This window comes from Athene noctua, chromosome 26 (assembly GCF_965140245.1).
Source record: "Athene noctua chromosome 26, bAthNoc1.hap1.1, whole genome shotgun sequence".
Taxonomy (NCBI): domain Eukaryota; kingdom Metazoa; phylum Chordata; class Aves; order Strigiformes; family Strigidae; genus Athene; species Athene noctua.
The window spans coordinates 4,137,611-4,245,581 of NC_134062.1; the positions used below are offsets into that span (position 1 = coordinate 4,137,611).

Sequence of the window (107,971 nt, forward strand, 5' to 3'; positions counted from 1 at the left end):
TCAGTCGCCCCATTATTTTGGACAATGGAAAACAGACTGCACTATGGTACCTTTCTTGACATTTTAACACCCTCCCCTTTTCCTTTCTCTTGAAAGAAAGGGCAGAACAAAGTTCAAAAAATAAAATTAAATAAAGAACATATCTTGGGTTCTGACCCTGAAGCTCTGATCTGCTTGGGCAGTCCGACAGCCCGACTAGCTAAACGATCTGTCAGAGAAAAGAACTAAATGCATGTGTATATATATATAAAAAGCTTTTATTTAACAGTTAATTAATTAATATTTCTATAAACACATACACCTCTCTTCCCAAAATTCTGTAAGTCAGCACATTTTTTTCACCGCAGACTGTTGTAGCCCCTTTTTTTGCCCTCAAACTTTATTATAAAGCCCCAAAAGTTCACATAATGTCTCGCTATTGTTTCTTTAAAGAGGAATTCTCCTCCCCGCCTCCTTCTTTCTCTGTATCTCTGAGGCACCACATGGCACAATAAGAGCCCTTTCATGTTCAAGACTCAGAGTCGTTGCTGTGGTAACTCACCCAGCCTCACCGAGTATCCAAATAAATAGTTAAAATTAAAAAATAAAATCAGAAACCCAGTGGGTCTGACCGCAATCTTATCTTTACCGGGATGGCTTCGAGGGACATTAAAAAGCAAAATAATAACCTTTTTCCCCACATTAGTCACCTAAAAGTGTCGATTATGTAAGACAGAAGGACATTTGTGCTGTTCCAACAAGTATTTGGCTGAGACGGGAGCACAAAGACAGAGAAGACGCAATGCAGAGCACTAGTAGCCAGTGGCATAAAAATGATGGTGTGGAGTTTTTAACCACTTGCAGACAGATTTCTCTTCCCCTCCCGTGCAGCCCCTCCCTCGCTCGTATAACAGCTTTGGGATAGACACTATAAGGAAAGCTTTTGAAGGATTTTATCTAACGGGCAATAAGCAGCACAAAGTGTCATTAATTGCTACCTTGCAGGAAATACTGCTACAAAGAGAAACCCGTGCTTTCCCTATGGAAAAAAAAAAAAAAAAAGGAATTTTTTTTTAATTTTTTTTTTTCCCCTCCCTCTACGTGCTCAGACAAGCCACCGCTTGAGGCCCCCAAGTATCTGCTATTATCAGTTAAGTCACGTCTAGTGCCAGGCAAAAGGTCATTTCAGGTCATTCCGGAGATGAAAGGAAGGGGTAATGTATGTGAGAATGCCTGAACTGGCAAGCAAAGAGAAAAAAGGGGTTGAGGGGGTGAGAGAGAAAAAAAGGAGGAAGGAAAAAGGATGCAAGAAGAGGAAGAGAAGGATGGAAAGCGGGAGGGAGAAGATGAGAGGATGATATCAGACTAAAAAGGAATGTCCTTATTGCCAGGAAACAAATAAAAGACCAAATCACAGCACCTCTGGTGACACACTCTGTGAACTTGATTCCTCATCAAATAAAAAGGCTGCCACATTTTCCGGGGTCATCTTTTTAATTCATTCCTTCAATGAGGTTTTTCTGGTTCTTTTTTTTTTTTTTTTTTTTTTTTTTTTTTTTTAACCTTAACTGCTGAGAAAGGCAAATGCTTAAGGGAGAAAGGCCTATCCATTGTCTGGGGTGTCTGCTTCCTTTGTCTGGGAATTATAAGAGAGAGGTAGAGGCTCCTTTTTTTTTTTTCTTTTTATGCATCTAAAAAAAAATAAAATCAATTTTGTATTTAGCAGCGAAAAATAAAATACAATGATGCCAGAGCAGACAGCCCAGCCTTTCTCCATTTGCCTTTTCTCACTTCTCCCCCTTCCACTTCTCTGCCCCCCTCCATAAGGTAGTAGTCGGATAAAATTTTCAGTCAAGCCCATCAGTCATTCCTGAATCCATTCCAAGGTTCCCCCTCCACCCCGACTCCTTCCACCTCCCCCTGCTCTCAACTGTGGCTATACTTGTCTAACAAATCATTTTTGTAGGACAAGCGACTGGCTCATGCGGAGATTGCACACATAACCCAGGCACTGCCGACAAACTACCAGGGGAGGAAGAGCTTTAGTGGATTTTTTTTTTTTTTTTTTTGTTCCTTTATTTGTAAAAACATTCCTGTTCATGGATGCCCTCCTCCTCTGTGCTCTCTCCCAGCCACTCCAACCTCAAGCTGACCACACTGATTTTTTGCCTGAAGCTTCAGTGGAGTACAGACCATGTTGGGAATTACATCACATAAAATTATCCTTTTATCAGTGTGTGGCTGCATGGTGGGATCCCTTCAGCGCTCAGCAGCCTCATAAAAACATCTTCTTTATGCCTGAGAATGGGTTTTCTGGCCATGCACGCAGAAGGTGCTGCTGTTTGCCTCCTCCCCATCCTGCCATACCCACACAGATTTAGTGCTTCCGAAGGCTGGGGAGAAGGGAGAATTACCTGGGGAATGCCTATAGTTTTGTTTGTTAGCAGCAGGACGCTCTGTTTATTGGGCTGGAGAGGGAAGGACGGCTGTTAAACTACCTTGGCCATCTTTGCCAGTGCCAGTGCCAATGAGAGCCCCATGGCAAATGCCCACTGCCTGCTACAGTGGGGATGGCAGACTGGCCACCTGTCTCCCCCAAGGAAAAGCATAGCTATTTTAAAGAGCACAAGCCATTTAAACTCTAGTGCTAAAATAGCTCTGAACATGCAGAAAAATGCCCAGGTGAGCCCTCTGGAAACTGCTGATAACGGTGGCGTTCCCGCACAAGGTGTGTTCAGAGAGCTTCTCTTGGTTATTGTTCTGGCAGACGTTTGAAGCAATCAATTAAAATTCTTTTTAAGATTTTGTAGTCAGAGTCCAAAGTCCTCCGAGACACCAAGTGACTCTGTGGCTAGAGCTGTGGCAGACCAAGGTTTAAGTCCCATACCTAATTAATTGGGATGAATTAGGTTCACTCTCTCCCGCTGATGGTTCTTCACTGACAATAAATTACACTGTGCGTTTTTTTTCATTCAGTCATGCTAAGTTTCTAGCAGACACACTATTCTTCCTCATTTGTCACTTTTATTATAGCACTATCTTAGACGCGTAGTTGCAGACACTTAATCAATCCCGCTGAGCTGTTACGACTCTTTGCGACTTGCTGCAACTGTGAAGAAGATTCCTCTATGATTCAGTCTTCACTAGAAAAACCTTGGGACTCTGGCTTGTTTATGTATTTTCTGATGCTGAAATTGAAGACATTTCATAGTGCCATTTGCCCCCTAAGAAGAGCTCACTGCCAAACAAAAATCACTCCCTACTTTGCTTAGTTGTCAACTCCCAAAGTATAGGGATAAACCAAATTCAAATGTCCCTTCTTCACACAAAAGCGGGTCCAAAATCCAGATATTTATTTCTCACATGTTGACATTTCGCCAGCTGTGGCCCTCCAAAGGGTTAAAGCAACAGCACATTTGTAGATGAAGACAACGCTGCAGGTGTAAGTGCACTAATTGGATAACCGAACAATAATGAAAGAACATGGGGATGGTGGAAAGGGGTTTTTGCAGTAGGCTGAACAATCACAAGTGCAAGATTCTGTGAATGAAGATAAAACCACAATGAATTTCAGTGGCTTGACACTGCCCCACACCAAAGGCATGAAATTCCCACTGAGCTCAAGGAGAGTTATGCCACCAGCAAGGCCAATTTGTTTGTTTGCCACGTCTCTCTAGAAGTTCACAAATCTCCAGATCTGTATCAGGTTCTGCTGGCCAACACTACTTTAGGCTGTGAGCTCAGCCCAAGCGTCAGCTGAGAAGGCACCTGAATATTGGGGCTGTGATGGAACAGCGCATCTAAAGTTTTCGGCCAAATCCCAGGGTAAAAAAAAATAGAAAAAACTCATTGCTTGGCTCAGGTTTCAGTGCTAAGGAAAGAAAGGTAAATATTAATTATTACAAGCAGGTAAGCAACAATGCCATCAGTGGAGGATAAATATAAAATCCCCAACTAGGGTTCAGTCCAAGTTCCTTCCCTGAAGCCTGGCTCTATTAATGCAAGAACCACAACAAAAGCAGCGTAACTCAGCACGCGCGTGGTTACCACCAATGGCCCCCTGAGCTTTCAGCAAGCTATGGGAGAGGCAGGCAAACGCAAAGTTAGAGCTAGCACTGCAGCAACCTCACAACTTTAGGCACAAAATGGAAGAGAATAATGGCGATTTGGAACAAGCGGTTTCTTATTCCCAGTACAGGGCACACCAAATTTGCCCACCAAGCGATTCGGTAGAGCCTCCCACAAAACTTTAATTGGGAACATCTGCCAAGGGACAAGCTGGGCCTTGTGATCCTGAACTGGAGAGAGGATGGACTACAAAGCGTCCCCTCTAACCTTATGATTATAAAGCAATTTTTAACTCCTCCATTCTGCAGAGGTGGCCAACTTAGGTACAGACAGGTGAAATCATGCAAGACACCGAGTCCTGAGAGGGGCTCTCGTTATGAAACGACTGGGTTTTTTTCCTCAGATGAGTATTAAATGGAGCAACGCAGACCTCACACAGTATTTGTTTATTATAGCTAACGGGGAATGAGTATCAGAGACTTTTAAAGTAGAAATAGCCAACAACTTGCAGTGAAATTAAAAATGTAAATGTATTTCTGATATCGGTTTCAGATTCCTTCCCCCCACCCCACTTCCTGAAAATTAGTGTATAAGCCTCTGCCACCAGATTTCCAAGATAGCTTCCTGTAATACGACTGGAGGCATATGCCATCAGCACCTGAATATTACTTTGTTGTTAGGGACCAGCCATATGTTTCCTATTTAAAAAAATTACTTTATATCACAGGAAGCCACTTTTTCTAGCAACAATAGTGGAGGTTCTTGTAACCGTTTCACCCATAGAGGGAAAAATAATGACTAACCACCAACTATAGCAGCTTTATCAAAGTCACAAGTGTAACGTGTTTTTTGAGTCTTCATATTCAACAAATCTTATGTTCTGATTAATTTATTCAGCGAAATGGTGCTATTGCAACAGCAGCCAGGGGAAATTAAAAGACTTCAGGATATGAACAACATGTTGGGAAAGCGTCAGCTTCCTCAGTCACTGTGCCTCCTGCCTGAAACTAAAACTCAGCTTTACACAGGGACAGAAAACTTTAAATCTGACAGAATGTTTGGCTCATGGGCAAGGGGACGCCTCCCCATCGTGAAAAATGAGAGCCAGTCACTCAACACAGAATTTCCAAAATCGTATTAAAAATAGTTTCTGATACTACACACAACCGTAGCGTGGAGTATCTGGAATGGAAGGCAGATGGGAGGTTGCTAGAATTATATTACATTTTTCATTTGAAAGGGAAACTTTCTTTCAAACAACATTATTTGCAGTGACAGTGATTTTCCTCCTGAAAAACATCCTGAGTACATTTCAATTTGATAGAGCACTGCATCACTCCGCGCCTCAGATGGGAGGCGGCGGAGCATCGTGGGAGAGGGAGCAAAGTGTCTCCCATCTAAAGAGGGACCAAGAAGCACTGCGATTACAATTCATAACACACCATGATGTCTTATTTTTGGAACCTAAATCATTTGGGTTTTCAACTACAATATTTAGTGTTTGATTTCTAGCAGGAACCCAAAAATTTTTTTTTCTTCCTCAGAAGCTCTTCTGGAAAAGCTCCACATCCCGTTCCTGCTTTGCCAGCTGGCCAAGCATTCAGAAACATGGCACTAGGCAGCAGTTGCTTGTGGGTATTTATTTCCCTTAGATATCGAGGTAGGCATTTGATGCGTCTCTTGACAGAGATTGAAAGTGTAAAAAGTTTTAAGAAAAAGTGACAACAATAAAGAAAGCTTTCCAAAGATGGAAGGTTCAATATTTCGGTATTTTCAAGGTATTCCAGCGGTGGCAGGTACACCTTCCATCTACTTTATGAGAAGGTATCCAAGTCTCAAACTCTGCTTTGTGAGAGACAACTTTATTTCACTTTTCACTCAGTTACAGCTGGGATTTTTCAGTCGCCAAAGTCAGAAAATTTCTAGTCAGACGCACCAGAGTGCTAAAGCTGGTTCGTCATCGAATTTAGGTTGTCACAACATGTATTTGAATTCGAGCTGAAATTCTCACGATAATTTTGGGAACATGAAAATATATGATAAACTCTGCCTTGTTCTGAATGTAAGCATTTTAGGTTTAGTACCCTAATCTAAATTTCCTCCTGAGAATTGATGCACTGCTCCTCGTGTAAAACTGGCACACACAGTCTATCCTGGTCTTGCAGCACTGTAATTCATATTGTCCCTCTGAAATTCCCACAATTTCAGAGTCAGATTCAAGATACCCTTTCCCTCAGAGCTTTGGCTGAGCTTCTCTCGAGATATTTTGATGTTTCCAGTCCTAGATGAAACCACACAACTCCCAAATGTGTGAAAATTAGCAAACAAATACTTAGGGTTAAAAAAAAAAAAATTATTATTATTTTTCTGCCAAGTAGATATTTTGGTTGGCTGCGGATGCGCGCAGAGTGGTTCAGACTACCATCTGCATTAGGAACGGTAATGGGATGTGATGGGAGCGCAGACACAACACAGCGAAGGCAGCTCTCCCTCGCTCACACTATTGTCTTTCAGCCTCTGGGAGCTCTGCCTGCATCTGGCAGAAAAGTTGATCAACTTGGGGTAGCTAATCAGGCTGCTGCAATTTCCGGCCCTTTCTTTCCCAGATTCCTCAGATCAAAGTTCAAGTCCCAGAATTATTATTCCCCGAATGCTTAATGAGCTCCAACCGAGGGACACCAAAGGCAAAGCTAAAACATTGACCGTGCACTTCATTGAGTTTGGCCAATGTGGCTAAAAACAAGAGGGCGGGATCCATAGCATACAAAATCACAATATACAGATTTGTATTTTAATCCAATTAAGATTCCTACGCGCAAGCAGGGATGGCAAAGGGCTTCAGTCACTTTGTAAGGAGACGGCTGCTTTGCCTATATTAAAATTTTGCAAAGGTAGAATTGGCCTTGTCGTCAATCATTTCTAAAGAACTCTCTTTTGGGAGAATAGCAGAGCCCCACAAGCACAAAAGCTTCCTTGAAGACTAAAGTTCAGGATGTTGAAATGCAAAAGTCAGATTTTGCCAGGAGGCACGATTTCTGAAGCCAGATGATTCCACCTCAGATTAAGTTATTGAAGATCTTTGCATGCAGAAACATTTCTTTGTTCTGGCAAACACTCCCTGAGTTTTCTATTCACAAACGTGACCCCTAGGAAAGCCAGCCAAGATTCTTTTGCGTTATCAGGTCAGAATGTTCAGGGCCCAATTATTTTAATAGTTATAAAAAAAAAAAAAAAAAAAGACAATGGTTCAGTACGCCAGTGAGAATAGTATTCAGGGACTTAACAAGTCGTTCGCTCTAACATCTGGCATGTTCTTTCGAGAAGACTAAACACATGGAGAGTCTTGCTGCAAAAGTCAATGGAAAGGAATGATAATTGCTCATTAGAATGCCTCCTCCACAGGTTATTTTTAACTTCCCCTACTCTTTCTAATCATGGTGCATGCATCAGATGATACTGAAAAGGGTCAGTGCATAGGTTTCTCCTCTCCAAAACCACACTTATAACAAAGCCTTTTCATGAGGCTGAAGATTCATGTGCTACACCAGTGGCACCTGTTTTGTTTTGAGACTAAAAGCGGGGGCCCCAACAAAAATAACCCCAAAGCACCCTGCCTTCAGCCAGCAATCCAGACTGCAAAGACACTGGCTAGAAAAATCAAGAGCTTTATTTTAATCTATGATGAAGACAGTTGTTTTCCCTCTCCCTCCGCTTTAAGAACGGAAGAACCAGAGGTGCCCAAATGCAGAGGCATGAGAACAGGTGAGACATGGAGAACAAGGACAGAGTCCTAATACCAGGAGCCTGGTGTCAGCAGAGCAATAAAGCAGAAACCACTGACTGTCAAATGAAGCAAAACAGCTATTCATCTACTGCTGAAGGAAGAAAAATTCTGGCTATATTTCCACAGTGTACTTCACCTGATGTTTTCAGGACTGGGGACTGCAGGTTCTTTGCATTCTTAAAATCAGTATTACCAGAGCCTACCCATGAGTATGCAGAAACGAGGCAGCAAACTGGTCCGATCTGCACACTGTTCCTGAAAGGATGGACTGTGCTACCCTGGCTTGGCAGGGACGCCTTTATATCCCTAGCTGTGTCTCCTCTGCCTTTCAGCCAGCGCAGTGCAGAGTCGTCTCAGCTCAGCCCTGTCCAAATGAGTGCAGATCTTTTTGCTGAACCCATCACCATAGCATCTGAGCCTTTGTAAGTGACACAAAAACTATTTGCGTGGGTCACCCCACTTCTTCTTAACCTAGTTACATAAAACTTTTTTTTTTTTTTTTTTTTAATGGGGGTTCAGCAGAGCATTAGGAAAAAGGGGAGCTTCTTTGTGGTGTAACATCAAAGACTGCACACAAGGAATCTTGTTCTGAAGCCTCTCACCAGGAAAAGCCAAACGAATGAAAAGCTCACATCAGACAGTTAGAAGACAGCAAAGGCAACGGACCTAGAGGCACAAGGAAGACTTAAAACCAACAGTTTATGGCCAAGACTCAGGAGGCTGTGTCCTTATTTAAAGCTTTTTAAAACAGCAAAAAAGCTGTTTGAAGAGGAACTGAAGGACATGCTCATAATGGGCTGTAATTTGTTTGTTTATCTGTCTGCTTTTAATGAAGGAACCACAGAGCCTACTGGAGAATATTTGAGTTTCACTTCTGTCATTGTCCCAGCCATTCTCTAAAAGCACTGCGACCACATCAAATAGCTGCCAGAGCTCCCTAGGAATGGGCCTTAAAACATGTTTCAGAGCACTGAGCCCTGGGGGAAGGCAGTGGCTGGACGCTCCTGGAATGCAAATCTTCTTTCAGCAACCAGACCTGACCCTGACAGTAGCCGAGCCAGCATCCCCTTGCGCCTCCTGCACCAACCTGCCCCCGGACCACCCTGGAAGGATAAGTTGCAGGCAGAGGAATTGAGATCAGGCATAGAGGGGCTTTTCAGCCTTGATAACTGGAGCGAAGCTGCCAACAAGCAGGCCACCTGCGCAGCAGCCGCGGACGCTGGGATGTTGGACGCCCTCCGCTCCAGCTGGCCCGCGTCTGCCAAACCGCTTCACCTCCACCAAACAGCTGTCTGAGGCTGCAAGAAAAACGCTTGGGCCAAAACCAAGGCAATGACTTGAAGGTGAAATCTGCAGATACTGGGACCAATTCAGGCCTGAGCCATCTAGCGTCAGCTCCCAGCCCCCGGCCTCCGCAAAGGCGAGAGCCGGATCGCGCTCCTTTTGCAGTTTTCCTTTCAGACTCGTGTCAAACCCCCTTTCCTTCCAGGAACATATCCTCACTCGCACCGGATTTTGCTGAACACAGAAGTAAACCAGGGTGGCAAACTACCCAGAAGTGGCCCAAGCCGAATTAACCCTCCCTTCTGGGTCAAGTTTTCCTCCAAGGCCATGCTGCCTTTTAGCAGCCACATCCACAGTGCAACACTGACCTCCAGTGGCTGCTGCTCCTCAGCCATGACCCAGAGCAGCAGGCTCTGCCCCTCTCCCCACTGCCAAATGATTATTTAGACTATCCGGGGGGGAAAAAAAAAAAAAAAGGAAAAAAAAAAAAGAAGCTGAAAATTTCATCCCTCTACTTGGTTTGTCTTCCGTGTGTCTATGACCAAAGAGAGGATGAAGGAAAACTTGACTTTACTCAACTCCCGGCATCACTCCCAACAGAAAACCTACCTTTGGGACATAAAACTAGTCCCTGACAGGGGGACAGAGACATGTACTTCTACAAAATAAGGCTTGGCTCTGCAGGGCCCTTGTGAAGTCATCTACAAACAGATGAATTCCACCCATAGTTCAGTGGCAACGTTGCAGTGATTTGTTTTTTTTTTCTCATCACTGCTTAAATTGAAACAGAAATGGCATCTTGCCTGTGTCAGAAGGGGGTCTCGGGGAAGCCAGGATGTACACTCATTCCCATAGATACCGCTTCTCTGAGCAATAGAGTGGGAAAGGCAGCTTGTTCGGGTTTTTATGGTTGTCACAGCTACCAGGTGTTGAAACAACTTCCAGGGTGTGTTTTCCCTTCCTGCAAGCTTATGCTCTTTTACCACAGGCAATATGAAAATGCCTTCTGGGAGACAAATGCAGTCTGTCCATGAGTTTCCACCTGGGAAATCATGCTGACCTGCCATACAGCTCAAAGCAGCAAGGAATCCCACAGCAAATTCAAGTGCTTCTAAAAGGTCACTGTGGTAAAGACTTTCAAAATCTAAGTCCTGCTCAAAAACTGTCCGGCTTGCATTCACGGTATTACCTGTCTTAGTTTTGCAAGCAAGCTTGTTCCTGAAGGGCTCTGCTTTCTGTCTGGCACCACCACAGAGTGTGTTGGGAGTCGGGAGAGCCCCTTGGCAGCTGAGGAATATCCCCGTATTACAGTCCCAAGACACAAGCCTCAGCTCTCTGAGAGCCCAAGACAAAGAATGCTCTGGGATCACCTTGCAGGGTGAAGATGACAGCAGATTCCCACAGGGAATTTCTCCATTCGGGACTGTGGTAAGCCTAGCTACACAACTGAGCCACACGCAAGCAGGCGATGCTGGCCCCAGCCACGCTGTTGGGTACACTCTGGGATGCTCAGCAGCACCCAGCCCTGTACTGCCCAACTCCCACGCTCACAGGAGTCACACACACGTTCCCAAGAACCACAGTTTGACTGTCCATGGAGTATACTATCTCCAGATATGTTGCTGTTCCTGCCTTGTCTCAAATATTTTAGGATCCTCTTTAAAACCCTGTGGCATGAGAAGACTTTTCGACTCACCAGCCGCAACATACCACTCAAAGGCACACAGCTGCCTCCTAGATACAACAGAAAATGAGCAGGGACCACCGTGTCCCACAGAGTAAAATTATACCTGTTGGGTCACTCTGGGTGACCTCAAAACCTGACAGGGTCCTGCAGGTGTGGACTGGAAGCTGTACAGAGGGCACGCTCAGCTGACAGCGGTAGCTTGCCATAGCGAAAGGACACTTGCCCTGCCGTGCCAGCAGGAAGAGAGAGGGAAACAAGAACTGCTGCCCTTGCCAGAAGCTGTTAATCAGTTGGGTTTTGCCCCTGTGCGGAGCAGTGGCTCCTGCTGAGCTGAGAATTATAAACCCGCATTTTCCCTCCCACCTGCCCCCAGCCTGCCCCTCGTTTTGAACATTGGGTTGTAAATGATGCATAACCCTTCTGGGCCTTCTGCCTGGGTGCAGAAACTTTCCCGTATCAAGGGAATTAAAAACTAGGTTAAACATACTTGTCACTCCACTAAGTTCCTTAAAGCAGATGCAAGAGACTTTTTTTGGTCACTTCTCATTAGAGTTTTGTGGCAAGATGGCCTGCAAAGGCTGGAGGTGTTAGATCACAGCCGAAACACAGCAGAGAGGGGCTTGTGGTGGCCCATCTGGACAGCCACCTCCATGTGTTTAACAGGCTTGTTCTCCAACAGCTATCAAGCCCTTCCAGAATTTACCAGGGTAAAGCCATAAAAGTCACATAAGAGGTTAAGCTGACAGCATACCTGAGTGCACACATTCATTACTCTGAAAGCTTGATCCTTAACTAAGCATACTGTAGCTCTATCACCCCTAAGGAAAGCCGGATGGCAATACCGATGTTCAGATCCGAAGCATCCCCAAAGTACAAAAGATCAGGTTACCACATGGGGCATCTTCTCAGCCAAGTCCACATTATTTAAAGACAAGGTAGAAGCATTCAGAAGATTCTTTTATAAAGCCCTTTTCTCATCACATGGAGTACATGTCAATGATACACAATTAACTGCATGTGTGCAATGACGGAGACATTGGCAGAAGAAATGTACATCTAAAGGAAAAGAAAAGCAAAGAGACATGCCGTGACATGTTATCATTAGGGAGTCATAATTTCCTTCCTGTAGTCATACAACAGCTGTCACTAACATCTTGAACACAGACCATGTATTAGAATACCATAGCAAATGCCTTTTCAGGCAAAAGAAAGAGAGGGCATGTTAACTGGGTGAATAGCAGGAAGAATATTTTGACAGCTTGAATGCATTAACCTCCCTGTAGAACGCCCACAACCTTTGCTAGAACTTGACTTGGTAGATACCTTCCACACGCCAGGCGAGGAGCAAGGGACTGCGGCAGCTCTGTCGCAGGCACACCCAGAGGCTCCAGCTGTCCACGGGCCCCTTTTGGTAGTCACGGGAGATCCGCTCGCCCATAGTCACCTCTGGGGTCCATCTCTCCATCTCCACCCTCCCAGCTTTGCACTTCTAGCTTGGAGGCAGAAGGGCCAAAGGGGATGTCTGAAGCAGCATCAGTGCCCTATCTTGTAGGCAGAGGGGATGAACGCACAGGTTGACCTTACGCGTGAGAAGATACCCTCCAGCCTTGTCATCTGCAGGAGGAGGGAAGGCGGTTTTTTTACCTTCTAGCTATGACTGTTAACCAACAGAGATGTTATAGCTGACATTTCAAAACAGAATTCAACCTAAGTAACTAGATTCCTCATGGTTTCTGCCTTAATCTTGTAACTTCTGAGAAAGCCACACATCACTGCCTTCACCAGGAATCCACCTTCTCTTAGGGTTAACATCTCAGCCAACACATCTGAAGAATACATTTTTCTCACGTGGATGAGGTCCTCAAGGGTTACTGTGATAGGACCATGTTCAGGGACCTTGAACGTTTGCCATAAGTAGTTTATCTAAGGCAGACTGATTATTAAACTTTTCAGTGCAGCTTTTTCAGGAGCGGGAGTTCTCATTACAAGGCAGGCTGCAACAACTCCTCGATCTTGAGCAAAAGATAATTAATCAGCACCCAGAGCCATTTTTGCAAATACAAAGCCTGGCTGAAACAAACCAAAATAAGGGGGGGGGGGGGGGGGGGGAAGAAAAACATGACAGAGCTGTTGGCACTTGCCAACTCCCCTTGATTAAACTTATTTTCACCTCCAGGTGCATACACAGGATGAGTTTTGTTAATTAAACCTGCCAGTCAACTCATTATGCATTCAATTAAAAAAGCCTGATGCCTTGATATTATGCAGCTGGCAGGCTGTGCGGTGACAGGCCGTGTTGTTATAGAGCACAAGTTCTAATGGGGAAAGGAGAAGAGATGCTCCAAAATATGGCTAAGTGCGATATTTGCTAATTGGACATCCTCTCAGGGTTTTGTCTTTTTTTTTTTTTTGTCTTTTTTTTTTTTTTTCCCCCCCTCGTTTGAGGTTACAATGGATGGGGTTGTTTATCAGACACACAGCCTGGCTGCGTAAAGTGAAAGTCGAGGCAGAGAGTGGAAGAGTGTGTTCATCTCATTTGGAAACCCATATAGATGCTCAGAATATTCATGATAGACTCTGGCAAGGTTAAGAGATGAGGAGAGTGGCACCTAGATGCCATGGTGATGAATGCTGTGTGAATAGATTAGACAGAGGCCCTGAAGCTTCTATAAAATTGTGGGGGGTTTAATTTACATGAAAGATAGCCTTTATTCTTAAGGCATTGCACTGAGAGTCGGCAGATCTGGATGCCGGCCCTGGCTCTGCTACAAACTCCTTGCATGACCTTGAATAAATCCCACAGGACCATGCGTTAAAGGTATCTACAGTTACATCTTTCAAGTGGCAACCCTTAGCCACCTCTGTGTTCCTCATCTATCTACCAGTAACTGAAGGCTATTGCTTCTGCTGTGCCTACCACTCCGAGCTATTTATATTCAGCTTCCCAAGAACAGACAATATCTCTTGTTATACACGGCGAGAAAACCTGTTACAATGGATCTCCAATCTCAGATGACAGACAGAATGAAAACCTGGAACGTTTGTGACAAAAGAATTTGTGGTTGCATGCAACAGTTTTACAGTTACCTCGCACTGACATTTCGAAGTCTGCTTCATGCTGGTCACAAATATGAGAAATGACCTACAACAGAGGTGACCCATCTGTTGTGCTCTGAGGCAGAGAATTAATTTCTTTTCCGCTGTTTGCAGGGTTTTTGAGAAGTTTGCAGGCTTCCAGTAGAGCTGCCTGTACAGACAAGGGGCATACTGCTCCAGTGCCATGCTAATGTGTTAATGACATCTCCCCATCTCAGACCATGCTCCAGTGATAACCCAGGAAACTTATTTAATGCGTATACCGTCAATGGAAAAACCTCAGGACAGCAGCAATAGCATTGATTTCCTCCTTTTTTTTTTTTTTTTGTCCAAAGTCTTCTGATTGTGACTTATCACATCGTTACAGCAGCTCTTCATTTTGTCACTGGATATTTTATGACTGATGAGGAATGATAACAGATATTCCGTGGAGCTCTCTGAACTACACCTCTGTCGTAGAGTTGACTGTAAGTGTGAGGGACTGAACTTTGACCAAGGAGATCCCGTGAGTCTTGTATGTTTTATCAGACCACAAAACAGAAGAGGGCTTTGTTATTATTATTGTAACCTTCTTTGCTATCTGGTTTCATGCCCCCTGCAACTGCTGGAAGCAATGGCCCTGATTCACAAGGAGGTCTAAGGATAAAAAACATACACCAAATACTTGGTAAATCCCAACAGATATCTCTAGTGACATGAATCCCATTGTCCACCAACATATGAAAATTGGTCCAGATCCAGAATGACTGTTCCAGACTCCAGCTAAATGCAAATCAACGGTCAAGCTTCTCTTCCCTTGTGGATTTTTTTTTTTTTTTTTTTCCTGTTAGCAGCTGTGTCCCTATCATCAAAACTAGCAAGGCAATTTGCGGTTGGCAGTAGCTATCACAGCTGGTCTGAATTGTTTATTTCAACTTTCATTGAGAAATACAAGTTTGTCAGAACAAAATAAAGGTTGTGAAGGATGTTGGGTCAGATATTCTCTGTTGGGACCAAACCACAGGGTGGATCATAGTCTCAGAGAGACACTGACCCCTGTCCAGCCACATACCCTTGTGATTGAGTCTGTTATTTGGGGCAAATGCTATGCTTAGGCTCCGTTTTCTGACCCAGACTTGGGCTGGAGCCTTTCACATCCCAGGTGAGATGCTGGTCCACTGCGCCAGCAGCTGCTCTGTTCGAGGAGTCTCATTTCCCTATGAAATTTTTCTAAAAATCACGGCTTAGTCTCACATCTGGATGGAAGAATGTGATAAAATCTCAGGATTTTTTAAGCAACCTGTCATTCTTGAATTCCAGCCAATCATAGATGTTTATCACCTTTTCCAACAGATGATGGTTTGCAATTCCACCCACGTGTGAACAATTTATTAATACATCCTCACACACAGAGACCAGCAGCTACTACTAAACAACCTTAAGAACAGGACGAAATTTTCTGCCCCTCCTCAGAAATTAGATTTGCATGTAAAACAGATCCCACCAAAGAGTTATGGCTGTTCCATCTGAAGGCAGCCCGGATCAGATGCTGCGTCTGGTTCTCCCAAGAAACGCAACGCAGGCAAGCACGTGTGTGCTGGTGTGTGCATGGAGGGGAAACTCTACGTGTAAGATCAATAGCCCATCTACTCCAAGTATCCCGTATGACCATGGTGCTAGGGAAGATTATAGGAACAGGATACGTACGGAGATTCTTCCATGCTTTGTCTTTCCAGCCTCAGATGCAGGCACTCCAGGGATTTTCTCAGGCAGAGGTTACACCGGGTTAAAACTAAACTTGCCACCTCAAAGTAAAGTCAAAGTGAATCTAAAATAAAAATAACAGATAGTCCAAGAGAAGCTGGAAAGCCTTTTTGCATCCCATCAGTGTAATTGCTGCTGTCCTCCATTCGAATTCATTTGCAAGGATAAAATAGAAAATTACTGGTCTACAAGTAATTGCTTTCTGCCCCTAACCTAGAAAATAATAATAGTTTGCGTTTCTATAGCTCCTTCCACCCAGAGATCTCAAAGCACTTTGCAATCACTTATTAATCATGTCTCTCAGACCCCTGCGAGGTAGGTAACCAAAGTACAAAGTACTTTGTACGTGCCAGGAGATGCACAGAAAACACGTGGCACGGTCACAAATAAGCATATAAGGAATCTGAGTCCCTCTCACCAAGCAATAAACTCTATACCCGGTCAGATGGAAACAGGCTCACTCCTCTTTACTCCAACTAGCAGCCCAGGGGGAGGTGCGCGTCCCCCCTCTCCAGGCTGGAGCAGCTCAGGTCACATTCCAATCTCCAACATCCACAAGAGCAGTTTTGCAAGGCTGCTCCTCAGGTCCCTGTAAAGCACAGCAGCTGTCTCTGCGCTGCTCGTCTCTTGCCTGCTCTTGCTCTGCACTCTATGGACTAGAAGGCTGGATGCTGTGCAGGGCTTGTGTCACTTTGGCAGTGAATGGGAATACTCTGGCCATACGTTCGGCATTCCTTCCCAACCATCACCCTTGGGGCAACTGAAAATGTAACACAGGATCTGGGAAGGGAAAGGCAGGACGTGTCCAGGCTCTATGTATAAATTAATCTCATCCTCTAAAGACCTAACATTGTTATTTTGGTTCCCTATTTCTGTAGGCAACAACCAAAAATACTTCACTTAGCACAGGTCAGAGTCAGCAAATTACTGCTTTCTAAAGACGACTTAAGCAGCGAGGAAAGATTATCATAACCAGAACGAATTCGGAGTTACTGCACTTTATAATGGTGAGTCCTCATTCCTCTAGGTCTTTCCCACTTGAAACACTGTCATTACCCTTACGGTGTATTGTGTCCAGTACTTAACCAGACTGACAGTGTGCCAGAAAGAAGACTATCTGTTTTAGCATATTAGAGTAAATGAAATAATAATTGTTCCATTACCACTCTGACTTTTTATCCAAGAACTGTAATAATATTTTACATGTATTAAATTAAGACTCCATCTCAAAGGTAGGAAATATTCCCACTTGGTGGAATCAAGAGACAAAGAATCGGCCATTGTACATCATACTACAGCCTCTCTGCACTCCGCTGGGTAGGAAATATGCCTGATTTGCAAATGTGACTGAGTCATTAGGCGAGCAGAGAAGCTTTGGAAAGCGCACAACTGAACTAGGAGCTTCAGTTCTGTTTTCAGAAGTGTCTCAAGACCCTGCAGTTCATGTGACCTTCCAGTGAGAGTGGGGTCCTTAACACTCTTCTCGAAGTGAAGCTGTACTCCTAACCCACAGCCACCCACAAGACAGTCACGACCTTGCACCACACTGATTGTGCAGTTTCTTCCATCTAAAACCCTCTTCCAATCCTCCGGCCAGATGGCCCTTTAGTACAAACTGACCTCTTTGGCCCAGGAGCTAAACGTGTTAACAAAATTTCTTGCAAGACATATCCTTCTCTCTACTGAGGTCTGAAAATGATTTCTGCCTCCTGGCAGATGGCAGAGCTGCCGTACAATTCACATCTTGGCAACACTACATGCTGGCCCTGCCAGGGGTTTTCTGGCGCCACAGGACCATTATGAGCGTCACAGAGAAGTTTGGAGGGAGTTGGTGACACAGAGGAAGGCGGGGAGCAGCCTTCAGGTCCCAGATGTCGGTTCCATCGTGGTATCGCAAAATACCAATGTTGAAATCAGATGGGGTATTTCAGACATTAAGTACACTTATGGTGTCCCCAAGAAAGCAAGGTTAATTTTGTGCCAGCATTTTAATACTTTACCCTGGATCCAAGTGAATTTGCTTAACAATTAAGAAAACTAATTTATTCTTATTTTCATGAATAGCCTCACTGCACACTGAAGAGTCCCCTTGCACCATTTAAAACTGCAACATGAATAAGCCCTTAGTATTAGCTTTTTCGAAGAGGGACCTTCTCCACATGAGAAATAGTTGTTCTGGAAAAGGGACGAGGAAGGGGAAAGACCTCTCCAACCCATCATGTGAGGGAGAACTCACACAAAAACCAAACTACATAAGCTACAGCCCAGCTACCCCGTCTGAGCTGCCTCTGCGTGGACATGACCAACTTGTCCTCTCCCCTTTCTGTCCCTCACTAGGGTTTCCTGGGACTTACTAGCTCCTCCTCACCAGGCCATGTGCTCCCAGGAAGCAAACAGGACAGTCATGTCGCACGTGACCTCTGGGGCCAAGGGAGCATCAGCTGCACTTAGGTCAGCAACATGGAAAGGCTCGCACACACCCTGCTCGGTCAACAGTCACTCTCTTGGCCAAAAACCAGAGATCTCGGCTCCATAGTCCCAATTCTGATCTTCCCTGCAAGCAGGAGGGCAGGGAAAGACCCATAGTAGACTCTCCATGACTACAGTAAGTCCCTGTCGTCACCACCTTGCTTTGCCTGCCGCTCTGAGGCACAGCAAAAGCTTATTTCTTCAAAAAGCAGAACACGTCCAAATGTGGCACGTGCCAGAGCATCGCCACCCTGGCGAGGTTAGAGCCAGAGCCACCAAGCATTTGTCATTTGATCACTCTGGATTAAAAAAAAAAAAAAAAATCCACCCAAAAACTCTTCCTCTGAAATGCGTTGGGTTTCAGATTAACACATTTTATATTCCCTAAATTTTGTTTTGTTCTTTCCCGGTTCTGAACACCCACCCTTTTTAACCCCATGCCCTCACCTAGAAAATCTTGACGTTTTCCAAACTGTTCTTTTTGTAATCTCATTCTATGAAAAATGTGCCCAATTCACTCGCCGATTCCTTTCAACAACTAATGCTCGAGCTATGTCTCTGTGTAACAACTAACTGTGTATTTAACGTGCACAAGCATTGCTCAAACAGCCAGAAGGCAAAACTAAAACTGGGGACTGAGAGCTGCATTAGGTAAATTGAATGCTGGAATTAAAGCACAACTCCAGGCTCAATACATACCGTACCCACTAGATGGGGCAAAAAGCTATATTCTGTTAAAAAAAAAAAATAAAGCTCTCCAGGTGCTCCTTTCACTACAGTTTCACCTGGCCCATATGGTTAGGGAGAAGTCCAGGGCAGAAGGAGCTCTGGGTGCTCAGGTGCTTAATTTCACTTGTAAACTTTTCCATGCTGGAGCAGCCCCAGCGCCTTGGCTGTGCTCCCCTGTTCCCCACGTATACGCTGACCTGCCAGGCCTGAATTACTACAGCCAGGAATTGAACAACCCAGCCAAACCTAGACTCTATGTCAAAGCTGTCACTTAGGAAAGGGATCCTCCAATGAGTGCAGGGGCTCCCGAGCATCACCGTGCCACCGCAGCGGCAGGAGGGACGTGATGCTTTGGAGAAGGGGATGTCCATGACACAGAGCTGTCCTGGCTGACAGCTCAGCCTGTTGTAAGTGCCATCAGCCCACACAGACCCTCAGCTCCACAGAGGCTGGATGGAGCTAAAAGGAAATGAAAGGACCTTAACTCTTCCCCTGCCGAAACTTTCCCTCCCGCACAAACATTTTACATAGCTTAATGTGCCAAACCATTTGCTGAGCTTGGACTGTTGCCTTCATTTTAAGGCCCTGTTGTTTTGGTCATACGAGAGCCTTTTGTCTAGACAGTGTTGGTGTTAGGAAGTGTTTTAGGCTGGGCTCCGAGCTCAGCTGCACTGCGTATGGAGTAACTCTCTTCACCCCCCGGGGAATTATACCATCTTCAAACTGATGACACTGCGGGGAGGGGGGGCACCAGGACATCTGCTTCATAAGCAATTGCTCTGGGAGCTGCATTTCTCCCCCTTCAGCACCCCAACTACGTCCAGTATTTGCCTTTCACAGGATGAGCGTGATACTCTAGTCAGAGAGATTTCAGGTACAAAATAGGAGCGAATTACATATATTCACTGGTACTGCACTAACAAGCTGCCAAAGCAAGCAACCTCCTCCAGTTTTGGTGCTTCTAGGATGCAAGAATTCACACAGAGCAATGTTAGCAAACCAGGCACCGACCTGGCGAGGCCACGAACACAGAGCGAGGAATCCTGATCCAAAGCCCCTTCAGAAATGAGGAAGAATTACGGAAAAACTTCCACTGATCTCCCATAGGCCATCCAGAAAGAAACTCAAGGTTCTGAACGCACTGGGAAGGTCTCTCCTAAAACCTTCCTGGGGAACACTTGGAGGATGAAGTTCAGGTATCAGGTGGGTGTTGCAGGCTGAAATCCCATTACTAATTACACCGTAATTTTGAACCCCACCAGCCCAGCGCTTGTTTAGCACCCACAAACCAAGACTTTACAGGTACATGCATCCCGTATCTCTCCTCCTGGCAGCTCCTACAACAACTGGAGTGGACATTAGACCCCAGACTGTGCTTAACAAAATAATGTTAGCACTTGCTATAACCACACACTACAAACAAGCTTTCTAATCACCACAGCCTCCTCTCCAATGGACAGGCCATCAACCCACACCCAGAATTGCCAGCAGATTAATGAAATTATCCCACCTTAAAAGACTTCTTCTCTTCTTTATGCTTTAATGAGACCATGCTACAAGAAATGGAGTAAAACTTGGTGAAGCTCCACGAGCAAAATGGAACAAAATCTCACTTTGATATACTGTGAACTTCCACTCTCTGAAGCCAGGAAGATTTGATTCACCAAAACAGTTGCTGTGTCCCTGTAGCTCTTTTTATAGCACAGCTCTGGTCTCTGCTGGGTGCCTGGCTGCCTGATTCTTGTTAGACTGAACACCTGTGCAAAACCTGGCACAAAAGTTAAATTTTTGCATCCTTCACTTGCTTCGTGCCTTTGCCCCCCTCCTGCAGTGACTTATCACTTCCAGCAGACTTCTTGAAAACAACCCGTTCACTCAGAAAAGCCTCATTCAGCCCCCAAAATGGAACAGGTCGACTCACTGTAATCCTGTACGTCTCACTATCGAAAGGCAGCTGCTCCTGGTCAGAAGTATGCTAAGATTTTAACAGGGATAAATTTAAGGCAAGGAATAAGAAATCTTCAGTCCAGACTCAGTGGGACTAACGAACAGGCTGAACGCTAACTCCCAGGCTGAATCAGAGCACGTAGGAATGAATGAATGAAGCCAGTTGATTTAGTTTGCCTTGCCTGTGGCTCAGACTGGCTTGGGTTTCTTATTTCTAAGCGGAAAACTCTCGTGTAGCTCCGAGGATGGCAATTCACCGCTAACAAGCCGCAACCCTTCCTCCATCGCTACCAAAGCACCTCACAGCACTCTGAGAGGCAGCGTGTGGCTCACGATCCCATCCGAGCTGAATATACTAATGCAGTCCCATTAAAGGTCTCACGTCATGTCTGAAAACCTCATCTTCCCTCACACACTTGGCCTGCAGACACTGTACCTCGATTCATTTTTTTTTCCCTTCCTTGTTTTGTAATAAATAATTGCCAGGCTTTCAAGGAGGAGGATAAATGGAAACAAGTCATTTGAGGCCTGCATTAAAATCAAGTGCTCTCATCTCTCTTTACCTGACCTGCTGGAAACTTCCTCTTCAGCCCTGCTGCAAATCAATAGCTGAGAGCAGCATGACACACGCTAAATAGCATCAAGAAAACCTACTTTGTATGGGAAGAACAGGAAGAAAGTCCACACTTAAACGCCCTAGGGGAACTTTTGCTGAACAGGTAACTGCATCTCACCGCAGAGACAGACAGATTTCAGCAGAGCAACTCCCAGTCTTTTGACGACATGACTGGAAAATATTTCTATACAATATTCAGTGTTAAAAGTCCCTTTCAGCACAGTTAAGTAAGGGAAGCTGATCCCAACTCATATGTCTGCCTTCCTTATGGTGTTAAATCCAGAGCTGAGGGAGAAAGACAGGCATCTGTCTGTATATACTATAAGGATGCCTGATCTTGTGTGCCCCATCTGCTATAAAACTATATGTTTGGATTTGTTGGGGTTTTTTGATTTGTCAGAAAAGTACCCAAATATTGTGCAGAACTCACTAAAACCTTGCAGAAATAAAGCAGAACTTCCATATATGCCACGGTAGCTCCCCCCTTCGAAATACCCCCGTGGGAATATTGGTGGTCTGAGACTTTAACCTCCGGCAAATAGCTTAGGAACAACAAAGCCAGGGAAAAAAAAAAACAAAACAAAACCAAAAAGCCACCATTAGTCGCAGTGTAATTAAGCAGCTCCAACCTTCTTATTCATCCTGGTGAGAAATAATTTACTGGAGTCACTCTAGTTCTGCGTTTTCACTACTACATGATTTTTCTTTACAGCCAAAATTAGAAAAACCTCATTGCTTCCTCTCTTGCCTAAACAAAGTCAGGGTATACAACCATATTTCAGACTTAATAGCCCTGAGACCAGACCCTGGGTTTGCCATTGTTTTACAGGCTGGTTTAAACTCCATGGACTGGAGTATGAAAGGAGAGGCAGGACTCTGCCCTCTTGGGAGGAAATAGTGCTCCCTTACATGGACTTTTGTTTCATAAAAAAGTCAAAATGTCACTGTCCCAGGGCAACTCCTCTTCTTGTGACCTCAGCCATATGGTATACAAGCGGGCCAGAATTATCTCATGCTATATTTGGCAGCCTAAAAACAGGCCTCCCGCCTCAGGGAAGGAAAAAAAAAAAAAAGGTATGGGGAATTATTCAATTATTTCAACAACTCCTGGGAAAGAAAAGTTGCTTACGGTTCACCAGAATTTGGGGGGACTTGCAAGTGTCTTGCAAGCGGGCAGAGAAGAAATACAGTATTATCAGCAAACACAAGAGGGAAGTGCAGCACCAAAATCCAGCCCGCTGCGGGGAAAAAGCAACAGGCTTTCAGTCTCTGCTTAAAAGGTTTGTGCTCACACACCGGGGCACTGGTGGCATAAAAAAGATGGGTCAGTTCATGGTAGAGCCTCTTCCCCCTTCCCCTTGTGCTGATGCCTGGAGCCGTGACAAATTTCATTTACTTTACAGGGCTCCAAGGTGGCCATTCCAGTGAACTACACTGCAGGCTCGGGCCGAGTACGAGGTGCGTTGCAGCCTCAGCCTCCAACCACTTCAACAAATGTTGTCGTTTAAACCCGAGATTAAATCCACTTGGACTGCATATTCTATTGAAGGTACATTTGTAATGCTCCATATTTTTGCTTGTCTGAATTCAACCATTTCACCTTCTACTCTTTGACAGAACGCCTCTAAAAGAACAACGTTATTAAATCCTAGAGCAGGGATCTGAATCCAGCCACTTAGGACTTTGTGTTCAGTATTTCAGAGGTTGGTACGGGAAATCTTACCGGATTTAATAGAGATAATGAGCTTTCAGACTGTACTTTGAACACAACCACAACTATTATCCATCTTAATGATGCTACAGAATGATTCAAAAACCCCTTTGTCCAACAAAATCTTTTCTTTTTCCTAAATTGTAAAAAGAATTCATGCAAGATCCTTTTGCATTTCCAGAAAACCCAAAGGTCTATTCTAGGAACTCTAGCAGTTCTCCGAAGACCCTTCCTCAGAGATGAACGTCCCTCATGCTTCACCACCACGTTTTCTCTGAAGTATCATCTCTGCTCCGGCAGAGAAATGAAGGGGTGACCCCTGAGTAGTTTGCTGGGGCTGAAAGCTCCGGAGCAACAGCATCAGTAGCTCTGGTGCGTGTTCCTCTGCAGCCTCCAAGCTCTCCCCTGCCCCGAGCCCCTGATCTGCAATCACACCCCCATTTCCTACTCTTTCCCGTGTCTGAGCAGGTCTATCTCCTCTATCAGGCAGCAGCTGGGAGCTTCGTTGTAATTACTCCAGGGTTGCTTTCAGCTCAGCGCAACACCAAGGATTCCTGCAGGGCCACGGGCCATCTACACAGATCCGAGTGAAATAGGAATCCAGTTCAGAAGTAGGAAGCTCAAAGCGTTCATCCAGACGTTGTGTTCTTTAACATGAGATGTATACAGTGTGGAAATGTTCCCCGGAGTCAAACTGAATGAGAAACAGATGGGAAATTATTTGCAAACAGGAACTCTTTTCTTTCCTTGTTTGCTTGCCTTGTTTGGTTTACCCCTCAAAATCCTAGCAAGAAACACAACAGGATAATACAACTGCAAGCTACTTCATCCTAGCAGAGCTGGATAAACAAAACTACAAAGCACTGACAAAGCAGCACGTTTATTTTGATGCGATGTGTTGAGTAAGGCATCAAGTCTTACCTCAGGCCCCAGTCCAGCAGACGCTGATGCACGGACTTAATTTCATTGCCGGGAGTACAATGAGGCTGTGCTGAGCAGTAAAGCTAAACATATGTGTACATTTTAGGACTGTGGCCTTAACCACTAAATCTTAATTATTCTTCTTGCAGATGACAAGACCAAGGTTTATGCTAAGTATTATTAGTAGAGATTAGAGTTTTGACGGGGCGTATTTAATTTGGTGCATCATTCAGTCAGATAAAGACAGTAGCAGCTGAAAGCAAAGCTCCGTGTAAATTTATGCTCTAAGTATGAATGTAACATTTTAGTAAATGATTGGGAAGAGTTACACACGGAGCCGCATGCAGTGGAATTTAATTTACGGAGAACAGCCTCTATCTTTTAGCCATTCATATAATGAAGATTTAAATACGAAATAAATTGCAAACACTTGCAGCTGAAGCAGGATGTTGGACGATGTTCATTCATATTGAAATTGCATCTTTAAGTTCCTCTCAAGCTACAGAAATGTGCCTATAATGGACATGCACGTACATGTAAAACAATCCCCTTCTGTAATAAAAAGATGTGTGTTATTAAAGTGCTGTTTTCCAGATAAAATCCTTATCATAAGCATTAAAAGTTGGTCTCTTGTGCTTCTAAACATGTTCAATCAGTCCATTAAAACCATTTTTTTTTCAAATTTTGTTTTTCTCTACCATTCCAACTTTATTGCTGATTTATTATTTCTATTTCTATGAACTTTGTGAAACTTGTTTAATCCTTTTCACTGTTTCTTGTAAGCACTTTTACTCTCTTCTCCATTCAAAGGCTGTTGCTGTATCCGAAGAAAGTTAAAAACGAAAAAAACACTGCGAAAAATGAGAAAAGTAACCAAAGCAATCCTTAGTGTCACTCCACTGCTTTTAGTTTGTTATTGCCTGTCTTTGAGGCTAAACTAAATCACCAATCTTCATACCTTTACAAACAATTCTACAAAAGAATTAGGAAGATTTCAAGTGACTATAAACACCCCCTTCCCTTCCTTCTCAATATTATATCAAGCAAATGCATGAAATAATCTGACAAGGGCCCTGTTAACGGAATACAGCTAAACAACAACAACAACAACAAATAATTACACCAAATTCAGAAGTCAGAAAGAAAGGCCTTTGAAGAAATGTTGCAGACTTTGTACAGCCTCCTGCAGATCAGCATATTTTACTGTGTGGGGGAGTTGGGGAAATCCCAGCAGCTTTCTATTGTATCTTGTTAATTCTTGGCTCATTCCCACACAAATAAATAATCATCATCATAAAATAGATTCATACAAGTGTAGCAGAAACAGACATGAAATCCAGTAGATAAGATAGCCAATGCTCAAGATGTTTATTGCACATGGGCTGGAAGTTGGGACTCCATTAATCTTTTGTTCGCTCAACCCTTCATCCACTCCGAGACCGGGATTAGAGAGCAGACCGTGGCAGGAACCAGCTAACCCCGCTTCTCAAGCCCAGCCTAAGTGGATTTCATACCAATATGCTAATTTACCAGTGGATTTAGTTCCCTTTGAAAAATCCCACCTGCATGAACTGCACAGAGCCTGCCAGTGTTTTTCACAGCGCGCTGTGCGTTCGCTTCCCCTGGCCAGCTGCACTGCTGCAGCAAGCCAGCCTGCAAGGGGAAATTAAAAAAAAAAAGGAAGATTTGCTGCATGCGATGATGTGCCAAATCTCTGACAGAACGCAGCGCTGCCCAGGTTAGGAGAGGGTACGCTCCATCTTTGCAAAGTCTCATCTACTCACTGCTCCTACGTCCGTGGTTTGCTCAGTTTTTAACGACCCGTGGAAGGACATTCTGCTAAAGCTGCCAAAGGAGGCTGCCATCCCCACCAGCAGGCAAACTTTGCTGTGATGTACCCTGAGCACCCTCACTCCACGGGGCCACTGAACCAAGAGAACCAGGCTCCAGAGAAGAGCTGGGCACTAAATCATCTCCTAGGCACATCCAGCGAGAAAGCCAGGAGTCGTTCCTCACATGGAATCCCCTGTTGCCTTCTAACCAAAAATAGCTCAAAGCATTTGAAAATACATATGGTATTTTATTCTTCTTTCACACTGAGAACTGGGCTTGAAAGTCAGGCAAGCTGCCCTAGATGTCACCTCCTGCCCTCTGCTCCCAAAGTAAAACATCTGAAGGACACTTTGCCTCCTGGCTCATACCTGACAGTCTTGCTCAACTCCACAGCTCTATGCACAAATGAAGGTATTACGATGAAATTAAAGTGGATTTTGTTTGTAATGAGGAAAAGACACTCCAAATTTGAAGGAAATCCAAGCTAGAAAAGCAAATTCTCCTGTGCCTGTGGCCAGCTTGGATCCTCCAGGCCCAAGCTCCAGCTGCTCTCTCATGAAGCCAATAGTGCTGTGACCAGCCCTGGGCCCAAACCCACCCCACACCTCCACGTCTGCAGCAGAATTTGCAGTTACAGCCTCAAGGCAATAAAAGCTGGAGATGGATAAAAAATCCCTGGTCCTTAGGGAGTGCTCTGCAGCCCTAGTGAATCCTCCCAGAGCCCAAATCTCATGGCAGAGGTTTGAGGTGAGGTAGATACGGTGAAGGGTGAGAAACTCCTTTCACAGCCTTCTGGACAAAATACAGAATTCAGTTCTCCTATAAACCAGCTGCTCTTTCTATTTTTAAATACTCTGGAGAGGCTCAAATATTGCGGTGATGAGAGAAGAGGAGGCTCATATAAGTACCTAGGCAGATGGATGCTTAGCAAAGGAAGGAAACTATCCCTGCGGGACAGATCCACAAATAAATGCTCATTCCAGCTCAATTATCGAAGCCCAAACAGGTAAAATATCTGGACAAAGGTGTTTTAGGCTTTAAGACTAAGCTGCTCTCAGGAATGTTGTTCTTCCACTTTCACCAGGGCTCAGCAGTTGTTCCAAACATGCTCAGATGGGTGTTACAACACAAAGCCCAAGCAGTCACAAAACACTGCCCACGGAGCAGTTACCAACTGCATAGGAAACGGGCTGAAGTTTGCTAAGTTTCTCTGGTCTTAGCTTTGTAAGAACTCTGACTAATAATTTTCATGCTGTTTTGAATCAAGTGTGAGGCAGCTGTTCATTTTTCTCAGTGATAAATCACCATTCCTTGGCATTTGGAAACTAGGGAAGACAAAAAAAAAAAAAAAAAAAAAGAGAGGAAAAAGTGCTGAGAGTGAGCTCAGTTTAATTTTTAATTATTTAGCGCTTTCAGATGCTCAGCCCCAAAGGTGCACCGACACCACTTCAACAGGCAAATAATCAAAGGATGGACTTGCCAAAGCAAGTAGCCCTCCTTCCCCCCACCCAGCTGCCGTTGGGCCTGAAGTTGCCATGTGGAATATCTGTGTATGCAAAATAGCTAAAGCATGCAAATCATTGCAGGAATGGGCTCAAAGTGGAGGAAACGGTGATCTTGCTGTGCCCTTCGTTGTTCAGCTTTTATTCAATGTTTGCTTTATGGCAGATTTCTCTTTCTCTCCTCTGGGGACAGGAGGGAGTAGGGACAGTCTTTCCCTTGCTGCTCCTACAAAGGAGGTGCTGGGCAACAACACAATTCAGTCGGTAATAATTCAAAAGCGGAGTCTTGAACAAGGACTTTCTGAAAGCATCTGACCCCCCCCTTTTTTTTTTTTTTTTTTTAAGGGAGGAAAGTTAGGAAGGAGGAAAGCAAAACCCCTGCTCTGTTTCCTGCCGTTAGGCTGTTTATTTCAGAATATTCCCATTGTTAGAGAGTAAACCCTTCGCATGTGAACACGAGGAGGTAGCATCAGGCTGGCTAAATTTGGCTCCAATTCCTTAGGAGCCTGACCTCTTTCTACTGAAGTATACAGCAACACTCCCACTCGCTGTCCAGTACGGCATTTTTAAACACTTTCCCCCCACCACCAGTTAATCCTGTGTTGCATTGAAGGAAGTGATATAAATAATCTCCTAGGAACGCGTTTTCCTCTAGGTAAAGGGATAATATTTGAGTTTCACTGAGGAAAAGAGTAGAAGAGCGCAGAGACCACGGAGGAGCCCGTTGCTGCAGGAACTCACACACTTGCCTGGTTTCGGGCAGCCAGACGCTGTCACACTGGGCAGGAAAGTGATTAGCGGTAATAAGGACATATATAAATTTCTAAGATCAGGCCAGTAGAGAGAAGGCCATGTGAAACAAGTGAGAAAGGTGTTACGTGAAAATCCAACAGCATTTTAGAATAAACTGCTTCTCACAGATTTCATACAGGCACAACCCTTTAATGTATTTCAGGTTTTTTTCACTAGAATTATGGTTAATTTGGGGGACTGAAGCATAATTTTCTGGGTGTTCGCTTTTTAAAAAATTTGCTACCTACCTTTATTTCCTTTCCTTTTCCTATTCGATCACTCAGACAGCTTTCAAGCACAACAAAAGGTGGGAGGAAGCATTATTTCAAGGCACATATTTAATTGTTGGGGAGAAAAAATAAAAAAATAAACTAAAAAAAAGGACCGCTTCCCAGTGAAAGGGTTTTGATATAAAAAAGAACAGTCAGATCAAATGCAGAGGCACTCACTAAAGTTACAGGAGGAACAGGAGGCAGTTCTCTTAGCAGGCTTGAAAAATCACTGATGGACTACGAAATATATACTCAGCTAGCCTAGATGTGTAAACATCCTATTTCTGTTCCTTCTTGTTTGTTGTAACATCTTCGGTGCTCCCAGTGGAGTTAGTTGCAGCAATTCATCCAACCAACAAAACTTCAATATCGTAACTCCTATAACGTGGATTTTTTTTAATTTTTTTTTTTTTTTGGTAAATTGGTCACGTGAATCTGTCACAGCTAGAGGAAAGAGATTCTCATCTGGGCAAAGTCCCTGGAAGCTACTTCCATAGCAAATTACATTTTTATTGTTATTTCCTGATTGAGTAATACAGCTGGAGCAAAAGCATGGATGAGTAAAGCATATCGAGTTAAGTCAAAACACCACAATCCTCACAGATTTCTGTTGGCTGCAAAGCCCCTGGACGTTGATGATGTTCTCCTGGGAATTGCCTGGCAGGTGGGAGCACGGGGTCAGTGTTAATTTGGGATTTTCCTCTTCCCCTTTCCTAGGCCCAGAACGAGCTGTATTTTTGTGGTGGCTGGGTATGAGTTCATCGGTGACAAACCCTTCTGGGGCTCTGGTAACACATGTTTCAGCACAAATATTGTTATTAATAATCCTTAACTCTCCTCCTCCGTTAAAACGGACTAGATTGGGTGCCTGACTCTGATTTCACAGTTGCAAAATGTCTAAGACGGCTGAAATCCATGACTAAACCCTTCTTGGTTTCACCCACTTGACTTTAATGAACTTCTTGCCAATTAATAGTGGGAGCAAATGAAAGAATCAGTGCCTCAGCGACATCAAAGGAGTTAAAAGTGGCTTCAAGAAACGAACAAGAAGGGCTTTGTGCCGTGTCCTTCTGGAGGTTTAATTTCCATGGCGCTTGTTAGCCCAGGCAGCGTGGGGATGACTTGCTGGCCTGATGTCCCTGGGGGGACACAGCCCCCAGCGTGGCACAGGGGGGGCTGCCCGCAGCACGGGGCCGCTTCTCACCTGCCACACCTTGGGCAAAGCGGCAGAAAATGAACAGACAGTTGGGAGGGGATTTTTTTTTTTTTTTCCCCTTTCTCCGTGTTCATTGATACAGCAAAATGGAAATGGGCTGTTTGTTTTCCCTAATGCTAATAATAACAACTGTAGTGATGGATTTGTCACTGCCAACACCGCTTTCCTTCCCTGACATAAACTATTGTACGTTTAAAAAAACGCCTCTTACTGGTTTTTATTTATTTGCGGGGTTGTAATTTCAGGCTGTTTTACACAGCCCTGGGAGCTGGGCCTGCTCTGGGAAGATGCTTAGTGGTATCTGCTGGTCTTTAAAAGCGAAGGGAGGCTGTGGGGTGGAGAAGGGATGAAGGGGACGTCAGGAAAAAGACAAAGGAGAAGGAGGATACCTCTTGCTGCATATAAACCCTTTGCTTTGCACCCCAAACCGGGATCTGAACTGAAGTACAGCTAGGAAGAAAGCAGCACTACTTGTCCCACCCAAGGAACACGCAGCTTTTGCGTGGGAGAGGAGCAGAGCTGTGTCACAGCGACCTGCCCTGGAACAGGCACCCTCCAAGGGCCTGGATTCCAAGGGCCGGCCTGGTGAGGGCTCAGAAGGATGCAGGAACCCGAGATCGAGGTGGAGGTTTTGGGAGCACAAGATTTTTTTTGCCTCCTAACTACGTGTAACCACTAGTGCTGCCACATCAAAGCAGGGCGAGCGGCGGGCCCAGCGCGCCCCTTCCTCCTCCTCTGCTCCTTCGATATCGCGCATTTTCCTCATTTCAAAAAAAAAGAAAAAAAAGAAAAAAATTTAAAAAAAAAAAAAAAAGAGAAAAACCACCAAAATAATTCTTTGTGCACGTGCTTTTGTTTTTTAAACCAAGCCTGCGGTTCTCCCAGTGGTCCTGCTCAGCGCATCACCGCCCCCACCCCGCACGTCCCCCCCGCGGATGCGCATCCCGACCCCCCTCCCCACGCGGGACACACCGTGGGGTTGGCTACCGGCCGGGTTTTGCCCTCGCCCGCCCGGGGGCGGCTTTAAGAGCTGGGGCGGGCGGTTGCTCCTCGCCCGAGGAGCCTTTGCGAAGTCGCCGGTGGCGGCGTGGGCTGCGTGGGGCGCACACGTGTGGCGGCGGCGGGCGGAGGAGGAGGAGGAGGAGGAGGAGGAGGAGGAGGAGGAGGAGGAGGAGGAGGAGGAGAAGGAGGAGAAGAAGGAGGAGGAGGAGGAGGAGGAGGAGGAGGGGGCGGCCCTGCCCCGGCCCCCGGCGGGGCGCTGCGGGTGTGCATGGCCCTGCGTGGCCGGCGATGGCTGCGTGATGGCCCAGCGCGGGCTGCCCGCACCGCTCGCCATGGCTGCCAAAGAGGAGCTCTACAGCAAAGTCATCCCCCGGCGGAACCGGCAGCACCGCGCGGGGACCATCAAACATGGCTCGTCGCTGGAGATCCTGCTGTCAATGGGCTTCCCCAAAGCCCGGGCGTAAGTCGCCGCACGGCTCCTTCTTTCCTCCGCGCACACACACACACACACACACACACCCCCGCCGCCCCCCCACAGCCACCCCACACCCCCTCACACCCCCCCACCCTCCTCCTTTTCCTTTTTCCACGGCGGCGAGAAGCGATCGGCGCCTTTTTTGCTTCGCTGCTCCACACCGCCACGGGCGGGCGGAGCGGAGCCGGCGGGAGGGAGCCCCGGTGGCCGGGGATGCGCTCCCGGAGGCGGGGGGGCTGAGATCCCGGAGCTGGAGGATGCGCTGCCGGCAGCGGCCCGGGGATGCGCTCCCGGGGCGGGGGGATGCGCTCCCGGAGCCGGGGGGGGGATGCGCTCCCGGCAGCGGCCCGGCGATGCTGCGCGGCCCGAGCCCCCCGCGGCCGCCGCAGGCAGCGCTGCCCCGGCTCCGGGGTGGGGGGGGACGGACGGGAGGTGTTGGGGGGACGGGAGGTGTTGGGGGGGCGGCAGGTGCCGACCCCGGGCGCGCCTCGTGTCCCCCCCCACGCCACCCATGGGAACCGGGGTGCTGGAGGGGCCCCCGGGGTGCCCGCAGCAGCCCGTCTAGCATCGCTCGAAAGTTTGGCATCGCCAGAGACGCAATTTTTTACACCCCCCCAACCCCCCCCAGCTGAAATCAGAGCCTGTCATCCCTACACTTGGAAAATAAGGAGTCCGCGGTGCGATGCTTTGCTAACGCGGTCAGCCGGGAGGGAGATTTTCTTTAATCCGTGTACAAGTCAACCAAAAAGGAGCAGAGCGATACAAGAAAAATTTCCATAGTCCAAAGTGGTAGGGTTTTCTTGCCCAATTTAGCAATGCCCTGGTGTAATCTCCCTGCATGTGCCTATGCTTTAAATTAATTAGGCAGCAACCTAATGATAACTTAATAATGACTCTCCCAGTTTCAAACAGAGTGACTCCTGAAGTGGGACTGGGCGCTTTAGGATGCAAATGAAACCAGTGGGGATTTGGGCGATTCCTTGATCTGCTTAAGTTTTCCTTTTGTTTTTGATACCAATCAGAACGTGGCGCTTTTGCAGCCTGTCTTTGTGCAGTTTTCTTATAAATATAGAGATACGCACATGCAGTTTTAAGGACGTATGTCATCGGTGGGTCTGGGAGATTGCCGTGGACCCACTAGCACATACAGAAGATCTAATGAGTGTTTTCCATTGTCCTTTGCATTCTCCTTATATCTGTCAGGGATACACAGTTTTCTGTTGAAATCAACGTGCAGCGTTTATATACAATGAATGCAAATTGAGATAGCAGGAGACTGGTGACTTCATGCTCTGCTCGTTTGGAAAAAAACAGATGTGCCTCTTTCAGTGTAGCTAGAGAGAAAACAGCTTGATACTATGAATGAAACTAGTTACTACCTGTACAACAGTGCCATGGAGGCTGACAGTCAGCCCGCGTCTTACCTAACCATTAGCTGAGGAACTATGTCTGTGGTTCGTATTCTTGCCCAAGGAAATGCTAACATTTGACAAAAATGGACCTAAAGCTTCATTATACAAGATAGGGAAGGTTAAACTATGTCTATGGTTCATGTTATTGCCCAAGAAAATGCTGATGTTAGACAAAAATGGACCCAAAGATTCATCATAGGAGATAGGGAAGGTTAAACACAGAGAGACAGAGAGCAAGCCAGAGAAAGGGGTAAAATATCCCCGGCTGCAAAGAGTACTTATTGCAGATAGAACCAGCCAGAGAGGTAAAGCTGTCGATCCTAAATTCAAGACGCTGCTCTATAACCCTGTTTGACAAATCAGCTGTGTGCTGGGAGGGGAACCACTTCCCCGACCTGAAGTAGCAGTTAGTGCCCCTATTCCAGCCTGCTGGAAATACTACGAATAATTCATCATTAAAATTCAGATGAGAAGCAAACCAGGAATTCACCCAAACAACCAAGTACTGCCACCGAGGGTACCCTCTGGAACGGCACACCGGGTTGGATGTGTGAGATAGGACCTCACGGGAAAAAGGACATTCCCTAAAGGTCACTGCTTCCCAGAAGCTGCTTTCTAACTCACAGCATATTGCTCTGCAAGTGGGGATGAAAGAGATTACCGAGTTGCCAAGGAGGTGAAAAGACCCTGTCTCCCAAGGACGGTATTGAGAAGTAGCCTTGGAGCAAAGCCCTTTTGAATCTTCTCCCAAGACTGTCCCACCCGTTTTCTACCCCAAAGCCACAGTTAGAACAGGGGACAGAGAACGGAGCGAACCGGGGGGGTTCGGATCTCTGCCTGTAGATCCTCTGTACAAATACAAGCCAGGCTGATACTTAAAAGTGGTGACCATCTGTTTGGATGGCTTACGCACAACAAAGCTCCGAGTTGTCAGACTAGTCTGTCAGGCGTGTCACAAAACACCGTGGCTCTTGGCATCAGTGGCCTCCTGGCTTCTTGTTAAAGCTGCGGCAGGCGGCGGGGGGGTTGATTGGGGCAGGGGACAGAGAGGGTCCTTGAAGCCAGGGTAAGAGACACAGGCGCTACGTGGAGATCACGAGAGTGCTGGTTTCAGCTGTGGTGTTGAGAAGGTGCTGAGATCCTGGGAGTACTCACACTGCCGAACGTTCAGCTTCTAATTCAGCACGAGTAACTTCACGCCTCTACCAATGGACTGGTCAGCTTTTGCCTTTTAAAACCTGAAATCATCAATTATTTGATCAAACTTCTCCATGCTTACAGTTTATAACAGCAATAAGAGCTCAGATGGGCAGGATGATCCTGGGCTTGTGCTGCTGACAGGAGCTGAGGAGTCTCACGTTTATTTTATTCTCCTGGTTCTGTGTTGCTTTGGGCAAGCCACTCATCCTGTGCATGCTAAAATAATCAAAGGTGAAAGACTAAACATGATTCCCAAGTATTACGGGATGTTAGTATGGACTAGCTCAGTTAAGGGTAGAAAATGCTGTGAGCCAGGCTGAAACCAAGAGACATCATCAGCATTTACGTTTCAGGTATCAAATGCAAAACTGCCGTGGATCTTTTGTTCAAATCAAGGCATTTATTTAATAAGCCTTTATTTATCCAGCCTGCCTGTGGTTTATGGGGGATTGGGGATAAAGGGTCCCTCAAAGAAGGACATATCCTTCCTTTCTGAACTAAGATAAATTGAAATGAATGGGGCTCCACTGAGGTCAGCGTCCCACAGCACAGACTGCGACCCCAGAGGTTTTCGCCACTAAAGTCTTTGTCGGCACAGGTAGAAGAGCAGCTCTGCTGTGTGCTCCTGGACAGACATCTCTCTGTCTCTTTTCCTCCTTCCCAGCAACGGCTTCAGTTCAGCTGGGCTACTCGGAATTACTTGGTGACACAGCGACATACACAGCACCTTTGGATGCATTTACCTGGGGATGGCAATTGCTCAAACCCCGGTAGTATGTCATCGTTTTGGACTATTATTGTGATGAGCTGGTCTATTTGGGGGTTTTTCGTCAGCGCACAAACATTCTTTTTTTTATTTTGCAATTAGCCCATTATATTACATACTGTCTAGTCACACAGGAGGAGGCTGTCCCTATCCCACGTAGCTTCTGATTTCAACGAGGCAGGCAAGCAAAGGTGATGTTATGATGGCCATTTTGCAAGCATTTTAGCCAGGGTCACACAAAAGTCTAACCAGATCCCCAGTGTCTCAAGACCCTAAACGCAAGAGCGGCTTCCTCTAGAAAGAGATTTCACACAACTATTATTTCCCTCTTGCCCCAAAATATTGTGCCTCATCTCGCTGTGGATCTGCTGTCAACAGTTGCACCCACAGATCTCATGTGACTGCCGGCATGTCTCATTATTGTGTGATTATCCCTATGTAGGTGTTGGTAGTCTTCCTAAGAGTTAAGGAGAAGCACAAAGTAGTTTACAGGCCACTGAAACCACAGGGGATCCCTTAAAACTATTATGCATGTACAACCAATTAAAAAAATCTATGCGTAGCATGTATCTCTGTAAAACAAGAAAATGTAGTGATGGGCTGCAATTTCTTTTGGGATGGAAGAAAGCCTTTGATCAAAATTAAATAACTAATATAGGGATAAGCAGTTGAAATCCTCTAGCCTGCATGATGCAGAAATCAGTGTGGCTCCAGAACCTGCAAGTCCAGTGATTCCCAGTTTTAAAAGTTTCGTGTCAGAATTTAAACTCCTACAAAACATCCTCAAAAGCGGAAAGTTAAAATTCCAGTCTGAGAAAAAAAAATAAAATAATCCTGCTTTCTTTGTTTTCATTCTGGGTGTGCATATGTGCATGAATATATAAATACATCAAATTTAAAATGTTACTTGAGTTTCTGCATACAACTCCGAATTCAAGCTCCAGAAGCTCTGAATTCACTTTCAAAAGAAATCCAGACCTAGAAAAATGAAGATAATTCTCTGGCCCCTGTCATTACTCAAACTGGGTAAATTGCTATCCGTAAACAGAACACTTAAATTACAGGCATCATGCTTTGTTGCTTGCCGTGCTTTGAGTGATAAGTGTTAAGAGATGAGCACTGTTCTTGACACAGGTGTTTCCAACACCTAAACTGATGTTCCTCCCAGTATCTCAGCCTGGAAAAGGGGGAGACCATCTTCTACAGACCATCACATTGGTTCGGTGTGTAATGCTGTGCTCTTGGGTGGATCTGCTGACGCTAGACATAACTGCAAACACTTCCCCCTCATAAAAATGGGATGGATGGGAATATCGTACAGTTTACCATGAATCAACCTCGCTGCTTCCCCTATGCTACGCATTTCCTCCTTCCTCCCTCCCACAAAAGACCACCTGGGTTTAACTCTCTGTTCGTGGGCATGAAGAGGAGATAATTCAAAAAGCTGAACCACATTTCCCCCGGTCCTGAATAGAACCAAGCCAGTCTGATTTTGATTTTGTTTCTCAGTAACTATGAGAATTTAGGAGTATTAAGAGTTTCATTATTCTCAAAGAAAAGAAGCTCAGATCCAGTTTACAAACAGTAAAATCTTCTCTTGTGTTTTGAAAATGTTTTTGAGGCTGCTAAAACATGTTTTGCCTAGTAACAGACTTAGCAACATAGCAGTATTTCAGCACAGAAAGGCTGCAAAGTCTCTCATTCCTCTAGGGTTTGAGCTGGATTGGGGAAAATAGTGCCATGGAAAAAAAAAAAGTGCTGCAGATAATCTTCCGATTTTGAAGTGGTTTCTGTTCCTTCACGGCCTTGCCTTCGGGGTATTAGTTTTCTGCAAATAGTCTTAGCTGAAATTCATCCTGCTACAAAGGACTAGCCCAAAGTGTAGGCATCCGGTAAGTCCCACTTGAGCCCAAGCGTTCGAAGGGTTTTCATGATTCACAGTGGCTTGTGTTAGCCTGGGGTGCAGAGGGAAACCCCATCTTTAGTGAAGAAGTTGATGAATAGAAATGTTGCTGAAAGCAAAAGTTTCAAAGGCTACACTGAAAGTGGATTTCCAGGTTTGTTAACAGGGCTGGAGGAAATCTTGAGCTGTTGAATAGAAAATCCAGGTGTTGCAGCCACAAGGGCTTAGGCAAAAGCTGTCTCTAATGCTCTGTCTGTGCTCATCACTCCAACAGCGAGGTTTGGGCTGGGATAGAGCCACTGGAACACGCACTAGAGAAACCATCTAACCAAAATACTCCCATTTCCAGTATGGCATCAGAGCGATGGACATTGTTAACAGGAGCTTCATAGGAAGCGTTGGGCATCTGTTTACAAATAGTGAAGGAGAAAGACCTTGGGGGAGGTTCCCCCTTTGGCAGGTCCCTTGGGCAGAACCTGCTTTCCCTCCTGTGACCCTCCTTTTCCATGTGCCTGTTTAAAGTTTCTGTCAGAAGTCGTGTGGCGTGCACATCACTAACCGATGAGATTCTGCATTGTAACTTGAGCAACAGTTTGAGCAATTAACTGGTCTAGTTCGTGTATTGCAATTCCGAGGTTCAGCACCGAGGCCTCTGAACAATTTTGTACATCTGTGCTGGAAGGGATCCAACAGGTCTGCCGTGGAACATGGATACAGCAGTGGGGTCAGCAGCTGCCAGGAGGGTGCACTGGAGAAAGGCTTGAGCAAACATACATTTGGGAACGAGTCCCTTGGCTGCTCTGCATATAGATTTTTTTTTTTTTTTTTTTTTCCCTAGGCTTTATTGCAGACTTCTGCTGTGGGACTGAGAGATGATTACTGCAGTATTCAAACTGATAACGTGCCAGTGGCTCCACTGTGTTTGGTGTGGGGGAGATCTCTATCAGACAGCTCCTTACTTTAAAGATCTGAAGTGATAAAGTATAGAGGACTCTTCGTTTCCACTGTATAGTCTGGAAACTGAGGCACAGAGAAACTTACACATACATTAAATCTGTAGTTAGGCTGGCACTTGCACCTGAGTCTGTAGAGTTTCAGTCTGTTAGCTTAATCACAAGGCTTGGATACCTGGTCTAAGTAGAACATCTATTCCCGTGACATTGTATAAAATTTTCAAACAGTGAGAGACCTTCTCTTATCAGAGGCTGAAGAAGTCATTCCTATGATAAGATCACACTCTAAAATGGTAATGGCAGCAGTAGCACTCCATATTACCTCGGTGATTCAGGATACTGTATTCCTAACTGTCGTTAATCTTCTCTGATAGTTGGGAGAAGTGGAACAATCAGTTACTCGGGTCTGATATCGACCAAGAAGATGCTTCTGCCACAAACATTGAGGAAATGGTTTAAGGACGGAGCATCCTTATACAAAGATTGCTCACAGTAGAGCCAAGGTCAGAGAGTCACTGCAATACTTGCTGCATAAGTGCTAGCTGCCCAGAAAGCAAGCTAGCACATGTTCAGGGGAGAAAAAAAAAAAAAACACCAAACCAAAACCCACCTTTATCGTGCCTTCACACACCCTGCTTCGTTGGGATCTTATATTTAAATATCTAAGCATCACCACCATATGCAGTGAGTTCCCAGTTCGGTGGCCAAGTCAGCCAGAAGGCAGCAGTCCCTGCCTTTCTGAGATGGGTTTTTCAGGGCTATCTAACTCTGGCCAACACTTTGTAAGAGTTGTCAGAAATTTTCTTGGCCCTTGAGTACTAGGTATTAAAATGTCAGGGTGACAAGAAAACATTTGCTTGTGCTTCTGTCTCTCTGATGACTTTTTATGTCTTGGAGGAAAGATCCTGAGCTTGATCCTACCCCTCTACACGAGGGAGGAGAGGAGCTTCAGAAAGTGCCACCCAGAGCCCACGTGTCACTGACAGAGCTTTAAGAATTATTTTGGGCCTTCTGTGCCGAAAACCCAAGCAGTTAATAATTTGATCCTTAGTATGCAATTCCCTTTCAATCTACGTATCGGTTTCAAGTGATACAGATACCAGTGTTATCTTTTCTTTTTCTGTCCCTTTTTCTCTCTTACTCACAGACCTGATACTACCGTCAGGAGCCAGTTTAAATTTACCAGTGAGATTCTCAAAGACAAAGACTCGCTAGAGAAACACATGATTTCAGATATCCAGCATGGGCTATTTGAATGGAGCCTTATTTGCATAAGATGCTGATTATTCTTCCCCCTTGGAGGCTTGGGGACAGTGGCAGCGTGGTGGCCTGTTTCTGCAGAATTCTGCAGCATTTCCTTATAAAGCCCTCTGGAAGTTTACCCCCAGATTGCTGCTGCTACTTTGAGCACAGTGTCTCACACAGCAAAGGGTGCTGCCAGCCCTCAGGACCTCCTGAATAAATACCCTGACAGAAGTCAGGGGGGGGAATTCTGCTTTTTGAAAGATCATGAGCAAAAGTTTGAAGGAAAAAAAAAAATAATAAATGGTTCTTTTAAATGTCAAGTGCCAACTCTGACGGCTCCTGATGAGACTCGCATTTTAAAGTCAACTTTGAAGTGAATCTTAGACTCTCAAGTCTTGCTCACACTTGAAAACATTGCCCTAAGTTTTAACTGGTGCTTATAGTGGATTCGCAGCATGTGCTCTGCAATTGCAAAAAGAATAGAGACATCCGTGCGTGTGTGTCTGTACTGCACCAGTCTAATTATCCTCAACAAGCAGAGTCATCAAAGAGCTGTAGTTTAGCAGCTGACAGCGTTTTGGATTCCATCACCAAGACTCGCTGGAGGCTTTGTGCATTACAATGGGGTGCACCGCGGCGCCTGTGTCTTACTCACCCCCTATATAAACAGACCTGAAAAGAATAGGTCTTGGCTTTGCTTGGCATTATTCTGTCCCCACCGTATCCTCTGCTGCCCAGTCGTGCACGAAGACCAAACCTAGAGAGCAGCGTGAAGTGGATGGGGAAAAAAAAAAACCAAAAAAACAACAGCAAGAAATAATAGGGTGGGTTGAGTGAATTGCTAAAGTTACTGCAACAAAGCAGCTGACAACCTGCATGAACAGTGGTTTCGACATCTTGTACCTCTTGTCTATATTCATAAGGCACAGGTGCTGCCCTTTCAAATCCACTCTCTCAATATTTTTGCTAAAGCTTTGACAAGTCCCAGCAGCAAAAGGTGCTGGTTAAGGCACTCCCGGATATCCCCAGCTCGCCGTGTGCAGGTAAGAGATGTCGACCTCGCACACCTAGGGAGCAGGAGCCGTCGTTCCTCATTTCCCTGCGAAGCCTCAACCTTCCTGTTTTTTATGTGGATTCCCAAAAGAATAAAAGCTGGGCACGGAGAGCAGAGTTGCACGTGCAGATGTGACACTATTCTGACAGGTATTATCAGGGCCAGAGTGGTTTCTGTCACCCACTAAGCAGCAGCGTAAAATTTAAACAGAAAGCAAGCAATTATAAACTGGAACCTGAGAGGAGTGGCAGATGTGTTTGATGTCCCTGCTTTCCCCAGACACCAAATTCAAGTCCTTGAGACTGAAGTCTCCTGTCACTGCCAGCGTGAATACCTTGCAGGCCAGTTCCTGTCAGCAGGAGATCAGCATGTAAGTGCTAGCAAACGGTGGCTGAGCAAACAGCAGCCCTGAGTAAACGTTGGGATGTCTGTCTTCTGTGCTAGAAATGCAGAGACATACCCAAGGATAGGTGACTCTGATAAACACCCTGGCCTTCCATAGCCTGACATCAGAAGAGGTTTTAACTGTATTTCGCTCACACCCATCGCCCCCCTGCTCTTATCAAACACAAAGCAAGTGCCTCTCTTTTCCCATCTGTGGAGTAAGAGCTAGGCTCTGCAGTTCATGATAGTGCAGAATTAATCACTCGTGGCTGGTGACTGTGAAATAATTGCCAGTGTAGGGGCGGGTGTGTTTCAGAGAGAATTTTCATCTCCTGATTTGTAAAAGTGACTGTTCTTTCCCGTCTACCCAATGAAATACAGCAAGTTCTTACATGGCACAGCTCTCATTAATGGCCTGATTCAGCAAAGCCCTTGAGCACGTGCTTCTTGTGAGTGGCTGAGCTTAAAATGTTTGATACATTCCTCCCGAGCACGAAGGGAGATGCGTTAAATGGCATCGGAAATACCTGAAGTAGATAAAGCGGTGCTGTTTTTCTCCTAAGCTCTTCCTCATTTCGTTGAGAGCAACTGAATCGGTTTCATGACGCAAATTTCAAGCCCTGAGTTCGTGCGGGCATGAAAGACTAATATTGTTTTTTCCCTTGCATGGCACCAGTGAGTAGAAGCCTGATTTTTATGCGCCACAATCCTGTTGTACTGGGGACTGTGCAAACAGAACAGGCAAACACCATCCCTGCTCCAGGAGCCAGCAGTCTAAAGAGGAGCCAGAAAGAGCAAATGCCTCGAGAGAGGAGGACAGGGAGAGGCCGCGTGAGGAAGCAGACAGTACCACCTCCTGCTGACAGGCAGCGATCCCAGCACTGCCTCCAAAATCTTCTACTCCCAGTCGTTACCCGTAGTTACGGCGAGTGAGATTGTTGGGTGAAATTCACAGCTGCACGAGAACGGCACTGTTATGAACAGCTACTTTGAAATAAGTATCATTCCCATTTTACAGACAGAAAAATTTAAAATGAGACAATACATCAAGTCGCTTGATGCCAGAGAGGGCATCTTAATTAACATTTGCCATCCACTCGAGACAAAGGGCGCTCCAGAATTGCAGGCTGTAAATGGTGTCAATGATGTCCTGCTCCCTTGTTCTACTGTTATATTGAATTTATTCTTCACAATCAATATTTCTTCCTGAGAGTAGCTGCCAAGTCCTAGTAAGTGTCAAATCTCAATATATTCCCCATGGATAAGTTGTAGTCAGTTCTCCCAGGCACTGCTCAAAAAAAAAAAAAAAAATCACGGACTAAACAAGAATTGGATCTGGTTCGTGTTTGCGCTAGTCCATGGGCAATGTAAAAAAAGTCTTGGAATAAACGTAACGTACAGCTGTAGCTTTCAAGACACATTTATATTCCCTTTACAGTCTTTTCGACCCCCTCCCATAGCGTGGTTGTGTCATAAATGTGTTCGTGTGCTAAAGGGCAAAGCCTCTGGTAGTGTGAATCAGCCCAGCACCATTTACTTTGTTGGAGCGACACCAATACACACCGGGTGAGGATCTTACTCAGAAATAACCTGACTTTTATTGCTACGAAAGCTTCCATTAGAGAAATAGGGTTTTTTCACACCATTCAGGTAACGCAAAGAGCCTGTGTGTGAGTAAGAATCAGTACCAAAGCTTCGAGAGGAAAAATAGAAACCTCAGGTGTTTCTCACCTGTTCATAGCACATTTATACTCTGGGGCTGCAGAGTGTTTTACAAATAGTGGCTACTCACTGTGCATCTGCTGTGTGCTGGGGGGACACAGGGGCCTCCCAGTGCTTTCCAGAGCTGGTGAACCTGCTGATGTTTTCCCGGGCAGCACGGGTGCAGCTGGCTCCCCAGGTACCCTGATGCTTTGGGTTTGAAACACGTCAGCTGGCCAGGGAGAGGATGAGCCAGGATGGGTCCACAGAGACCTGACTCGTGCACGTTCCCTTCAGCGGGCGGAGAGCTTGGGCTGTGATGGCAGAGGACAGCTGATGCTGTTTCCTTCCAGTTTTACACTGATGACAGGTTCACTGCTCCACGAGCATCCATCATCTGTGCTGTTTAACCCCCTCTCTTCTCAGAGTTGGCCCTGATGTCCACCAGAGGCCTCCTGTGTGGGGCGAGTTGCACAACTGGGACCTCTCACACCAACCTGAAACCAGCTGTATGGGGATATTTTAAGTCTCACTGACCCACTCCCCTGTGACATTTCATCTTTTCTCCCTACGGTAGAATCTACTTGCAAATGGGAAGGTCAGCCTTTACAATTCTCCATTTCATCATCCAGCTTCCCAAAGCAGCTCATCAGATGCCATCTCTGAGGGAGGATTTAACTCCCTGTGAAGACCCTGACTTTGGGGATCGATGTATCTTTCCGACTCCCGCAGCTTCCTGCCCCAAAGGTGCTGATCCTCATCGGGATCAAAGGACTTTAAGCCCTTGGGAATTCTAAGGGGCAGAACGGCACGTTAGAAGTGCACGGTGTGATTGGGGGGTTGCTGGATTCCCATATACCTACCAACATTTGAAAGCTGCCGTTCTCACAGCCTTTAACTCCTCTGAAAGTGCATCGCACCGAGAGGAAATTCTGCTAGTGCATCACCCCTGTGATTTTCATCTGGGCTGTGTCTTCGCGACTCAAGCGCCCAAGAATCGTGTCTCACCAGGCTTCTTGTGTGAGTCAGCCTAACCAGGGGCGCTGGGCAGCCTGCTGCGATCCTTTTCATGTTCTCCTAGGAAACTCCTGTGACCAACTGCCAATTTCTTTGCTTGTGCTTGGTGTTCAGATAGGTCCATCTGCTGCAAAGGGGATGCCGAAAGGGTAGAACCAAGGCCACCCAGCTAAAACATGACAAGAGGCAGGAAAAAATTAACAGGTCTTTTAGGATGATGCAGAAACGGGCTGCAGGAGCCTGAGGTCAGATTGGCAGAACTGCATTTGGAAGTAGGTACTGGGATCCTTTGGGCTTAGTGATAGATCCCTTGGCATGGGGAGTGCCATGTCTTAATGATCTTTGCTCCCTCCCTTCACCCCCCACCTCTGCTCCGCCACTCCGCATGGCAAATGGAGATAAAACCTCTCCTGCCATGGTTACTGCCACTGCCTCTTTTCAACCGTAGGACTAGGAGCTTGCTGAGGTGTCAGCTCAAGGATTTGAGGATGACAGCTTAATAATTTTACATACTTGCTGTCACCAGCTTGTTCTAGGGGAGAAGGATGGCAGAGACGTCGCTTCAGTCCTTCCTGACAGCCAGTGCGGTTTGGCAGATACGGGGAGGGATGAGGGCAGTGGATGCCAGAGCATGTAACACAAGCAGAGCACCTAACACCCTCTCTTACTTCTACGGGAGTGGGGGGCAGCGGCGAGGACACAGTCATTGGGGTCTGTTTATCATCCTTGCTGACATATAAAGGTCAGCGGAAAACCTCGTCAGAACTAACAGGAAGCTCAAGTGAGCATGCAGCGAGAGCCGGCTGCTGGCTTCGGAGGAGAAACACCTGCCTCGGTTCCTTGCACCACAGCCAGCTTCCAGGGCGAGGGGCTGCTTCATTTTGGCTTCAGGGGCCCATTGGTGGGGGAGTGGAGTAATTCCCTGTCTCACAGGTGTTTTGGAGGATAAATACAGTAAAGATTGGGAAAATAAAGGCACGAGCTGTGATAGTGATGGGGCACAGGGGTTGTATATGGACCACAAAAAAGTCCTGATTCCCCTCTGGATCACCAAAAGCCAAAACAAAAAAAAAAAAGCCCCAAAACATTAATTAGCAGCAGATGGGAGAAAGTTGTATTGCTGGGTTTTGTTTGCTTTTTTTTTTCCTTTGCAAATGAGAGTCGATTCACCAAAAGAAACTTAACTATGAAACCCGAGTGCTTTGCTGTGTCTGGAAACCAAGTCCTTTTCAGAGGTCCAAAATGGATTGCCTGAAGTCGGCAACCACTTTGGAAAACCTTGGCTAACTGATTCTTATTGTCTCTGCAAATTCAACACCTCCTGACAAGCATGAAAGCATTATAAAGTATTTGCGTGAGGGCACAAAGAGAGTCTCCTGCAGTGCTGGGTTTAAATCTTGGTAATTCGAATTTGCCATCGGGCCATAAATGACACAAAAATGTACTCTTATTTGGCAATTAGACACTGTTCTAGGCATCTAGCTCAACTTTCCACCTACTAAATATTATTTCAATTCTGCTGCAGCATATCCCCAAGTCTTACAGAACCTTTGATGTGACTTTCATTTCAGTAATAGACATGAAATTTTGTGGTTTCGTAGGTTGGGTGTAAGTAATGGCAAGGAAGGAATCCTTTTACCATGCTGCTTTATCTTTCCCTTACTTACAACACATTAGTCTTGAGTGTCAGGAGCGTGCAGTCAGTTTATTTGTGGAGTATCTTTCTAATCACAAAAGTAGTTGGAGCAGTTGAACAATTCAGATGAGATTATGCAAATGGAATTGAATGTTGTGACTAGATAATTGTCCCTTTGCTTCAAGGTACGCGTCAAAGGAGAGACAGGAATGAAAATTCCTGAAAACTACGGCTTTTTTGTTACTGTTATCGGTGGTCTGTGTGAAAACAATCAGCGAATCCTAGCAGCATCCCATCTACACCCTCCAAGGTCTCGGGCAGAGTAGTTTAAGGTCTGCCTAGTGTACAAACAGCCTTGAGGCTTTTGAAGTTTAAGGCAAAGCTGAGCTTTGCAGCAGCACGCCAGGCAGCGGGGACGCCATCCTTTGAACGGCGCGCTCCAAGGAGCCACGCAGGTTTCCACAGGCTCCCCCGCCAGGCCCCGCGTTCAAGGAGGAGAACGGGATGAATTTAGGTGCCAATCTGGCAAAGGATTCAAACGCGGTGCTCAAGTTCAAACACATGAATAGTTCCATTGGTTTCAACCGAGGTTACTCAGGTGCGTAAATGCACGGCTAGCTGGTGGCCTCTGAAACAATTTTGGGTTTCAGTATTGCGGCGCAGGGTGGAGTTTGGCTGGTAGCACTTTGCTGTTGCTGTTACCATTAGCTAACTGCCATCCCACATTAGAACTGCTCGATGTGGTTATCTGGATTAGTGTCTCTAATTTCATTTCCTCTTGGGTGTTAATCAAGAAGGCTTTTTCTCTTATGTGTACGCGTGCATCCTGTTTGTTCTGAAATGTGCAGTTCCATTATTTGCCTCTAATTACTGACGTGCCTGCTGCCCATGCTGTTGCCCGTGTTCCTGATCTGCTCCTTCCAAAGCAACAGGGTTTCAAGTGCAGACATTGCCCCGTACTCACTGTGAATGTTCTGCCACCCACTGCAATGTAAGGAAGGCAGAGAAATTTCCAGCAGCTTGCTTTGCCATCAGCAGGGTGATAAGCATTATCGCCATCCCCGTTTCACAGATACGGAAACTGCAAGTACAGAAGGATTAAGCTTCTGGTTTCAAAACTGGCTTTCGATTTTTTGGTTTGAAACATGTAGCAACAGGCATGTGTGAGCGCTCACACATCCAACACCAGATGCATCACGCTCACCATCTTTGAAAATTCTTGCGCAACTGAAATGGAAGCATTCAAAATCAGCACCTGCTTTTGAAAAACCAAGTCTGTGCAATTTGTCCGAAGCCAAACTACCAGTCCAATTTGCATATACAACCTGGTATGACACGTCTAACGTAATCTACAGGTTCAATAGCTGTTTTCAAAGGTGATTTGGGGCTAGATTTTTAAAAGCATTTAGGCACGCACCAATTCCATCTTGGTTCCAACTTTCTTTTTTGAAAAGAAACCGCAGGTACAAACCTGCCCTGGTCCTCATGTGAAATCCAGGACCAACCCAAGATGCGTTTGGTTCATTCTCAGCAAATCCCTCAGCACCATCTTCTTGGCTGCTACCATGTACCATTCTGTACTTTCCTGCCTGCCAGGTTTTGCTGTACATCTGAAATGGCTCCACTCATACCTGTGGCGTTACATTGCATTAATTCAGCGTATAAATCGGAAGAAAAAGAGACTTATATTCTACCTTATTCAGGTTAACCTTTCTTTTTCAATACTAGTGCTTAAGATCTTCTAACCACACGGAGGAGGCAAGGGGATCTAACATCTAACAGAAGAGCTTTCTTTAAAGATGTAGATTGCATTATAGGAAATGAGAAGCAATAATCAAAGGAAGTTCTTCATTCTCATTATCAGTTCTCACCGTCTCATTTCTCACAGTAGAGTACTTCTGTATATCCAGCACAGCCCCTCTCAATTCTCTTCATTACAGGCTGCAGCCTGCCTGCGTCTCATCATTGCGACCTCTGCACAGCCACAATCACCTTTCCCAAGCCAGCATGGATTTTTGCCTTTACTTTTAAACAACTCATTTTCAAACCTAGCAAAAGACGCAGCTCCTTTGCCTCAAAAAATCAATCGCTATCAAAGCTTTCTTTTGTCTCGCCTCATTCAGAGCATGCTGGCTTGAAGAGGAATCATTCCCTCGGATTCAGCAGCCTTTGAATCGGGTTGTAAAGATTGATTTTCCTCCCTCACTTGTGTGCTAGTGATATCCAAGTCATCTATAAACCAGCTTCAGCCAGGAAATGTGATTAGCCTGGCCTGCGAGATTGGCATGGCTTCAGCTGGTCAGAAGACCAGGCTGAGAAGAGAACGTGTAAATGTTTGCAATAATTGGTGACAATGAATCTTCTATGCTGATGGCTGAATGGGATCTATTAAGACATGCAGAGAAGGACATTTAGGTTCCCATTCAAGAAAGGCCTAAACACATGTTTACATCCCATTGATTTCAGTGAATGGGATGGACTGATGTAGAGAAATATTTTGCTCTCTCCCTCCCGGTGCAAGCTAAGCACAGCGGGCAGCCTGTCAGAATAGGAGTCATCTTCCCACGTTGCACGTGTTCACAAATGGCTGCATCAAGCAAATAGCAGTGGGAAACCCAATCCTCTGGGCTTCAGAGGGCAGTGTGCTTCACCCGTACTGGTTAAAGTTTTCAGAAAGCCCTGAAGTAGCTCACAGCTCTGACTTTTAGGAGGTTTCTGAATCACTGTGAGCATCCAGCTCTGGGCCATTTTGGCCCCTCCGGGCTTTCGGTGCCAGCTGACGTGTTTGCAGAGCTTTGTCTCTGCGAGCGACGATTGGGGAAACAAGAGCAGCAGACGTGGAGAGGGCCGTAGCCATTGTCACCCCCTGTCCAGCTGCAGACCCCATCCCTCCCCACAGAACTCTTTCAGCATTGGTGTCAACATGTGGCAAACCTTTCCTCCCCATCGCGCTAACACTTTCCAGGCACGCTCCACCGGCAGCTTTTGCCAGGGCTGTCGTGCATAGTTTTTTCCCCCCCTCAGGGTCTCTGCTTTTGCAGAATCTCATATTCCCGTGATGCCATAGCTCACAGCACTGAACATGTTCCCAGAAACAGAGAACCTGGCTTCCTTTCCATCTCTTCCCTCTCCCAGGAGTGTGTCGGACAGAGCGCAGCACACAACTGTCCTTGCTCTGGGCAGGAAGCAAAGGTCAGAAATCTGGAGCAGTAAATCTGCCACCAGTAGCTATTTCTGGTTTTAGCGCTGGTTACAGAAATATGCTCTGGTGACAGGTGATTTTGCTGGCCCACCTTAGGTGAAAAGAAATGTTGAAATACGGGATTTTCACGTCTTCCTCTCTCCTCTTTATGACACATTCAGAGGAGAGAAACAATCATTCTCCCCTCCTAAACCATGCAAGTTTGAGAACTGCTGTGACATTTTAGAAGTTGTATTTCTTCTGGTTTCTTGCCAAGTCCAGTGCAGCCCCTGGAGCACTTCGGACTTTTATCCATTTCCATAATCTTCACAAGCTATAACAAAACCACAGAGTATCTAGAAGATAGCGGAGCCTCTTCCTCCACCCAAACAGTGGGTTTGCTCCCTGCTCTGCCTCTCCTGCCATCCTGGGGAACTTGTCATCACACAGCACACAGGCACTTTGTCCTCTGTGTATTTCTGAATCTGGGAAGGAAAGGGCTTCTTCCATCTCTGCAACTAGCTAGCTCGCCCAAAACTTCTCAAGGCAATTGCATATCCATGCAAATACAACACATCTATAATGTGGAAAATCCCCAAGATTACTTAGAGCTAGTAGCTGTAAAACCACACAGCAATATACCTACTTACTCTATATGTCCAGGCATATGCACATATTTATATATGCACACACAAGCGCATGTTCCTACAATATATACAATAAAGTATGCAGGGTATGTACAGTTGAAGTTAGGCAGCAATTTGTGGCCAATGTGTGGTTTTCCCCTTTTTATTTTTTCCCTCCTCTCTCTCTCTCTCTCTCCCCAATACAAACCAAACTCTCAGAATTAGCAGTTAGAAGCCAGGAAAAGAACCTGGAGACTGATGACAGGCACCAGTTACAAAACCTGCGTGGCACATTCCAACCAGCCAGCCAACTATTGCGGAGGGTCTGCAGCGTTCAGCCGCTCAGACCACGAGCAGATGACGTGCAAGGGCTGGCACCAGAAACACAAACCTGCCCTACAACATATTTGTTCTGATGAAGTATGTCTTCCTGACCACGCTCGTAGGAACTTGATGCCCGATTAATAAAATCTAACGTTTGCACAACATATTACATGACGATTTCGCCCGTGCTTTGCGAGTTGTGGCCTGGGTTAACAGCAGGCTGTTGTCGAACAGTATATAGGACAGGGCTTAAAAAGAACGGGACGCTCAGCAAATCACCCTGAGACCCTTATTGAGATGAACAGTGCTTTGGGGAAAGTGGTATGTATATATTGCCTTGCAAGGCCTCGTTTTCTGTGGTTGCATCTACGAGATGCACGGCATCGCATGGCTGAGCACATACAGGATGTGAGCCAGTGGTTTCAGGAAATGAATGGGCTTAATTCTGATCACGTTTGCACAGTGATAAATGAGCAGTCCAAATCCCCTGCTGCCAGTGGGGCTCTACCACGGTTATCACACTGAACTCGGAGATCAGCCCTGGCCTGCTACGATACAGGAGATGTCGGAAATCATTTGTCCAGGCTATAAAGGACAGCAGCTTGCTCTTCCTCTCATGCGCACATGTAAAAATGTAAGACTTGCACAGATGAAAGGTTCATTTAACTTAATGTGCCACTAAGCAGTTCTTCTGTTCTTACTCTGTGCCAATCAGCAACTTGGAAATTTCCTGTGCCAAACTTTGCATTTGGCCCAAAATGCTTGAAAGCCACCATTAAGCCAATCCTAACTAAGATTTCCTTTCCTTAATGCATTTATACTTTAACCTCCACAACACTATGTGCCACTAATTTCCACCACTCAGTAATGCATTATCTTAAAAGTACTTGAGTGGGTTTGCTTATCTTTTTAAGTACAAAAGATCAACTCTTTTAAGCTCAGATCTTAGGTTGCCCGAATAACCATCTAAATGTACTGCAGAGGATGCCCAAGCCTCCTGAGCTTTTATTTTAGGTGGCTCAAAGGCACCTGGAAGCATCCAAACCTGAGTTTAGCAAACAAGATTCAGCAGAGAGGACTGAATTTTACTGGTAGTAAAAAGGCAAATATCTGCTTTCCCACTCTCCCCAAAGATACCTAAGCCCTTTATTCCTCAGCCACTCATTTGGTACTGCTTGTATATTTTTTAAAATTGACAGACCTGGGGAAAAAGCATGGCCTTAGTTCTTTTAAATGCATTTGACAGAAGTTAGTTATTAATCTTAGTGTAAGTTTTGACAGCACAGAAAGGATTGGGTCAGATAGAGTTTAATCCTGGCCTTCAATGGGTGTTAATAAATCCATAGTTCATCTGGGCTGGGCATCTTGCTGTAACTCTGTGAAGTACTAGGCTGAGGCCACAAGCATATTATGGAGAGATTTCAAAGACAATACTGCAAAGCCACGTGAAAATCAATGGGAGCACAGCTGTGACTGGTAATCAGATCATAGCAAATACAGTTCAGAAGAGTCTGGTCTTGTTGGTTTTTGAAAGGAAATGGAGAGAACCGAGGAGGCAAGTTACTGCAAGAGTCCGGACAGAGAGTGGTGGCTATTACTTAGCTCCATTCTCTCTTAATGGGAAGCAGAAAGCATTCAGTAGAAGTGAGAAATCCCCCTTCTCCCTTTCAGATAAAAAAAATGAGCTTAAAGTTTCAGCGTGAGAATTGTGTCTCCCGCCTGCTGCTCGGTATTCCCCTATTCTCCAGTTTGCAACACGGGCTGTGTAATACTTGGGTATTAAAGTGTTCTGAACTCAGCCTAGGTTGAGCACCCCAGAAATTAGTCAGCAAGAATAGGAGCGAGCCATTATCAGGCAAATCAGTCATGTGTTTCTTCTCTGAGCCAGCTCTGGAATGAACAGAATTATAAACCAGTTTACAGAATCATGTAAAAATGTGAGAGAAGCAAATCTCAGCGCCTAATTCCTTTGATTCTTAGCTAAGCTTATTACAGGATGGGTCATAACAGTTAATTGAACATGAGGGGGGAAACAATACAGGAATAGTTAGAGGCAAAGTCTGTCCCTTTGGTCCGTGCTGTTTGTCCAGAAGAGAGTACCCCCGTGTGAGCGTAGGTCCGCACAACCAAGAAACTGGAAGGACCTCAGAATATCTTCTGCTGTTAACGTAGTCTACAAATCTGAACAAGAGCCAAATTGTGAAATCACTGGGCTCCCTGCCATTCGATTTCCTTCGACCTGAATGGGAAGGTCACAGCCTCTACATTTTAAAAGTGACTAAGACTAATAAACAGCTGGGCTATCTTTTGGTAGCAGAAGAAGGTGTCATTGTATCTGCTACGTGGGTGGGAAAACTCCTTACTTCTATTTGGTCTCTTTTGCCTCTTCATTTGTCCTGGACACTTGATCACCGAGCTTGCTCTAAAAGCTGTGCTTTTCCCCTGAGCAGCAGGCAGGGTGCAGACCCTCAGCTGGCGAGCACAACGAAGGCCGTGAAACCATGCTCTGACCCCCAGAGACTGCACTTCTACCCTTCTAGACTTCTTTCTTCAGAACAGGTCACTTCAACTGCAAGAGGATTTTTCCCTGGGTAGAGTTCACCAGTAAGAGATGATTCTTGGCAAAACAGAAGAGGCCAAAAGGTTCAGGGCCAATTGCAGGGTTACCGGGATAAGGACTCTGCCCAGATGAGTTTGAGGAGAAACACTTTGACATTGAAGACTGAAAATCTGCATGTGTAGTATGAATGAACCTTTATTCTGCAACCAAATGCACACCAGATGCTGGGATTAAAACCCTAGCTTTTCCCTACAGTCCTAGGAAGTCAGAATAAAAATCTAAACATGGGCCACTTCAAAGCTCAGCAGCATTTGCAAGCTACTTTGCTGTGATCTCTGGTGGTTCTGCTCTTAGCAGGTGCAGCGGTTGTAGTTGACAGGAGATTCAGCTGCTGACGGAATGGAAAAAGCCTCACACAAACCGGTCACTTTTTAATTTAAGAGCAAAGCTGAAAGGCGTGTGAATGACCCAAGTATTGGGTCTTTCTAACTTCTGTAACCACCACTTGGCCCCCGCCACAATCACACATCCTGCACACATCTTAGACGGGGTGTGGGCTTGCCAAAGTTTACAGGATTACAATTTGGGGGAAATACTGAAGGGAGAGAAATTAGACCGTTGGCTTCTGTTACAGCCTGCAGCCAAAACTAGATTACAACAAGACATAGCCCACTTCCTTGAATGTTTGTACTGAGAGGTGATAAATCTCAGTATTTGCTATGTGAAGCCCCTCTACCTATTATTAAGAACGATTCCAGTGACACTCCAGTCTTTTATGCAGAAGCCTCAGAGCATTTTGCAGGGCTGTCAGGGGGCCACCCTGTGCCTGCAGAGTGGGATGTCCTGGGTGAAAGCTGCTTTCCAGGGGCAGGAGTTGCCCCCACCAAGACCCTGCTCTGCTGCCTGTCCCTAAAAGTGCTGCCAGCTCCTTGTTCAAGCTTTGCTTTCAGTTCCTTGCAGCAACTTGAGCCCTTATGGATTTACCGACTTGGTGACTTGTCAGGCAGCCAAACACTCCTAGATATAGCCAAGGGCTGTGCTGGATTATGTTGAAGAGGAATAACCAAAATGATAGTGCTCCTGCAGAAATGACACTGCTTTGTGAGAGGAAAGCTTAGTAAAACAAGGGCTGAGACCTGTGTGACACATCTGACCCGCTCCCTCTTTGATGCTAGGAGGTCCCAAGGATGACAGACTGTTTACTCCATTCTCTGTCTTCTCTCTTGAAGCTGTGAGTACTTCAGGGCAGGGATTGTGTCTTATCCTTTGAGCAAACAGGAGCTCGGGGCCTGAAGGAAGTTTAAGCATCTCTCTCAGCCCGCATATTTTAGCATGCCTGAGGAGCCTGGCTGTGAAAGCTCTGGGGGACTGCACACCGGGTTCAGCTCTTAAACTAGCAGAATACACAGGATAGGAGAAAGTATAGTAAACAACTCTGGGTTATTACTGTTTTATTTGGTAGGGGTTTGGGGGATGTAGGTGGTGTGATTTTTTTCATTTTTTTTTTTCCCCCAGTCACTTCATAATTCTTTGACTATTGGGTTGTGCCATGTTACGCTGAGAATTGATGGTTTGTTCCTGTGGAAATAGATGGAGCATTTGAAGAAACAACACCCTGTTAGTTATGAGCAGATTTAACACCCCTGCAAAGCTACCATCTGCCACCAAGGAAGGGAAATTAAAGCAAGATGCCTGAGATTCAGACGGCTGCCAGGGTTTGCCTGCCTCCTTGCTTTCTGCTTTCCTTCTAAGCAGTGATTTGTCCTGGGTAAGCATCAGCAGAAAAGAAAGCTGACATGCAGTTCAGGTGATGTGCCGTTAAAAGAGCATTTCTATAATTTCCTGAAAACGAGAAACTGTTGGGTTTGTTTGGGGTTTGGGGTTTGTCATTGATAATTGTCAGCCTGGGGGGCTATAATTAGCTTTTCTGTACAGTGCGTTTATACAGGGGAAAACGGTGCTTTAAAGATCCCGATTTTCCCCTCTGTTAAGAAAAGGGTTGTACCGCATGCTGTTTGCTCTCTGCCGAGTCTTTCAGGGCACAGAGGAATGCAAACCGAGCAGCACCGTTCATCTCACCCCGTCGATAGCACAGGAAGTGGTTCTCTGAGTATTTCCTAGTCAACTACAAGAAGGAAGCACCCACCAAGGCAAGACTCCCCAGATGTCACACTCCAGGTCCAGACCAAAAGCCCGAGGGGAATTATATTCATATGGGGACACCCACAATATATCCCAGCCTACAGACAAGGTCAGCACCTATTTTATAATGGTCTTAATCTAAGCACGGAGGCAGAAGAAGGGAGCAAGAGCCAGGTGGTATAAACAAATCAGATGGATTCACTGCTGGCAGAAAGAAGAGACACTTCTGTCTGCGTGAAGGCACAGAGGGGCTGGCGTGAGCAGAGGTGGCGTTTGGGTAAAGGAGAGAGGGATTTAATAGGATTGAGGAACTTTGCGTGAATTTATAAATAGCCGTTCGTTTTAGACCGCGATTCTTTTTGGGGATTTGTGCAGAGGGTTGCCAAACTCCCCGAGTAGCTGGAGACTGAAGGACACATCTGTGGCACCGCACGGGGACGTTATCGGTGCTGCGCTATCTTGGCGGTGCCTCATGGCGTTGGAATGCAGCATCCTGCCACGAGGGCACCGAGCTTTTCCAGGGGGGTGGGGAAAATGATGCCAGAAGTATAAGTTTTCTCCCTTTTCTGGGGGTGTACTGTCCCTAGCAAGCTGTAAGCACAGAAATGACCAACAAAGCTTGTTGGGGGGTGGGTTTTGTTGTTTTGTTGTTTTTTTTTTTTCTCTTTTCCGAGTCAATCAGCATGATGTGGTAAAAAAGCAAACATGCCGGAACTTGGTTTCATCAGCTCTCCTGCCCATCTGCAAGGTCATAGTGACTGGGAGCCCATTAAAAAACCCACATTCAGGATTATTTCTATGCTGCTGAAAACCAAATTAATTTCTATAAATGTACCACTGATATGCACAACACATGAAAATCAGAATTTCCTGGAAGTAGCTGGACCAATCCATGACCTATTATCAAGGTGATGGTCTTTACAGAAAAGGATAGACAATTCCAGAGATGAGAACTATTCACCATTAGTAATAATATTCATAACATGACTCAGTCAGATGTTTTCAGCTCTGATGAGCTTAGATAATTCCAACATGAAATTTTACTCTATATGCTTCCTTTTTTCCTTTCTTTATAAATGATGTCCCCATCATTCTGCCACCAACATTCCTACTTAACATTTTGCCCTTAGGCCCCTGCATATATTATTATCTATGAAAAGACAATTATTGAGGCAACAAATAGGAGCAGAAGAAAGATGAGAATTTTATTTTTTTTTTCCTTCTAACGTTCAGCGAGCGGGACACGGGAATTAGCTTGTTCCTTGTTCTCTCACTGAATTACCGTGTTCTAAGTTTAGCTACTAAACCTATTCATGCCGTGTTTTTCTCTCTGTTAATAAGGGTAATGGCTACCTGAGATGGCAGCATAGAGTTTAATCCACCGAGTGCTGTAAAGCATTGTGAAATTCTCAGAAAATAGGGTGCAGGGGTAACGCTTACCTTCAAATTACGGAAAATTCAAATTTATTCCTAAGTGAAACACTGTCCCTTTAAGTCATTAAATATGTAACTGCAATACAGACACACTTAAATAAATTATTTAAAGTTATTTCTAGTTGTGTGTGGGAGGTGGGTGGGCGATGAAGTTGATACTTAGTGGTTCGAGCAGCCTTTAGCCTTTACATTTCTCCCTGCTTTTGCATGAGCATTTTTTTTTTCCTTTGGTCTTTTTAACTCCTCTGTGTGATACAGACAATTGAGCTGGCTTTGATCAAACTTTTTTTGGGGGGTTGTGAGACTTTATTCTAAGTCTGCAGTTTTCTCAGGCCTATTTATGCATCTTGAAAATGTCGGTTTGCAACAATAGAAAAGCACCAATAGAAAATCGGTGACATGATGTGAGGCCAGGATGGATTCTCACATTTCAGAAGGCTTGTCAGACTCTTGGTTTCTATACTTTTTTATTTAAGGATTAAACCATATCATTTTCATGGGGTTCTAGTGACTTTCTTCCTGAAACTTCATCTGTCGACAACCAAAACTCAAAAGTCGTTCCTAAGCCTGAATTACAGCCCTGAGAATGTTCCTTAACAAACCCAAATTTTGATACCAAATTCTCTCCCCATCTATCACAGACCTTATCACTGCAGTACCCAGGCACAAACATTCCTGCTGCAGGAGACACAGAAAATCACAAAAACCTCAATACTGACTTACCCATTTTGACATACTTCTTTCCCTTCTATTTCCTCTTATAAAAAGTGTTGGGAATTTAAATTGTTAGGAACAATTTTTAGCAGGCAGTTGGACCTTTTGCTTTTAAACAAACAAATAATATTTGAGTTTTGCAACTGGATTTAGTGCAAATAGGATTTAGTTTCAGAGAGAATCAGGCAAATAGCAGTGCTAGAAGATGAAAAGCAATGATTCTCAGGAAAAAAAAATGATCAGAATAGTTCCTACAGGATCGAAAAATACAGCTGCAGTTGACTGAGATCCGGATTGAGAAGGAACTACACATACTCATGCACCAAGAACAGACACATCACCCCTGAATGCTGAATATATCATTCCTGTACATGGCTCTTCACGTGCGTTTGGTTACAAGTTGCTTCCCTCAAACCTAAAATGAACCTAGCGTATATTTTCTGTCTTTCTCCACTATCTGCTAGTCCCCATACAGCATGACCACAATCAGACTCTGTTGACTGGGTTTACAAAGCACTACTTAATCGCAAATAATTTCTCGACTTAATAAGAAAATCTATTGAAAATGACAGTGGTTTTTAGGAGCTCTAGCTTAGACACAGCAAATACAAATGAAGCCACTTGATCTGTTCTTACAGACTTTCACATTCTATACTACAAGGGAAGAGAATTCTGGTTCTTCACAACTAGTTGTTATGATATTGGCATTAATAATGCATGCCAAAAAGCCTCCTTCTGACATCAAGGTCACCAGCTAGCAAGCACTCTTCATACATATATTGATGCCCTTTACGACCAAAAGCTCCACCTATGTAATGGAGAGGTAACATCGTGTGAATACGGACAGGGAAGACGTGAGGGAAGATGGGGACTGTAGCACAGGAGGAACTGCCCACTTCGTCATCCTACACAGAGGTGGACTTTGCGTGGCAAATGGGAATGCAGGACCCTGTCTACTCGTAGAGCTTCCTAGAAAGACAGAAACATCAAACCCTTTTAATATGCCGTGTATGTGTGATGCTATTTATTTCCCTCCGCAAGCTACTGACCCCACACTGAGCTACATTCCAGCGTGCACAGCATGGACATTATAGATGAGCTCTGACTTAGGATGTCTTTCAGGGGTGGGGTTTTCCGAGGAGGCTGAAGTAGTTAAGCACTTTAGATCTTTGCAAAGCAAAGTGATTTTAAAAACGAAAGTTGATTTAGGAAGCTCACCCTTCAGGTTGCCTGTAAAAATCCCACCTCAGGGTGCTCCAGGACTCACAGGAAGAAAAAAAAATAAAACATCAGACATTGTTCTGCCGAAGTCCCTACAATAGAGAGGTATCAACAAAGCAAGGAAATTCAGAGAAAAGCTGCAAGGAGTTAATGGAAGGAATAAATGAACGTTGGCTGAGTGACAGGGATGCGAATCGCATGCTCTTACTGGAGCATCACGCACTGGGGAAGTGGTTGGCACGTAGAACCAACACAGCCCAGTTCTCTTACTGGTTAGTGGCCGTGCTCCTTTGATGTGAGCGCCAGAGCTTTGGCTCTGAGGACCGTGGCTTCAAACCCCGCTTTCAATCCCTGCAAAAGAAATCCTTCCTTAAGCAGCCAGCAGGGAATGCAATTAAGGTTGCCTCGTGAAGTTCATAAAGGCTAATGCATGAAAATGAGCAAAAGCAAATTACGGTGGAGTATTAGGAAGAACATTTCTAATTGTAAGGTCAGCTGGCCTCGTTCCTCCAGCCTCTGATTACTGAGCTGAAGAAAGCAAATGAGACGATGCTACCGGGAACAATTCTGTGCTGTCTGGGAGATGGGCAGGATGAGTAATATGGAAACTCCTTCTCTACAACATAATGCACTTTTTCAGCCTTTCTCTAGAAATCCAGCCACAGTTTCTGGCACTTACTTATGAACCTGTGTCCTTCAGAAATGAAAATCTTTTTTGTTGTTGTTGTTGTTTTTTGCCAGGCTGTTTTCTCTCTCCTCACAGCCATGTTTCCTTAGCATAGTTTAAGATGTTAGCATGGGCTTTACTGATGCAGGAGAAAGGACTAACTCCTCTCCTTAAACCCTCAGTCACTGCTGGAATTGGTCTCCAACTCAACATATTTGTCTCTTTCTGGTTTGTTTTCATGACGGTGACTTGAGCTTGACTTACAAAAATACCACATGCACACACTGGGAAAAAAAAAAAAAAACCAAACCAAAAACAAAATAAAACACCAAAAAACTCATTCTCAGTGTTTCCTGCCATGAAGAGCTAGATATTCTGCCTATTCTGTCCTTCTTTCCAAGCAGCTTTTGTAGGCTTGGATGGTTCTTGTAGTTTTAGTTCAAGGAGGGAAGCCTGGGAAACCACCACCACCTTGGCTCTATCTCCAGTCTTAGGATCACCCACTAACTTCTTGATTTTTTTTTTTCTACACCTGTTTTCCAAACTGTAAAATGGGAATATTCCATTAGTAACTCAGGCACTCTAGCAAAAACCAGCAAGCTTCTTCATGAGAGTGTAACTGTGGGAATTAGGAGATTTGTCACAAATGTACCCGTGATTAAAACTGTTTCAGGGTTCATTCATGCCTCAGTGGGGAATGTAAGGTGAATATGAATATGCATGTACATTTTTTATTCTGTATCTCACATCTTCCAAGACAGCTGCGGGGCGTGGGGATGGACAAATGGTAGCATTATTCTGAAGTATGTATGAGTCTATCTCACACATTCATATACAGGGAAGAAATCATAAGATGGTGGTTAAATAAGTCTTTGTGTAATTTTTATCTACGATTTTCCACTGTGAGTCACCATAATTTACATGTTATCTAACAGCGAGAGTCCCGAGTTTGTGTTACTTTCTGATCTGTTCAATGCTCAGCGCAGAAAATCAACTTCTCGAGGCTTTTCCAGCCTGCTGGAAATAGGTCCTCTCAGATTGAAGGAGTTAATGGTTTGCTAGAATAACTGTCATCAGACAATTGTGTTATAAAGAGCAGCAGTTACCAAAATACATTTTAGCCTGCAGCATACAAGAACAATACAACTATTGTACTGTAACCACAGAACTTGGCACACAGATAAGCTTGAAAGGGAATCATGTTTTGTTTATTACGGAAGTGATGGAATCCATTGAAAGGTTATTGTTTGACTCCTTTTGAAGCAAATTCCAGCCCCTTTGTGAAGGGTGTTTGCAATCTTTGGGTCAGAGGCAGAAGGGAGTTTGTTCAGCGGTGTTACCTTTCTTCCAGCAGAGAGAGTCTGAAGGATAACAAGATCAACCTGTCTCCGGGTGACCCTTCAGAAACCGCTGCCAAACCATGATTTCTGTTACGGAGGCAAGGAAAGGCTGAAATATTCAGTAGAAGAGTTTATCAGAATGTTCTGTTTTCATCAGAAAACCCACTCCCTAAAAATAAATCGAGTTTGAAATCGGAACGTTTTCAGCTCTTTTCAACAGCGATGGAAAATTCATGTTCTGTTTGCAAACATGTCGTTCTCAGACAGGAAAAAAATTGATTTTCAGGCGACATAAAATGCTTAATCCTTATGGAAATGGGCAAGGTGTGAGGCTGCCACTTATTTGGCTTTTACCCAGGATCATGTGTTCTGGTCTTAATAAAGGTCCTCCATTCTTGATCCGTAGCTCTGTAACGTGTTATACTGATGCTCTCAGTTACCATTTTACACATTTCTTTGGCCACAAGCAACTGCCCGAGTCCTACAGCTGGTTCAGGAGGGAAAAGGCTTCACATAAGCTCAAGAAGAACTTTTTCACGCAACAAATAACGACAGCATGGAAGTCACAGAGGAAGGGTGTTGTGAAGGGGGAACATGGGTTCAGAGATCGTCTATCACAGGCATTCAGCTACACTTTATGTCTCAAGAAATACTTAAAACTGCCAGTTGCTGAATGCTGGGAAGGCGCAAAGGTATGGGCAGAGGAAGATGACTTCTGTGTGCCTGCTTTTATACTAGTTTTAAGTACTCGCTGCTGGCCACGGAACAGGAAAGAATAATGGTCAGCGTGGGCCTTTGATCTGATCTAATATAACACTTCCTAAGTATCACAAAGATCAAGTGTCAAATACTGCAATAAAAACAACAACAACAACAAAGAAAATCAACAGTGGATTTTAGAATGCTTACAGGGAAGGGTTTTTTTCAGCAAGTACAGGCTTGTTTTCCTTTTCTGTATGAGTAATATCTGAATTAATTCAAGCCACCTTGATTTGAGAGAAGAGAGGAGGAAAATGATGGGGACTTTAATATGGTGAGTAGATTTTTAAGTGATAGTGGATTGCCCCAAAAAATGCTCTTGCAGATCTCCCTATTAACGGGACAGAGGGAGACAGAAAATTAGCCACATCCTCACCATAAACTGCCATCTATTTTTAATTCCTGTGGGGAAGTGCCACAGAGTTTGAGGGGTGGAAGCACTGGAGTTTGAGCCCTTTTTCTCTCCATCTTGCACCTACTCCAACAGAGGACTGCAAAACTTAGGGCTTATGGCTAAGGACAGAAGCTTAATGAGACTGTCTTTGAGACAGCGAGGCTTAACAACCAGAACATGAACACTTGAAATATTCTTCGTCATGGTCTCTAAGGTTTTAGGATACACTTAAGTTGTTTTCTTAAGCTTTTCTCCCCAGCCAGGAAGGATATGGATTGCCTTTGCTTTTTCTAATGAAACTCACTGGTTCTGAAATAATCACTTGGTATTAGGAGCTGTACCATTAAAAAAAAAAAAAAAAAAAAAAAGGAAAATTACAGGATTGAGGAACTCTAATAATACGAATATGAAAGGGCTTTTAGAATTCTTCAAAGGTTATTATGCCCTCAACACTTTGCTGATTTTTTAAAGTGCATAATTTCATTTGAGTCACTTCAATTACATACTTAAAAACCTGCTGATATTGCCTCCAATACTTAGAAAAATATCCCATTTTAGACTTTTTTTTCCATCCCCCACTGTATCTCCATTTTACTTCGACAGATACTTTCAGGCAACTTTTAAAATATATATATATTTTTTTTTTTAAACCCAGGAGCAGCACAGATGAACTCAGTTACAATTAGCTGTCAGGTACAATGTAGAGCCATCCTAAATCTTCAGTCCTTCTAGTTGTTTTTCAGCAGAAGGTTTATTTTCTGTGATTTTAATTAACTTTGGACTTGGTATTACTAATTTTAAGCCAAGTTCAGTAGGGAGCAGTGGCATTTCATATACTGCGGGATCTTATCCAAAATGCTTACACCTTTAATTAGGAATATTAAAGCCAAAGACATTCAGGCTTGGGTTTGTTAAGTTAAGCAGCAACATCCATATAAAGCAAAACAACCCAAAAGCAAAGAAAAATGAGAAAAATACTGAGTGCCTGCTGATCCTCAGAGCCACAGATTTTAACAACACATTTGAAAGTCGAGGCAATTTTGTTTAGGTTCCTATTGAGATGCCTGACCTCAATGACCGACATTTGAAAACTATTTTTTTTTTCCCAAATAATCAAAATTCATGCTGCCTTGTGCAGCCCACAGCTTATAAAACCTTCCTCCGTCTTACAGATGCTGAAACCAAAGGCAGAGCAGCAGATCCCTCCCTCCGTGTAGCCATGCTGAACTGAAGCACACACATAAAACAATCCTTTTGCCCATCCTGAAAGAGTCAGACCAATTTCTATAGATGTCTCAAAGGCTTTTGTAAGCCACAGGGATTTTCTTCTGTGGGCTCCAGCAGATTTTGGAAGAAATCTATGGTAGCTTAAAGAATAGCAGCAGTGGCTAGAGACCTTGCTGCCTCTATTTTGGGCACAGTGTAAAAACAGAAAAAAAATAGATTTGTCAACATCAACCAGCAAAAGAGAACCAAATCCAGCACTCGATCTGGCTGCTCAAGCTCCCCCCCAAATAGTCATGTTTCTCCATGAGTTTTTCTTGGCCTTCCTTTTCTGCAGTGAAGCAGCTCCTCCATTAGAAAAAAAACTGCTTCTAATTTCTCTTTCACCCGTAGTCTGTCCATCCATCCATCCATCCGTCCATCCATCCGTCCATCTGTCCATCCGTCCATCCATCCATCCATCTGTCCATCCGTCCATCTGTCCATCCGTCCATCCATCCATCCAGGTACCACAGAGAACTGTGATTTCATGACATGGATGATGTGCAGCAGGCATTCATGAGATCTCACTGGTATCGGTGAAGTACCAAAGAATACAGGTTCTGTATTCATGTAAACATCCCAGAGACAAAAATAGGGAAAACTCAGAGAAGTATAAATGTGTTTATATCCAGAACAGTCTCCACAAAGAATACTTTGTACAGTTTTATTATTGTTGGTTTTTTTGTTTTTTTTTTTCCCAGAAGCATCAGCAGTTCCTTAGGCGTGTAATTTATAAGAGACTAAAATCTAAATTATGCATCAAAAAGGGAGAGATGCAACTTCAGGGCAATAATGCGTTTCAAAAATAACTTCAGATGTGTAGTTCAGCTCAGCAGCCTATAGCTGGAAACGAGCGCCCAGTCAGCAAAGGCAGCCGAGGAGTAGAAGTGACTCTTCCCTACATATAAAAAACTGGTAGAGATCTTTATTTTTAAGTCTCTCGGCAGCAAGGGCTGTATCCTGGAATCCTGAATCTATTTGAAGGTCTCATCTGAGGGGATGATCCTTCAGGAAGACACTAAGCAAAATAGACAAGTCTTGCATGCAGGGCAGCTGGGTTTGCAGCACTGAACTCTTCCTTCATACGTGACTGGATATCCAAAAAGGACATTGCAAATCAACAGTGCGGAAACGATCTGAAATTATATTTCAAACTGAAATGAAAAGAATCCCTTCTGTTTAACAGACACACCACTATAATATAGCCCTGGGCAAACAAATCCAAGTCCTCAAGCCGTCACTTTGAAATCGCAGAGATCTCTGCAAGAAAAACTTTTAGTCCAATCTGCAGCAGGCATATAACTTTCTACTAAGCTTCACTGAAACTAGAGTTGGGTGATCTTTTATTAATAATTTCTATCAGGCTTCTTATACAAGGGGTATTTAATTGAGGATAAAGAAACTGTGAGTCATACGTAAAAGCTGCTTGCACGGCTTAAGGTAAAAGATCTTCCCCCTCAGCTCTTTTGATAGCAGAGAGACCACACTATGAGTAGTTTGTCTCTCACAACTGGGTTGTTTTTGGGTTTTTTTTTTTGGTCTGTATGTACTAACTGGAAAGTATTGTACTGTTATTTTTGTGATGATACTGCTGAAAGATCTAAAGATACCATCACGCTGACGTCACGCATTACAGGAGTTTACAGTGCCAGGGGGAGTTTATGATCTAAACATACAGGAGAAGAGGACAGAGTGCACCAAGAGACACAGAATAAGCACAGAAAAACAGAAGGCAGTCGCACTTTTGCATAACCTTAGATGTCAGTAGGTGATGCCCGTGTCTGGACTAGTCATCTGACTCTTCTTCCAGGCAATGGGGAGAAACAGGCACTTCTAGAGCATGAATCATCTGACCTATTTTAAATGCCGACCCTTCCAAAAGTAAACGTGCCCTACAAGGGCCCCCGCTGACTGTAAAGACAAGTCTAGGTGCAGGTATCTACAGTATAAATAGCTATCTAAAAGGAAGGATGCCACCACCACAAGATGCGTTCACTCCATTGAAACTCCCCACAAAGTGAGCAATTGATGCCACCCCGGTTGGTTTAATAGAGCAAATCCCCCTCGTCATTTCCTTGAGGCAAAAGTCCATCCTTAGGGCTCATATCATGAGCCTTTTTAACTGTGCACGTTTACTGCCACAAAGAAATTCAACTTGAAATTCAGTCGGACAAAGGAAAGGTGGCGAAATCTAAGCATAGACCAGCGAAGAACCACCAGAATGGGATGATGTGGATTCTATTTCCATGTTGTCTTACTGTTTCCCACTAACAGCTGGCACTCAAAATATAAGCCAGATTCTGCTCCCAGCAACCCAGATGGACTCACTCCAGATTTACTGTGAATCCAGCAGAGTTTCTGGGGTTTCCTGCCAGGAGAACTGAGAAGACCACATCCTCTCCAGCTCCCTTCACACTGCACTGCAAGAGTAGGAGCGTGAAACACTTGTTTGGGAGGTGACAAAGCCCTCTGCTCACAGGTGGCCACCTTACCTCTCTTGGTAAACCAAAAAAACGCATTTTTTTGCAGGGTGGGTGGTGGGAGGTGGGGTGTGCTAGAAAGAAAACGATAGCAAAAGGGAAAGCAATAGCTCTGAGCTAGTACATCTCCCTTTACTCCTCTTCCCACAAAGCTACAGGGGAGATGACTTTGGATCTGCAATTTTTTTATCTCTCGGGGTTTAGTTTCTCATCAGGGCTGTGTGGCAAATGAAGACCCTCACTATCACAGTGAGCAAATTTTTATCCTTCACCGATATCAGGGCTCCGGTTCAGTGCTAGGACCAAGGCTGGAGCTGGTGACAGATTTTTCCCTTCCTCTTTCAATGGAGTTTCGCATTTTCCTCTTGCGACGAGGTTTACTGCTCCCAGGGAATGGAGTCACATTGAAAAACTACCAGAATATGTGATCGTAATGTAAGGAGATACAACAATAATCACTGATTAAAAAGGAAGAATGAAAAAAGTAAGAGCTGGTGACAGGATTGCTAAATGCTGATCAGTGCTGTAAGACAGACTTTGATTTTTTTAATTAATTATACATTCCCTCATACTTTGTGCTGCTGTTGATTTAATTGGACTCCTTATTTTTAGACAACTTACAGCAAGAGGAAGATAGGGTACAGCTTTCAGAAGCTCAGCTCTAGCCTAATTCTGCCTCACGCAATACCACTGGGAGCAAAATTAGGCTAATGCTGAGCTCTTCTGAAAGCCTCGTGGTCTCGATGCAGTTTAGCACACTGCATGTTTATCTGTCTTGCAGGATGGAGTAATTTCTATGCAGTTTAGTCTATCCACAGAGGAATCCATGCAGAACTGGGTTTAGCATCAGTAAACATCCCAAAACCTTAAGGCAGGGAAGAGTAAATGGTGAGCAGCAGATCGTGGAGCTGAGGTCTGTCTCCTACCAGCAGGATTTGCCCTGATACTCACACTTCAGCCTCACTCCATGCCCTTTCTTTGCACCCTATATAGGAATGTGTCTGCCAACGTGCTTTGCAGAGATAAAGCATTAAATGTTAAAACTGCAGAAGGGCAAAGGGGAACTCACCCAGAAGGGTCCGTTTTCAGCTGCAGCCTGACATCATGCCATTGCCACAGGTGAAAGGGACGCGGGGGGACATAGAGGAGCCCTGCAAGCACACGCTAATTCACATTTCATGGAATTTGTGCTTCCCGAGGGTGTTTTGTGAAATTGCTGAGGGAGGTAGGAGCAGCGGGAGGCTAGCAGAAGCAGGTCTGTTGAGAGGACAGGGAAGGACCGAGGAAAGGTTACGTTATCTCGCGTGCCCGTACGCAGGTGAAGCAGCAGCCACCAGCACTGGGCGCAGAGGAGCCTGCAGATCAGCGGCTGGGAGGCCCTTAGTCCCCAATATTGACTTTTTTGAAGCTTTAGCTCCTGTAGTTGTGGGATCCCCCCAGACAGATATGTTGAAACACATATTCTGCTCTTTTGGCTTTCCCAGGGTAGTAATTTCGGCAAAACGTTCCCAATATATCTGCAACTGCGGCAGTATAAAAGCGCTTGTGTTGGTGTAGTTTAGGCACTTTCGGATCTGAACCCTTGTACAGCTCTGATCTTACTCGGGCTTTCACTGTCTGCACAAAAGCTCTGCCTACCCTGATGAATCTACGGCAGAAAAATGTGTAGAGCGTGCGGTAGCTGCCTTTGAACCTTCACTGTCTTTGAACAACCAGCCCCGGGAATGCCAGAACTCACAAAGCCTCATTTTGTGCACGTGTCTTTCTGATAGTTGATGCTTTTCTTATGACTGCAGCATTTCTTAGGGCTTGCTTCTGTGAGGATCCTCTGATGTCTACTAACAAGTAAGCTCACCTCACAATCTTTTCCAGCTGGTGCACTCCTAGGGTTACTTCTGGCTATCCAAGAATCTATTTTTACAGAAGCTGCAAGACATGAAACATCCCTGATAGCTCTACGCCTCTGTCATGCTGGGTTTAAATCTACTAGTAGGTTCAGAAGTTATTGTAGGAAGTTGAAGAGACTTGCAGACACACACATGGATGCAACACAGTCCTGTAAGCCTCAGCTCCGTTGAGAACCAGCCTAAAGAAAGGCCTAACTACAGAGAGAACCTTGAAACATATTCCCAGGACACCCTCAAATTTTAAAACTTAGGAGAAAATGCAAGAACTCACAATGTCTGTCTTTTCAATATTTTTGAGAAGTGGGTTCCGTTTTTTCAACTCTCTCAATTTAAAACTGTATTTTCTCTTTTTTGCCTTAATCTGAGGCTCTCTAAGCCTGGCTCCCAGCTGGGTGATGGCAAGCCTGCAGCTGACTTGGGCTGCAGTTGGTAGGGCAGCAGCTCAAACGGGCACTGACACCCTGAACACGTTTGCTTTCAGAAGGCAATGATGGGATAAAAGCAGGGCTGCAGCTTTCTTTTCCTGTGAAACCCAATGAAATGAATTTGTCTCTTGGAATAATAGGATTCTGGACTCCAGAAGGGATCTCCCACCTCTTGCAGCACACTTACACACATGATTTATCATACATGCCTTGCTATTAGCCTCTGAAATTTACTGCAAAGAATTATTCTAAACTGATATCTAGCATTCTCCTTTCTTGCCTACTTTTCAACAAGGCGGCTCTTAAATATTTACCAAGAAGGAAGCTCGTGTCCGTACAGATGCTCTACCATAATCACAGGAGCCTGCATAACAAATTACTCTTTAAAAACCAGAGGGGTTTTATAACTGATCCTTATCTACACTAAGCACCTGTCATTCATTTAATTTATAGCTCTGTCTTATTTCCTCTCCCAAGAGCCCACTCTGACAGGGCAGAGAGAGGGTCTTGCTGCAAGCGCAGCTATTATTTGGCAGTACCAGTGGTGCAAGGTGCTCTTCCTGGGTACCACGACTGACGTGCCATGCTTGCTGATGCTGCTGTTAGTGACAGCTGCCTGGCTAGCAAGAGCTGAAGTGGATCAATGACATACAGCACAGGACAGGCTGCCCCATCAGCAGGATGGAAAGAAAGGCTCCAATATTCACAGAATCACAGAATCGTTGAGGTTGGAAAAGCCCTTGAAGCTCCTCCAGTCCAACCATGACCCTCACCCTGACCGTTCCCAACTCCCCCAGATCCCTCAGCGCTGGCTCAGCCCGACTCTTCAACCCCTCCAGGGATGGGGACTCCCCCCTGCCCTGGGCAGCCCATTCCAACGCCCAACAGCCCCTTCTGCACAGAAATCCTTCCTAATATCTAGTCTAAATTGCCACCTTCTGCATTTAAGAAAAAAAAAATTGCACTACTTCGTATGCTTTCAAAATATCAGATACACACACAAAATAGATAAGATGGGGATCAGTTGTAAGATTTGCATCGTGAGTAATTTTAGAAATACACCCCCACATCAGTTCTTATACTCCAGCGCGGGGGAGAGCTACGCTGTGGAGATGAGGTGATGCTCGTGTGTATGTGTGTCTGTCTGTCTAACAATACCTGCCTGAAAAGATCAATCTAGATAACAGGGTCTTCAAGGCAAGCATCCAAGACTTGGCCTCCTACACAACCCTGGCAATGGGATGAGGTGTGCCTCCACACAGGAGATGCTTCTGGTGAAGTGCTACGGCAAAGTGCTAGCAGTCTTTGGTGGCTGGCAAAGGAAAAATCATGAGAAAAAACACTTCGTACTCAGACAACACATCCCGTCTGAGAATCATTATGGTCAAAACTCTTTAACTAAAGGGGAGCCCCCAATCTCCCACCATTTAGGTACCCGAGCAATCAGAAAACATCAGTAGTCATGTTGGCCAAGCGTATGAATAGAGGAGGCAGAGGACAGGTGAGGTTACATCTCAGTCCTCATACACATACACAATGCACTTTCTTCGAGCAGGAGGAGCAAAGACTATCTCCTTACCCATTCCCAGTCCACTCTTCCCAGTACCTGACTTCTTAGGTGTCAGAAATTAAATGATAATGCTGAGAAGAGGAGGAGGAGGGAGATATAACTAGACCATGGGACGTGCTTCACATTGATTCTTGATGAGCAAACCACAGAACAGGAGTCGGTGCTGTAAAGTTTGCAGGTTCCAGCTTAGCCCCTGGGAATTCCCATCCCTTGCGGTCGGATGAGACCATGTGCTGAGCAGTTTTTAAGACCTAATGCTTCTTGCTTTACTCAGATGGCTCAGAAGAGACTGAGGTGATTAGGGGGGAGACCTGCTGAGCTGATGTTTCATGGTCTGTACTGTGGTGGTGCCCTAGTGAGGTCTCAGCCCCTCTGAGCCAGGCACTGGAGAGTGCTGATACTGCAGAGAGCATTTTACGATGTTAAACAGACATCTCGGAGCACAGAAAGGTGAAGTTATTCCTCCCCAAACATGAGAACTAAGCACTAGCGTAACCAGTGCATCACGACACCCGCTAGATTTGGAAGCATAATTGAAGGCTCTGAACTGGGTCAAGGAGAATCCCGTGGCAAGGGGACAGAGCGGGGCTGTGCGGGTGACGGGCTGTGCTGGAGGCTGGGGCAGACCTTGGGTCAGATACGCTGCTCGGGGGTTTGTCTGTGAGGGGGTGAGGGTGTGAAGTACAGTCCCGATCCAGCAAATACACATCCATCTGTTACGTGCTAGCATCATCTCCCCAGGTTTTCAGCGAACAGAAAAAAAAAAAAAAAAAGTGACTTTTCTCATGGCAAACACTTGTTTTAAAATCCTTGGAAACTCTGTTAGAAGAGACCCGAAGCCCTGATCCGCAATAACCTTTCAGCACATGCTTTGCAGGAGAGCAGTTGGCGTGTGCTTATGCCTCACTGAAGTCTGTAAGGACATGCTTGAAGTTAAATATATGCACAAGTACTCTTTGGTGCAGGGATAATTACTAAATCCAGGTCTCATTAAGGTCTTCCAGGTTTGGTTGTTTTTTTTTTTTTGTAATTCACTTACATATTCCGCAAGAATATGATCAGATACAGGAATGAAGACTGTACAGTTAGAGCTGTCAGGCCATAAGAAATTAGCAGGAAAGTACGCAGGGAAATATTCCCAGACTGTGGTTAAGTTTTCTCATTACATTCTTAGATCCTTATTTATCTCATTGTTTCTCAGTTTATCACAATTCTTCATTTCCTGTTCCCTTTTAGACTTCAAACATATATATTTTTAATGTGGCTTTTTTTAACCCTTCCCATAGCTGGTATTTAAACCTTTTGGAGAGTCTTGGCTAGACCTCATGTACAAATTCTGGATTACTTAACTGGACGCTACAAGGGCATTTTCAAGATATAATCTGGTATTAGAGTTTAAACTCTGGCCAAGAGTTTATGACTTCTCATCGTTATTAATGATATAATAGCAAAATAATTGTACTGTGCATTTTTATGGCTTCTGCCACTTGAGACTGGTAAAGGACAGATACGAATGCAGCAATACTTCCTTCAGATTTGGGTATCCCCCCCTTATTTCAGTGTACAGGACTCTCAAAAGCATCGACATTTGACTGAATTTCCTGCTCTGACAACAAGAAGTAGAAGCAGCAGGCCAAAGCTGAGCTAACTTTAAAATCTCCGCCAAAGTTTTTGTTGCAGCTTCAGTTGCTGCAGTTTTCCTGACGTCCTGGCCTGCAGGATTACTTCGGAGAGCTCACCACAACTAATAAAGATTTATATATCAGCTGAGGGCTACGAAGCGATCTGAAAACAACCAAATACAGTTACCCAAATTGAAATTCAGACCAGAGCTTGTGAACTAACTTTTTTTTTTTTTTTTTTTTTTTTTTCCCCTAATGGAAACTTTGACATTAGCTTTAGCTTACGGGTTTAACCACACAGTTCAGAATCTCTGAGGCAAGAGGCTGAGACCTGTGTGTGATTTCTCACCCCAAGTTGGAGCTTCTAGTACCGTGGCACTGCCAACCCCAAGACTACTCGGGGGGGTGTTTTAGCCTTGAGTCAGTGGCAAGTGTGCCTCATCATCTGCTGCATCAACCCTCTTTTCCCCCATTTCCTACAGCACTTTGAGGTTCTTGCCCAGGTCTCCCATACGAACATTGACATAACATGGTCCTATCTAGATGGCAAGAAACAGTAAGCGAGGAATACTTATTTCAAATATTTGTGTTATTGAAAATGGCAAGGCTTAAAAAATTTCCTGAACAGAGCTGTCTAGAGCAGGAGTCTATTTTGAGTATCCCCTTTTGCCTTTCACCCAACTATCTCAGCACCCCACCCTTCTTCCTTCCACCTTCCTTAATTTCTTAGACTTCCTTCTTGTTGCTTTGCGTGAGTCTATTTTAGGTGTGAGATTGTGGTTAGCTTCTCGCTAGGCATCTACTTCCCATTTTCTGTCTCTGGGGTTTGCCTTTTCAGCAAAGTTGTGAGTCCATTAGTACATACAACGTGTAAGATTCCTCATGATAGACAGCATTGCCCACAAAGAAGAGAAAATAACTACTTGAGAAGAAAAACAGGTCTCAGAATGAACACAGCTAGGCTTTTCCAAATGCAAAAAATGACTAGTGCAAAGAGTACCAAATTGAGCTTGCCGAGTCCAGCCCAGGAGATGGTGTCTTAACTCTTCCATCTCTGGCAAACAGATATTCAGACTGACCACAAAATATCATTGCTTTGATATTAACCATTGTCTTTCCACTTGGTAGGAAGTTATTCCATCTCATGCGTTGACCAACTTTAATATTAAATCCCAGATGGGCCCATGAAGCTTTACTGTGGAGCCCGCAGTGGGATTCAATTGTGATATATTCCCTTCCCTCTACTAGAAGGACAGGGATTGAAACACTGAACTGATTTGGCTATGCAGGCCCCAACTTGATACTTCACTCTCTTTGAACAAGACTTTGGGGGTGCATGTTGTTTGCAGATAAGTGAACGGTTAATCAAAATCTCATTGCTGTCATGTCAGAGCAAGTTCAGACAAACATTCAAACTCTCCCTCTGAGGATGTGCATGATGCAAAGACCTGGCCTCTTAACCTAGAAGGAAGTTTGCATCACAAGTTTCATCACAAGACCCAAACAGAGTAGCTCAATGCTTTGTTTTCAGTCTTTAGCTATATCATGTTGACTATGTTGGTCTATGTTATCTCTACCTGCTTCCTCTCTGTCAGGCCGGGAAGACTTCCCTTTAGCTCTGCAGTTTACTCTGGCTCTGGAGAACAAGTCAACTCTCCACTGGCAGTCAAGAGGAGCTAAAACCACAAGGCTCCTACTAATAGGAGCAGCACATCAACACGTCCTCACATCACACTGAAAATTAGTCCCAGAAAATGAGGGCCTTGGTGGCCTGCAGGGCTCAAGTTCCGGGTAGAGCCCAATGTCACCGACTTCACAGAACAGCAGCTTTCTGGCAAATTGTGCAACTACACCGCCCCCAAACTTCCTGTTTTGAAACCCCAAGAAGCTGGAAAATGTTAACACCGGCACTTTAAAGTGCTAGTTGTGGCTTTTTTCTTCTTCTTCTTCCTAAAGATCTACATGATACTCAAAAATTCTACGTACAAAGGAGTAAAATGGGGCTGCCTTTAGGAACTAGGGCAGAAAAGCAAGTGCATGTCTGTCCAGGGAGCCCCAAGCCAGGCAGAGCACGGCACGTCAGAGCATCCGTAGCCAACCCATCCCCTCTTCCATGACCTGTGTGACATCAGGTCGCTCGCTGTCTCTCCACCTCCCACCTTGCCCTCTCCAAATCAGGGCATTTGGGATGTGCTCCATCCCTGTGGCCGTTGCTAAAGGTTTTTTGGCAGCAGGTTGTGGTGCTCCAGCTGGAGCCGTGCTGGGCACTCGGTGAAACAGCGGTCACCAGAGTCGAGCTGTGCCACCCGGAGCGAGAGGCGAGGTGACAGATGGAGAGGCAGGTGCTCACGGAGTGGCAGCGAGACAACTGCGATTCACGTGTCGAGCTGCGCTCATCGGGCGCCACGAGTTGGCTTCCCACTCTGGCAAGCCGTGTGACAGGTCCACACTCCGCCTAAAACCCACCGGTGATGGGAGGAGAGGCCCTAGTGATAAGAGGACCTTGATAGAGAAAACAGCGATACAGCAAATCTCTGTTCCATTCCAGTTCATTTTATCTAGGAAGAAAAGCAATTGGAAAGGAGAAAGCATCATGTTTGTCTTGAACGCTGCACGGGAACTTATTTATTTCCAATCAGCACGACAACTGCTTCCTTTCCTGGCTATCGCTGAAACTCCAGATGGTACATTTGAGCATACTTAAACCTCCAGCTTGGCTTCTTGCAAAGACATTGTCTTCCTGGTTAGCTAAAAATGTATTAATAGCGTTGGGATGAAAGCTCCTGCTCTCCTGCACTGCGCTATTTGAATAATGAAATCTTGGTCATTCTGCAGCATTCTGGCTTGTATTAAAATTAGGCATTTGAAGGGGACAAGCCTCTGCTGAATGTGCTCCGGTTATAACCACCTTTTATTTGAATTTATTTGTATTATCTATATTTGACTGTTTTTCTAATACTTAGAGTTCTGCAAACCCTTTAACAGCAGCAGTTGTTACCCGTCTTCCTTAACCCTATCACCATCTTCCAGTGATTGCTCTGCATCAAAATTTTGAACCTTTCTGAATCAGCTGAGGTGCTGCCAACTCTTACGGTTTTATTAGGGAATTGAGAGACATCATTTTTGTAAATATCCAGCTTCAAGACTCTTGTTATTTTCAGGGACCACTGCTCTTTGTTTGAGCAGCAGGACATAGATTCACACATAAGGAGAAGGCTTAAGGAAATGGAACTAGGAAGCCAGACAAGAAATATAATTCAAAACAAAAACTAAAAAGAAAAAACAATATCATAACTGTAAGCAAAACGAATGACAAGTTTTTCCACCCGAAGCTGAAGGGGAGAATAAAAGGACGGAGGAATTTTGATGGGGTGTGAGCAATGTGAATCAACCAAAATACCTGCACCTTGTTCCTCCTCCATCACGCAGAGACCTGGTGGAACAGCTGCAACTGCAAGCTCAGGACGTGGACATCTAAGCCCATGCCTCATAAAAAACTGTACTTTTATTGTTCTAAAGAAAATAATATCCTGTTTCCTTTTTAAACTGTGTATCTCTTTAAAAAATGTTAAATGGCTGCTAAATTCCTGCCTTTATCCGGGACACTTTTTATGAGTCTGTACTTCCCTTTTCTTTTGCTTTAACAAGCCGGCTAAGCAGAGGATTAGGGGAATGACTTAGTGCACATGTGCTAAAAAAGGGGAAAAAAAAAAAAATCCGCCTTCAAAACCTTACATAACTTTAAAAAATAAACACATAAAACAGACACACACACCCAGGCCCTCACTCTTTGCACTTAAAAATAATCATCATCATCATGTGGCCGGACTGCAGTTTGCCAACTGGACTGTCCTCTGAAAAAAAAAAAAAATGAACATTTTTAAATTATGGAAACTAGAAGTACATAGCAGCACATTTTCCCAAACTTATTTCTGATGGCGTTTTTCATTTCTCTCTCTTTCCTATTACCAGAGCTTGGTGTTCAATAGCTGGGAAGAAGCAGGCAAGGAGGAGGAAGAGAACTACCAAGCCTCTATCATGCTGTCAGGCACCTTCTATAAATATTTATGTGACCTACAGGATATAGCACAGTTTGAAATCTTGCAGTCTCCGTAGCCACTGTGCAGTCAGGCAGTTCCCTGTACTCCTCGGCAAGTTCCTGTATTTCAGGCAAGACCTGGGTCCTTACATAGCTGCGATCTGCTTATAGCATCCGCTGACCTAAATTGGGGATGTTGTACCGAACGGCGTGTTCCTGAGGGGAGCTCAGCATATAGCAATGAACTCGCATTTTATGGAGGATGTGGCTGCAATTAGAGTCACTCAGTTAAACGTGAAGAGGACTTCATGTCCACCACCACACGTAGAAGTGTAGTAACAGAAGGATAAGCAAAGGTAATGCTTGAAGGATTGAGCCAAAACTGACAGGGAAGGAAAAGTAATTCTTCTGCCATACACTTATGTTAGAGTCATTTCTGTCTTGCAAAAACACCCAGGTTTGTTGGGTTTTTTGGTTTTTTTTTTTTTTTCCTTATCAAACTGCAGAGAAGGAACCTACCCAACCCCCAGCCCTAAACAGGAACTTGATCCCTGGTGATATCTTCCTGTCCTGTCCCTATTTATAGAAGTAAGGTCACCCAAATAAGAACAGAAACGATATCATATGATTTTTGTTGACCAACTGAATTCTGCATGTTGAGAGTTCAGAGGAACACATTTGAATAACCCCCATCAAAAACCGTTTGGAAAGACCACCTCACTGTGGCCATTTTTGTGTGCAGAACAACTAAGCAATTCATGAGATATGCGGTCAGTTATTTGGAATTTGCATATCTTTCCCTACATCGAATAACCAAGTCATTAGATGGACAGAAATTTTGCTGGCAAAACTGTTCTTCAACATGCAATTGTTTATTGAAAGCCTAAAATAGACACGTTTCCACTATCGTACTGTTAATGGTATAAACAACTGATGAAAAGTGCAAAAATTTAGGAATCTGTAAAGGTCACGTGATGGGCAGTTTGGAAACAAACACACACGCAAAAAGCTGGGAATTTTAGTGCTTGCAGAGAATTTGAACTGCTTCCGTATACATATTGCTGTACAGCAGGGTTTGGACTCAGGACCTCCTGCACCAGGACTGAACTGGACATGTAAGCTAAGGGGGGACTTAACTGTTGGGCTCCTGCCACATCTAGAAAAGGCCCATTTTTTGTCATTCCTTGGAGCCAAACAGCATTTTATTTTCTCTTCTTTTACCCTAAACCAATGTTGACTGAAGAAGAGGCAAGCTTTAAATAGATACATATACCTACCTGAATATATGTTTACATAAATACGTGTTTTATAGACACATACAAGCAAAAATACAAGATGCCTATTTTATAATCCTAAGAAAAATGTTAGATTTGACAGCATTCGTCTTTCAAACTCATTTGGCATAAATTATGTTCCTTAATTCCTATCTTATCATGTCAGGCAGTCCTTCGAACTGAACCTAGTGATGAGGAGAGCCAAGCACTTCCATCATGTTTAATGCCGTTTCAAAAAAAAAAAAAAAAAAAATCTTTATTTACAAAGCTAAATATTTTATGGGCCAAAGATTCAGGGCTACTTGAAATAATGAATTCATCTCTCCGAGGGGTTTTGTTCACGGATAAGAAATTTGTCTAGGCTCGAGGCACATAATGAAAGGGAAGATTTAGTCATTCCCTTTCTTTTACAGGCTGCCTCCATCCTTCCATTGCTCATTCACAAATCCCTCGGTGCCTCCGTAGGCAGACAACTTGTAGGTGGATCTGAGGTAGAGGCTGCTGCGAGCATTTTCCACCGCCTCTGCGAGAAGCGACAGGCAGCAGAGAGAGCTCCCTCTTACAAACAGAGGGAGGTCAGCTCTGCCGACGGCGGGGCTGGAATCTCTGCTTATTATAGCGAAGGGAGAGCCAGCGGAAACGGGGAAATTCATTCCTAAGTGGCAGCCAGAGGGGCCAGCTTTCTATGAATTAGATATTGCTTCTGGAGAGCAAACAGGCTCTCTGGACCCCAGGGTCCAGACCAGCTGCGTGACTCGGCCGTGGTGTACTTGAACGCGTGGGGAGGAGAGGAGCCTGCCCGCAGCATCTCGGCTGCTGCAGCCCCGCGGGGCCACGATGGAGGCTGGGGACCCTGCGTGGCCACGCTCGTCTTCCCCACCCCAGCACAGCTCCCCTCTGCTGTGGGCATCAACACCCCGAATTTTGCACCCTAGTGATAAAACAGAGCGCGGGTGCAGATCGAGAACAATCTCCGAACAGCTCACCCCCGTCCCTTGCTCTTGTGCGTTTTGCGTTACCTTTCCCGCGTGGCAGTTTATCACCCCACGTGCTACGGCACCCTCCTTTCTTAAACTGGACTAGAATAAGAAACCTGAGCACTTACGGGGAGAGGATTCCTGTGTGGTGCTTCTGAGACTGAAGGTTCTCTTTATGGTTAATGCATCATTCCCCATTACAGTCATTTCCTCTGAAGTAAATGGGATTTTGCCATTATACTTTATGTTTATTGATATATATTTCCTAGCTGAATTGACATTCCCCTATTGCCTCCTTTTCCTACCCTGAAATTGCAGGAAGCCAAAAATCCTTCCACAGTAATGAAGTTCTGTAGCATGCGGAGCTGCGGGCTCTCCCATTAAGCGGGCTGGGGTTAAAACGGGCACCATTTACACATTAATATGTATGCCAGGGCAGCAGCACCGGTGCTGCTGTAATGTTTCAGGCTAAGGGGTCAACTGTTTAGCTGGGACACTTCCTATCAATATTTTGATAGTGCTTAACCGGTGATTGAGTGGAGAAAGACTTTCCTTGTGACCTGACATTGAAGAGTGTCACGGGGAGGCCTCTGAGGTCGAAGAATCAAAACCATCTGATTCTTTGCGGTGGCTAAAATAGCTGCAGTGTTTCTGGAAGACAGTGCTATTAAGATCTTTCCCCTTCCCTAAGCTCTCCATTTCCAGACCTGCAGCTGGACATAGCATCTCCCTTGCTGTCCGTTCAAAATCGCTATTACGTGTTGCTGTGCGCTGTTATATGATTTCCCTGTACTTCATCTCAGAGGCAGCAGAAGTGAAGAGAGATTGGAATTGGGTGGCTCGAGGGACTAGTAATGCTGCACAAAGCTTTTCACCTCCTATCTGAATTCCAGCTGCGATTTTTGCATGACCAGAAATGGTTAGTTTGGTAGATTCTGAAAAATATACTATTTATCGGCCTTTTTTTTCTTCTCTGGTGCATCTGTGTCACAAAACCACTTCTTACCGCTAGCTACAATACTACAGCCAACACTTACTACCCAGCATGAGTAAATCTGAGCACCTAAATCATAGCTAGTCACCTAATTAAGTGACCTGATTTTCTCAGGAGCAGAATATGTCTTCCAGCTCCCACTGCACTCAGCAGCTGTGAAAATCAGGCCACTTTTGAAAGCAGCCAAACATAGCTGTGATTAGTTTTGAGTATTCAACTTTTTAAAAGTTGGTCTTGACAGGGCCTGGGAGCTGGAGCACCCAGAGGATGGAACTTCCCCAAGTTCTGGCTGGTGGCTGCAGAGGAGTGTTAGGGAGGGATGCAGTTCATGCCCTGTTTTGTGACTAACCAGAGGCTATCAGTCATCATCACCATTCCCAGCGCTAAATTTAAAAAAAAAAAAAAAAAAAAAAAAAGCTTCAGGTCCCATGATAAAAATATACTTTGGCTTTTGTTTGCTTTATGCGGTATTTCCTCACACTGGAAATTAAATTGAAAAGGGAGTTTATTGTCCCCGTGGAAGAGATAGGCACCTTTTGAAATCACACATGAACAAACATGTGTGGGGCCCAGCCTAACGTTTTCTAATACCCTTTGGGGTCCCAGGAGCACAAAGGCAGTGGAGAAGGAGCTGCAGTCGATTCCAGCAGAGCTCTATTGTGCCATTTGTTCCAAGGAAACATCAATTCATTAAGCAAACAAGTCAACAAGGGTGGGTGGCAGAACCGTCTGTCCTGCTAGATTGTGTATGACTCCTCCGGAGATCTGCTCCGGGGTCTGGAGAGAGTAAATAATGAGTAGAGCCAGCTTGCCTGCCCTCACTTTGCAACGGGAGAAACTGCTCATTTCAAAGCCAGAGCTTGACTGGGAGGGCGTTTTTAATTCACTGCCTCAGATGCAGCGCAGACAGACATACTTCAGTGGCAAGATGCATGGTTAGGAGAGTCACATTTCAGTCGTGTTTTAAAGAGCATGGACAACCCAGGCAACAGTGGAGGTGAAGTAAGCAAAGGCAACACAACAGAAAGGGACGATGAAACCAGGGTAGGGGAAATCCGCAGCCGGCCATCGCTCTGCTCAGGGAGCAGCCTCCCTGAAAGGTTCCCAGCCTGTGCAAGGGGAGAGCTTTTTGCTCTTTGCTCGTCTGAGCTGCTTTTCAAAGCAAAACAGCAGCCCTTTTGCACAGCGCGTCCGAGCCAGACTAGGGAAAGGTCAGCAAGAGAGAACAGACCAAACTACGGCGTTGACCACACGAGATACATCCTTCCAGAAGGCAGGTGCTTGGACTAGCACTCTGCTGATCTCAGATGAATGCTGGCAGATAAGGGCAGCAAAATGCTTCAGGAGGAAGTATTTTCATAATCGCGCATTTGCAACACAGCCCTTTTTTTGCAGCATTATCTTTCTGCCTTCCTCTTACTGTCAAAATTAACACAAATATGTATATTTAAGGGGTGGGGAAGCCAAGGGCAGAGCTGAAACACAGCTGAGTCAACAACACATGTCTACGAGCTGGTGGGTAACGTTGCACATTCCCGCATGGTTATCAGAGTGCTTTGGAAAGGCATCACTGCAGACAGACAGACAGAGCGACAGAAGCTCAGTAAATATCCTACACAGCACTACGGGCAGAAACAAGAAATGCTGGAAGGTCCCAGCTGCCCCAGTCCTACAGCTGTGGGTTGCACCCCAGAGTCATGAGCCTTTTCCCCTCACTTGGACCCGCTTCCTATAACCAACCGGCAGCATCTTCTGGCAGCAGATAACGCGGGGTGCGTAGTACGTGGATCCTGTCCCTTGGGTCAGACGCATTCCCTCTAGCTTTAAGAGATCAGCACGGCTTTCACTCTATTATCAAGCTGTAACATAACATATTTAGTAAAATTAGGTTATGGCTTGGGGCTGGCCGGCGTGAACTAGAAGTTTCCCTGTCCTCAGTCAGATCTTGTGTCGCTGACACCAGGCAGCTGAGACATGGCATATAACCCGCAGAGCAAAAAGGGAGGCAGCTGCTTCGGCCAAATTAACGACAGGAGAACGCAACTAGCTGTCACCTTCGTCAGCCCCTGGGCTCTACCCCTGCTCGTGCTTCACACCCCGAACAGCAGGCAGCGGGGCGTTAGCGTCAGTGGGAGCTGCACTGGTGCCTGAATGCATTCCCTGCTCTCTACCACTGGGAAACACACCCCTGTCTGCCAGTGCAGCGTGGAGGCTCTGGAGGATGCAGATCTTTTCTGGCACTGCCCATCTGTCCTTTCCCTTCCCTGGCTTCAGGACACAGCTGCCTGGAGACCCCTCTCTTGCCTTCTGTGAAGGCTTCTTGCTCTTCAGACCTTCCTCCACCCACACCGTGTTTCACGAGTGTGTGCTGGTTAATTAAAGCAGCATCCCCTTCATTTTGGCTTCTTTCCTACCAGACCTGTAGTACTTGTTTGAAAGCAATACTTCCCTTCTTCCCTTAAACAGAAAGCTCCGAAATCACCTATTAATGGAGAATTTGCCTCCTGACACCAGGGCCTGACTTCTGCCCCACGACCCTAGCATTTCTATCCTTTTCTGCCTCCTCCTTTCATCATTTTTTGCTAAATATTTATGCCATTTGGATTCTGAGTGAATTTCTCCTTTTGGCAGTCTCTAGTGTTACAAAGCTGAGCTGATCCACAGCTGCGTTTCCGTGCTGATGTCAAGCATTTGGAAAACACTATGATATGTCTACAAGTTAAACAGCACCGTGCTGGCTGCTTCTGCAACCAGAAAACTTGCTGAACAGAAGACTTGGGTCTTCCTAGCTGGAGTGAAAAGGAATTTCCAGGCATCCTGAAGGGAAATAAGCAAAAGGGCATTTTCAGTGTAGCGAGAACTGAAGGCAGCTTGCAAATATTGGCAGGTTATTGAAACCTGGAAAAATCTCTGGTTTGTGCCCCCTCGTGGCAGTTGAATTTTTCTTGTCCTCAGGCCATTGCAATGCCTGCACTTCCAGACCCAACCCTTCTGATTTTCATGCTGAGCAAATGACCAGTATAGAAGTCATTAAATGCCAACAGCCGGTGCTTCACCATCCAGAAATACTCCAGGCCAAGCAGGGAAAACCCAGAGGTCCATTTCTCATACTTTAAATATGTGGCACAGCTTTGCCCCTCAGACCGTGTGCAGCGACTTGACAGGCAGCACGACCTAAAGAAAGCCCCAGGGCTGAGGAAATCCGTCTGAAAATCATATTCTGCAGGTTTCTAAACACACCGCTACAGCCCTTCCCCAGCAAGGACCCAGGTTCAAGCAACGGACGTGACTGTAACCATATAATCCAGCATCACTGAAATACTCTTTTTTATTTTGTTCTCTCTTCAGACAAAAAGCACTGGCATCGACAGGTGGAAGAAGTGTTCAAGCAGCATGCGACTGGTTGGTATGAAGTAATAAATGTTAAAAAGAGTAAAGGAAATAGTGAATTTAACATCTACGGTTTTAGCCATCAGAACGTGGAGTTTTTAAACTGATAAACGCTATGTTCCGTATAAAACACGTAAAATGTTTTCCCTGAAAAACACCAGCAGCATTATTGAGCCATTATTTAAGTGGTGTAAATAAGCGGTCCAGAAACAAGCCTCGTCTGAGAGAGTTTGTGATCTCGAGTAATAGCAAGAGAAGGTGAGAGAAAGGAACCACTACTCTCTCCACCCTAAACAGAAAACCGAGAGATGCCTTTTCAAAGAGGTTGAGCAATTTCTAGTGCTCTCCTCCCTGTGTTTTGTACTCCAAAAGTCAGAAAGGCAGAAACAGTGACCTGGGTTAGATCTTCAGAGCCTCAGTCTGAAACTAAAACCCAATTTTCTGTATTACTTAGCAGTGGTAATGGGCTGCAAGTGAGATGGTGTACCTCTCTGCCTGACCTGCCAGAGCTGATTTTTTCCATAAAGGGAGAGAGGACAGGGAAAGCTGATTTTGTTGAAAAAATAGATGTCTTTATCCGTCAGTCTAACAGTGCTTTCTCCCTCTTAGGTTGTTCTCCCATGTTGGTGACCCATTCCTCGATGACACCCTGCCTCGGGAGTACGTCCTCTACCTGCGCCCCACCGGCCCCCTGGCTCAGAAGCTCTCCGAGTTCTGGCAGCAGTCAAAGCAGATCTGTGGGAAGAACAAAGCTCACAACATTTTCCCACATATCACCCTTTGCCAGTTCTTCATGGTAAACCAGAGCTCCTCTTCCCGTTGCCTTTATGCATGCACTCGTGAGCAGCCCTCACCAGGCACCGGCTGGAGACATTACACACTTTGTTCAGTTGCTGCACAAGGGTTTGTGCCCGGGGGTTGGGGGGGGGTTGTTGAGGAGGTAACTGGTTTTTAAGCAAGTTGTTTTCAGCAGCAGCAGCAGACCAAATTCTCGTAATCTCAAGTGATCGTTAACAGACGTGGAGGCTTGGTGAGGTTGGGGAGGTTACTCGGGGACAGCTGATCCTGCTTTGAGGACAAGGGAGGGGCAGATGATTTCTGAACATACATTTTTTATGACCATGTGCTTTTTCTCACTGCCCTATAGCAAAGGTAGACCATTCGTGCTCACCCTCCCAAGCCTTTCCTTTCTCTACTGAGCGCGCTAGAGAGCTAAGCAGAGGCGTAAGGAGTGATTATCCACCTGAGAAACGCTTGTCCCGTTTCCTTTGGCAGTGTGAGGACAGCAAGGTCGATGCTCTCACTGAAGCTCTGCAGGCCACCGTGATGCGGTGGAAATGCAAATTCCCTGCCCCTCTGCCTTTGGAGCTCTACACGTCCTCAAACTTCATTGGGCTTTTTGTCAAGGAAGAAAGTGCTGAGGTGCTCAAGAAGTTTGCTGCAGACTTCGCTGCAGAGGCTGCTTCTAAAGCAGGTGAGTGACTGTGCTGGCAGCTACGTAGAGCTTATGGCTTGGTCAAGGCTTGGGCATTTTCAGAAACCAAAGTTTTGATGGCGTGAAGAACCAAAGCTCATGAAGCCAATACCTGATTTTGAGAAGTGACCTGAAGGCTAAGAGCCCAAGAGGAACACCCCAGCGGGTGCTTTGGGTTTCAGTGCTTTTTCAGTTGAAAGATCACCTCACACTTCGTCTCAAGTGTTATCTCCTGAAAGGGAAGTTGACATTTGGTGGTTCCTTAACCTTTTAGATAGACGCTTTGTCTGCAAGGCTGAGCATTTCCTGCTCCACTCGCTACCTCGAGCCACCGCCACAAAACTTTCTTCAGCCATATAAAGGCTGTGCTTCTCGCTGCATTTCTGAGATGCAAACAGGACTCAGTGAGAAGATCCCAAGTGCCCTGGCAACCTAGAAGGGTACCTTTTCAAATCTCAGTACCATTGCCTGGTCCTCTGCTGCTTCTGGAGGGGAGAACCCATCAGGAGCTGGGAGATGACTGGAGCACCCCGAGCTCTGACAGTTTCTGCTGCTGAAGGGGCTCTCCAGGTGCCCTCTGGTTGACTCCAAACTTGGAAGTCAGAACAGCATTGGCAGCTAACTAGACTCCTAAGGTTGGGGTGATTAACCCCACCAAAGTGCGTTGTCCAGAATCAGACACACAAAACCTGGAGCAGAGTGGGGAAAAATAATAAGCTCCCTGACTAATCCTCTCACCCTCTGTCACTCAGCCTGGACTAGTCACAGCACAACTGGTTTAGTCCTTCGTTATCACAGGCTTATCCTGGAGTTTCAGCACATCAAGATACAACAACTTCTGCGTCCCTGGGTGTTCCTGTGTGAGACAGGCACCCCGTAACACCATGCAGAACCGCTGCACGTCTCTGCCCCTGGTTCAGAGGAAGAGATACGGATGTGTTGTAGGTTCTTAACACCTCCGAAATGCATTGCTTTCACCTGACAGTGACCTAGAATCTTTCTTCCATTTAGAAGAGGGAGGAAACAGCTGTTATCTTTACAAATGCACATTTTGGAAAGCAGCGACAGGCACCGCAACATTGGGTGGGTCCAGGGACTGCTGGAGCCGTGTGAGAATGGTACAGGTGTCCCCCTGCACAGCATGCACGTACCCTCCAAACCAACACGGTCAGAAGGGGCAGTTCTCACTCCAAAAACACCAGCCCAGAAGAAGGAAGCGTCAGTGGCTCCCAGCAAAGCTTCTGCCCCTGCAACTGCTGCGGTTCAGACCAGACTGGCTCGTTCTTAGGGGAAGCCAATTGCTGCATTGCAGTCCACAGCTTGGGCAGGTTATCACATTAAAGTCTCTGGGGCTTTTTCAGAGATACAGAGAATATTTTTTCTTGCTGATCAAAAAAAAAAAAAAAAAAAAAAAGACGGATGAGCTTGCAGAGCTACCCCTGGCTGGCACTTAGATCTGAGTCTCTGAATAGCTGCAATTTTGACTGAATAATCAGTCAAATTTAATTGCAATTTTTGGTTGAATAAGCAAGAATAAATTACATGCAAACAATGTATCCTATGATTTCCATGTCTAGTGGAAGAGTCCAATATTTCCCATACTTTCACCTTTCTGCTTCCTGGAATCTTTTCCTAATAAAGATTCTTTTTCTGCAGGATCATTTTGAATCATTGTCTGTTTCCTCATATTGGAATACCTCACCTTCGGTGGGCAAACTGGTAATCCAACTGATGTGCAGGGAAAAGATTTAATGAACTTGCATGAACCTGTAAATTCCCTGGATTTGTAATTGCTAATGTAGGAGAGAGAACAAAGGAGGGAGAGGAAAAATGAAGATTTTTACTTGTTTATTTGGAGAGATCCTCACCTGCTAATGAAAGAAAGTCAACCCCTTTCCTGGAAAAGTGTCTTTTTTGGCAGAAGACCTACTGGGTTCAAAATTACAGTAATTGTTATCACACCATTCAGATACCCATTGTTCTCTGAATGCAAATGAGCTTTGGCAGTTGGTTGCCTTGTTTGCCACCCTGGCGTGACTCAGGACTGAATCAGACCACGAATCTCTAATAATTTGATCCAAGGTGCAACATACGTAGGGAACTCACGTTTGACTTCTCCAAAAGCCTTTTCAGAAACTGGCCTACGATTGGTTCCACTTGAGCTACCTTGAAAAGTTTGGCTCCCAGCTCCTGTTCAGAAGCGATAGACGCTCTTAGACTTTCAGCAAGCTGCTAATCTCGACTGTCTCTTGTTGTTAACTGACATCTTCTCATTGCAGATGTTCACGTGGAGCCCCACAAGAAGCAGCTCCACGTGACGCTGGCCTATCACTTCCAGACCAGCCACCTGCCCACCCTGGAGAAGTTAGCACAGAACATCGACGTCAAGCTGGGCTGCGACTGGGTCGCTGCGATATTCTCCCGAGACATACGCTTCGTTAATCATGAGGTGAGTTTTTGGAGCTTAAAAAAAAAAAAATCTAGCAGAGTTGCAGGCTGTTTTAGCTGCATTCACAGCTCAAGAGTGCTCACAAGCTGCAAGGTGAATGAGGACACCCGTGTCCCCTGCTGAGCGCTGTATGGATACGCAGCACAGGCTGCACAGGCATTAAGGAATTTGCCACAGGGGTACCCAGAACATAGATCTCCCACATCTCACCAGTCATCTTAGCCAACAGACCATCTTGCCTTTTTTATTTTTTTGCTTTTTACTTATACTGCCTAGACTTGCTGTTTCACCCACCTCATTTCTTGCTTCTTGTGGGAACACTGTCCAGCTGGATTAGTTAATTCTAACAGTGACTCTCACGTTAGCTCAACCTAAGCTGGTCTGAACTCTCAAGAACCAAACCAGTATCTTAACCTGACCACTACTCATTTCTTCTGTACAAACTTGACATTATTATTATTAATCACAGCATTTAGTTTCATCATCTGAGAAACATTTACCCTCATGGCCCGTGTACTTCAATTACTCATAAGGATTTTATAACTGCAGTATGTAAGTGTCTTAACACGTCGTTTTCCAACACAATATACAAAAAAATAATATTTCCATTTTGTAGATTGGCATCTTGAGCATAGAGAAACCACACGTGAGGTTCACCTCACCTCCCTGTAAATATCCCCAATTTAGAGGTCTAAGTCTGAGCCAGTCTTTGCACCGAGGCTCAGTGTGGAGAAACAGGCACCTCCAGAAAGTGAGTCATCTGACCTACCTAAGATGTCTAGCTCAGAACAAGGTGAATCAACTTCTGGAGGAGGGAACCTCCAAAAGGTGCCTGCTCAGGCTTTGGCAGCGAACTAGACTCCTAGTGTTGGGGTGATTAACCCCACCAAAGTGCATTGTCCAGAATCAGACAAACAAAACCTGGGGCAGAGTGGGAAAAAGTTATTTTAGTCCAGCACACGATACACCACAGAGTAAATAGGTGCCAAATCTTCTGGAGAGCTGAGGTTTCTCGTGCAGGATGCTCTGACCCCCCCGGGCCATGCTTCCCATCCCTGACAGCCTCGTTTCCTACCCAAAGAGTCGTCTTCTCCTTTAGAAGCTGCAAGTAGTCAACACTATCACTACTGCAGAGGGAGCTGCTGATGAAAACCAGCACACATCTTTGCATATCTAACTTCAGGCAGCCATGTGTGAAAGTTTTGGCCTTGTGGTATCAGGTGACAGTGACTAGTATCCTTTGAAGATACCACAAATAGTCTAAAGGAGGATTAGTGAGCAAACAGGCTGACACCATCAGGAGACCAGAGCTGCTCGGCAGATTATGGTTTTTCTTTGCACGATGCCACTGGAGAAGTTAGGCTTGGCCAGGGACAATAACACATTTGTTCTCCTTTTAAATGGGGGACTGCTGTAGCCATTTCCAAGGAAAGTTACTGATGGGCATTTAATTCGTGTGGATTCTTCATGCTCCAGTGAAGGCAAGATTACAGAATTACACTCACTGATCTTTCCCCCATCTTTTAACTTAACCCTGTCCATGTTAGGAAATTCAAAGAAACCAATGCAGCCACATAGCAGTATTTCTCCCCACCTCTCCTTTCTCCTTGTGCATTCTCATGAACAGTTTTGAGAGCAGGGAGTCACAGAATCAAACCTGTTCCCCCCCGCCCTTGTCTTCAGAAGCAACAGCAACAAGGAGAGCTGCTCTTTCAGATCAAGCACAAGTGAGTAAACCAAAAATGGTCACGGACCACTACAGCTGGGTAAATTCCACATCCCAATAAGAATTCAGTTCCGTTTTTAACAGGGTGATTAGATGTAAGCACACGGTCATGGTTTTGCTTGCTCTAAAAAAAAAAAAAAAAAATCACACACCCCCCTTGCATCCTAGTTATCAAAGACACGACTGGAATCAAAGAGGGAAGGAGTAAATAACTGGAAAAGCTTTCCAACAGCAAAGAGTGGGAATGGCAGGAATTCCCTGAAGGTAAAGCCTTCCTGGATAAAGCACAAAGTGATGCACTTCAAGAAGAATGTTCACATCTTGCTAAGATTAAAGGTCCAGTATAGGACCAGTGCTCCTGCCCCACTCTGCTAAAGGTTCCCTTCCATTAACGATCCTTTCTTTCATTTGTGCTTCTGTTTCTCCCCCAGACTCTGCAAGTGATCTATCCTTACACCCCCCAGAATGATGATGAACTGGAGCTGGTCCCAGGGGATTTTATTTTCATGTCCCCAGTGGAACAAACCAGTACAAGTGAGGGCTGGATTTATGGCATTTCCCTTGCAACTGGCTGTTCTGGGCTACTGCCTGAAAATTACATCACGAAGGCGGATGAATGTGGGACCTGGGTGTTTCATGGGTAGGTAAAAAGCTGCTCAGTCCAGTTTCCATCATTGTAAAAAGGGGGCTCAGCAGCTGTGATTTCACCTGGGTAAGTGAAGAATCTCCCAGGGCTGCTGAGCAGGATGCTTGAGGAAAACATACTGGCACACAAATCCTCATTTTATAAGCAAAGGAAGAGCAGATGCTATCCCTGTGCATGGGATTAGAGGACGATGTGATTTATTTAGCTAAGATGTTACAGCAACTATTACTCATAGGATCGGTGCTGGTGGGTAACGGAGCCGGAGCAGATGGCCACTGTAGAGCCCTTGCTGTGTAGATACCTCTGTGGTGGGACTAGGATCAGGAAGGTTTACATTTGAGCATTAATTTGGGAAGTGAGATCTTCTGTGTATAATTCTCTAGGGAAAAGGACTTGGGATCAGAAATATTTCTTAGCAAGATTTTCAGAAGCGATTAGTTGCCTGCCTGCCAGTGGCTTCAGTGAGAATGCAGACCTCACCTTTTGATTAAGGTTGTGCCTGATGCCTCTTGATTTTGATAGGAGTTAGTTAAAGAGCAATTTAAAAAAAAAAAAAGTAGCGCTTGAGGGGTGGCTCTGGGCACTCCTGCAAGGCTGCCTGCATCTCTAAGCACCAAAACCACCTTTGACAAGCCTGGAGCATAGGGAATAGTTTGTATGTAAGAGCACAAGACATCGAGGAGAGGCACATTCCTGCCTGCTGCCCCTTGGTTACAGTCATGCCAGCCGGCAGGTTAGTTACACAGCGAAGGGATGGAGATACAGAACAAAACACAGTTTGTATTTCAGATTTCAGTGGGCAAGCATGACCTGTGGAGAAGGTCTCTGAGCAGAAAGGGAAGGCGTTCTGTAACCCGTGTCAGCACAGGACAGCCAGGGGAACTAACTCGGCACTCGAATAAAAACTGATCCAACAACTCCTCAAATCGAGCAAAATGCAGGAAACCGAAAGAGCAGAAAGGAGGGCAAGCAGCCTTTTTCTTTGCCTGTGGCTTTTCATTCATTGATGCAATGCGGTGAACGACAGACGGAGAGCAGGCACAGGGCAATCACAGCTTGCAGGCTGGCTTCCAGATGTGACTGCCACCCACCACTGCCCTTCTGTACACCAGCCCTGGTTCGGCCCCGAGTCCTCCCCAACCCAGAAGTCTGTCAGGCAGGGACAAGCATAGCAAGAGATCACTCATTTGTCACAACCATCTATTTTTTTCTTGCCTGCCCTCTGAGAAATGCACACCACTAATAAAGGGCTTCCATCCATATGTTTGCCAAACAAACCTGTCTATACTGGGTCTGTCATTGCAAAACTCCAGCTCATCTTTCATTATGAGGAAAGAAAAGACCTCCACTAACCCGGGCTTAAAGAAATGAAAACCAAGACTCCGGAGCGAAGTCAATCGGAGTGTTTGGATGAAGACAGGACTTAATCCAGACCCTCCAATCTGCAATCATGCAAAACCATCCTTTCTTCCCCTAAAATTTGCTGGCCAAAATGGTCTCAGGTCCACATACACTGCAGCAGCCTGCTCTAGTGGATTCTATTTTTTTTTTCTTACAGTGCCTGGAAGAGTTTTGAGGCCTAGGGAGTAGCATGGGAAAGAATTACTATTGCAGCAGCAACTAAAAGGAAAGCCAAATGTTTTGTAACTCCAGCACCTCTGCCTCCAGACAAGCAAAGGAAGGAAATGCCCCTTCCCTGATTACTGCTAAAGACTATAAATCATTAATTGGAGCATGCAATATGGAGCATTTATCAAAAACATTATTACATACCGGGAAACAGCCTCATTTTACACAGCAGCTTCCCGTGGGGAATATTAGGTTACAGAATGTCATGTGGCCAAAACAATAGCAAGCTAAGGACAGCCTAAGCCCCGCTTCTGTCTCGGCCACAGTATTGACAGTAGGATCCTCGGGGTAAGAGAAGGGCACACAGATATCTTCATTTCATAGGCATGAGAGAAAGCGTGGCAGTACTCACCGGGACTGCAGGAGACAGGACCCAGCTCAGGGTGTTGGCACCCTGAGTGGTGAGCAGTGTCGTGGTCCCGGGGGCTGGCTCATGCTGCCTCTGTGTACACAGCCATGTCCCGTTTCATCCCTGCAGAGGATGAAAAGGAAAGAAAGAAAGAAAGAAAGAGTCATGGAGCTTTCCCTCCTAGTCACCAGAGACTGCATTCTTCAAGTGAAAATCATGCATTATTGAGATCATCACGAAAACACAGCTCACTCTGGGCTGCAGCACCCTGGCTGTACCACGCAAGAGAGATGACAGGCAAAATGCTATTCTGGGATATCTGATCGAAATTTTTAATACAGCAAAATTAGATTGCTAGTTCCTGCACGTTTCACCCGAAAAAAGGTTTCCCTGTTGCACTGCCCAAGCGAGGCAGGTGCCGAAATGGGTGGCCTTTGCAGGACATGGCTTTTATGGCTAATATCCAAATAGTGCCTCGAGAGCTCTGCCCAGCACACGGACCTTCCGCTGGACAAACATACAACAGAAAGATGTCCCTGCCCTATAGAATGGCTGCAGACCAGCAGTGAAGCTTGGTGATCTAACAGGGGAGAAAAGGCTTTGTCTTCGAGGCAGAAATACTGCCCAGGAAACCGGGTTGTGTCTTGAGAGGTCTGAATCCTTTCCCTGTCTACTCAGAATAGGAATGGACCACTTCTATTCTGCAAACCTCAGGGATTTTCCATACACCTAAACTATATTTCTTCGCTGTGGCACATCCCTGCGTGATTTCTTCTCATGCCAAGGACTGGACCTGCCGGTAACAGTGAGGAGCAACATTCGATCTCTGATCAGTGCTAAAGATTGGAAAGTACTTGAAGATAAATTGCTTCAGCATCCCACACAATGCAACCCAGATCCTAAGTGTGTGTAACCCATCCTGGCCATCTCCTCAGTAAGGGTATGCGGGTGAAAAATAACCTTTCTGAACCAAGCACTGGAGTCACCTTAGTTGTGTTTATATGGATGTCAGATCTGTTCTGACTGGGCCTAGGAGAGGGCCTGCCCACAGGTATGTTAAAACAAAAATACTTCTCCCCCTTTATGATATGAAGGTGAAAATCCTCTCCTGGAAGCAACAGAAGCTCCTGGTGAGCTGAAAGTACTTGGAGTGAATCCAAACTACAGATGCAGTATTCAAGAGAGATATATATATATGCTAATACATATATATATATGCATATCCACCTTAAAAGCTCCCCAGCAAACTGCTTGCAGGGTATTTTCTAAGTTGCCTTTCATGCTTGAAAACTAGTGGGCTGCCAAGTCAACAGAAGAAACTCTCCACCCTCGGCACACCGAGCCCAGAGGAGGCGGGAAGCCCAGCGAAGGTGCAGGAATTTACTTGCCCCATAGAAGACCCAAAACCCAAGCATTCAAGACCATGGGGCTCTCCACATATGCATGCAAAGGCATAAGGCAGAAGTAAGTGTGCTGTCTTTGTATCTGTGGACCCAGCACTACCCAAAAGCTAAAACTTGCGATGGTTCCCTGCGCTGCCTTTCCATTACCAGCAAAGCCAGAAATAGTCACCTCCTCTGCCCCAAAATGGGTAGAAGTGCTGTAGATATTACACCACAGTCTATTTCAGCTCCTCGTGAGATGCCAAAGCTATTCTTTGCCCCTTTAATAAGCCTGAGAAATCAGACTTGGCACAAGTACCAGGGGGAGGAAAAACAGCCCTAATTTTTCAAGCTATATTTGGGCCTCAGTAGGTTGTGGGGTTTTTTTTTCCACTCTGTCTTCCTCTTGTTCTACAACAGTGGCTGGTTCATTTTCCCCAGGGATTCCTTTCCTCTAGGTAATGATGAGTGATGCATCAGAGGAGTCTTTTCCTACACAGAGCTGAGGACCAGCATTGTTGTGCCATGACAGAGACCCTTTCTCCATCCTCTGCTGCAGCACCTCCATTCTCCAAGGGCTCTTTCCTGACTGGGAGGACATTGCCTCCAGGGACACAGCAGTATCACTGACAGAGCAGTGAAGGCAAGGCATCATCCAGAAGACACTAGATGTTGTTGTCTGCCTTCAGTGTGTGTTTGCCAAGCAGAGGAACCACAAGCCTTTGGAAAAAGCTTCCAAACAATGACCTATGCTTAGAAGATGACGAAGCTGAAATAGCTTCAGCGGTTTCTGTTTTCCAGCAACATCAAGGAGATGCCGCTGAAGACAGGCTGGTGGCTCTCCTCCAGACACAGCAAGGTAGTATGCCTTTGCTTCATCATCATTTGCAGCGGATCCTAGCATCTATAGATAGATAGAAAGCATTCATGGCCTTTTAATAAGGGCTTAGAGAGAAAGATGGTCTCAGAAACTGTGCAGCAGCTCCTGGGGGTAAGGGGAAGAGGAGTAACCAAACAAATCCTTAGTATTCTCCAGGCCAGCGTCCTTAAAAGACTGTCATGGGCAAAGCAGGAAAGGGCTGAGACAAGAGGAGGGGCTGGAAGCTGCAACACAAGCGAAGACAAAGAGTTCAGGCTCAAGATCTGCTTTGTACAGCAATATAGATGGGTTCCTAGCTCAGAAATTTCTTCTCCTATTGAGATACTCGAGTTTTTGGGTCAGTGAGGATGTACCTACGCTAGCTGCACCTGCACTCCAAGCTGACCACTTAATACAGTGATAAATGTCCATGCGTGCCCCCTCAGGGCTCAGCCACCCTGGGCTTGGCACACACTAACGCGCTCAGCAGCACTGGGATCAGAGTTGGCCTTATCCTGCCAGCTGGAAGTCTGGTCCGAGTGTACTTCTGCCTGCAATATTCTGAGGAGGAGGGTTAGCCATGATTTCTCACCACAGGACCCGGTAGTATTTCCCTCAGCTTATCCACAAAGCTTCATTTAACTCCTCTTCAAGATCCACCGCCCCTCGGCGTCGTACTGTGCCTAACTCAGAGGTATTTGCTGCCCTGACCTCTGATGCTCGTTTGGGCAACGAGAGGAACGGTTTCTGGAGCAAGCCCAGCCCTTGTTGGGAACTCACCATGAATAAAATAAATACAGTTAGAAGAATCTGTAAACCTAGAAGGTCAGGTCTGAAGAGCAGGAGGCTGGAGAGGTTGTCTGCTGCCAGAGGGCTGTGCCCACGGCAGCCGCTGCCTGACGCTGCTGGATGGGGATCAGCAGTGCTGTCCCCAGGACACCTCCCACCTCCCACTCCCCTCGCCTGCCAGTGCTTCCCTGCGTGGCATCTTCACCTGACTGAATAAACCAGTATCTCAGTCTCATCCTTGCACCCTAATTCCACCAGATAAGGGACCAACATCAGGACCAACAGTGTGGTATTTTTTTCTTCTTTAAACTGGTGCAAATCATATGATCTGCAGAAGATGAGGGGTTTTTTTTACAGAAACGCAGATGACCTATTTTTGTTCAATTGGTAGAAGCGCTTGGTGTAATTTAACAGCTATGAAACCCCTCTGAGATTTTATCCTAACTAGGTGTGAGTCAGGAAGCAACTCCTGACATATTTAAGGCACTGAAAAGTGCAAGCAACGGCAACTATTTCTGTCAAAGTAAATGACCATATACATTATCGGAGGACGGGGTTTTTTAATGACTAAGCAAATGTAACCCATACAATGTAAATGAATCAGCAGAGGGTCACTGCAGCTTCTGTAATTGCCTGTCAGAGTTTACTCCCAAGGGTCTTGGTCAAAGTCCTTGAACTTCGGGACACGAGAGCTTTATTCAGAGGAACCATCATTAGATAAGTCCCTTGAGAGAGAACGGGATCTATTATATCCCGTTGACTACACTTAACAAGAAGCACTGGTGAGAATAAATTCCCACTATAGATGGAAAAACAAAATAGGCAGGACTGAAAAATGTAGAAACAACCCAGACTGAGCGTGTCACATCCCTGCCAGGGGATACAAGCTATTCTGTGCACAGGAACCCTGAAAACTGCCCAGGGCAGGGCTGTGCTACAGCTTTCTACTGAAGCAATAGCTTCTGCTACAAAGGTGAGGGAAAACCCCGTACCCATTAGTTTCCAAACTTTGGTCCACAAGACCATGGTAAGTAACGTGCAGCTGGTCCCCAGATGATGTGAGTGAGCACCCTGTGGCTGTGAGGAAGGTCTTGGCATTTTCCATCAGAATATTTGAGGGCTGACAGAGCCTCACAGACCAAAGTTTGGGAATTGTTGTTCTGTGAAACTTGTTTCTAAGGAAACAGAAAGCCTGCTGAGATGGGATTTGTCTCTTCATGTGTGTACATCACCTAGCAAGGTTCTCTCTCACAGCACTAAAATACAAATAATAATGTAATAGCATGACAACACATCATCAGTTCCTGAAGACTACAGAAATGTCCTTACTGCAGCTTAAGCACATGAAGCCCAAAGCATTCCCAAAGCCAACATCTTTCTATTTTTGGCAGGTCCTACTCAATTCTGAATACTACGTCTTCCCCATCCCTTCAAGCCTTCACTGACGGAGCTCTGGAAAGAAGACAGCAGGAAGACCAAGGCCCTGGGGATGCAGGGCCCCTCACTATCATCTGCCAGAACGTGCAGGTAGGGACCCACACACACGTGTAAATCACACATAGTTTTAGTGGCAAGTTTCCAGCAACCGGGTTTTCCCCAACAACTTACCCTCTGGTCTCCTTTCACTGCCTGCATCAGGAGTTAAAGCTTTTGAATGGCCACAGGCACAGAGGACACTTCTGTCCCCAAACTTGCAGCAGGGCCCCATCCTCTGCTCACTTTACCTGTGTTACACCAGTATAAGTTCACCAACTCCAGAACAGTTTTCCTGTACCCACATTTTCAAAACGGTAACGCAAGAAGTGCCCGGTCCTGACTCCCGTTAGTAAACTGAATCTCAGCAAAACCTTTGCACTTTGATGAAGGTCAAACATCCTGTAATTTTTCTTCCAGCCCCTGAGAATAACCAGCCAGCCAGGGCCTCAGAAACGCTGCCTGTTTGTCTGCAGACATGGGGAAAGGATGGATGTCGTTTTTGGGAAATACTGGTTGTCACAGTGTTTTGATGCCAAAGGTGAGTCAGCTCCCATGGGTCTCTCAGGCTTTAGGTTTAGATGAAGGATGGAGAGTGGCAACTGCCTGGGGCAAAGCTTAGATGGGAGCTGTGATTTCCTAACACAAAGTCTTGCTTTGAGCAGTTCCGAGCAGCAGAGCAGCTCAGTGCAGAGCTCTGCCATGGCAGGGCTGCAGTCCAAAGCAGAAACACAAGCCAGGGAGTAAACACTACGTTTGCTAATATTTGGGAAACTACTGCAGGAAAGAATGCATTAAAGTAACGTTGCCAAAGAACGTTTTCATTTTGGAAATGAAGTCGTGATGTCAGCAGTCAGTGTCCAACGCAAACATCTACCATCAGGAAGATGTTTTGCACAGTTGGCTCTCTGTCCTAAATGAAAAACACCACCACCAGGTACAGTTCAGGGTGCCTTTTGGGGCAGAAGATGGAGTTTGCAACCCAGTACTGTGCTTGAGTTTCAGACTACAGTTAACAGACTATAACTTCAGGCTCTGTTGGCACTAGAGCTGCTCAGAAATCTGTCTATTAAAAAGTCCTAAAATCTGTTCAAAAACTGCCAATATCCTGCAGTCAAAATCATTGGAAAAAAGGATGACTTTACAACTACCTTCTTTCTAAATTATGTTTGAAGAACTCTGACATTTTAGCCTCTTGTAAAAGTGTAACATTTGAGCTTTCTTTTGTTGTGGGGTAGAAATTATGTTCCTTTTGGGGGAAATCTGTCCTAAAGATAACTTCAAAAAAAGTTAGCAGTGTTCTCTGCTGATTTTGAACTGATACAAACTTTGTTTTATCAGATTCCTGATAGTTTTACGTGGGAAAAACTGCTCAACAGCCAGGCCTGGGCAATGCCTGCAAGGTGCAGACGTTGTGGTGAAAGGGGGTAGAGACGGGCGTGGTGCTCTTTGCCTTTCTCTGATCAAATAATTCCAGCAACTGCTTCTAACCTCTCCCTCACAGGAAGGTATATGCGTAGTAACCTGAATATGCCTCACAGCTTACCTCAAAGAAGTGGCGGTTTCAGGGATTATGAAAAAGATGCACCAATCACCGTGCTGGGCTGTACGCAGGCAAGGCTTGTTGGTAAGTTGTCCTCGGCAGACAAGAGCTTGCCCAGGAAGCTTTGCTGTCTTCCTCCCACACGCCCAGCCAGAGAAAGAGAAAGTGCAAGGCAGAAAAAAATGAAGCGGGTGCCCTGAACTAACGGGATTTATCACAGAATCATTCAGGATGGGAAAGACCCTTGGGATCAGACCCAACCCTCAGCCCGACTCTACAAGTTCTCCCCTACCCCACATCCCCCCACAGCTCATCCCAACAGCCCTGAAACCCCCCCAGGGATGGGGACTCCCCCCTCCCTGGGCAGCCTGTTCCACTCTCTGACCACTCTGTCTGGGAAACATTTTCTCCTCCTGCCCAGCCTGACCCTCCCCTGTGGCAGTTTCCAGCCGTTCCCTCTTGTCCTGTCCCTGATCCCCTGGGAGCAGAGCCCAGCCCCAGCCTCTCTGCAATGTCCTGTCAGGAGCTGCAGAGAGGGATGAGGGCTCCCCTCAGCCTCCTCCTCCTCACACTGAACACTCCCAGCTCCTTCCCTGGCTCCTCACAGGATTGATTCTCCAGCCCTTCCCCAGCCTCGTTGCCCTCCTCTGCCCTCGCTCCAGCCCCTCCAGATCTCTCTGGGATTGAGGTGCCCAAACCTGGACACAACCCTCCAGGTGTGGCCTCACCAGTGCCGAGCACAGGGGGACTGTCACCTCCCTGCTCCTGCTGGTCACACTAGTGCTGTCCAAGCCAGGATGCTGTTGGCTTTCTTGGCCACTTGGGCATTTAGACATTTCAGTGACCTTTGCAAAGTCCCTTCACCTTCCCCAGCAAGGCCTCTGTTTCAAAGGAAACCTTGTCTCCTTCAGCTGCTGCAGCTGGAGAAAAGGCAAAGCACAAAATCTAGGACACGGTATGAAATCAGAGCCATCAGCAGTGCGGGTGCAGAGCATTCGCTTCCGCCCTGTAAACGTGCCATGCTGGAAGATGCTGTTATTACCAACGCTGGTGAGAAACGCAGCAGGGCGACAGTCACCTCCTGCAAAATATACTTTTTCCTTGACTTTGACAATCTTAAATTTTGACCTGCAGTTTGCTACACCAATATACTTCTAACAGCCTGTCTGGCTTTACGTTTCTGTGGCAAACACACAGTCTAAATTATTTCCAGTGTTTTCTTGCTCCCCCATTCTTGTCCCCCAACTTCTGAGCCTGGTGGTTTGTGTATAGACAGAAAATTATTTGGCAGTCAAAGAGCACATATTAAGCATCGCGATGAGGGGAGCCCAGCCCCTTGAAGACACGCGCTTCAGAAAGCAGTACTTCGCATTTTCCCAAATTCAAACCATTCAGAGTACTTTGTGTTGGTCACATTCGAACTAGGGCAGCTAAAATTAAACTTGCTTTTTAAACAAAAATAAATCACTGTGCAACAGCAGGATGCTCAGACTCCCGGCCACATGGCATCGGGGTTTGCAATACGCCCGTAACAGAAGGCGAATCTGGGAGCAATCACAGCACACTTGGCTGGTGTCATTAAACGGGTCTGAGGATGCAACTGCAGACGTGACCCCGAGGCCACGGAGCCGCAGCGCCGCAGACGCGACCTCGACGATCGCCGGCGCCGTAATTCCTCCGATGACTAAAGCCAACGAGCAGCTTCCCCGTGACGGAGGGCTGTTAGATGTGCCGCTCCTTCTAAATTACCCCACTTCTCTCAAGAGATTTATAGATGGGTTTGACATGATTACAGTCATCATTAAACACACCAAGTCAAGGTTAATAACACCTTCTTGCTCCCACTTCTTTGTCCTGCCTCTTCAAATACAACAAAAATATAACTCCTTCTTACTACAAGTCTGTGCAATGCTGAGCAGATTCCTGTTCTCATTCGGTTTCCTTTGGCATTGCAAGAATATTAATAACCCTAATAGTGGAGCTGATTCTTATCTCATTTTCAGTGATCTTCCACCTGTGTAATGAAATGGTAATTTATACTAGCGAAGAATCGAGCCAATTGAATTAAGTTGGGTTTGAGTTAAGTTGAATCATTCTGATTTACAGCTTATAAATGAGATTAAATTAAATTCAAGCGCTCTACAATTTTTTTTTCTCAGCTCGCTGTTTGCTTTTTGGCTAAATCTAAGGGAAGCAGAAACTGAGCAAAAGCTGCTGCGGTTTCTTTGCATGCTGGTTAAGTACCTAAATGCACGTGGAGCAGCGCACACTGGGAAATGTATCCCATTTCCACAGCTGTGCACATCACAGTGCCCGACACACCGCTGAAATAAAACATGATGGGTACACATATTTCCCAAAACAGAAGCAGTGCAGCTGGGAAGCTGCTTTAGCTCCTTGCTGGGTGGCAGATTCCCTGCACGCTGCTGTTGCTGTCACAACGCCATTTGTCCCTTTCGATTCACGGGTGTTGAAATCTGCTTGCAGGTGAAGCCTTGCTAGAAACAAACACCGTTGTAGACTACATCTACAGCTCCCCGTCCCTACGATGTGTACAGACAGCACACAATATCCTGAAAGGTAAGAACCCAACGAGCAGGAAGGGCTGCATTCTCCTCGCTTTCTGGGGAAAACGCTGCCAACCAGATAAAAGGGAACCTGGCCTGGGAGACCCAAGGAAATGGCAATTCAGGGTGAGGATTATTTCCGTGGGAGTATCCTTCCCGTTAGCAAACACTGCCCATAAGGAGCCCTTTTCTGACTGCATGGTGTGACAAGGGCTTAGGCAAGCAGCGGCCCTGGCACTGGCCCTGACAGCGGCTGCTGGCCAGGGGTGGGTTTATCCCCCCCTGCAGCAGCCAGATGTGCTGTCGGGGTGGGTGGGTGCACCCAGCTCAGCAAGCTCTGTGCCCGTGCCTCCTCACACTCCTGCGGCTGCTCACTGCTGCCTGCTCCCACAGCAATTGCTCCCACCAAGAACCTTCCTACCCTCAGCAAGAAGAACTGACTGCAGAAACTGGGAAGGGAAATAGCCACAGAGGCACGGGATGCCCTGGCATTGGAAACAGTCGAGAAACAGCTTCAAAATGCAGGCGTGCCTAGGTTCAATATATTGCATGTTTACATTCCCTGGCATATCATATACCAAGTACATACATTAAATACTTCATCTTTCATACCAATTATTAATCAACTGACTATTTAGAGAGGAAAAAAAACCAAACCACCTTACAATCAAACAGAAAAATTAAAGCTGCGAAGTCTTGCTGCCTTTCTCCCCAGCTACTTTCACTGATGCCTGGTCTCCTTTCTTCCTTCTCAAGGTATGCAACAAGAGAACAACCTGAAAATTCGAATAGAGCCAGGCTTGTTTGAATGGACCAAGTGGGTCTCTGGGAACACACTACCTGCCTGGATACCCCCCGTGGATTTAGCTGCAGCTACTCTAAGCGTTGATACAACCTACAGGTAGCAAAAAAGGGGCTGAGAGGGTCTTGGCTTTGCCTTTTGTTTTTGAAAAGTAACACTCTGCTGAGTTTTTAAATTTAGGCAATGACTGGAAGAGCTGCTGAGGCTCCCAGAATAAACTTGGAGCAGGCTCGAGGCCTGAGAATGGCTTCTTAGAAACCAGATTTCCCAGGTCACTGACAGGTCCAGCTATCTTGCTGATCATGGAGGTTCTCTTTCCAGTAGTCCTTCCATCCTGGGCATCTTTCAGGTGTCCAGGAAACCCTCAAAGTATTTTTGGTTTTTTTAACCCTATTTCCTAAAACTTAGAGGAGTTTGGGCTCAGCTAACAGAACTAGTTCTGTTGGCTTAGTTCCCTGACCATCATTGTTCATAAATTGAACCAGATCCTGGGCTCATTCACACCCGGCTTTTCCCTTCCCCAGAGGAAAAAAGCTTGTCTGTCTCTCTGTTATGATTAGCATGGTGATGGATCTTAATTGTAAATTTTGCATCACCCTGGGGAACATGTTTACATCTGTCAGGAATTCCGGGTCTGCTAGGACATCAAAATTCAGAGGTATTCTATCAAAGAGCTTAACCCTAAGTATTGCTCACTTCTCAGCAATTACATCCAAGAAGTTTTTAGTGGAAAAAATAGCAGGTTTCTGACTCAAGTTCTCATGGTATTCAACCGAAAAACAGTTGGTGAAAGCAAACAGAGTAAACATCTGGTTAAAAAACATTTGAATGGCAAATGCATAAGCACCACTGATCTTTCCTCCCACTCTGCAGAAAAGGGAAACGCAAAGATAATTCTCTCGGCTTTCAAGGGCCCTGACAGACCCACTCCGGAAGCGCAGAGCTGACCTTTGCAGAGCTTGGCTTTTCTGCCAGCCACCCCTGCGGCCACACAGCTCAGTCCTGGTGCCTGGTTAGGCTCCATCTCCTGAATTCCTGCCCTGCCAGCCTCTGCTGCTTTCCATGTGTCCAGCCACATGCCTGTACCCCAGTGCCATTGCCAGCAAACACCACAGGGCCGCTGGGAGCAACCTGCAGCCTGAGGCTGGAGGGAAACTCAAGCCCCTTCTGCCTCCCCAGTGCGGCATCGCAGCCGTGGTGCCCTCAGCCTAACACACAAAAGCTTTTTACTCTAAGCTGCAGAAAGAAAGGCTAAATAAAACCCAGCAGAAATCGTCATGTGGCAAAGAATAGGCAAGCTGATCTGTTCAGGCTTCTTATTCTCAAATTTATGATTCATTTATACAAGCCAGACTCAAAGAGCTCCCACAAAGAGGGAAAGTCCAGAAGGTTCACACAGTTCCAGTCCTCCACTGCACCTCACCACTGAAATATCTGTATCGCTATGACTTCTTGTGGGGACCAGCCCTCTCTGTCTTAGTGTGTGCCTGATCACTGGCTGAGCAATCTCAGATAAAAACAAAACATTTATCAGACACACATACTATGCGTACACAGGAGTTCCACCTACATGGGCTTGGTGATGAATATTTTGTGGCTGGGCTTTTGTGGTTGATGGTATCAGCAGAAACACTGGTGTTTCCTGGTGTCTCAGTGCACCCGTGTGTTTAAGAACCCTCAAGTGGAATAAGCAGTTGAAAAAGAAAAAATTAAAAAAAAAAAAAAAAAAAAAAAAAAAGAAAAATCACTGATTTTTTTCATACCTAATTATACCATAAATGACTTGTGCTGCATCCTTTTGGTCTGCAGCTAAAATTCCAGCACTCTGAGAGTATCTAAATAGAAGTCCTTACACAGTATTTATCGCTGAAATGGTCTCACATGGCTAATGCTCGGCAGAGCAGCTGCACCACAGGAGAGTCTCTGCTTCGGAAAACATGTGAGAAGACCATAGCAAGTATTGTGAGCACAAGAAAAGATCTGGCTCTTGTGTGCTCAGCTGGTTAGGTGGGGGACTGGGAGACAGCCCTCCTGGTGCTCTGTCTCCTCTCACAAGGGCAGTTCCTGTAGATAGAACACTGAATGGGGGGAAAAGTTATGACTTCTCCTTGCACCACAGCATGAAAATAGAGCCTTCTGCTTCCTATCCCTTGCTCCTCCGGGCACATCAACCCACTCCAGCCAGCTAATTCCAGGCATTTCCCAGCAGTGCAGCTTTACAGATGGCCAGAGCAGCAGTTGGCCTCTGCCTTTCACCACCGAAGCCTGAGCAGCAAAGAGAGCCAGCATCTGCTTTCTCCACGTTTCTGCCTGTACCTGCCCGGTCTCCGCAGGCAGACGCAGATGTTGCCAGCCCAGCCCTAAGCTGGAAGCCCTGGTAGCTCAGCACAGACCTCAGCTGGCAGAGACAGCTTGGACAGTGGCTCATCCCGCTGCTGTGACCACAGAGCTGGTGGCATCGACACCGACCTTGCCCGGCCGTCCCTGCCTGCTCGCCAGCTCCTGCTGGGTGCAGATTTTGTTCTCCTGCCACTCAGTAGCTTTATGCGGGTGGGTGAGCCCTGAACTCTCGCTGCTCAGAGGACACATGCCTAAATAAATGCCAAGTAGCATTGTTATTGCTGCACGCCATCGCAAACGTAACTCGGGTATCATCAGCACGTCGTGTGCTGCCTCCACTAACCGACCCACGTTAGGGGAAGCAGTGATCATTTCCCCCAGCTAACTGAAATACCTTAACGTGGGAACAGCAAACATCTCAGTCACGAAGTTTAAAAATCATCGTGGTGGTCCTGACGTAAGATGCACTTCTGGGGATTTGGGGAATGAGAAGAGTTAAAGAAACAGATACTTTCAGATGAATCATAACTTGCACTTACAACTTTATTGCTTCTTACAATTTACCGTACTTGTTTTTCTGCTCACAGACCTCATATTCCTGTCAGCAAGTTAGTGGTTTCCGAATCTTATGATACATACATAAGTAGAAGCTACCAAGTAACAAAAGAAATCATCAGTGAATGTAAAGGCAAAGGTGAGTGCTACAGAGGGTGTGAAAAATGAGACAGGCTCTCCAGGATGCCAATCCTCGTAACCAGTCTTTCCCCTCTTCAGGGAGATGAATCCCCATACCCGATTCTCTCCTCTTCTCTCCCAGACACTCTGGAGACTCCTGTATGTGTTAGAACTGAGTTCAGATAGGCTCAGCTTATGAGGAAGGTCCATAAACTTAAGTAGCAGAAGTATTTTAGGGATCTCTACCCAGCGCAAGCTATCTGTTTCTCAAGGGAATAAATAAGGCATTTGCACTCTGCTGTCTGTAACCAACGTCTGATGGGGCATCTTCCATCCCCTATCTGAGCTACTATTTTGAACCGTATTGCCCATAAAGACTGTAGAACATTTCTCTAAACACAGTACTGAAATAAAAAAAAAAAGCTTTTATTTTTCATTCACAGCGTAGGAATAGGGCGTTTCTAAGTTCTGGTGATTTTGCTAATTTCATTTCATTGATCTGAATCTACATTCTGAGCTTTCATTTTTAATAGTTTGCACACAAACCTCGATAGCACAGTGTGGCATTGGCTGTAAAGGATCCTGGAAATGGAAATCTAAATCGAAAACCAGCAACTGAAATTAAAGGGCTTGTTTTAATCAGAATTAATTTGGGGGTAGGAGAAAAGCATTTGCTGCACAAGACAGCTGAAATCTCGCTGGAATTCTTGTTTTCTTCAGAAGGGCATTTTTAAAACTTCAGTAGCACCGAGTTAACCATTAGCCTGAAAACTGATAAATGCTCTGTTACTAAACCATGCTTTTCCTCCCTGTATGTGCCTAGTTTAACGTGTTGTTATACAATCAGCTGAACCCGTTTTGAACATTTTAATTGGTCTGCTTGATCTTGGGGGCAGCAGTCCCTAAAGCTGGCTTCATCTCCCTCCTCAACCTGCATTTCTCACTTTATTCCAGGAAATAACATCCTGATAGTGGCACACGCGTCCTCCCTGGAGGCTTGTACCTGCCAGCTCCAAGGGCTCTCGCCGCAGAACTCCAAGGACTTTGTACAGATGGTCCGAAAGGTAATTACCAGCAAGGAGCAAAGCTCGCTGGCTTTACAAAAAAAAAAAAAAAAAAAAAAAAAATTTGAAATCTGTTCAACCAGGCAGAGGACACTTTGTTCCTCTCGTCGGATCGTTCTGTCCGTTACTCCATTTCAGGAGTCAGGAGAGGAAAGCAGATTGGTTTAAGAGGCTTATCTTAACGTGTCACTTCTGTAACGGATAGCGTGGGATCAGATGCCCACCTACAAATGGGTTTGCAGTGACTCTGCTTTATGCCTGTAGCTAACGGGGCTGTACGGAGACTCCCACAGTGCCCTCCGGTGCCGAAAACACCCTAACCACAGCTAACAGGGCACTTCTGCCCCGCAACACTTCCCCTTCTCGTTTCACTCTCAAGACCTTTGAATGGGCAGGGAAAAGGGCTGATAATTATAAATGGGGTCTTTGCCTTCATCGCTTCACTCCCGCCCTGGCTAGGGAGGTGGGACTGCCTGCAGCCAGCCCTGCAGGCTCTCTGGGATATTCATAGCTGATACTTGATCTGAGGGCACCTGAGCCAGAGCAGCATCCCTATTTCTCCACAGCTGTGCTGGCTTTCAGGATTTAGGACCTTGTCAACCAGCAGGACATCTTTGGTTTGAACTGGCCCGTAATTAAACTACATTCCAAGGGTATCATCTACCTCCCCCAGTGTTTTGCGCGTACAAAAGCCTGGCTGTCACACTCCAGTCCTACAATCATCTTCTGAAAATGGACTTTGTGGGGAGGGAAAGAGAGAGAAGAGAGTGAAATGCTGCAGTAGCACAGCAGGACTCCAGCCCTTTTAGAGGAGCTCCTTCCCTCCGCAGCAAAACCCCTGCTCATTGCCTTTCTTTCCATCTCTTTTCACGCAGATTCCATACTTGGGGTTTTGTTCATGCGAAGAACTGGGAGATACAGGTGTTTGGCAGCTTACGGACCCCCCCATCCTCCCTCTCACACACGGACCAACTGGAGGCTTTAACTGGAGAGAAACCTTACTACAAGAATAAGCAAAGCTACACGAGCAAGGAAAACCCATGGCCTTTCTAAGCGTTGGAGAATGTCTCTTCTTTCTTGTGTTTATTGACAGTGGAAAAAATAGTCATGATATGTTCAGTGGGTCACAAAACAGCTGTTCTAGCACATCTCTCACAGCTACAGTCATGCAAAAATTCTTATATACAACTAGGCAGATAGAAAAGGGAGTGATCTGAGCGAAAAGTATTAAGATAGAGGTTGAAGCTCTTACACAGCAGAGAGTCTCTCTTTAGTCAGTAGCTCGGGTAGATTTTCCCACCTTGAGTGGAGCTCTGATGACACCAGTAGCTTTCACTGCCTTCTCTACCGCATTAGAAACAACTAGCACTGTGTAAAAGTTGAGCAATTCAGGATGCTGTTGTTTTTTTTTTCCACTACTGTCATTGCAAAGCATTAGCAGACTTGTTCGGTCAACCCCGTGTTGACAACCCCCTCACTCACAACCCCCAAATTCTCAGCACCTTCCATAAAACGTATCACCACCAGCTGGAAATGAGGGTCCAGCATTGCCTCTGCAGGCAGCAGCAGATTATTCCTCTCCTCTATTTGAGCACTGGGTTAGGTGTTGTGTTGGGCATCCTGTGGATGCAAAGGTTGGTTGATGCTGATCCACGCCAGAAGAAAACTGAGTTTCACATCAGTTACAGATGAAGTATGCACATCAAAAGACAGCACCGTTGGGAACAAAGACTGGGAGCAGTTTCTTTTAAGTGGACGTGAAATAAGCCTTTTCCAATCAAACCTGACAGATTCAGAAAGTTGGGTTTTTTCAGGTTTTTTTCCTTTATTTACATTATTGAAAACCACCCATGTGCACAGACCCAGCCTAAAGTGTTTGTGTGGCTTAAATTCCCTTCAGATGACCTTGGAAAAAGAGTTTCCCTTTTATACTGAGATTTTGTGCCCGTCATTTACTCAGTGGTGGCTTTCTGTTCCTTGTGAACTTTTCTGTCAGCCTTGGTGAGAATCTGCAGTAGGCAGCTCTCTTCAGGAGGTAATAATCAAATCAAAAAGACACCAAAATTTAGCCTCCGCTGCATGCTTTGCTTCCTTTTCCTTAATTCCTAAGTGCCATCTGTCATAAAGACAAAGCAGAGCTGAAAAAAAAAAAAAAAAAAAGTACACAAACGTAGGAGCAACATGCTTTGGCCTATTAAGATGATATTTATCCAGTGGGGGAAGAGTTAGGATGATTTTGGGGAGAAGGGGAAGAGAAGGGTTTCCCTCTGTAGCTACAGTCTTTGAAATCACAAGAAGTGTCCTCCTAGTGCGACACCCTGACAGATGCCAGTACCAGCTGCTTCACAGGAGATGCAGGATACACCACAGTGGGTATTTATAGTATAAACTGGCTTCAGAGCAGGTTTCTTTCAGATTAATATTAACGTCATCAGCCTTGGGTCAGAAAGTTCCTGCAGACGTTTGTATGGGTCTTGACAGCGTAGGCTCACTTTCAGAAGGTACTTAAAAACGTGCTTAAAAAGGATTTAAGCATACTTGTGTCTTGGTTTGGGCCCTAAGTCTGAATATTCCCATAAAAAGCCTCAAAGGCAAGTTCAGAAATACCAGGAAAGAAATTCTGGCATCCTGGATGCCCCTTTCTGTCCAGCTTTTCCTCTGCAGAAAGCGTTAGTGTCCTCGCTTGAAGTGTTTCTATGGCACAGAAGTTGATAACTGGACAACTTTGACAAAGACTTATTACTGATAACAAGACCAAAGTTTGTTTTGTGTCGGTTTCTTTTAACCTATTAAGCCTTCGGCAGGACTGGTCTCGCCTTGCAGTAGGATGTGGCTGAGCTGCACTTCAGCAGTCAGAACAAATACGGAGAGATCAACCTCAATCCCTTCTTCCTAAACGAGGCAAAACACTCAGCAGTTGCGCTGTAACGGATCTCGAGGGGGTTTAGCTCAGCTTTGTCTCTGGGTTTTACCGAGCTTGCAAAGGAGAGTACACCAGATTCTGTACATATTTTTGAGTCAGCAGAGAGCTTGTCCTGTGCAATATGTACGTTGTCACGAACCATAACAACAGTCCGTTATTTATACATTTATGACAATGTAATACACAGTAGGCCATTCATAAGTGCATTATTATACCAGGGATGTATACCGAGAAGTCAGGGAGATAACTTATGAGATGACAGAAGAAACTGCCCCTGTGCAGTTACGCTGCTGTCGCTTTAGTTTTTAACTGTAATTTAAACTATTTTTGGCTGTGTACAGACGTTCTGAAGCGCATTTCAGGCTTGTTTTCCTCCATGCTTACTCCCTGCAAAGCTGCAGAGTTTAAACCTAAGTAGATGACAATCACACCAAAACTAACTTGGTTACTGATGCACGTGCAATTCTCCAGGCTTGTTTTTGTTTCACGCTATGGACAGCAAGGTGTAATTTGAGGCAACAAATATTGCCTGTACAAACCAGTGGAGGCGGCTCAGGTCCTGCTGCAGTTAAGTGACATGACAAGGAGTTTATTTAGACAGAAGCATGAAACAGAGAAGGAACAAAACCTGAATGCACAGTCTGAATATTGTACTAGCTGATCTTTGCATATAGTAAGTAATACAGAAAAGAGTGTCCTGATTGAGAAGGTAGATGTTAAAATACTCACTTCTTTAAAAAGAAAATATATATTTTTGGACGTTTGGGAAAGTATTTTGACAATTGTAGTATTATCTCAAATTCCATTTTTCAAGTGTCAAGAATCTCTGTCAGAAAGAAAAAAAAATCTTATTTTTTTCTAGCATTCTGATTTCTCGTAGGGGGTTTGTGTTAAGTAGTCTCATGTTGATAAGGCTTATTTGGGGGGGAAGTTCCTTTTAAATTTTTTCGTTGAGATGTTAAGAACACAAAATAATTGCTGCTTCACTTTCACTCCATTGCTGCTCATTGATGTGTATTTAACGTCACCTCAGTGTTTTGTCCTGGAAGAACATTAGACTTGATCTACCTAAAGTGCATGCAAGTCTTATCCTCGCCTTCACTGTGAGCTGCATCAGATCCCCACAGTTTAATTAGGGGATAGGAGACAAATAGCAGTTCCTAGATTTTTCCCTCTCTTCCCAATTAAGGAATAAAGCTGGAGATCTACCAAGAATAAATTGTTAGTCCGGTATTTTCATAAACTGCAACTTCAGGATTGGGTTAGAAAAATACAAGAATCAGTCCGGAATCAAATTCGAGCAGAGCAGCAGCTGACAGGATGACACCGGGCACCAGAAGGTCAAAACCAGGGTATTTCAAAAAGTTCAGGTTTGGTCAAGAGTTTGTCCTTATCACTAGACTTTAGATCTCGCTCTGCCTGGGGATACCTTGCGAGTTTAATGCAGGTGCCAGATCTAAAGTTTAATGGATTTCCCTCACATTTAGTGCAGTGGCAGCTGCAGCCAAATACTTCAATGTGCTGAGCGTGGAGCCAGGTTCTCTGGGAGTGTAAAGTGACACTGTGTACTCAGATCAACAGAGCTCTGCTTGCTAAGGCAAACAGGATCCAGACCGTGACTTCAGAAAAAAAAAAAAAAAAAAAAGTATTTCCCTTTTCACTCAGTCTGAACGGTTTCAGAAAGAAGTCAGCTGATGGTAGGAGCCTCCTTCTCTCCTCTGGTGTTAGCTTCTGATGTCAGTGTTATTACGAAAGGGATCATTTACATCACCAAATAAGTGGTTACTTACAGGAATTATCTTCAGTGAAGGCAATGCCAGTGGTAATTCTACAAAACGGAGTAGAAGGGATGCTAGAACGCCATTTCCCAGCGTATGATCTTGTATCTGCAGCCCTGACCCCCCCAGGGTAGCAATGTCTCAGGGACATGGGTACTGCAGCTCTGGGAAAAAACAGTCAGAGGATGGGGAGGGGGTTGCATACAGCACTGTGACAAACAGCCCCTCTGCTCAGCTCCTGCGAACTGCACTGGGTGTGAGGGGTTGTAAACTCTCCCTCTGGGTCCTTACAAAGGCCTGGTCCAGAGCCCAGGGAAACAAAGAGGAAGATTCCTCATGATTTCCTCAAGCTTGGGATGAAGCTGCTCCCCCCACCTACCACTGACTTAAGGAGGAATTTGGAGGATTCGCATCTGTGCGGGGTTGAGCCCTTCCAGTCCTGATTTAGGAAAGGCATGCAGAAGTAGGGTGAGATTTAGTGTCTGATGATAGTCATGTTCAATGAAAAAGGACTCTAGATAACTGAGTTAGGCTGTAGTTGACTAACCTTCATTTAAACCCAGAGCTGGAAATTAGTTTGCGATGCTTCATGACTTAAAACGTATTGAAATTCCATGAAAACTGTTGTTTAGAAAGGGAGACTTAATAGGTTTGGTTTGGATTGTTTTTAAAAAAAGAGCCTAAGCACAGAGGAAATGATTTGAACTTAAAAAAAAAAAAAATCACCATCATCTCACGTGTATAACAGACATGCTGAATGAACAACAAAAAAAATAATAATTAAGCAGTGTGATTGGCTGCATACACTCTAAATCGCTACTTCTCACCACTTCCTCAAAAACTTGTTCCCTGGGGAATATTCATGAACCATACGTGCTACATAACAGAAAACACACAGCCAGTTCCTTTCTATTACTTGCCATTAAAATGTATTTTCTGAAGTTTCTCTCTGTGGACATCTCTTAAAACTTGATGTTATCAGTGGATACTTTTTTTTTTTTTTTTCCATTTTAAACCTGTTGTATCATTCTGTTTATTATGTTTTTTTAGTGTGAGCAGATTGTATTTATTTGAGAAAAATGTTTGCTGTTAAAAAAAACCAATAATTGTATTGCCAAAAATAGCTGTAATTACCTGTGACATCTGTATTTTTTTATTTTGGGGGGGGGGGGGGGTTGGTTGGTTGTTTTTAATCTCAGTTTCAAGTGCTAACAACTGTTAAAACAACCACTGCATTTTAATTTGCTTACAATATTAAATGGATTTCTCCGAAGTCGGACAAAAATGTCTCGTAGATGATTTAATAAAGATGCCACGCACCCACACCCTGCCCTTCCGATTTCAATTTTCCTCTCAAGTGTGTTGGACTTCCCTGGAGTGAGCATCCTGACACAGACCCTCGATGAAGTGCCCCTTCAGGAGGGGCGTGTGAGCTGCTGGGGTGCACCTGAGCAATATTTTCTGTGGCTCCAGCGAGATATAGGCAGGAAAAATGCCTATTCTGGGCATAAATCTAGAGGAGAGCTGTACTGGGACCTTGAAACAAGAAGGGAGTCAGGGCTGTTTCTCAGTTTGGGTTGCAGTGCTGCCCTCACCACATCCCGCTTCAGGATGCCCACCTGGATGGGCTGTAAGCATCAGCAGCATTAAGGAGAAAGGGGAATTTGAGCTACATTTTCCTTCCCTCCTCTGAAGCTGAAGTTCATTTATTTGACAGCAGATGGCACAAAACCATCTCAGGTCTGGTTTTCCATCTGCCCAGGGACAGCGTTTTTCCTCTGGCTTGGAGGCAGGTAGCTT

General features: G+C 45.3%; 1 protein-coding gene across 2 annotated transcripts; it reads left to right on the forward strand.

Moving 5' to 3' along the window:
- Positions 1-30,882: 30,882 nt before the first annotated feature.
- Positions 30,883-107,303, forward strand: UBASH3B (ubiquitin associated and SH3 domain containing B). Of its 2 annotated transcripts, none has more exons than XM_074927470.1 (14): positions 30,883-31,111; positions 79,662-79,715; positions 80,313-80,499; positions 80,979-81,177; positions 83,457-83,626; positions 85,784-85,992; positions 92,398-92,533; positions 92,900-93,020; positions 93,984-94,106; positions 96,510-96,602; positions 97,346-97,490; positions 100,319-100,425; positions 101,361-101,470; positions 102,346-107,303. In XM_074927470.1, exons 1-14 carry the CDS (start codon positions 30,951-30,953, stop codon positions 102,481-102,483), a joined length of 1,953 nt encoding a protein of 650 aa, XP_074783571.1. In that variant the 5' UTR covers positions 30,883-30,950; the 3' UTR covers positions 102,484-107,303. The 2 variants fall into 2 exon arrangements, with proteins under 2 accessions (XP_074783571.1, XP_074783572.1); XM_074927471.1 differs by having other exon boundaries at positions 30,954-31,111; positions 79,662-79,719.
- Positions 107,304-107,971: the final 668 nt, after the last annotated feature.

Coding starts and splice junctions, on each gene's coding strand:
- UBASH3B (XM_074927470.1), top strand. CDS start 30,951: ATGGCCCAGCGCGGGCTGCCCGCACCGCTCGCCATGGCTGCCAAAGAG. Junction 97,491..100,318: donor AGCGTTGATACAACCTACAG/GTAGCAAAAAAG, acceptor TTCTGCTCACAG/ACCTCATATTCCTGTCAGCA. Junction 100,426..101,360: donor CAGTGAATGTAAAGGCAAAG/GTGAGTGCTACA, acceptor ACTTTATTCCAG/GAAATAACATCCTGATAGTG.